This window comes from Myotis myotis, unplaced genomic scaffold (genome assembly GCF_014108235.1).
Source record: "Myotis myotis isolate mMyoMyo1 unplaced genomic scaffold, mMyoMyo1.p scaffold_m19_p_1, whole genome shotgun sequence".
Lineage (NCBI taxonomy): Eukaryota > Metazoa > Chordata > Mammalia > Chiroptera > Vespertilionidae > Myotis > Myotis myotis.
In genome coordinates, this window is record NW_023416313.1 from 104,130,923 (window position 1) to 104,275,101 (window position 144,179).

The following is a 144,179-nucleotide window of genomic DNA, read 5'->3' on the forward strand; positions in this document are numbered from 1 at the left end:
TGTCACACTTTTCACAATAAAGATTTAAAAAAAGAAATATAATCTGAAATAACCTAAAAAAAGAAAATGAAAATAAAAAAAATACATAAATGGTGTTGGGAAAATTAGAAAGTACATAAAAAAAAAAGAAAGGAAGAAACTAGACCACCAATTTACACCATACACATGAATAATCTCAAAATGGGTAAAAGACTTAAATGTAAGATGCAAAACCATAAAAATCCTCAAAGAAAAATAGGCAATAAAATCTTAGACATCTCATGAGGCAATATTTTCACCCATATGTCTCCTAGGGCAGGAGAAACTAGGGAAAAAATAAACAAATGGGAATACATCCAACTAAAAAGCTTCTGAACAACAAAATAACCAATCAACAAAATGAAAACAGTACCCATTGTATGGGAGGATATATTTACCAGTGATTCATCTGCTAAAGGATTAATTTCAAAAATTTATAAAGAACTTATACAACTGCTCAGCCAGTGCAGCTCAGTGGTTGAACCAGGAGGTCACAGTTCAATTCCTGGTCATGGAACATGTCTGGGTTGCAAGCTCAGTCCTCAGTGTGGAACATGCAGGAAGCAGCTGATCAAAGACTCTCATTATTGATGTTTCTATCTCTCTCTTCCTCTCCATTCCTCTCATAAATCAATAAAAATATATTTTAAAAAAAGAACAGGAAGATAAACAATTTAATTAAATAATGAGCAAAGTACTTGGATAGATACTTCTCCAAAGAGGAATACAGATGGCCGAAAATAATTATTTTGATGCTTAAAATATAATAAATCAAAAGAAGAGTAATATTCTATAACTGGTAAAAACTTTTAAGAAATTTAAATTTCAGTGCCTGGCTAGTTTCATTGGGCCACAGCCACACATTCTTTTACATATTGTCTATGACTTGTTTTTACACTAAATGGAACCTATTTGAGTAAATGCAACAAAGGTGATATGACCAAAAAATTCTACCATATTTACTATCTGGAGCTTTACAGGAAGAAAATGTGTAACCTCTGAACTAAATAAATGAACTAAAAATATCTTAAGTATGGAAAGTAAAAATGGCCAAAGGACCTGAATAGACATTTTTTTTCCAAAGAAGACACAGAAAAAGCCAACAGATATTGAAAAAGTGCTTAACATCATTTAAATGCAAATCAAAACTGCAATGATATATTATCTCACACCTGTTAAGATGCCAATTATCAAAAAGAGAAAAGATAATAAATGGTCATGAAGTGGAAAAAGAAGGATCATTGGGCAATGTTGGTAGGACTATAAATTGATCCAGCTAATATGGAAAACCATATAAAAGTTGTTCAAGAAATTAATTTCTTCTTTGAAAATGTGTCTATCTGTCTTGTCCTGTGCTCATTTTTTCAATTGAGTTTTTTGTTTGTTACTCTTGAGTTCTATGAGTGTCTTATATGTTTTGAATATTAATGCCTAATTGTTATGTGAATTGAAAATATTTTTCCCATTCCATAGGTTGCTTTTTAATTTGTTGATGTTTTCCTTTGCTTTTTAACCTGATATAGTTCCAATTGTTGATTTTTGCTTTTGTTAACTTTGCTTTTGGTATAAAATATGGAAAATAATTGCCAAGATCAATATCAAGTAGCTTACACACTATGTTTCTTCTAGGATTTTTATAGTTTCAGATCATACATTAAAGTCTTTAATTCATTTTAATTGTTTTTGGGTATGGTGTAAGATAAGGGTCCAATTTCATTCCTTTGCATGTGGCTTGACAATACTATCCTTTTCTTATTGTACATTCTCAGCTCCTTTGTCAAAAAGTAATTGATTATACGTATAAGTGTGGATTTATTTCTGTGCTGTCTATACTGTTCCCTTGATTTCTGTGTCTGTTTTGATGAAAGTACCATACTGTTCTGATTACTATAGCTTAAAAATATTGCTTGAAACCAGGAAGTGAGATGCCTCTCGCTTTGTTCTTCATTCACAGGATTGCTTTGGTTATTTGGGATCTTTTGTGGTTCCATACAAATTTTAGGATTTTTTTTTTCTATTTCTGTGGGCAATGCCACTGGATTTTTGACAGGGATTGTGCTGAATCTTTTGATTGCTGTGGGCAGAGTGCACATATTAACAATATTAATCTACTAATTCATGAGCAAAATATATCATTCCATTTATCTGTGTGTTCTTTAATTTCTTTATTTCTTTCATTAATGTTTTACAGTTTTCAGTGTTCAGATCTTTCCCTCCTTAGTTATTTTTTTCTAAGTATTTTATTGTTTTGATGTTATTTTAAGTAGAATTATTTACTTAATTTTTGTTCTGTTCATTAGTTCATTGTTATAGTATAGAGACACAATAGATTTTTATATATTAACTAGAGGCCCATTGAACGAAGATTCATGCAATAGGCCTTCTTTCCCCTGGCTGCCAGCACCAGTTTTCCTCTGGCACCCGGGACCCAGACCTTCACTTTGGCCACCACCTTCCATCTTCGCTCTGGACACAGTCTTTGCTGAGGCTGGAGCCTCAGTCTTTGCTCCTTGCTCCAGCCGAAGTCTTCAGTCTCCGGCCAGAGCTGCTCCTGTAGCTTCTTCCGCCCCCACCCTCTCCCTCATAACTTGATCACTGCTTTGCCTGCAGACCTCGTGGAGGGACTCCTGGGTCCCAAGGGGCCATCTTGCCTGCAGCCCAGCTTTCCAATTACAATCATGATCACGGGCCAAAGGCAAGGCGGCTCCTGGGTCCCAGGGGGCCACCTTGCCTGCAGCCTGGCTTTCCACAGCTCCTAGGGTTGCACACGGGGGCCTGGATGTCTGTTACCAGTCTCCTGCCCTGCCTGCAGTATGCAAATTAGCCGCCATATTTGTTGGTGGTTAATTTGCATATCGTGCTGATCAGCCAATGGCGATGGTAGTTAAGGTATGGTTAATTACCATGTTTGTCTATTATTAGGTAGGATTTTGCATCCTGCAACTTTAATGAATTGCTAGTATAGTTAGTGTAGTAATAATTTTCTATTGAATTTTTAGGATCTTCTATATATAATATGTCACAGACAAATTTACTGCTTTTCTGATTTATTTATTTGTTTATTTATAACTGCTTTATCTAGTAGGCAAGATTGGGCATCTTGTCTTTTTCCTGATCATTGAGCAAGATCTTCCAGCTTTTTACCATTGAGTCTAATATTTGCTGTGGGATTGTCATATGGCTTTTTTTATACTGTGGTACATTTCATCTATATTTAATTTTTTTTAAAATAATTTTATTGATTTTTTACAGAGAGGAAGGAGGAGGGATATAGAGTTAGAAACATTGATGAGAGAGAAGCATCGATCAGCTGCCTCCTGCACTCCCCCTACTGGGGATGTGCCTGCAACCAAGGTACATGCCCTTCACCAGAATTGAACCTGGGACCCCTCAGTCCCCAGGCTGATGCTCTATCCAGTGAGCCAAACCAGCTAAAGCTATATTTAATTTTTGAAAGTTAATTTTGTCAACTGGTTTTTCTGTATTTATTGAGAGAATAATTTTTAGTTTTATTCTTTTAATGTATCACATTTTTGATTTGCTTATATTGAAGCATCTTTATATCACAGGAATAAATCCTACTTTATCATGGTGCATGCTTCTTAAATGTATTGTAGAATTTGGTTGGCCAATATTTTGTTGTGGATTTTTGTATCTATGTGCATCAGAGATATTGGCCTGTAGTTTTCTTTACTTGTGCCCTTATCTAGTTTTGGTGTCAGGATAATGCTGGCCTTATGAAATGAGTTTGGACATATTCCCTTCTCTTCACATTTTGGAAGAGTTAGAGACATATTGGCATTACTTCTTCTATGCATGTTTGGTTGAACTCACCAGTGAAGTCATCTAACTCTAGCTCTTCTTTGTTTGGGAGTTTTTGATTACTGACTCAATCTCCTTACTAGTAACCGGCCTGCTGAAATTTCTATTTCTTCATGATTTAGTCTTGGTAAGTTGTATGTTTTTAGGATTTATTATTTCTTCTAGGTTTTCAAATGTGTTCATGTATCATTATTTGTATTTCTTTTTACAATCCTCAGTATTTATGTTTTAACTCTTTCATTTTTTCTTTCTTTCTTTGAGTCTTCTCTCTTTTTTCCCTTCATTATAGATGTAGGCTAGGTAGAAGCTGGAACCAGGCAGCAGCTGGCAAAATATGCAATCAAACTCCTTCCAGTAAAACTCTGGGAGATTGATGTTTTTATCTACAACTCAGCATTGAGGAGAAAGGGGAAGGGCATAGGAGTTGTGGAGGAGTCACTCAACTAGTTTCTGGATTTCTCAGAAGGAATTGTTCCATATGTAACTGTTTGGTGCATTCCTGGGAAGACAGAAATTCAGGAGCCTACCTTGTCACAATCTTGCTCACATCCTGGGATTCATTCTTGGTTCTCCATTTCTCTTTACAACTACAAGTTTTTTCACCAAGTCCTGAAAATTAAATTTCTATATATTTCTGCAATTGATCATTATTTCTCCATCTTCTCTGTGTATGTATGAATTCTGTTCTTCATCATGAGTAACTACTTACCTCTTTACCTCCTCAGTTTTATTGTTCACATTTTCATGATTGTTGTCTTTGGACTTTTTGTTCAGGTCTTCCTTGAAATTATTTAACAGATTTTCAAAACTATAAAGATAATATGTAGCATTATTCCTATTCCGAATTATGCCTAATATTTCAGTCTGATTATCAATAATGCATTAATAATTATTTCTTTCTCTAGTTACACCCACAAGATGTTATTTAGATTAAGATAGATACCATATACCAAATGCTGTTCAATCTGTAACTGTGCCAGACATTGTTTTAATCATATCAACATAAGAATTAATAAAATATAGGCCATAAACCAAGTATCTCATCAAGGATCTACTTTCAAGGTACCCTTGATTCAAGGTATGGGATTCTGGTACAGCAAAAATGCACTTTTATTTGGTTATGAAATGTTACTGAATTGCTTTTTATGGTCTTTTTCTTATGGATCTTTGAAAATGTTGCTTTTCTTCATTCATTAATTATGAATTATAGAGAGATTAATCTAAATTACTTTTTAAATGTGTACATTCTTTCATAAATTTTACCTATGTAATTGTTTATTACATGTTCATTTATATACTTGACATAAATGTATCTTTATGTAAAGGTAAATTCTGTGAGAATTTTTGTTTGGAGATTTTTTAAAAATATGTTTTTATTGATTCAGAGAGAGGAGAGGGAGAGAGAAATAGAAACATCAATGATAAGAGAGAATCATTGATCAGCTGCCTCCTTCATGCCGCCTCCCCTCCCCCTCCCCCTGAGATCAAGCCTGCAACCCCAGCATGTGCCCTGATCAGGAACCAAACTATCAACCTCCCGGTTCATGGATCTATGCTCAACCACTGAGCCACACTGATCGGGCTTGGCTGGAGATTTTTAATAATTTTCCACGAAATCAGGACATGAGGACACAATTTGTTACAATGAGTAGCACTGTGCTTGCCACATCCTATATAATGAAGAGGTAATATGCAAATTGACCACCACACACTCTCACAAGATGGCCACCTCCATGTGGTCACAAGATGGCTGGCAGCGGGGGGGGGCAGTTGGCAGCGACTGAGCTGGCAGGATAGTAGTTAGGCATCGATCAGGCTGGCCAGGGAGAGGTTATGGGGTGATCAGGCTGGTAGGCAGAAGCGGTTAGGGGCAATCAGGCAGGCAGGCATGCAAGCAGTTGGGAGCCAGCAGTCCCTGATTGTGAGAGGGATGTCTGACTGCTGGGAGTTGGACATCCCCCAAGGATTCCCAGATTGGAAAAGGGTGCAGGCTGGGCTGAGAGACAACCCACCCCCACCCCCCCCCCCCCCAGTGTATGAATTTCATGCACTGGGATTCTAGTTCATTATAAGATTCTTGGCTGATTGATTGATTAATATTATGAATAGTGATTCAGTATTTGGTTGGTCCATAAGGGTTAGTGAAAGCTCCAAACATTTTAAATATTACTAAGAGTAAACAAACAGAAGCTGGTTAAACCATTTTTTAGGTTTTATAATCATGAAATATCATCTGACATATGTTTTATAGTGAAGATATTTTTGTCTAGAAACAATAAATTCAGTTAGCTGGCCAAAGAAAAACCTTTCATCTCTATTTCTAGGTTAAAAAAAAAAAAAAGAAAACCTTGAAAATTCATCCCTGGGGATGCAGAGGTGAGCTAGATGGAAAATAAAGGAATGTTGATATCACTATTGCTTGTAGTAGAAATGTCACAGAACAGCTGCAACTATGTTATATAACTTAACCTTTCTATGTACTGGCCATTTATTTCTTTAATTTCTTGACAATAGAATTGTGCACTTTTCTTAGTTTAAATTAGAAATGTCTTCTAGACATTTATCTTCATTTTGACCTCCTGTATAAGGTTCAGGGATTTTGCTGCTCAGAGACTTAATAGAATCTCTTAAAGTCTTTAAAATGTACTGCCCATAGATATAGTGATGTTAGATATGATATAATAATTTTCATTTAAAAACATATTTCTGTTTTGAAGTTATGCATTTCACACTGTAAAAATATAATGCATTGAAATGATAAGTCCTGGAATGAGTTATTATATGCAGTATTAGATGTGGTTGCTATGTATATATAACTAGAGGCCTGGTGGATGAAATTCATGCACTCAGGGTGGGGATCCCTCAGCCTGGATTGTAAGAGGGCTCAGGCTAGGCTGCAGGCCCCCATCGGTGTTTGATTGGGGCTGGGGAGGGACATGGGAGGTTGGCAAGCTGAGGAGGGACCACGTGAGGACTCCAGGGAATATGGGCCCATCTCACTCAGTCCTGATCAGCCAGACACAAGCAGCAAGCTAACCTACCGGTCAGAGCATCTTCCCCTGGTGGTCAGTATATGTCATAGCGACTGGTCAACCATCTGCCCGCTGGTGGTCAGTGCACAACATAGCAAGTGGTTGAGTTTCCTTAGCATATCATTAGCATATTACACTTTGATTGATTGAATGGCTGACTGGCCGACCAGACACTTAACATATTAGGCTTTTATTATATAGGATAGAAAGTAAATTTTTAGAAAACCACTATTAAAAATTTGTCAAATTAGGCATTTTTTGAACAATGAAAAATTTATTAATTGAGCAAAAGTTTAAAGGATTTCACTTTAGGCAAAAATATTGAAGTCTGTCCATTTTATAGACAAGCTTTTTTCTTAGCATAATTAAGCTCTCGGATTCTCCTGTTTTTTATTTGTTTGTTTTCAAATAAGCAAAGGTTATTTCGGGAAATAAGTGTTAATATGTTTAAGTATCTCCATTGTAAATGTCCCTGTGAGTCAAAAGGTATGTGTACTGAGACTCAGATGGTGGGGACCAAATAGTTTGAGCCTGTAATCATTGATTTCTCCTAATGTTAAACATAATTCCAACTTAATGTTGTTTTGAGCAGTACTAAACACAACTCTATGCCTGTTATTGCCACAACTGAGCTATGGAGCTGTCAAGAAAACGAGGTAATGTTTAACTACATCTTATTTTCAAACATAATATAGCTATATCTTTCCATCCATTCAATGAAGTCATTCATTTTCTTCTTCAAATCCAAGAAATTAAAATGTGAAAGTCACATTGTGATAAATTACAAGAAAGTTGATATGTCATTTGATTTAGAATAAGAGATTTATAATTAAAAGGATTTCTGTCAGATTGTGTTTATGTGTTAGTAAAGTGATAAGTATAAGAAAATTAAAAAATGTATAATCTCTTTCTATTTTTCTTATCCATTTGAAATAGAACTCTATGTTATTCTTCATTGGAACACATACGATTGCTGCTGCACTATAAAATTAACATTTGTTTCCTACTATGAGTAAAAATGGCTGGTGGAACTCTAATTTAGAAAAAAATATAACACTAATCTTATTTTGCCTTTAAACTTCTAAATACAACAGATGTTTCATCACTCTACATGATAAATAATTAAACAGTCTTATAAATAAACTTGATAGAAATACAAGCTACAAGGACATCTTTTAGCAACACTATCTTAGATATTTTACTGTTAGGGCAAAGCTGTTAAAAACTAAAATAAATAAATAAATAAATAAATAAATAAATAAATAAATAAATATTTTGTTTACAATAAAAGATTCTTTTGTCAGGCTAGAAAGTTGAAAGTGGTACGGATTAAAAGGAGTAAAGCACTTTTGATAATTACAGGTGATACAAGCAAATATGTAAGTGTACTAGGTATCCCCCAAAAATGTATCCACACTTTAACAGCTGATAGCTTAATTTCAAAAATGAAATGTTTTTTAATAAACACTACCTTTATAATCATTCAAAGTGTGTATATATATTTTTTGGGACAACCTGTTATAATAATAAAAGGCCAATGGCTATAACGACCAAAACGACCAAACGAACGGTCACCAGGAAGTGCATGGAGCACCTCTCGGTCCTTCCCCTGCGGCACACAGACTCCTATCATAGCAAGACTGGTGGCCGGTGGGCGGGCGGGGTGGTGGGTGGGTGGGTGTGGTATGGTGGGAGAGGAGAGGTCATTATGCCTCCAGCCCCTGCAATCAGGCTGGCCCGGGAGGGTAGTTGGGGGAGATCAGGCTGGCAGGGGAAGGCAGTTGGGGGGATGACCAGGCCAGCAGGAGAGGGCAGTTGGGAGCATTATGAAGGCAGGCAGGTAAGTGGTTAAGAGCCAGTGGTCCTCCATTGTGAGAGGGATGTGGGATTTTGCCTAAACTGGCAGTTGAACATCCCCCAAGGGGTCAGATTGGAGAGGGTGCAGGCTGAGCTGAGGGACACTGCCCTCCTGTGCATAAATTTCATGCACCAGGCCTGTAGTATATGTATAAATCAATATGTATACAGATAAAAGTGAAAACATGTAAATATATAAACATTTATATTTTAAGTGAATGAATTCTTAAGTCCTCCAAAAGAAAATTTTTTTCTGAAGTAAAAATGTAATGTTAATATTTTACAAATTTTAAATGAAAGAAAATTAGTCTAACTTTAGGTTTGATAGAAGAACTGTTCTAAATCTTAAATGAAAAATTAAGTATAATTATCCTGTTTACATTTCCTGAGGGAAAATTACTTTCTCTAAATTACTACTATATTTGGTTTTGCTGTTGATATCATTTCTTCTCATATGACTTTTCCTGTTAGTTGATTTTGTTTGTTTTTCCCTGACATTAGAAGAAATCTAATTATGAATTTTACTTTTCCCTTTTTCTGCATGTATAAAAGAGTATTTAAATTGATAAAAGGTACATACACATACACATACTGATTATATTTGTTATAGTTTGGACAATTTGTTTATAGTCATTCATTTGCACATATTTTTCTAGATGCACTCAATTTCCTTCCCCTCAAGGCTGTTGTCTATATTTAAATCCATCCATAGTTTCCTTTATTCCAGGCTTAGAACAAGTTGTAATTCTCTTATTAGGAGTCAATATTTTAAATTATGATCTTATACCCCACCTATTCTACCTTTCTGAAATTAAAACATGTTGTTGTTTCCATATTTTCAAATTCTAACATGCCTTATATATACCGGCTTAATTTGGTGCTGTTAAAATTATTTTCCACTCAGTGGTACATAATCCTTAAAAATAATTTTCTATTGTCTTTTAATATATATTCTCAATTGATTTAAACTATGTACTTCATATTTTATATTTATATAAATTCATTGATTTATTTCCCACCTCAAATATTTTGTTTTCTTCTGTGCCAACAGATAAATAATAAAATCATTTTCATAATTTTAAAATGATTTTAACTAGCTTAAAATTATATTTCTTATATCCTTAAATTATAAGAAAAATAAAGTGTATATATCATAAATGATAATTACAAAATAAATACATAAGGGGTAAGAGTTTAAATATTAAAGTATTCAAATATGTATAATTATGCCACAAGTTTACTTTAGAAAGATTTTGCTCTAAAAAATAGTGATTTGAAGTAATTGTTTCAGATACATGACCATAAAAATGTTCGTCTTTGGAGAACCAGCATGACAACATAGGTAACTGCTATTATTCACCAGCTCCCATAGCCACATACAAATTACAACTAACATAAAGAACAACCATCATTCAGAAGTGCCTGAAAGCTGGCTGAATGAGGTCATTGTTCCTATGCTGAGACCTCCCCAATCACAGAGCTGACTGGCAGCCATATATGAGTTTCCATCAGTCTGGCTCACACTCCTTTCTCTCATTCCTCCAATTTGCAATTGCACCAAAGCTGTTTGCAGCTGCTGTTCCATATGAATGCCTGTTCTGGCTCAGGCTTCATACTTTCCTAACATTTCACACACAAGCAGCAGCTGGTGTCAGCAAGACCCAGCATTAGCATCAGAGTACCTTGCATCACAGCTTGACCTCACTTGCGCACTTCCAAGCCCAACACAAGTAGCGGCCATCTGCATATCGCTTTGTAGCTCCTGTAGGGGGCCCCAGGAAATGGTTGACTTTGCACATTCTGGGAGGCACAAGAGTCAGTGTACCCAGTGGACAGATTCAGACCATACCAGATTACAATTCTACACTTGCATGGCCACAAGCTTAATTGTCTGAGAATCACAAAATTAAAATCTGCTAAAAGATTCTACATGAAAATTTACTTTTAATCATAAATTTGCTAATTTTATTGAAAATCAGATTGAATGTGTTGACAGTCACTAAAATCATTATTTTAACAAAAAGGTAACAAATTTATAGTCACTGCAAGAATAATTCTAAGTATTAATTGTTTTTTCAGGGTACAAAAAAACATACAATTTTCTCCAACTATCCAAATAACTATGCAAATAGTTCAAATGAAAAAATTGTTAATTGCAATAGAACTACTTTTGGACATTCCTTATTAGGTTTTATGCACCCCTTGTTTTTACAAGTTTAGAACTCCTTGAATATACAAAGTATATGCTTTGATTTTTCCCTTGTATTCAACTGTATTAATGTTGATAAGATTTTTAAGTTATAAAATATAAAAATAACTTAAATTTTAAATTAGTTAAAATATGTGTTTTAGAATAACAATGGAAAGATCAAATAATCTAAAATTTAATCTAAAGCAAAGGCAATGATTACCACTCAAATACTTCAAATATTAAGTATTTAATTTAGAAATTAAGCTGATAATTTAATGGTAATATAAACAAACAACCAATTAAATTGATAAGAGCTTATTATTTTATTCACATTAGTACCTGTAGCAATGAATTTTCAGCTAAGGCATTAAATCCAATGCAATTATGTCCCTGCATAAATTCTTAGTTAATCTACTGATTGCTGCAGCCTGTGATAAAGGTCAATGTGGATATCATTCTCATTTTCCCCTTCTTGTAACAGTATGAAATGAATCTCTAGAATAATATTATCTACTCAAGGGGTAGGAATTTTGTGTTATTACTATAAAAACATATTTTTGTGTGTGTGAATGCTTTGGCTTCTAGAGACAAGTAGAAGTTCCATTTGTGGAGAGATTCTGATTCCATAAAGGGAAATGTAATGTGCATGATTGAAATGAGTATTTTTTTTTATTTTCTTGTTTAAAGTATTACAAATAGTAGTACATATGTCTCCTTTTTTTTCCCCATTGACCTTCCCCTGGCCTCCCCTACCACCTGGCACATGCCCTTACCCCACCACCCCAGTGTCTTGTGTCCATTGGTTATGCTTACATGCATGCATATAAGTCCTTGATCTCTTACCGCCCCCGCCCCCCACAACACTCCCCAGCCTTCCCGCTGTAATTTGACAGTCTTTTTGATTCTTCCCTGCCTCTGTATCTATCTTTTTGTTCATCAGGTTATAATGCTCTTTATTATCCATAAATGAGTGAAATCATGTGATATTTTTCTCTCACTGCCTGGCTTATTTCACTTAGCATAATGCTCTCCAGTTCCATCCATGCAAATGGTAAGAATTCCTTCTTTTTTTATAGCAGCTTAGTATTCCATTGTGTAGATGTGCCATAGTTTTCTAGTCCACTCATCTGCTGATGGACATTTAGGCTGTTTCCAAATCTTAGCTATGGTGAATTGTGCTGCTATGAACATAGGGGTGCATATATCCTTTCTGATTGGTGTTTCTATTTTCTTGGGATATATTCCTAGAAGTGGTATTACTGGGTCAAATGGCAGTTCCATTTTTAAATTTTTGAAGAAATGCCATACTGTTTCCCACAATGACTGCACCAGTCTGCATTCCCACCAGCAGTGTACAAGAGTTCCCTTTACTCCACAACCTTGCCAGCACTTGTCATTTGTTGATTTGTTGATGATAGCCATTCTGACAGGTATGAGATGGTACCTCATTGTTGTTTTGATTTGCATCTCTCAGATGATTAGTGACTCTGAGCATGTTTTCATGTGTTTCTTGGCTTTCTGAAAGTCCTCTTTCAAAAAGTGTCTATTTAGGTCTTTTGTCCATTTTTTGATGGGTTGTTTATCTTCCTTTTGTTAAGTTGTATGAGTTCCCTGTAAATGTTGGAGATTAAACCCTTATCGGAGATAACATTGGCAAATATGTGCTCTCATATGGGCTTTCTTGTGGTTTTGTTGATGGTTTATTTTGCTGTGCAGAAGCTTTTTTATTTTGATGTAGTGCCATTTGTTCATTTTCTCCTTAGTCTCTCTTGCCCCAGGATCTGTGTCTGTAAAGATATTGCTATGACATATGTCTGCAATTTTACTGCCTATGGAGTCTTGTAGGGTTTTTATGGTTTCCCATCTTACATTCAAGTCCTTTAGCCATTTTGAGTTTGTTTTTGTGTATGGTGTAAGTTGGTGATCTAGTTTCACTTTTTTGCATGTATCTGACCAAATTTCCCAGCACCATTTATTAAAGAGGCTGTTTTGACTCCATTTTATGCTCTTGCCTCCTTTGTCAAATATTAATTGAGTATAATGGCTTGGGTCAATTTCTGGATCCTCTATTCGGTTCCATTGGCCTATATATCTGTGCTTGTGCTAGTACCAGGCAGTTTTGAGAACCGTGGCTTGGTAATATAGTTTGATGTCTGGTATTTTGATCCCTCCAACTTTTTTCTTCTTTCTCAGGACAGCTGTGGCTATTCAGAGTCTTTTTTTATTCCAGATGAATTTTTGGAGAGTTTGTTCTAGATCTTTGAAATATGCCATATTTTAATAGGTATTGCATTGAATCTGTAGGTTGCTTTAAATAGTATGGACATTTTAATGATGTTGATCCTACCAATACATGAACATGGGAGATTCTTCCATTTGTTTATGTCTTCCTCTATCTCTTTTTTCAATGTCCTTTAGTTTTCTGAGTACAGGTCTTTTGTGTCCTTGGTTAAGTTTATTCCTAGGTATCTTAATTTTTTTGGTGCAATGGTAAATGGGATTTTTTTTTTTTTCATTTCTCTTTGTGTGAGTTCATTATTGGTGTATAAAAAGGCCATAGATTTCTTGGGGTTAATTTTGTATCCTGCTACATTGCCAAATTCATTTATTAGGTCTAGTAGTTTTTTGATGGAGTCTTTGGGGTTTTCTATGTAGAGTATCATGTCATCTGCATATAAGGACAGTTTTACTTCTTTTCCAATTTTTATTTCTTCTTCTTGTCTAATCGCAATGGCTAATACTTCCAGTACTATGTCGAACAGGAGTGGTGAAAGTGGTCATCCTTGTCTTGTTCCTGTTCTTAGAGGAAATGGTTTTAGTTTTTGCCAATTGAGTATGATGTTGGCTGTAGTTTTGTCATATAGGGCTTTTATTATGTTGAGGTATGATCCCTCTATTCCCACTTTACTGAGAGTTTTTGTCAAGAAAGGGTGTTGGATTTTGTCAAATGCTTTTTCTGCATCAATTGATATGATTATGTGATTTTTGTCTCTCAGTTTGTTTATGTGATGTATCATATTTATTGATTTGCAGATATTGTACCATCCTTGCATCCACGGAATAAATCCTACTTGGTCATGGTGTATGATCTTTCTAATGTATTGCTGAATTCAATTTGCTAGAATTTTGTTGAGGATTTTAGCATCTATGTTCATCAAGGATATTGGCATGGTGTTCTTTTTTTGTGGTGTCTTTATCTGGTTTAGGAATTAGGGTAATGCTGGCTTCATAGAAAGAGCTTGGAAGTGTGCCTTCCTCTTGAATTTTTTGGAATAGTCTGAGGAGGATAGGTTTTAGTTCTTCTTTGAATGTTTGGTAGAACTCTCCTGTAAAGCCATCCAGACCAGGGCTTTTGTTTGCTGGAAGATTTTTTATTGCTGTTTCAATTTCTTTAGAAGTTATGGGCTATTCATGTTTTTTGATTCTTCTTGGTTGAGTTTTGGGAGCTTGTTTTTTCCTAAATATATGTCCATTTTGTCTAGGTTGTCCATTTTGTTAGAATAGAGTTGTTCATAGTATTTTTTCATAATCGTTTGTATTTCTGTGGAATCGGTTGTTATTTCACCTCTTTCATTTCTGATTTTGTTTATTTGGGTCCTCTGTCTTTGCTTCTTGGTGAGACTGGCTAGAGGTTTATCAATCTTGTTTATCCTTTCAAAGAACCAGCTCTTGGTTTTGTTGATCTTTTGTATTGTTTTTTTGGTCTCTATTTAGTTTATCTCTGCTCTGATCTTTATTATGTCCTTCCTTCTGCTGATGCTGGGCTTTTCTTGTTGCTTTCTTTCTAACTCTTTGAGTTGTAGGGTTAGGTAATTTATTATCATTGTTTCTTGTTTTTTTGTGGTAGGCTTATAGAGCTATCAACTTCCCTCTCAAGACTGTTTTCACTGTGTCCCCTATTTGTGGATGTTGTTTCATTTTGTGTTGTGCCAAAGTTCCCTTAGGCTCTCCTCCTGTTTTTTAAGTTTTTTTTCTAGATGCTGCTCTGCTTGGGTATTTTTTCCTACCTTTTCTTCTAGCTCACTGATGTGGTCTTCTGCTTCTTCTAGTCTACTGTTGATGCTTTCTATTGAGTTCCTTATAGCAGCAATGTCATTTTTTCTTTTCTTTTTGGTTCTTCCTCATTTCCTCTTGGTTTTTACACATATTGTTGAATTTGTCTTCCATTCTTTTCAGTGACCTTATGACCATTTCTCTGAATTCTTTCTCTGATATATTACTTGCCTCCATTTTGTTTACTTACTTTTAGGGTGACACCTCCTTTTCTTTCATATGCAGGCTATTTCTTTGTCTCCCTATGATTTCTCTTCTCCGGGTACCTGGTTTTGTAGCACTCTCTCTCCTTTTCCTAGGCAAAATCTGACCTCTCTGAGTCCGCATATTTGCGCTGCTTGAGATCCGGAGTTCCTGGGTTCACAGCTGGTTGCTGGGTGTTTTGGTTGTAGAGTCCCAGGATGTATAGGCCTCTGATAACAGCCACTCTCCCCTTCAAGATGGCATGGTCTCCACGGCAGAGCTGGTCACTCCAGGAGAGATTTCAGTAGCAGTCTAGGCTTCCTGGTCCAGATAGCCCAGTCTGGCAGTCCCCAACAGTCCCTTGGAGTAATAGCTGTCCCTCACCCACAAATACACACTCCTTGTACTTTCACATGCTCTCTTTTTGTTCTCTCCCTCTCACACTATCTTTCAGTCTGCCTTCCCATAGGCAGCCATTTTAAGATCCTCGAGATTTTTTTTTTTTAAATGAGAAAGTACAATATTGTGACAACCTGGTTTTATGTGACTGAATGAGCAAGAAAATAGACTAGTAAAACCTCATTATAGAAATTCTTTTTGTACAAATATTTTATTTTAGATAACAATATTAGTTAGAAAACTCACACTTGTATACTTGATATTGTGTAGCTACCTCCTAAAATTGATCTTGAAACAATGGAAGCTATGGAAGAAGCTTATTTTTTGTAGTTGTTTATATTTTCTTGTCAGTTTCCTAGTTTCTTAACTTTGGGAAGCTAGGTTGGTTTCATTATTTTTGTTCAACAAATTACCCTACAGTAAGTGTTTTGATCAGATTCAAAGGAGGGTATTTTTTCTTTTACTTTCAATGATGAAATGACCATTGAACTTATTTATTTATTTCTGTATTTCATTTTCCCTCATATATTTCTAATGTAAATGATCTTTTGCTATATTACTTCCTCCTAGCTTACTTTCTATATTCTTTTTATCTCTTTTTTATTCTCTAAAATACATGCTAATCTCCTTAATTTAACTCAATTTCTAGGTAATTAAAATATTTTGACTTATTAGTATATCTGCTACCAAATCTTTAATCTTTTAGAACAAAAAATCAACTTTTTTTCTTCCTTCCTTACTTCACTTCTTCCTTTCTTTCTTCTTTCCTTTATTCTGCTTTAGGTCATTCATTGCTTTCCTTCTTTTTTCCCCCTCTTTTATCACTAACTGAAAAAGTAACATGTACATTTTCTGTTACCAAAAATATTCATTATAAACATAAATATGTAGACAAATCTAAAAAAAAGTAATAAAATTCACTTACACTCAGAGATAATCACTGATAGCCTTCTGTATATTAAATTTTAACATTTTATGAATGTACATAAAGACACATATATACTTATAAACGTAGCATAAGTAATATCTTTTCACATATGAATACCACTTAAAGTTCATTTTGATCCTAAAGAAAAAAACTAAAATTTACAGTTTACTTCTTTGTAATTTCAGTCCAAATCATGTTATATATCTATGTTTTAAAATGGGTAACTTTGTATCACCTGAACAACAAACAAGATAAAGTAGGGAAAAGTCAGATTGCAGTTACACAGTAAGTAGAGAGATATGATGAATTAAATTATTGTGAGACCAGAGACTCCACTCTATGACTGTTCCCTGGGAGTGACCAGAGGTTACTTCTGTTGGGAATCAAGTCTTTCATGTGTTTGCATGTCTTAGGAGCAGTGGTGTCTGCTTTTCTTCTAGACTATCTTTCCAAGTAGGTGCTTATTTCACAGTGTCTTTGCATATGGAGTTTGCCTCTCTGGAGTAAAGGGAGGGTTCATTTGCCTCTGTCTTAGCATAATGACTATGAGTTTACTAATGTTAGAGTTCTTCAGCTGTGAGGCAAACCCCACTGTGTATGCAGCATCTACTGTAGCCTCTTATTCCATCATTATAGTAGTTGTGGAGGAGGTACCTCGTATATTAGTTCCACTGGTGCATAATAAATGGCCACAAACTTAGTGGCTTAAAACAATAGAAATGTATTTCTATAGTCCAGAAATTTGAGCACATAAGGGTTCAATTCTCTGTTCAGACTCTCACTGGGCTAAAATTAAAGTGTTGAATGGAGCTGTGGTTCTTATCTGGCACTCAGGGTCTTCTTTATAACCTTGTTAGTTGTTAACAGAATTCATTTCCTTGCAACTGAGGTTCCTGTTTTGAGTTACTTGTGTGGCAGGGATTTCTTTCATTTCCTAGAGGCCACCCAGAGTACCTTGCCATGGGACTCTATAAAAAAATCACAACATGGATGTTTCCATTATTTCAGGCTAATCTGAGAATGTCTTTCTGATTTCCTTTGTCACAGCCAGGCAGAGAAACCACTTTGCTTTTAGAGGACTCATCTGATTAGGTTAGTCCCACTCAGAATAATCTCCATTTTTCCATATACCTCAAAATATTCACAGTTCCTACCAAGACTCAAAGGAGGGGTTTATTCAAGGCTGAGCAGGGTCATTGGGATCATCGAAGAATGATACCTAACACAGTGGGCAAGAGGAGGTGACATAGACATAAAGTAGCTTGCTGTGCAATGAGTAATGTAGTAATCTCATGGACAACTCACTATTCTTGACATTTATCTTCACCAAAGAGAAAATACACTAGCTAGAAAGATGCAAAAGATCCTTCAGAAGCTGATTATTTGTTTCTGCTTGGTTAGTAATAATAGTAAGAGTTGTTTTTTTGTTTCGTTTTTGTTTTTGTTTTTTTTTTTGGTTTGAATAAAGTGACAAATGGTGATAATAGGATTCCACAAAGGCAGATGTAATTATCAACAATAAACTATATAGAACATCTTGCAGAACCCTCACATTGGTTTCCTGGTAGATGAAATGAAAGTATAAATTATAATAGAAAGGCAAAAATGGAAGCCTCTGAGTGTGTCCTCCTACCTCAGCCAACACAGTGCCTCAGATGCATTACTGAATTCCATTAGGAAATGCAAACTGGCACCACATCAAAAGCCTTTAATATGGGTTTCCTATTATATCCTCATTTACACAACTTATGATGGGAAACTACCAGAAACAGCATAGCTCTAGGATCAGCTGCTGTGTTGGGCAAGTGTCACGGCTACATTATAAACAGGAAAATATGTTCTTCACTATGTCCATAAGTAAAGAGATCAAAACCACTTACTTTTTATGTGGGGCAGATAGCGGTATCTGTCTTATTCAGGATTATGTTAACATTTATTATCTCTAAACATATAGTCTTTAGGGGATTTGATAGTGTCAAACATTCCAGAGAACACCACACTGATCAATTACATTTGAAAATACTATGCTATTAGGCAACAGGATCTGATGAGCAGCAAGTGGTAAGTACTCTGAATGCCCCACAAAGACACATGCAGACCAAAAGGCTGGAGATCTACCCCATGGAGATACAAAGACATGACACATCAGTAAAATTATTATGGCTCCTATGATCTTGGCCCTGCCAGGATTTATACTTTAAGTTAAAGGTCATGTTGCTACACTCCTATTACGGGTTGAATGTTTATGTTCCCTCAAATTCATTTGTTGAGATCCTAAAGCCCAATGTAATGGTATTAGGAGGTGAAGCCTTTGGTAGGTATTTAGGTCATGAATGGGATTAATGACCTTATAAAGAGGCCCCAGAGGACTCCCTCACTCCCTTTGCTATGTAAGGACATAGGAAGAAGATGGTCATCCATGAACCAGGAAATTGGACCTCACCTGACAATGAAGCTGCCAGCACCTTGATCTTGGGCTTCCTAGACTCCACAACTGTGAGAAATAAATGTCTGTCTCTATAAACCACATAGTCTAGGTACTTTGTTACAGTAGTCTTAATAGAATAAAATACAGCACTCACTAAGTCAAAGAGTCATATAAGTGAAACAGCTATCCATCATACCTCAGAAATTGTACACTGGGGATGCGGCCCAAATATGCACAATTTTATTTGTCTCCTCTGTGCACCAATGCCTCTTTCTCAAATTGCATTAGACCTAAAACTGGGGAAGTGTTTTCTTCCCTAGAACCAGCTTCCAGAGGATAAGAGAGCCAGGTTTGGTTAAGATATGGGTTGATCCAATATGATGTATAAAAGAAGGATAATGGCGAACACAATTCTACTTGCAGAAATGTGAGCAGAACACTGGATGAGTCATTTTTTATGAAAATTGCAATGGCCCTAATTAATAAAATTCATAGAATATTCATACGCTATTGATGTGAGAAATGGATTGACTGGTAGGTCAAGGATCTAGCAGATTTAGAAGACTAAATGAATGACATTTGGAAAAAGATTTCTGAATAAAACTATACATAAAATGGCAGATCTTTGCTATTCATACTTATGTCCACTAGAGTGCATTATCACAAAATGTTCTCAAGCATGTAGACAAGACTTTTTCCTGTGACTGCCAGCCAGTCTTTCTTTTTGGCCACTACATTGCTGGTACAATGACTGATGTCAAAAGGGAATTCCTGACTTACTCTCATGAGAACTCCCCAAACATTGCTGCTGACCATGATACTTATTTTGCAAAAGGAGATAGAACAATCAACTCATAATCACAGAATCAAGTTTTCATGCTGTAGCCACCCTGAAGCAAAAGTCCTAATAGAACTATGGAATGCGTTGCTAAGTACTCAACTAAGATACCAGCCCAGAGAAATCTCCCAGCTGGCTGTGAGTAACATTCTGGAGGATACGATAATTTGTTTCAATCTCTTGAACCCTTAGGTTTTGCTGGATGAGAGGTCCAGGGTGTTGATACCTGTAGTGAGAGCAGATAAAAATGTTTCCACTTGGGCCATAGGCAGATAGTGCATCTATTATCTCCATGCAATCAGTTAGGGATTAATATATGAAACAGCAGGCAAAAAGTTACCCAGGTATCGGTAGCTTTAATTACCATGAGCAGCTAGGTTTGCTACTACACTGTGCGTGCAGGAAAATGTAAGTTTGAAGCCCATCGGACCCATTGGGCTGTCGCTTTATTCTTTCACGCCTGGTGATGGTGATGAATGGGCAATTACAACAATCATGGTCTGCAAAGGTAAAGCAGGTAGGAGTTTTAACTTCTTCAGAAAAAACTATGTGATCAAATCAACCCAGAATTTCTAAAATATAAGCCAAGGATAAGCACAGTTAGCAATTGGTACTGGAGAAGGCTGAACATTTACATTTTGGAAAAAGTTACGGTAACAAGGAATGTAGCTTATTTAGGGACATTCCTGAATTATGTCTTCTGTAGATAGTGCAGCCTGTGTCTCTAGACTACTCCAATATATATTACAATTTTAGCTTCTTTGTGATCTATATACATTTTTTAATCTTTTTGTTTTGGTCATTTGAACTCAAAATGAATATTAATAGAAAACTATGTGTAAAAGATATTGGTCTAGAAATGTGTGTGTTTTTAAATATGTTTTTATTGATTTCAGAGAGGAAAGGAGAGGGAAAATGATAGAAACATCAATGATGAGAGAGAATTATTTATAGAATTATTGATTGGCTTGCCTCTTGCACACTCCCTGCTGGGGATCAAGCCTGCAACCCAGGCATGTGCCCTGACCAAGAATCAACTCCTGACCTCCTGATTCATAGGTCAACGCTCAACCACTGAACCAAGATGGCTGGGCTGTATTTTTTAATGAAAGAGCAAACAGATGAGAATGTAACATTAGGAAGTACCAATATTTAAGTTTTGTGTAAAGTATGAAGTCTCTAAAGAGAATAAAATTGCTAGACCAGTGGCAGTAGGAAGCTAATAATGTTGAAGGTTTAAGACAAAATAATTTTTCAAGAAGGAAGAAGTGGTCAAGAATGTCAGTTATTGTAAGTAATCAAGCAATATAAAGTTAATTTTTAAGTTGACAGTTACTAGGTTTTGACTATTAGGGTAGCTTTCTCTACTTTTAAAACTCAATAATAGATACTTCGCTTGCATTCACCTTGCTATTTACTTTATTAACTATTTTTATATTAACAATATTAATTTTATGCTCACTACTTTTAAGTAGCTCATATTTCTGCTATATTTTCATATCCCTTTTGGAAAATGTTTATGCATATTTAATATTTTTGATCTGATGTTTCATTAATCTATTTGAAAAAAATTAAAGAGATAAAAAAGATTTGTGCATACAAAAATATTTGCTAACATCTATATAGTAAGAATCTAAATTTAAAGGAAATAAAAGTACTAAATAGGGGGGAAATTATTTAAAGAAATAATGATTAAGAATTTTCTCATATTCAAGAAAGATGAGACATCTTCTAGTTGTTGTTTTCACATTAAAAAAAACACCCAAACCAATATTTAAAAAAATTCACAACCAGAGTAGTGAAATTTAAAAATACAACACACATCAACTAAAGTATGCATATTCTTTTCCACTGCACACAAGAAAGACGATATACAAAAAGCATATTTTAACATACCAGCAATTAATAAAATAATTAAACCTACTATTTAAAATTGCATCCCAACAAGTGAAATACTTGGAGATAAATCTAACAATATATGTGAAGAATTGGGCTCCCGGCCAAAAATAATGTGTGGATTTTCAGACGCAACCAAAGGCAATTATAAAGGTTTTACCCGGCAGGCCTCATGGGGAAGAGCTGCCTTGTCCACACCACACATGGTGTACAGTCAGCACATTCCCCGCCTACCCCGTCCCCCTTGCTCCCAGTCGCCAGGTCCATAAAACTGCAAGAGTCTCCTTTTTTTGGTTTGAGAACTCTCTTCATGCTGTAAAGACCTTCACATCCCTTACATGCTGATCCTCCTGAGTGTTGTTCCATGAGGGAAAATAGGACAGGAGATAGTAGGCACCTTTGCTGCTTTTATTAGAAAAAAAATCATTGTGGTGACATTGGTTAATAAGATTATATAGATTTCAAGTGCACACTTCTGTGATACATGTGCTACATACTGCATTGTGTGCCCATCACCCAAATAAAATAATCTTCCATCTCCATATATGAGGGCCTCTTAACCCTTTAGTATCCCCAACCCCTTCTCTTGTCTGTGTCTATGAGTTTCAGTTTTATAACACACAGATGAGTGAAATCATATTGCTTGTAGATTTTTTTTGACTGACTTATTTCACTTAGAATAATACTTTCAAGGTCCACCCACGTTTTTGCAAATGGCAATATTTCATCTTTTCTTATGGCTGAGAAGTATTCTATTGTATATATGTACCACATATTCCTTATCCAACCAATCATCTATTGAGGGACACTTTGGTTGTTTCCAAGTCTTGGCCACCATGTATAATGCTGCAATGAACATAGGGACACATGTATCTTTCAAAATTTTGGGGTAGATACCAAGAAGACACGGTGCTGGGTCACCTTTGCTGCTTTTACTAGTAAAGTCTTGCTTATTATATTGTGGCAGTAAGTAATTAAAGGCTTGACTTGTCACTTTTATTTTTTTGGATTATTATTTTAATTGGCTATTATAACACCCGGTAACTCAGCTCTCTCTTTAGCTCAGCTGAGCTCCTAACCATATATATAAGACTTTTACACTGCAAACTACAAACAGGAGAAATTAAAGAAAAGTCCTGTTATGTTCAAGGATTCAAAGAATCTTGGCAGAATCAACACATTGAAGGTATCAATGCTCTCAAATTAATCTATAAATTCGGAGGAATCTCAAAATCCCAGTTAATGTTATTTGTTTGTTTTTGAAAATATTGACAAGTAAATTCTAAAAGTCTATGGAAATACAAAGGACATAAAATAGCCAAAGCGATTTGAAAGGGTTTATATCTGATTTATCTACAGTATTCATGAGAGTATGTTATTTAAAAAAATAAACATATATTAATGGGACAGAATATAGGGTGCAGATAGACCCACATACAAATGGTCAAGAAGAGATGAAAATAGAGCACTGACGTTTCTCAGGTATGCTTCACCCAGCTTTCCATTATATTAACTTCTTATGTGACCATGGGAAATTTGTCTAAATCCTTCAAAATACACAGCAATAGAATAATGACTACTATCATAAAAGAGAAAGGAATTCAAGAATGACTGTATAGAAATTAAAGAGGTGGCAATTAGCTATTCAATTTTGATAACTGAATAAAAAACATTTTGAAAATAAAAACTTGAACAAAAGATATTGTGAAAATTCAAAGATTTAAAGACATAGGTTGTGTTTTGTAATCTTATTCTAGCAGAAATTCGAGATCTTGGAAGAAAATGGCAATGTGCAACTGAACAGTTGGTTAATTAGATGGTGAAGATGAAAAGGATTTAATATTCTGGACTTTGGCTTGAGATGCAAAAGTGATAACTTCCTGGCAAGGGATAAAGAACGTCTCTGAAAGACTTGAGATAATATGTTTGGCAAAGTATATTTAACCTAACGAAATTACTTCAAATATTTTTTTTTTAGTTATTATGAGAAAAAAATCTCAAAATATATAGCATTTATTGATAGAAAAAACATATAACTTAAATAAGTTATATGATGAGTTTTCCTATGTTTATTGAGGAGAACAGATAGAGCCTAAGCAATCATTAAAAGTGTCAAGAGCATGAAAAATAAAGAAAGACAGAGACACTGCCACAGCTTGTAGGAAACTTAGAATACATGAAAACTAAATGCAGTGGAGTGGCCTGATTTGCATCCTGAAACAGAAAAAAAATTGTAGAAAAATTGGTGAAATTCAAGTAAAACCACTAGTTTACTTAGTATTTTACCAGTACTAATTTTCTTTATTTTGATAAATTTGCAATTTTTTTCTTATAGTACATAGAGTTTCACCACACCATTTTTCTTTTATAATTTATTCTATAACCCATACTAGAAGCCCAGTGCATGACATTCATGCATGGGAGTGTGTGTGTGTGTGGGGGCGGGGGGGAGGGGGGGGCGGTGTCCCTCAGCCAGGCCTGCACCCTCTCCAATCTGGGAACCCTCTCACAATCCAGGACCACTGGCTCCTAACCTCTCACCTGCCTGCCTGATTGCCCCTAACCACTTCTGCCTGCCAGCCTGATTGTCCCTTAACCACTCCCCTGCCAGCCTGATTGATGCCTAACTGCTCTCCTGCAGGCCTGATCCTCCCCAACTGCCTTCCCCTGCTGGCCCAATCTGCCACAACTGCCCTCCCCTGCTGCAACCCACCTCCTCCTTGTGAGGCAGGGAGACGCTGGAACCCGCCTCCTCCACACAAGGTGGTGGAGATGCCACGCAGAGCCATGGAACCCCCAGGCCTCACCACGAGGCGCGGCCGCTGGGCCCTGCCTCCATTGTGCACGTGGCCATCTTTTGATAGCCATCTTGTGACGATGTGGGGGTGTGGCACCACCTAGGCTATTATTAGTATAGATAGGTACTGATATGAAAACAAATCAATAGATTAGAAAAACTCTTTATTCTTATTATTTTGATTTAGTTTAAATATGAATCTTATAATGAGACATTGCTGTTTTCAAATGAGCAAGGTGGGGTGGCCACGTTTTTTCAAAAGAATGTTCTTTTTTTATCCTAACATGTATACAGGGTGTCCAAAAAAGTGTATACATGCTTTAACAGCTGATTTCTATTACACTGTATTTTAATAAAAACTGCCTTTCTAATTATTTAAAATGTGTATACATTTTTGGGACACTCTATATTCAATTTATTGTTGACAGTATTACAGATATCCTCCATTTACACCCCACTTGCCCTCCTTTACCCACCCCCTACCCCACCCTAGGCCTTCACAACACTGTTGTCTGTGTCCATGGGCTATGCTTATACACATATATGTTCTTTGGCTAATCTCTTCCCATTCCCCACCATCCATCACCTGTGAGATCTGTCAGTCTATTCCATAAATCCATGCCTCTGGACCTATTTTGTTCATCATTTTAGTTTGCTCATTAGATTCCATATATAAGTGAGATCATGTGATATTTGTCTTTCTCTGTCTGGCTTATTTTGATTAGCATAATACTCTCCAGGTCCATCCATGCTATCTCCAAGGGTAAGAGATCCTTCTTTTTTACTGTTGCATAGTATTCCATGGTGTAAATGTACCACAGATATTTCATCACTCATCTACTGATGGGCATTTGGGCTGTTTCCAGATCTTAGCTACTCTAAATTGCACTGCTATGAGGAGTGCATATATTCTTTATTATTATTGGTGTTTCCGGATTCTTAGAATATATTCCCAGAAGTGGGATGATTGGGGTCAAACAGCAATTCCATTTTTTAATTTTCTGAGGCAACTCCGTTTTTCACAGTGCCTGTAGTAGTCTTCATTCCCACCAGCAGTGTACTAGGGTTTCCTTTTCTCCACATCCTTGCCAGCACTTGTTGTTTGTAGATTTATTGATGATAACCATTCTGGCATATATGAGGTAATACCTCATGGTAGCTCTAATTTGTATGCTTAAGGCCAATGATTAGTGGCCTTAAGCATTGTTTTATATGTTTCCTGGCCATCTATACGTCCTCTTTGGAGAAGTGTCTTTGCCCATTTTTTTGAAATTAGATTGTTTTTCTTTCTTTTGTTAAGTTATATGTGTTTTTTATATATTTTGGAAATTAATCCCTTATCAGATGCATCATTGGAAAATATGGTTTCCCCTATAGTGGCTTCCCTTTTTGTTTTGATGCTGGATGATTTTGCTGTGAAGAAGTATTTTAGTTTGATGTAGCCCCATTTGTTTATTTTTTTCTTACTTCTTCTTGCCCAAGGAGATGTATCAGTGGATATACTGCTACATGAGATATGAAAGATTTTACTGCCTATGTTTTCTTCTAGGATTTTTATGTTTCATTTCTTATATATAAGTTTTTTATCCATTTTGAGTTTATTCTTCTTTATGGTGTAATTTGGTGGTCTAGTTTCATTTTTTTGCATGTACCTGTTCAGTTTTCACAACACCATTTATTGAAGAGACTGTCTTTATTCCATTGTATGCTCTTGCCTCTTTTGTCAAATATTAATTGACCATAATGGTGGTGGTCAATTTCTGGGGTCTCTCTTCTGTTCCATATGCTTGTTCTTGTGCCCATAGTAGGCTGTTTTTTATTAAAATGACTTTGTAGTATAATGTGATATTTGGAATTGTGATCCTTCCAACTTTATTGTTCTTTCTCGTGATTGCTGAGTCTATTCATGATTTATTATTGGTTCCAAGTAAATTTTTGGAATATTTGTTCTAGATCTGTATAATATGCTGTTTTATATTTTATTTATTTTTATTTTTATTGCAACGGCTTTTATTAACTAAAATAACAAGAGTAATTTAAAAGTACATGCTGATTTTATAGATATAATAGGTTTTTGACTTATTTATCCATTGAATTCCTGGCTCATGAAAATTAAAAGATTTCACCCTTATGGCAGCAGCTCTAAGTACACTAATTCTATTTGCTAGAGGTCATTCAGTAGGTCTTGCTCTCTCTATATATCCTTAATATTGTTGAAAGTATTATATATGTCCCATAAACCTCCATTGTCTTCTTCCAGCCTGCCCCCACCCCCCCAGATCCAGCCTTCACCCCCTCTCCCATTGTTTTATCTCTCATCGCCACCCTCCCATCCCCACCCCACATGCCCTTCGCTGCCTTCCTTCTAAGGTTTTATAGTCTGTTCAATGACTTTGTGTCTCTGGATTTATTTTTGTTCATCAGTTTTTGTTCATTATATTCCACAAATGAGTGAGATCATGTGATAGTTATCTTTTTCTGACTGGCTTATTTTATTTAACATAATTCTCTGTAGGTCCATCCATGCTGTTGCAAGTGTTAAGAGTTCTTTCTTTTTTACAGAAGCATAGTATTCCATTGTACCATAGTATTCCATACATGTACCATAGTTTTTGTCTGTGTGAATCTTTTGTTATGAGGTGGGTGTCTTGTAAACAGCATATATATATGGGTCATGTTTTCCTATCCATTTAGCTACCCTATGTATTTTTATTACAGCATTTAATCTTTTTCACATTTAAGGTTATTATTGCTAAGTACTTTATTTGTTGCCATTTTTATTCTTGTGTTCCTTCTTCTCCTTCTATATCTTCTTTTTATATCAGTCCCTTTAGCATTTCTTGCATTGCTGGCTTGGTGGTAATAAACTTCCTTAGTTTTTTTTTTTTTTTTTTTTTTGTCTGCAAAGCTCCTGATTTCCCCTTCAATTTTGAATGATAGCCTTGCTGGATAGAGTATTCTTGGATTCAGTCCCTTGCTTTGCATCACTTTGTATACTTCATTCCATTCCCTTTTGGCTTGATGTGTTTTTGTTGAGAAATCATTTGATAGTCTAATGGGCAGTCCCTCGTAGGTAACTTTCTGTCTCTCTTACAGACCTTAAGGTTCTTTTTTGCCATTAACATTTGCCATTGTAATTTTGACATGCCTTGATGTGGGTCTTCTTGGGTTCATCTTGTTTGGGACTCACTGTGCTTATGTGATGTTTTTCTTCCCCAAGTCAGGGAAGTTTCTGTTGTCATTTCTTCAAATAGGTTTTCTAATCCTTGCTTCTCTTCTTACATTTCTGGCACCCCTATTGTGTGGATGTTGCTTCGTTTCATGTTGCTCCAAAGCTCCCTTAGACTCTCCTCCTGCTTTTTAATTTTTTTCTCCAATTGCTGTTCAGATTGGGAGTTTTTATATTCTGTCTTCTAACTTGCTGATTTGGTTCTCTGTGTCTTCTATACTTTTGAAATCTTCCACTGTGTTCTTTATTGCAGCTATATCATTCTTCATTTCCTCTTGATTCTTGCATATGTTGGTGAAATTCTCAGCCAAACAGTTGAGTATCGTTTTCACCATTAGTCTGATTCCTTCTCTGAAATATTGCTTGCCTCCATTTCATTTAGTTCCTTTTCTGGTGATTGCTCCTTTTCTTTTCCTTTGGGGATTGTTTCTTTGTCTCCCCATTTTACTGTCTCTTTCTGGCCCTGGGCACCCTGTTTGGGATCTAAGAGGTTGAAGCCACTACTGGCCCAATAGTCTGGGACTGGTTAGCCTGGAGGCTAGGTCTGCCTTGAGTTTCACACTTTCATTGTCTCTGCTCTGAGTTGTACCCCCTTCTCTCATGGCTCTGGTCCCTCAATTGTCTGCCTCAGATACTAGAAGTTGGTGGGGAGCATGCACAGTTTCTCTGGTGTGTGATTCCTTGTGAGGGCCCAGATCCCTCTGGCATGCAATTCACTGTGTGGCCCCCACACCCAAGGTAAAATGGCACCCTAGGCTCCTCTGGCAGCACACTTGCAGTGTGGTCCTGTGGCCTGTGTTTGGGCCCATAGGGTTGTACCTGTTGCTCTGTCCTGGGGCCAGAGATGGAGCATGCTGGCCAACAGCTCTGTCCTGGGGCTGGGGATGGGGAGGGGTGTGGGGTACCCCTGGCTTCCACTCAAAACACTGGGTCCTAAAGCACAGATTCCTGGGATGCTGGGTCTGGCCGCAGGTGGAGGAGGTGTGGCTAGGGAGGTCTCTCTGGCATGCATTCACTAAAGATGTCTGGGAGCCTGAGCGAGGCAACCATATCACTCACTGCCTGGGACAAGGTGGTGGTTCCACATGGGTTATGGCTGGCAAGCGGCTCCTTCAACAGGTCTGGGTGTGTTTTCCCAGGGCAGTCAGGGTACTGGTGTGGCTGTGCTCCTGGTCTTGGCTGCTTCCCTCTACAAAATAGTGTGGGCTCTGAAACAAAGCCATGCCAGCCTGGGAGTGCCCGAGGTAGTAGCAGAGGGTCCCCATTGAGGAGAGCTTGATCTACCAGTCCCTGGAACTCCTGTGGTATCTAGCTGTCTATGCTGTTATATTTTAATAGGTATTGCATTGGATCTATAGATTACTTTGTGTAGTAATGATGTAAATTCTTCTAACCCATGAACACCGTATATGCTTCCTCTTGATGTATTTTTCTCTGTTTCCTTTTCTAATGTCCTGTAGTTTTCTGAGTACAGGTTTGGCATATTGAATATAAAGCCCCCTTAAGTCCATTTAGTTTGAAAGATACTAAATGGTCAACTAACTTTATTTATTAATTATTACTTGAGCATATTGTGAGTCCTTTATTTTCAGTTTTGTTAAGATGGATATTGCTGTGTATAAATATTTAAATACATAAAACATTAAAAAACCAAAAGGCAGTGTTAAATGCAATTTTTAAAAATGGATCATATATAAAATACCCGATGTTTAGATTTTTAAAATTTAATTTAAAATACAATTTTATTTATTTGGTGTTTTCTCTATACATTAGCTGGTATTTATTAATCATCTTATAATGCAAATCCACTCTATTTATTAGGTCTCCTACAAAATGTGATTTCTAAAATTCCCTCTAATTCATATTTCTGCAGAAAATTTAAATCCATTTTCTAAAAACAATTCAATATGTGACTAATTTAGAGCATGTTTGTAAACTCAATTTTATTATTAACATAAAATTATAGACCCCTAATTACATATAAAAAGAAGAAAAATATAATGTAAAGTAAATTTAAAATGTATCTGTAAATATATAAGAAATTTACAGTTCATGCACCTAATCCTTTTCTATAATTAACACTGTTGCTAACTTAAGTTTTGAATTTTTATACAGTAACTATCTATATTTATTTATGCAATGTTTTCTCTTTTTAATTGATACAAACACTATATTTTCTTGTCATTGAAGATATAACTTAGATTTTTCTAACTATTCTAATTTAAAGAATAGTTTTCAAAATGAGAATATATTATTTATATCATTGACCTGTGACTATTTTTCTTTTATCGAAATGCATAGATATGACACAGGATTATTTTATACTTTCTATGAGTAGTTTAAAATAATACCCATTTGCTAAATTTTTAAACAGGTGAATTTTCCCCCCACAAAGTGTTAGGCAATATCTCTCTCTCTCTCTCTCTCTCTCTCTCTCTCTCTCTCTCTTTTAAGAAAGGGTGGAAGAGAGAGAGAGAGAGAGAGAGAGAGAGAGAGAGAGAGATAAATTAGTTGCTTCATGTACATGCCCTGATCTGGGATTGAACCCACAACCCAGGTATGTTCCCTGACTGGGCATTGAACCCACAGGAAGATGCTTCAACCAACTGAGCCACACTAGACAGGGCCAGACAGTGATTTTCTAAAGTGAAAATAATTTTTCATAAAATTTGGTCATATTAATAACTAGTATCAGGTTTATCTCTCACATTTTTATGTAATTGTTTCAATTTTCCACCTTACTTTTCCTTCCTAGAAAAGTCAGTCTGACTTGGTGATGAAGTCAAACCCAATACATTATTTGAAATAATTTTTCACTTGTTTACTTCCCATTCTGTACCATTTCCCTTTATGCATTATTCATTTTCTCCATCTCCTTTTTGAATTAGCCATTATTATCATAATACCATAACAAATATTGGTTGCATTTGTTTGCTAGGGCTGCCATAGCAAAATAGCACAGACTGAGTGGCTTAAACAACAGAAATTTATTTTCTCACAGTTCTGGTGGCCAAAAGTTCAAGACCAAGGTGCTAGCTGATTTGGCTTGTAGACAGTTTTCTCCTCTTTAACTTCTCACACATTGGGGGAAAAGAAAGAATACATTTTTTGGTATATCTTTGCCTGCTCTTCATCCTCCATCTCCTCCTTCTCCTTCTTTTGAATACTTCATGAATTTTAATGTTATCTTTGCACAGGGGCCATTCTAATAATCTCTGTATTTTTTTTCCAATTTTAGTATTATTGAAGGGAACACTGTTATTTCTTCTTATAAAGGTACTAATGCCATTGGACAAGGACTTCACCCTCATGACCTCATCTAACCCTAATAATATCGCAAAGACACCATATGTATACATCACATTGGGTTTTAGGTAGGACTTCATCTTATAAATTATAGAGGGCACAAGCATTCATTCTATTACAACTTGTTTCCTTGTTGATGTCCAAAAGTCTGCTTTTAATAACACTTGCCAGATTGAATTTAGGGCTCACCCAAATTGCCTCATTTTATCTTATAATGCTCTTTAAAAGACTTATCTCCAAATAAAGTTATATTAGGAAGTACTGGGGAATAGTACTTCAGCATATGAATTTTAAAGGGAGATAATTCAGCAGAAAACATCGTTCTATTAATTTCCTTAGAGAACACCATTTATATGAAACCCATATCAATGATTTAAAATAGCTATCATGTTGGATAATTAGCATTCTATTATATTTTCTTAAATATAGACAGTTCTTAAATAAGGATTAACAGCTTTCTTACTTATATTGTACGTTTCCACCAACAGTGCCAAAAAGTTCCCTTTTCTCCACATTCATCCCATACTTGAATTCTATCTCTTTTGATTATTTTTAAAAATGATTTTGGTTCATTTGATTCACCATAGAAGACAATATTTAATATCTATAATTCCAGAAACTTGTATCTTAATAACATATATTTTGAAAAAAATATCTATGCATTTTATGAAAGAGTAGAATATTGTTTATAGCCCCATATTTGTTTATTACGGTTTTGGTATTTATTGAAACAAGGATAGCAATAGTATGTGTTTGTATGGATTGAGTTTATTCTGGAAATTTGTAAACATTCATGATAACTGTATTTAAAAGAAAACCATGACTCTTTTATTCCCATTTAAATTCCAGCAATGTACTAATTTGAATTCAGACTAGGAACCGTGGCAGTCTGCCAAAGCCCCTGTGAATTTTTAAAAGTCTTTTTTATTATTGTTCCAATTTACATAAAATACAAATATACTAGGGATAAATGTGCCCCCTTACAATCTTTATAAATAATATTTTAAGATATTGCTTCAAAGGCAAATAAAAAGGGAGTATATCTTAGTTTCTTTTTTTAGATGTGTATCAAACTACTCTACTATCTAAAATATTTATAGTTATTATATATATAGTTATATATATGGAGTATCCCCAAAACATGTATACACACTTTAACAGCTGATAGCTCAATTAATTTTTACTCCTTTTCAAGTTTAACTGATTTGAAATAATGGGTGAAGCCAGACTAAGCTCTGAACATTTATCCACTACACTTCTTACCCTTTGAGACAACATGGAAGGACCTGGAGAGGTTTATGCTAAGTGAAATAAGCCAGTCAGAGAAAGACAAATATCACATAATCTCACTGATATGTTGAATTTATTGAACAAAGGAAACTGACAAAAAAATAGATCCAGCAACAAGAAAGCATGCAACAGACTGAGGATTCTCAGAGGGAAGGGTGGAGGAGAGATTAACCAAAGAACTTGTTTACATAAGCCATGGACACAGACAATATAGTGTGGTGAAGGCCTGGGGAGGGTTGGGAGTGGGGAGGAAGGGGTCAATGGGGGGAATAAGGGGAAATCTGTAATACTTTCAACAATAAATATAAATTTAAAAAGTAAAAGAAAAAGAAAAAAACAAGTTTATTGTACAAAACTAGCAACTGTTGATGAATTGAGAGCATACAAATACCAAATACCTAGTAAAATGACTCCTGATGTTTTTTATTCCATTGCTTTGAGTTATCAGCAGTGCCTGGATCAGAAAAGTCATCAGTTTGAAAACAGGTGTTGACCAAAAAGATATTTATTTCTGTAGATTCTTTTAAATTTTGAAAATAAACTGTATGTTAATAAACACTGACTTTATAATCATTCAAAGGATATATATATACTAATATATATTAACATATATAGGCACCCTCATACTTCTTAAAATTATATTTTTGATATCTTTGGCTTCATTTTTAAAGCATAGAATCTCAGAATTTTATATTAAAGAATGATAGAAAGAACTTGAATAAACATTTAAGGTCACATACTAGTTCACATAATTTTCCTGGAAGTCATCAATTCCCTTCCAAAGATGAAAGGAAACCTACATCTTTTCTTGATGGGATGGATAGCAATAAAAAGACATTAGAGCATCAGAGACACTTAAAACAAAGATCTTTCACTTCCCCTATATCCCATCTGAATTATTCAGAGAGAGAGAGAGAGAGAGAGAGAGAGAGAGAGAGAGAGAGAGAGAGAGAGAGAGACATATTTTTGTACACAAATAAAGTGATGGCAAAAGTTTTAGTTTCAGGATTGACAATTTATTTTCTTAATTGTTACCAATGTAAACAGTAATTTAAATCTTTGAACAAATTCAAGACCTTAAGGGATGCTCAGAGTAAGAATTGCTGAGTGGGGGAATTACTGAGAGAATAGAAGGAAAACATACAGTGATCATTTAATTCTATCACATATCCTAGAAGCAGGGAAACTGAATCATTCTATTTGTTACAATATTTAATAACACAATATCAATTAAATTGAGTAGGAAGTTAATAATCAGTTATTTCTATCTCAAAGTAAACATTTAAGGTAAACTATTAGTTTATTACACAAAATCAAAGATGTCCATATTTCCTATATGCTATGCTCTTTATTAAAAAAATATTTAACAGAAATAAGTATCTTAACTAATGCTTATTTTTAACACTAAGGCTTCCAAAGCCTAAGAGTATAATATGATTATTTTAAGCAGGACTAGCTGATAGTAAAGCTTTGGGATGCTAAAGTCTCAGATTAATTTGAAGCCTTTAATAATTCCTTTCTAGCAATTCCCATTGGCTTCAGCACATCATCTTACTTTTTAAATCCTTTGTGGTTTCCTTATAGTTTCACAATACATTTCAAGATTCAACAGACTCATAGATATTGAAAACAGACTAACAGCTGTCAGAAGGGAGGGGGGAGGGCGGCTGGTTGAAAAAGGTGAAGGGGCTAAGCAAACAAAACAGAACCTCATAGACAGACAACAATATGAACATTAACAGAGGGAAATGGGGATGGAAGAGGGTAAAGGTAGAATAAATGGTGATGGAAAGAGACATGACTTGGGGTGGTGAACACACAACACAATATATAGATGATGTAATTTAGAATTGTACCCCTTAATCCTATATAATTTTATTAACTACTGTCACTCCAATAAATTCCATTTAAAGAAGATTCAAATCATTTTGACCATTCAGTTGCTGATTGTGTGTGAAGGAAAAAAAAATTGATACTGCAAAACTATCCATCCCTTCTTGCTCCTTTCCTTCCTTTCTTTCCCCCTTCCCATCCTCTCATTTTTTTGTTTTTTGCTCCATTTCTTGTTTTCATTCTTAATTAATTTTTAAATCCTTATTACTTTATTAAGTAAATTCAGCTTCTGGAGTTTTTATATCTAAATTATCATATTTGAGTGAAACAATCTCAGTTCCGGATATTTGGATATTATATTAGCAAACCACATGGATTGCTGCATATCTAATGCTTCTTATCTTCCATATTTTAAAAGTCTGACAAAATATATCTTATTGGTTAAGAGCATGCATTAAGTACCTATTATGCCAAGCATGGTTTTAGAGATTCAAATATGTTAATAATAATTACTGACATGAACACTCAAGCTCTTTACATAAATTACTGCATTAACAATGATAACAGCCACACATAGGAACTGAGCCTTGGAAAGGCAGTTTCCTCTTGTGCACGAAGATAAGTTCCTCATTTATTCCTTTCAACAAACCTATCACTAATTATTTACATTTTAGAATTAACATTGAAGAGCCTATGAAACAGTCACTTTTTAAAGTAGCATTCCAAGGTCATAAATAAAGGAGAGCAGTTATTTGAATGAATATATATGTAATTCCAAATACCATGCATACCCTTCCAACATACTAAGTATAGTCTCTATATTTATGGACATTTATATAAGTAATTAGAACTTATGTTTCTAAAAGACCAAGATTTATTTTTCCAATTAAAATATTGCTTCAGTGAGTCATTTTACTACAGAAGACATTTGTTTAGGATATCTTGAAAAATGTATTATGATTTATGCAAAAGTTTATTTATGAAAAATGTTAGTTCTCTTCCTGCTTATGTGATGCATATTATAGACTATTCATTACTCAAGTGATATTTTTGTTCTTTTCTCTTCATGTGCAAAATTGAAGAACCTTCTTGAATATTTATCACTACAATGTGTGTTAAATTTGTGATGTATCTCTTAAAACATTTTCATATTTTTCAAAATACATATTTGCAAATTAGCTCTTGCGAATGAGACAAACTATGTAGCAACAACAATCAGTTCCATTATTAGTTCTGGCTGAAGCAAAAAGAGGTGAAGGGAATCAGAATTGTCCAGAGCATATGGACATCAGTGGTCAGGTTTCTTTATGTAGATCTTATATTGTGACTTGAAATTCACATGTAATTATAAACAGAACCTTATCTTATTATTTTTACTATGTAACCATCATCATAGAAAATTTAAATCATGTGTAAAATGATAGATGATATTTTGGTAAAATTTAATAATTTTGAAGGAGTGAAGTTTAGGCCTCCCCAAAATTTACCTGTTTGAAACTCTACTCCCCAGTGCTTGATATTAGGAGGTAAGGCCTTTGAGAAGTGATTAGGATTAAATGAGGTCTTGATGGTAGACTCTCATGAATGGGGTTAGTGGCCTTATAAAAATGATGAGAGTTTGTTTCTTTTCTTTTTTTTGTCATATGAGGATACAAGAGAAGTTGGCAGCCTGCAAACATGAAGAGGGCTTTCACCAAAACCCATATTGCACTTATAGCCACCCAAACTGTGAGAAATAAATTTCTATTGTTTATAAGTCACCCAGTCTATGGTACTTTTTTATAGAAGCCAAAATATCTTAGACAAGGTGCCGGGAGCCGGTCCATGCTTGCTGTTTCAAGGGTCCTGGCATATATGGCATACTGTTCTTAATATGTTTGCTCACCTTCTTGGCACTATGTGTTTTAACCAAGGTCTCTGAGAAAGGTTGTTTCCCCAGGTAGGGATTTTCCCCTGAAGTTAGGGAGGGAATAAAACCTCTTAACTAAGTGCCAGGCGGGTAATTAATCACTTTAACTACGAACAATCATGCTTAAGCTACATAATCTTTACTCCCTGGAATGGAGATAAGAAACGCCCTAACCTTTGTAATAGAGATTGATAGGATTGAATCAACTGGTATAAATACAGATGTAACAAGACAGCAAGACTCAGAACTTAGAATACAGAGCTTAGAACACAGAACTAAGAGGCACAGAACCTACACAGAACGTTCTCTAGAGACAGAAGAACTTCGCTGGGGAGAACATGGCAAAAGATCCTTTACTGAACCTGACTACAGAAATTGGCAAGAGAACCTGACTAGAACCTGGTGACTGAACCTGGCTGGAGAACCTGAACCTAGCAAGAGAACATGGACACAGAACCTGGCTGGAGATCCTAGGCAGAACTTCGCTGGAGATCCAGACCAGAACTTGGCTGGAGATCCTGGCTAGAGATCCTGGCTAGGCTGCTGATCAACTGAACACTGTCTCTGTGTCATTCCTTCTTCGCCGACTCCATCCACACCTTTGGGGACCCCTGGACCTGCTGGGGTTGGACCCCGGCAACAAGGTTTGTATTTTACCTTACATTTTACTTTATGGGATTTATTTCCAGATGAGGAATCAAAGTAAAATAAAATCATGGAACACTTTAAAATGTTTTTCATGTTTTCTATATTTCTTATATATTATAGCAATGAATAAACCTTATTTGTTTTCATTCTTCCAATTATTTTTAAAACATTATTTAGAAAGTGTATGGATGTTCCTTTTTGTAGCTGATGTTTTACACACATACACACACGGACACAGACACACAAATACACACGCACACACATGCACATCAATCTATTGACCACCAGGTATTCTGTCTTCTATTGAAAGAGCTGTGTTTGAAGACCTATGGGGATAGATATTTTATTTGTCTTAAGAGGAACTTTGTTGCAAACACATAACTACCATTAACCTAAATAACCAAAGAGCATTTACTGTTGTTTCTCAGAGATATAGCTGGAAATATATTTAATTAATTCATTTTTGGAGAAGCATTTCTGAAATGCCAGTACTTGAGCATTTATTTCTTAAAAAGACTAATAAAATATTGGTTTCCATAATACCCCTTTTCATGGCAGTGATTCCAGTTTTCAAGATAGCCTAGAAATTAACCATCTATTAAAGAAAATGTGCCCATGTATTTCAGGAAGGCTAAGAATAATTTTAAAACCAAAAATTCCACTCTGCACTCTTCAGTTTTCAGAGAATGAAGTATTTTTATTATGTCTTAATAGATAACATGTTTTGTTGTCTGAACAGCTTTTTGAAAATATCTTGAGAAAATAGAAACTTGAAAGCCCTAATGAACTCCTTATCAATGAAGATGTAGCTCCTTTTGCCCAGATATACCAAGTATATGTCTTATATACAAGTATCAGTTTTGTAAAGAAATAAATAATTGTTTCAAAATTACTATAATGTAGCGGTCTTAACTGTTGCCTCCAAATACAGCATATTTTTACAACATTAAATGTAGGAGTAATAATGGGGATGTATGTTTTCCCTTATTTTTTAGTTTGGGATATTTCTTTTGAAATATCTTCAAATTTACTATACCTTTCATCTTTTTTCTGTCGACCCTACTTATAAGTCTAGACATGGCATTCTTTATTTCTGTTACATTGTTTTTAATTTCTCTCAATTCCATTTGGTTCTTTCTTATAGTTTCCGTATGTTTTCTACAATTAACTATCGGTTCCTGCACATTCCATAGAATTGTTAATGTATTAATCATAGTTATTTAAAATTCTCTAGCTATTAATTCTGATATATTTACCTCTGTTTCTCATAATTGATTTGTCTCTAAGCAGTTTTTTTCTTGACTTTGGCATACTTAGTAATTGCTTGTTGTGAGTTGAACATGGTGTATCAGAAAGTAGATACTAAAGGACTTATTTGTTTCATGTTTGGAGAAGAGCACCAGTTTCTTCTCCTAAGCATTTAGCACAAAGGAGGGTTTGTGTGAATCTATTCAGGAGTCAGAGTGTGTATAAAGTTGTTACTATGGTTACCAGAGTTGAAATTTGTTGTTGCTATGGCCACCAGAGATTCAAATTTCTATAGTTATTTGAATATAGACAGCACCCAATTTACAATGGTTCTACATATTATATTTTGACTTACCATTGTGCAAAAGCAATATGCATTCAGTGGAAACTATACATCAAAATTTCAGTTTTGATATTTTCCTCAGCTAGTGATAAGTGCTACAATAGTCTCTGGAGATGCTGGGCAGCTGCAGTGAGCCCCAGCTCCCAGTCCTCCAGGTGATCACAAGCATAAACCACCAATACCCCATAGTGTACTGTGTTACCAGGGTTTCTCCAATACTGTGTTTTGTGTTTTCACATCTGATCATGTCTATAAATGCCCATCTGTATCTCCTGCTTCTGGTGAGAAAAAAGGAGGAAGGCAATTACACTTGAGATGAAACTCAAGACACTCCCAGCATGAAGGCATCAAGACATAATTACATAACTTACATGAAGTGGTCAACACTTTATTATAAAATAGGCTTTATGTTAGATGATTTTGCCTATCTGTATGCTAATGTGTTTTGAGCACATTTAAGGTAGGCTAGGCTAAGGTCTGATGTTCTGTATTTAGGTGTATTAAATACATTATATATATACTATTGATTTTACAAAGAAGAAGGTAGAGGGATAGTGAGTTAGAAACATCAATGAAAGAGAAACATTGATCAGCTGCCTCCTGCATGCCCCCTTTTGGGGATGTGCCGGCAACCAAGTTACATGCCCTTGACCAGAATCAAACCCGGGACCCTTCAGTACTTGGGTCGATGCTCTATCCACTGAGCCAAACTGGTTAGGGCAAATACATTTTGATTTAAGATATTTTCAACTTACAATGAGTTGATTATGATCTAATGCTATCATAAATCAAGGAGTATTTATACTTTGTTTTAGCCTCCCTAATTGGGTTTTGGTCTCTCCTTTGTACTGTTTCCCTGAAAGTATCTCTCTCTTTCAGCAATCCTAACTCTTTTCTTTCCTTTCCTTTTTTTTTTTTTTTTTTTAGATTGCTTGTCTCTCTCTTTTTTTTTAAATTCTTTATTGTTTAAAGTTTTACATGTCTCCTTTTCCCCCCATTGACCTCTCCCCAGCTGCTCCTGCCTCCAGCACATGCCCCCACCTCCCCTATTGTCTGTGTCTATTGGTCATGCTCATATGCACTGATACTAGTCTTTTGGTTGATCTCTTACTCCCTCATCCACCCTCCCTTGCCTTCCCTCTGAGGTTTGCCATTCTGTTAGATGCTTCTATGTCTTTTTTCCATTATTATTTTTATTCCCTTGGTGATTGTTAGTGTGATGATAGAGGGAAAGAGACATGAAGGAGCAGCCTGTGATGTTCAGATCATGAATTATCTCAAGCCTCTGGCTATGGACCTGAGATGAGGGTATAGCCTTCACACATTTTCTTTCCCCTCCCCCAAGACTTTTTTTTGGACTCTCTTTTCTTTCTCCAGCAGCAGTGCATGTCCACCAGTGTCTTCAGGCTATAGTTCCTGAGTTGTTCTCCTGAAGATTAAAGCCTTAGTTACCTAAAGGAAAAGTTACCATACAGGAAAAATGGATCCAGGCTAAGTGTCGGTGGTGGCTTGCCTGGTCTTTCAAGAGCAGCAATGGAAAATTTCACCAGCAGAATAAAACTTTTGCTCCATAAGTAAGATGGGACACATGGGTTTACATAGATTTCAGTGGTGGCTGTTTTCCTCTACCAGCCAGAACCACATAGAGTGGGGGAGACTCTCTGTATTCTCCTTAATTAATTCTCCTTTGAAAGCCAGATGAGTATTTTTAAAGAAAAGCCTTCAAGTGAGTGGAAATTTCCCTATGATTGCAGGCACTGGGAGCTTCACAATCTCACAGGAGGTTACACTTAAATTTTAGCAATTTCTGAAAGTTTCCTATAAGAATATTAGGTTTACAGCTTATGTAGTGTCAGGTGACATCTGTTTTAAGTGAGCAAAAACTCATGGTTCACCCTGTATTCACAATTCTGTGACCCAGGTTCTCTGATGGATTCAACAAAAGTCATTAATGTGAAGTCTGTCCAGCTTCAATATTGTAAGTATGGAAGTAAAGTGTCTCTAGCTCTAAATTTTAAGAAGAAATCTGGTGTCATGCTGCTGAAAAATGTTTAATGTGTGCTTAAGTCTTCGTATTGCTAACAATTTAGCAAGGACTTGTGCACCTAAGGTCCTACAAAGTAGGGAAAACTGTAAATGTGAATCCAATTTGTTATCACTTTTCTCTTCCAGTGAATGAATGTAAAATTTTTTAAGTCTGAGGGAAGAGAAAATAGAGAAATAAAAGCTGCATCTAAAGGTAGTGGAAAGGAAGATAGAACTGCCAATTTTTGGAAGAAACCATGATAGGCAAACATTAAGAGCAAGCTTATATCAAACTCAAACCACTCATTACAGCAATCAAAGCCCCACTAAAATTATTTTAAACTAAGTTGATCTATGATTGCTTTTGCCTCCAGCCTAGCTGACAGCCTGAAGTAAAATATAAGCCTCAATGGGGAAACATAAACCAGGGCTTTTAATTATCTACATGATTTTTCATAAACAACATCCATCTCTCCATTTAAATTACCAGGCCTATAAAAACACAGACCTTTCTGCAAAAAAAGGTGAAGAGTTAAATATCAGGGAAAGAACAAAGAAAACAATGTAATGAAATTATTAAATACAGATTTTAATATGCACAATATGTTTAGGAAAATAAAATCCAGGATGAAGAAAGTAAGTAGAGAACCAGGAACTATAAAAGTAAAGCAAACAAATGTCCCAAATTGAATAGTACAATGACTGAACTAAAAAATTCAATGAATGAGTGTAAGAGATGATTAGAGGGAGCCTAAGAGAGAATTAGTGAACTGAAAACACTTCAGAACAATATAAACACACTAAAGCAGCGGTTCTCAACCTGTGGGTCGCGACCCCTTTGGCGGTCGAACGACCCTTTCACAGGGGTCGCCTAAGACCATCCTGCGTATCAGATATTTACATTATGATTCATAACAGTAGCAACATTACAGTTATGAAGTAGCAACGAAAATAATTTTGTGGTTGGGTCACAACATGAGGAACTGTATTTAAAGGGCCAGAAGGCTGAGAACCACTGCACTAAAGCAAATAAAAATTAAGGCATAAGATCTAAGAAAAAAGACTAACAAATCTACATAAAATGGCATGAAAAAGCATATTATTAATGCAGGAGAAAATAAGCCCAGATGATATCTCAGAGAAACAGGAAAGAAAAATTTTTAAGGAAGCATATGTGTAAATATAAATAAATATTCACTATATAAATTTGAAATATTCACCCTATTGAGCTTAAATTGATGGATAATTAAAACATATGATAATTGCACAATAGATAAGAGAGGGACAAAAGAATTAAGATTTCTGAATGCTGGTTATTATTGTCTTTGCCTGAAACTTACTGCTCAATTTTCAATCGTGACTAAAATGTCAGTAAATTAAGCACAGCCTAATCTAGATTCACAGGAATGGAAGATACCTTTTGAAATAATTAAAAAGGAAGGTATTATAACCATTTTTATAATATTAAGAATAATATTATGATCTCTCATGATACCATTAAAAGTAAAGGAATGCCTAACCAAATGATAACAAAGGGGGAATATTAATAACATAGTTATTAATTAATAAGGGAAAGGTAAACAAGCAGAGAGAAAAAATAACATAAATAATTATAAAAAGTAATTATAATTATTTACTTAAGCTAATAAATATGTGATAGGTCTGAACACAATGTGATAGGTCTAATCAGAAATTGCATTAAATATACGATGCATAAAAACAAAAAGAAAGCTCGTATTGTTTTATCAGAATCAGAAAGGAATTTAAATAAAAATAAAAAACAATAACAAAGCATTTCATTCAACAACCTTTCTTTCTAGTAGCCAGTTATGATTGATCAGAAGACATAGTGTAATTAAATTGATTAGCTAAAGAACATATGCTTAGTCCAAGGAGACAATAGTATTGGGATGGTGAAGGAAGTGGAGAGGCTGGGTGCAGGTGGGCAAAGAGGTGAAAATGGAGGACATCTGCAATTGTGTCAACAATAAAAATGTAAAAAAGAGTAAAATTAACAAATATATTGAAAAAAATTCTAATATTTTTAAGAAATTATTTGAGAACTGTCCAAGATCTTTTTTAAATTTTTATATGGTAACTATCTCACTTTGATATTTCTCTCTGTCTGTCCCTTTCTCTTCCACATTCTCTAAAAATCAATGGAAACATATCCTCAGGTAAGGATAAAAAAAATAATAAAGAAATGTCATATCCTATGAAAGACATATCTTGAAAATGCCTAAAGAAAGTTGTCATTTTTTCATGGTGAAGGGACTGGAGTCCATGTTGATGAAAACACCTTGGTGGCTGCAGTGACTGGCAGTGGCTGCAGCAACAGGTGATGGGGCTGGCGCCGCCTTCCCCTGATCAACCCAGTTGCCTCCTACAAAGGGAGGCCAGACTGCAGCTTAGGCCTGCTCCCCAAGGGGAGCAGGGAGCAGGAAGTAGGACATCCCCTGAGGGCTCCCAGTATGTGAGAGGGGGCAGGCTGGGCTGAAGGACGCCCCCCCCTTGCACAAATTTCGTGCACCGGGCCCCTAGTTTTTAATAATCCAGAAGCATGGACAGTATTAGAATATTTTATTCAGCTAGTCTCTATAACTAAATTGCCCTTTTTCTATTGCCCTACTTTTACCTTCTTTCTCATAAGGCTGAAGAATGGTGTACTTATTGAAAACTGATATCTGACAGGTAGGTGTCCTTCATTACTGAGATTTTAATCAAAAGCTAATAGAGATTCAAGACCACTTTAAATATTTCTAGTGAGGATAAATGTGCTCCAAAAACAGAAATGTAATTATTTGTTGTTGGAGATATTAAAAATCCCTAATTTTCTATCATCTGAAAAATCAAATTTGTGTTTGTTGCCAATAAGATTCTTATGTGCTCTCTCTCTCTCATTTCCCTTCCCCCTCCCTTTCTTTAATTCACTTTCTCCCTCCTTCCTTCCTTTGCCTTTAATCATATGAATATAAGTCACTTATTGAATACTTTCCAACAATACTATAACATGTGTTCCCCCCCACACCAACAGTTCTTATAGGTTAAGAAAACAAAGATAAAATACCACATGTCTTTTGTCCTGACTTTTATGGAAGTTGCCAAAGCTTCCTTATTGGTACCTGCCTATCAATTGTTAAATTTCAATATATTATATATGAAAGGTGGTATAAAAATTTTTCCCATGAAAAATTACCATGGAATTTTCAATGTCATTTTAGAAGGTAAATTTAACTGATAAATTATAAACATTTTTAATAATATTTAAAAATATATACAGCCATGGTAAGGGTGATATGAAATATTTAAATTTCATCAAGATTCAATATTGCATTTTATTCTGCATATACATTCTGTTGTGTTCTGGCAAGAATATGGAAAACAGTGATAAAAATATATTGTACATTTAATATTCAAGAGCTCAATCATATTTTATACAAATTAATCTCTTTAGTATGCCAAATTCCAAATATCCTCTCCATAAATGTAATTATATATTAAAGGTTAGATGTTACCTAAGTGTACTTAATATTCAATTTCACTGAAAGTATTCACATATTTTAAAATGTTTTTAAATATTCAGGGAGCACATATATAAGTACATGTCAAATGTGGATACAGTGCATTTGATTAATGCCTTCTAAATACATGACGTATTTATTGCTTTGACTCGGTAAGCATTTTAATCCATATTTCTATTCACAAAAGAAAAGGAAAGTGAATTAGCATTTTGGCAAGATGATGCTATATCAACCTTAAACCTGTTTCTCCAACCCACTCCGTTCTATTAGCATGTCTTCTAGATCAACACCATTTCAGCCAGAGTAATTGTCCGTAATATAAAACATTAGAATAAGCAGAGGGCCTGTCATAGGAGGTAAAGCTTGTGTAATCTCTGCAGATGACGAAAGGCTTCCAGAAAAGTGTGACATCTAAATTAATGGGGCAAAATTAGCCATTAAAGTGCTTTCGCTAATAGTTTCAACAATAATTTTAAAAATAAATTAAAATAAAGTGTTTTCATCATATGGATCATTTCTCTTAGAGCAAATGTAAATACCAAAGAGATTGCCATTTACTGAGTCTGTCGTATATCATATAACCACTCATTACTGGGCAATTACCTTCAGGGTAGGCACTAGTTTTCGTAGTCCAAAAAAACACTTGTAGGGTCATATGGAGTCAATGTGTGTCACTCTTAAATAAGAGTGTCCCCTCCCCTCAAAAGTATTCTTTATAGATAAGACTTCAGGTAGGAATGGGTGCTTAAATGTCATTTCATTATTTATCCTAAAGTATTCATAATTATTAAAATATATAATGGAATTATAATTATAGTGGTTGTTGGTTATTCCATTTAACTATGCCACAATGAAAAGCAAAAATGTGATTTTTTTATTACTCTTGTCATACAATTTTATAATAAGTCTTCAGAAAACTAATGGGATTATTAACATTGTGATTATTCTAGCATTCTTAAAACTTTATCTAAAAATCAATCATTTTATCCAGCATCTCTTTACTCACAATTGTTCCTTTCATATGTCCATCATTTTTTAGATTTATTTTATTCTTTGAAAATAAAAATTTAGAATTGCTGTATATTTTTTGGTCATTGAAACATTTTCATTATATGTATTCTATTGCTTTAAATAATTTTAACTTCAAGTTTCTTTTTCTAAATTAATGTACAAGTTCTACTTTTTTAGTTGAGCTTTGCCTAGGGGACTCTCCCTATGGACTTTTTGTGTAACAGAAAATAGAAAGAGAACAGTATATACAGGCTTAGAGTTAGCTTTGACAGTGCAATATTTGGGGAGAATGCTATCAGATTAGATAGATGTTCTGCCTCATCTATCTCTTACTTTTGTCACTATGCTAAAAAGCATACATTCCTCCTGCCTCTTAAGAAGGATATTGATTAGAAAGTTTAAAATAAGACCAAGAAATAAAATTGGTGTATGAAATATATTCCAGGTTTTTTAAAAAAATACCCCTTTCTCTTCTTCCCTGGGCAGAACTTTTACTAGTCTCAATCATGCTGTTTTCTTTTGATTTACACCTTTGTTTTCAGCAAATAATTATATACTCATGGTTGAAATAAATTTAATTTGCCATATTATTAAGTAGAACTTATTGACTGGTACTGGATTCCTAAGTTAATATTGTTGATGAGAATTCAATACTATACCATTCTATTATGTAGATGGTAGTAATTAAGTGCTAAAAATTCAATTAAATAATTTAATTAATTATATTGATAAAATAGATTATTATAACTGCTGGACTTTTCCCACCAACCTGAGCAATGTCTTAAAAGAAATTATGATATTTTAATTTTAAACTGTACTAAAATTCTGGTTGAATGGTACAATTCAATTAAAATTATAATTCTAAATGATGAAAAGCACTATAATTTTCTATTTCAAAATATTCATGTGTGTTTCAGTGCTAATGACTTAGAAGTGTTTAGGATTCCATAAAACTCAATTTATAGAATATTTGTAAATTGGTAGGCTTACCTTTGTTTTGGTTTTTCTTTATTGCTTGTGGTTTTGACTGGTCAGAGAAATGCTAAGGGTACGAATACTTCAGCCCAGTATTTTCCCTACTGCAGAAAAATCTATTGATTTTTTGACATATAAGTACTATTTTATACTTTTCACAGAACATGAATAACATTTGTATTATGCATCAATCTAAGGACAACACATTTATTCAAAGGTTATTTACCATGTTCATTTTTGGAACCGTTCCTGTTGTTTCTATGTTATTGCACTGGGATTCCTGTTACTCTAACATTTGATTTTAATTTATTTTACTTCCATCCAACCTGAAGAGTTACATTTTAGCCATATACACTTTAACAACTGTTCATTTTCTCTGAAATTACTATTATTCTTTTTTATGCAATATTTTATAATTAATAAAATGGTCAGATTTATTCTTCTAAAATACATGATAATGTAACAATTGACAGCAAGAAAAATAGGTTAATACTGTGCTTTTATTAATAAAAGATTCGGTATGCCTATGGCTAAAATAAATGATAAGACACAATTCATTGTTAATTTCAAAGATCAGAGGCAACAGCTGTTGCCATTTGGTGAATGCCTTTTCATGTTTGTATATTATCTCCTATCTAGTCTGAGAATATAAGTTCCATGAGAGTAAATCAGGAATCAGGTACTGATAATTTGGAAGAGTTGGAGAAATGCTAGTGAAACCACAATATGGGTTCTGAGTTTGAGTCTGAGTTTGTTGTCTCACAAAAACTAAGAATGAAGTCACTATAAAAACCGAAGTTTACTGGGAAAAGCCAGCGCTGGAAAAGGTGCAGCTGGGGTTCCAGGAGCAGCCCAGTGTCCAGAGCATCCTTTTCATGTGACAGTCAGGAGTAGCTCAGCATCCACGCTAATCAAAGCCCACTAGTCCCTGTGCGTAGGCCCACTGGGCCATAAGCCACCTGGCGAGGGGGTTGGGGGTGCTCCCTGCAGCAGTAACTTAAGGGATCCATTGTGCCCTGCACCAGGGGAGGGAGGAAGAGGAAGCATAGACACTTTTATATGCTTGTTAGTTCTTGATTGGTCCTTTCAAAGAATTTTGCTTAAATAACATTCTTGGGATTGGTTTATACGACTTACTACCTTGTGATCGGTCTGTCCTAGCAACATTTCTACATTTTAAAGTGCATGCATCTCGGGGGCACCCTTCCTTCCCCCGCCAGATGGGAGCCTTAGTAACTCAGCCCCGCTGGGTTCCAGGTTTCACTTCCTCCTCCACGGTCCCTCCTCTATCTACCTTTCTTCTGTCACCCTAGATCCTAGGACAAGAGGACATAACCTGCAAGAGAGAGTAGATTTTAAAAGGTCTTCAAACAGCAAATAGTATTTACAAGAAAAAGATTAATCCTCTTTTTCCTCTGTGGCCCATACTTCTCTTGCACGGTTTACTCCAAATGTAATATCAGCCCTTACATCTGTGTAAGTCCAAACTGTCCTACATTTTCAAGGCTCAAATGCAATTTACTGAGTGACACTTTCCAGGACGTCCAGGACTAAAGTTATTTCTTCTACATTTAAACGTCTGAAAGACTTTATATCTACTTTTTAAACACTATTTAGCAACTATTCATCATTTACTTATGAGTGCACATGAACCCCACTGCAAAGTAGATCTCTAATTTATACTTTCATACCCTTACTTGCCTAATATGACAATTTCCATATTATGAAGGAACACACCTATATTTGTTGGAGAAAATAATTTATGTTCCATGCTTTCCAGATCTGATATGAAATACTGTAGCACAAAGACAGTATTTACAATAAGTTTTTTTTTCAGAATTTAAAAACACATGTACACTATGATTACAATTACATAAAATGTATATGTATGTATTATACAAACTGAAAAAGCATAGGACATGAAAAAAAGAAAACAATTGTCTAGGGTTTGAAAGAATAGGTGATTATTTTCTTTCAAAATTTTCTTTAATGTTGTCAGAGTGGATTTTTTTAATGTTATTTTTATAAAAAATTTAAAAGAAAATGTGCAACAGGGACATCCTAGAGAAGTGAAAGGTGATAAAGGTAGAGAGAAGATCATTAAAGGTCTTGCTTATGAAATCATTTGTATTCTTCTAGGTACAAAAAAGTGTAGGAAGGAAACAGATTAGGAGAGTTAAGGGCTGACTTTGGGGTAAGGAAACAAGGTTTATGGCACTTTTTCTAGAAATGGCAGTACCATGAATAAGATAAATGGAATGGTAGCTAGAAGAGACATCAGAGTCAAGGTGTCAGTGCTAATGATTTCTTTATTAAATTTATATATTTTTTATTGAATTTATTGAGGTTATACTAACAAAACATTGCAGATTTTAGGTGAACAATCCTACAGCACATCATCTGTACACTGTATTGTGTGTTCATCACTCCCAGTTAGGTCTCTGTCCATCATTATTTACCTCCCTACTCCTCCAGCTCCCCATACCCCCTTCCCCACATCACTGTTGTCCATGTCCATGAATTTTTCCCTCTTTTTTCTTTCTTTTTTGTTCAGCCTCTCCACCCCTCCACCCAGTCTTCTCCCTGTTCCCCATTGACAGCTACAGTAACAATTTTGTTTCTCTGATATTTTTTAAAATGTAAAGTTTATTTTAAAAAGTAGAGGTTACAATACATTTACGTATTATACAATTAGCACATATTATTTTTTATTTGTTTGCCTTTTAAAATTTCTTTCTAATTGTCTTATTTTTGAGTTAGGTACATCTATTCTTTTTGGCCACTGTCTAAACTTTGTAAAAGATCTATCTCTAGTCAAGTTTGGCCATAATTTATCAAGAATTTTACATTTAGTGAAATGACAGTTCTGGGAATGCCGAAATAATTTAAATATTTCAATACTAAAGGCAGTGTTATTATTAGTATTACTGAACACAAACCAGATGCTGGTAATATTAAGAGTGATATCAATAAAAATAGATACAGAAATGTACAGGGTGGGGCAAAAGTAAGTTACAGTTTTGAATACATAAAAAATTTATTCATGTATTATGATTTATTAATTATTCTCTTATTTTCCATATGAACAATTACAAACCTACTTTTGCCCAACCCTATATTTAAATAGATAGATGTAATTACGTAGGTATGCATTTACATATATAGCTCTACAGAGATAGATAGATAGATAGATAGATAGATAGATAGATAGATATGGATACAGGTATTGTTTTCTAGTACACAACATGGTAACATGGTAGGCATTCTTTTCTTTTCCCTTTACATACCATTCTTGAATAGTTAAGCTACTTGGTTAGAATTACTAAAAGAATAAATGCAGAACCAACATCAAATTCTGGTTTTTGGCTCCAAAACTCTGTCTTCTGACCTGCTGCTTGTGGATGCTTATCTTCTAGGAAGATAAACTGTGTCTACTTTGAGGACACTGTCCATATTTTCTTCCTGTCTCAGGATCTAGGTATATTATATTTAGCAATATCTGTTAATTTTCTTATTGTCATCTAGTAAGTTGTCAAGTGATATGTAGGTGGTGAAAGGTGTCATAAAGTTAAGAAATAGCAAGTGCAGGTGCATGAGCGGCACACACATGAGCACACATCCATACACATTAACAGTGGCAGTCAGGATTCAATTGAGACAGAAGTTGGCTCACAGGACCAAAATGACAATTTTTTTAAAATCTAAGGTTTATTGCACAAAGTGATACCATATAGCAAAGCATTAAAGATATACTAATAATATCCAAAGGCTGCCTCACAGCAGAGATTCAAAGAATCTGGTTGCAATCTCTAATCATCCTTCCTCTGCAGGGACACCGTGATGTGCCCTCTCTTTGGGGTCAGAAATCACTCTCCTGTGCATGAGACACTGTGGCATCCGATAACTCACAATTGAATATAGACCTAGACCAGTGATGGCAAACCTTTGAGCTTGGCATGTCAGCATTTTGAAAAACCCTAACTTAACTCTGGTACCGTGCCATATATAGAATTTTTTTGATATTTGCAACCATAGTAAAACAAAGACTTACATTTTTGATATTTATTTTATACTAGAGGCCCGGTGCACAAAAATTTGTGCACTCGGGGGGAAGGAGGGGATCCCTCAGCCTGGCCTGTGCCCTCTCGCAGTCTGGGACCCCTCGGAAGATAACGACCTGCTGGCTTAGGCCTGCTCCCGGGTGGCAGAGGGCAGGCCCAATCCCTAGGTGCAGCCCCTGGTAGAGGTCAGAGCAGGGCTGATTGGGGAGTTGGGGCGCTGCCCCTGTCATGCACAGAGCAGGGCGGATTGGGAGGTTGCGATGCCACCCTCAGTCACGCTCAGGGTAGGGCTGATTGGGGGGTTGGGGCACCACCCCCTGTCACACTCAAGGCAGGGTCGATGGGCAGGTTGTGGCACCACCCCCTGTCACGCACAGAGCAGGGCCAATCAGGGGGTTGGGGTGCTGCCCCCTGTCACTCACAGAGCAGGGCCCATGAGGGGGGTTGGGGCTCCGTACACTGTCATGCACAGAGCAGAGTCGATCAGGGGGTTGGGGAGCTCCCCCCTGTCACGCACAGAGCAGGGCCGATCAGGGGGTTGGGGAGCTACCCCCTGTCACTCACAAAGTAGGGCTGATAGGGGAGTTGGGGCCCCACCCCCTGTCACACTCAGAGCAGGGCGGATAGGGAGGTTGTGGCCCTGCACCCTGTCACACACAGAGCCACAGGGCGATGGGGGGGGGGGGTTATGGCTCTACCCCGTCACACACAGAGCAGGGCCCATGTCAGGGGGGGGTTGGGGTGCTTCACCCTGTCACACACAGAGCAGGGCCGATCAGGGGGTTGGGACGCCACACTCTGTCACACACAGAGCAGGGCCGATAAGGGGTTTGGGGAGCTCCCCCCTATCAGGCACAGAGCAGGGCTGATCAGGGGGTTGGCACTCCTTCCCCTGTCACAAACAGAGCAGGGCGGATAGGGAGGTTGTGGCCCCGCCCCCTGTCACACACAGAGCCACAGGGTGATCAGGGGGTTTGGGCGCTGCCCCCTGTCACGTTGATCCCGGTGCTGGGAGGCATTTTACCCTTTTACTATATAGGATAGAGGCCTGGTACTCGTGTGGGGGCCGGCTGGTTTGCCCTGAAGGGTGTCCTGGATCAGAGTGGGGATCCCCACTGCGGTGCCTGGCCAGCCTGGGTGAGGAGATGATGGCTGTTTACAGTTGGTCACACACTCTTCAGGGTGGGGGTCCCCAGTGGGGTGCCTGGCCAGTCTGGGTGAGGGGCTGAGGGCTGTTTTCAGGCTGGTGGTTGACTGAAGCTCCCAACCACTCCTTTTTTTCTTTTTTTTTTATTCTGGGCCAGCTTTAGCTCTGAGGCTCCAGCTCTTAGGCCTCTGCTGCTGAAAGCAGGTTTCTGGCCTTTGTTTACCTTCTGTATTTGAAACAATGTTGTGATCCTGCTGGCTGAAGCCCGGCGGACTAAAGCAGGTTTCTGGGGTTTTGTTTAGCTTCTATATTTGTAACATAGTTGCTTAGAGTTGCAGCTCAGAGGCCGGCAGCGGCAGGTGGGGAACGTTGGAGTCCTCCGTCACTAAAGTAAGCAAGCCTCATGTTTGCTTCCAGCTGCCTGGCTGCCGGCTGCCATCTTGGCTGGCAGTTAATTTGCATATTGCCCTGATTAGCCAATGGGAAGGGTAGCGGTCGTACACTAATTACCATGTTTCTCTTTTATTAGATAGGATATTTAAATGCCATTTAACAAAGAAAAATCAATCATAGGTTCACTATCACTGACCTAGACATACACTGAGTAGCCAGATTATTATGACCATCTGATGTTTGTAGGCGAATTAGCTATAATTTTGCGCTGAAGTTGCTAGAGGGCCAGACCATTATAAATAGGGAAGCAGGTTGTTTACCACAACAGTAGAAGTGATTTTTTTCTGAAGATAAGGGTAAACAACGTGATTTAACAGCCTTTGAAAATGGGATATATTTGAATGTGAGTGGCCAGATTATTATGACCACCCCATCAGTACTTCGTTGGGCCACCTTTTGCCTTCAATACTGCGGCAATTCTTCTTGGCATTGACTCCAGGAGATGTTGAAAGGTGATGCGAGGAATCTGACACCATGCCTGCTGAATAGCACTGTCCAGTTCTGTGAGATTTGATGGTTGTGGAACCAGCTGCCTTATGGCATTTTTAACTTTAATTATAAGAATCTCAATAGCCCAGCCCTAACTGTTTTGGCTCAGTGGATAAAAGCGTCAGCCTGCAGACTGAAAGGTCCCAGGTTCGATTCCGGTCAAGGGCATGTACCTTGGTTGCGGGCACATCCCCAGTAGCGGGTGTGCAGGAGGCAGCTGGTCAATGTTTCTCTCTCATTGGTGTTTCTAACTCTCTATCCCTCTCCATTCTTCTCTTTAAAAAAATCAATAAAATATATTTTTTAAAAAATCTAAATAGCCCAGATAAAAAACTGACCCTTTGTTAATTAAAAAAACTAGCTATGCCTTTCTAATGAAGGAAGGGGCTAGTCACATCTCCAGCAAAAAAAAAAAAAAAAAATGTGGTCAATTTACATCTAAAAAGACAAAGTAGGCCTCAACCTGCTTTGCCAGGCTGAAATGTGGTTTTCCAAAGCCCCTAGCAACTTAAAGCCTTAAAATTTACTAAATCAAATAATAAAACTTGTTCAATAATCTAAATTTGCCTCATAAAAAAATCTAGAAGACAGAATTGAATCTATTGATATGTCTTATATTTTTAAAATTTATTCTTAAAAATGTTAAAGTATTATTAATCTAAAAAATGCTAAATATTCAACTTACCAGCAAAAAATTTAAAAGCTCTGAAAGTTTCAAATTAAAATTAAATTGGAAAAAATTATAGCTGTGGTAACTAAATGCCTAAAATATAAAAAATTAATTTTTTAAAAAATCTTACATTTTCTCTAAAATAATTAGAAATTCAAAATATATTACAGATTGGTCTAATTAAAAAGGATTAATTTTATAATCCCAGCCATAATTTTTAATTCAAAAACCACTTTAAATTTAATTGTCTCGTAATAATTATAAAAAATATATAATCTTTAAATCATATATACATATATATTTGATAATCTTTCCAATATTAAATTTCAGGCCTTTAACCCAAGAAATAACCTTAAAGCATTTCACGGGCCCTACAATATTTTCAAAAGTTATTCTTTAAAAAATATTCTTAAATTTAACCAAATTTAATATACTTGAAATCACATGAAAAGCTTTATAAAAAGCTTTTTATAAAAATTAATAAATTTATTTTACTTATATACATATATCTTATATGTTATAAGAATTTTGGCCTCTAAAAAAAGCAAAACAAATTATTTTGTTTAATATCTTTTAAAATACAACAGTAAAATTTTAAGACAAAATTTAAAAGACAAAAGCCCTAGCTGCCTGCATTTTAAATTAGACTGGAGGCAGCATTTGCGCCTCATAAATCAAACATATAAATTTACTAAATTTACTAACTTTACGGTTTTAATAAAAATGCCTACTTGAATTACTTAATAAATTTGCTTTTTAAAATATAATCAAGATTTCATGTAAATTAAATTATATAAATAGCCAATATCTTTATAAGCAATTTAATACTAATAAAATCTAAAAAAGTTACTAAAGACTTCCCATGATCCATCTATATATGCAAATAAGCCAAAAAAATGCTATTTAAAAATATAATTCTAAATTTAATTTTAAAAAATTTAAAATTTTAAAATCTCTTTCACTAATATTTATAGGCTAAACTAAAAATTATTAAAATGCCAAATCTAAAAATAAATACAGTCACCATAAATAAATAATAACTTAAAATACATGGCCTTACAACATTATCAATCAACATCCAAAAAACAACTGTGTTTAATACATTGTTGTTTGATATTGAAAAAAAGACAAAAATTCTTTTTAATTAAAATTCTCTAAGCTGGCCTAAAAATTATTCTAAAAATAAATAAAAAAAGGTTTCCTTCAAACATCTAAAGAACTATAATTAATTATATTAAATAAAAGGTAAATAACATATTTTTGCCTCACTAAATACAACTAATACAAAATTACTCAGACTAATTGCAAAAATTTAATTAATATCATTTACTGTCCATAACCCAGAACAAGTAAAATTAAAAATAATAATAAAAATAAACTTTATTTCAAATTAATTTAAATTGGTTAATTAAAATAAATAAATATTCAAAAAACTTAATTGTACCAGACAAAAAACTGTTCCGAAAACATTACTTAATTTTTTATTAATAATTCATCTTACAAAAAATTGCTTAACATGCAATAAATCCAAAGCAATCATATTTCTATACAAAAACTTAAAATTAAAAAATTATCAAAACTACATTGCAAAATTTCCAAAAACCTCCTAATGTTTAAATTAAAAAAAAAAATAGTGGAATAATGCCCTGAAGGTAAAAGCCTTAATTACACCTAAAAGTTTTTTCTTTGAATATTATTTTTCATTTGTAATTCTAATAGCAAGACACCCATGAAAACACATATGGTGTCAAAATAAGCCAAAGGAAAATCGTTTGGGCAAAAATGAAAAGGATCCCAAGTCTAATTTATAGATATGATTCCTTTATTAACCTTTGGTCGAGAATATGTTTGTATATTTCAGAAAACTTCTCCAAGCCCTACAACAACAAATTCCAGAGAGGAACTGACTAGATTCCAGAGAGGAACTGACGGGACTGCTCCAGCCACAGAATAGCAGAGGCCCCCCAGAACAACAGAAGAGAAACAGTCCAGAAAATGAAAATGGTGAAGACCCCTTGCCATGCTAGCAGTCATCAGCTGTACATCACTGCAAGTTGCCCAGGACCAAACCAGAGAGGGTCGGACCTACATTGCCACCGTTTGTCCACCAGCCAGAACTGAAATATCATTGCTGACATGTACACATAAAAAACTGTTGGACATTGAAATTGGGACTCTAAGAACTGTTGGCCCAAAAAGAAATTTACTACAAACTGATTCCTTTTAATGCCTGGCAGCAATTTCAGGGGACATAATAGAACTCTGTCTTTTCCATTGAATTTAAAAATCTTAAAACATACATTCTTGTTAAATTTTAAAAATCAAAAAGGGCGAGATGCCGTAGGCCAATTTCAGCATGTCATAATTTCAAGAGTTTCATCAAAAGGTTGATGAGACTTGGGGACTCAACAGGGTTGAGTCACACATGTAGTCACCTATTGGGAATGGTTAAAGGCATTTCCCCAAACCTGAATAGAAAACTAATTGTGGCTGCCAGACAGTGAAAGGGCATCTTAATCTACATGTTATTGCCTCCTACTGGCCAAACACCTAAACAGCCACAGGCTAATTCCCCCAAACTGACAATGCTTCTGTATCCTTTGAAACCTTACCCTTTGAAGTGTATTATCTCCACCTTGCCTCAGAACAAATTGTGTTAATGAAAGCAAGGGTCCTAGACAAGGAGGTAGTCTTCAGTTCCTTTAGCCGAAGGTCCTCTGACCCCCAATGCCTTTCAAAATTATATCCCCTCTCCATACTCTTTATTAGTCTCTGGATTCCTATGTCATCTACGCACAGCACCTTTTCCAGATTCCTGAACCCTTCTTGATGCTAAGACAAAAACCCCGGCAACCCCCATCCTGAAGGGGTTGTGGCCAGCATGCAAACAGCCCTCAGCCTCTCACCCAGGCTGGCCAGGCACCCCAGTGGGGACCCCCACCCTGAAGGGGGTGTGGCCAGCCTTAAAACAGCTCTCAGCCCCTCACCCAGGCTAGCCACACCCTCATGGGGTGAGTGTACCCACTGGGGGGCTTGGCTAGCCTGAAAACAGCCATCAGCCCCTCAACAAGACTGGCCAGGCACCCCAGCATGACTCCCCATCCTGAAGGGGTGTGGCCAGCCTGAACATGATCCTCAGCCCCTCACCCAGGCTGGCCAGGCACCCCAGTGGGGATCTCCACCCTGAAGGGGGTGTGGCCAGCCTGCAAACAGCACTCAGCCCCTCATCCAGGCTTGCCAGGCACCCCAGTGGAGACCCACACCCTGAAGGGGGTGTGGCCAGCCTGAAAACAGCACTCAGCCCCTCACCTAGGCTGGCCACACCCTCATCAGGTGAGGGTCCCTGCTGGGGGGCTTGGCCAGCCTGCAAACAGCCATCAGCCCCTCAGCAAGGCTGGCCAGGCACTCCAGTGGGGACTCCCACCCTGAAGGGGGTTGGCCAGCCTAAACATGGCCCTCAGCCACTCACCCAGGCTGGCCAGGCACCCCAGTGGAGACCCCCACCCTGAAGAGGGTGTGGCCAGCTTTGAAACAGACCTCAGCCACTCACTCACCCAGGCTGTCCATGCCCCCCCAGCAGGGACCCTCACCCCATGGGGGTGTTGCTAGCCTTCAAACCACCACAGGCCCCTCGCCCAGGCTGCCCCAAACCCCAAGGGAACCCCCACCCTGATCTGGGACACCCTTCAGGGCTACTAGCCGCCACCCACCCATGCACCAGGCCTCTATCTATACCAATAAATGGGTAATATGCTAATTAGACTGGGAGACCTTCCAGGAGACCTTCCAGACATTCTTCTGGACAAAGCCATGGTGGCAGTGCTGAGGTAGAGGCAGTTAGAAGCCAAGAGGGGAGGGCAGTTGTGGATGATCAGGCTGGTGGGGGTCGGGGCCGTTGGGAGTAAGCAGACCAGCAGGGGTGCAAGTTGCGGGCAAGCAGGCCATCAGTGGGGGTCAGTTGGAGGTGATCAAGCCAGCAGGGGGGCAGTTGGGGGTGAGCAGGCCAGTGGGGTGGGAAGGTGGAGGCGAGCAGGCCGGCAGGGGGGGCAGTTGGGAGTCATTAGGCTGGCAGGGGAGGGCATTTGGGGGCAAGCAGGCCGGCAGTGGGGGGCAATTGGGGGTGAGCAGGCCAGCATGCAGAGTGGTTAGGGGCAATCAGGCAGGCAGGCAGGCAGGTGAGCGGTTAGGAGCTAGCAGTCCTGGATTGCGAGAGGGATGTCCAACTGCCAGTTTAAGCCCGATTGGAGAGGGTGCAGGCCGGGCTGAAATTTGTGCTCGTGCACAAATTTTGTGCACCGGGCCACTAGTATATCTTAATAATATACATTTTTTAACTGATACTGTGAAGCAAACCTGAGTTTGTACAACTTTATCTTTCTGACAGACCCTAACTTCACAGGCTCAAAGGACCAAAATGACAATAACCTCTCAGTTTGCCTCAGTTTCTATGACTGACCTACCAACTAATCATAAAATTCATATATGTCATCTCTCATTTTAATTTATGTATGAACTAGAGGCCCAGTGCATGAATACATGCACAGGTGGGGTCCCTCGGCCTGGCTGGTGATTGGGGCTGATTGAGGTTTTCTTACCTAGTCACTATTGAAACCGATTGGGGCCAACCAGCTTGGGGAAGGGCCATGGGAGGTTGGCTGGCCAGGGAGAGGGACCATGGTAGGTGGGCCGACCTGGGGGAGGGATCTCAGGAGGTTAGCCAGCCAGGGGAGGTTTGCTGTGGGAGCACACTGACCACCAGGAGGCAGTTCCTTTGTTGAGCATCTGCCCCCTGGTTGTCAGTGCACATCATAGCAACCGGTCAACCGGTCATTTGGTTGAGCAGTCATAACGGTCACTTAGGCTTTTATATATATAGACTAGAGGCCCGGTGCACAAAATTTGTGCACTAGGGAGGGTCCGTCAGCCTGGCCTGTGCCCTCTCACAATCTGGGACCCCTTGTGGAATGACCACCTGCTGTCTTAGGCCTGTTCCCCAGGGGATTGGGCCTAAGCTGGCAGTCAGACATCCTTCTGGCAGCCTGGGAGCCCTTGGGGGATGTCCACTTGCCAGCGGGGAGCAGGCCTAAGCTGCAGTTCAACATCCTTAGTGCTGCTGAGGAGGTGGGAGAGGCTCCCACCACCACCGCTGTCCTGGCAGCCGTTAGCCTGGCTTGTGGCTGAGCAGAGCTCCCCCTGTGGGAGCACACTGACCATCAGGGGGCAGCTCCTGCATTGAGCGTCTGGCCCCTGGTGGTCAGTGTGTGTCATAGTGACCAGTGATTCCCAGTTGCTCTGCTGTTAGGGTCAATTTACATATTACCCTTTTATTATATAGGATATAGGCCTGGTGCATGGGTGGGGCTGGCTGGTTTGCCCTGAAGGGTGTCCCGGATCAGGGTGGGGGTCCTGCTGGGGGTGCCTGGCCAGCTTGGGTGAGGGGCTGATGGCTGTTTTCAGGCTGGCCAAGCCCCCCAACAGGGACCCTCACCCCATGAGTGTGTGGCCAGCCTGGGTGAGTAGTGATGGCTGTTTGTAGGCTGGTCACAGCCCCTTCAGGTTGGGGATCCCCGCTGGGTTGCCTGGCCAGCCTGGGTGAGGGACTGATGGCTGTTTGTAGGCTGGCCACAGCCTCCAGCCACCCAAGAACCAGAGGAGGCTGGCTGGAAGCAGGTATCTGGGATTTATTTGTCTTCTATAATTGAAACTTTGTTGCCTTTTACAGAGGCCACAGCCACCTCAGAGCAGTTGGGAAGCCTTCTGCTTGCTCCCGCCCCGTGGCTTCTGGCAGCCATCTTGGTTGGATTAATTTGCATATAGTCGCTCTTATTGGCTGGTGGGTGTGTCTTAGGGCGTAGTGAAGGTACAGTCAATTAGCATCTTTGTCTTTTATTAGTGTAGTCTAGAGGCTTGGTGCACAAAATTCATGAATGGGTGCAGTCCTAGGCCTGACCAGCGATCGAAGTGTGAGTGTCTGGTGTAGAAGGGCAAGTCCCAGCTGACCTCTGGGCCCTGAGCAGCACCTGGGCCCCAAAGCCCCCACACGCCCCCCTCCACCTGAACCACAGCACCCAAGTCCCTATCAGAGATGCAGTGAGAGCAGCTGGACACTGCAGGCCTGGGTGCAGCGTGGTCCTCTGGGCTGCCCAGAGGTGCTGCATGGAAGCCAGTTGTGTAGCGTGCTCTCTCCCAGCCAGCCTTGCAGACCAGCATCTTTGTGAACCCACAGGGAGCCCGACGGGCCCCTGTGGTCCTGTGGCTGTGGCCCGGCTCACCTGGAAAATGCCGTGCGGGTGCGTGGAAGGCTCCTCGTTGGTCCCCAGGCACCTGAACATGGGGGCTTCCTTGGTGTGTGAGCCCTGGCGTCCCGGGGGAGGGTAGCAAGTGGAGTGAGTGCGAGCTCCGCAGATACCCTTCATTCTCACCATACCTTCATCCCCATCACTCCTGCCCCTAGGTAGCCAGCAAGAGGTCATAGCACATCACTGATACCCACCATGTTCTGTGCTGCCCTCTGGTGGTCAGCGCATGTCAAACTCCTGGTCTCCTGGTCAAACTCCCAGTCAAACTCCCTGCCGAGGGGACAATTTGCATATTAGGCTTTTATTGTTTAGGTATTTTTATAGAAATTCTACATTCTCTAAATTTTGTCAGCAAGTCATTTTCTTTTTTTCTTTTTATATGAAATGTTACTTGGGTCTCCATTATATACAATAGAGTAAAATATAAACTTACTTATTTAGGGAAAAGGTAAAGGGATTTCCTAACCCTTCTTGCTCCACATCCCTATCCCTTAATGGTCCCTGAATACCAGTAAGCACATTCTAAGGCTCCATGAGTCACAGCTGCTCTAAGCAAATCCTGTTGTAGAATGTGGAACTAAGACAGACACATGGAGGTCAACCTTTATTTGCAATAAAGTATTGATTATTATTTCAAATGATGAAAACCAGATTTTCTATCTGGTGTCCAGGTGTTCTTCTCAAATGGAAGTATCAACAGCTTCCCAGTTGACATGGAGATAATATTTCTTAGAAATAATAATCATTTATAGATCAAAGGTAATACACACTTATCTTTTAAGAACATTAACTTTAGAAGATTAAATATGCTCCCATAAACATATGTGGTCTGTTAATTTTCACAACTAATATTTTCCTTATTAGGTTAAAATACATATATATTTAGCTTTTGGAAAAGTACCATAAACTTAGGTAATTAATATCGACATACTACCATCTTTTATTGATTTTTATATCTGTGTCGTCTCATTTTATTATCTCTGCTAAATGCTTCTTAACATTGTGTCTATTTCACTGGGTTTTTTTTCTTCCATATGGGTTACATGAAATGATAGTGCTATTTTATAGTTGCTGATATATTGTTTTATTAGAAGGACTTTCCAATCTTAGTTAGATTGACATGTTAATTGTTCTTGAGATTTAATCGCGGGTTTAACTTTACCTAAAAATTAACTTTTTTTCACTCAGAAAATATTGTTCTCTGTGGCTTTTTGCTGTACCTAGTCTGTATCAATTCTAATGCTATGATAGATTGAGTTATTGTTCTTAATTTTGGCGAGTGGTAGGTACAATTGATAACATATAACAATGGGTTCTTAGGACTGGGTAGTTGTAGGACTTGAATATGATGCTTAGGAAGGCATGTCTAAGGGACATGAATACTGAGCTAAAATCTGAGTAACAAGAAGAAACTAGCAATCTAAAGATTTGAGAGTGCAAGTTTCTAGGCAAGGTTATGAGAAAATCCAAAGATTAGAAAGCAGGAATAGGGCATATTAGTAGAACAGAAACAAAACCCATAGGCATGGCATGTGGTGACCTAGGAAGGCAGTGGTAGAAGATATATTTGGAGAGGAGGCAGAGACCAAGTAACATCAGACCTTGTTGGGCTCATGAAGGAGTGTGCAGTCTATTCTTCTGAGAGTTCACAGTTATCAATCCATAACTATAACATGCTTTTGATACATAATACATCAGCCCTGGCTGGTTGCTCAGTGGTTAGAACATTGGCCCTGGAACAGAAGGGTAAAGAGTTTGATTCAAGAGCATGTACCTTGGTTGCAGGTCAGATCCCCAGTCCCATTGGGGCAGGAGGCAACCAATCAATGTGTCTCTCCCACCTCTCTCTCTCTCTCCCTCTCTTTCTCTCTCCCTCTCTCTCTCTTTCTCTCTTTCCTCCCCATCCTTTTCCCTCTTACTTTCCTTATACTCTGTCTAAAAATCAATGGGAAAAATTTTCTCAGTGAGGATTAAAAAATTACATAATATAATGATATCATTTATGCCATACGTTCTCATTTCGTTAATTTTATTCCATTGAATTCTTGTTTCTTGACGTGTTTATTAACTCTTAATTTTGTTGCAACCTTTGGTCTTTATACTTTAGTATGCCAATCACATTGACTAGGCGCAGTGGTTCTCAACCTTCCTAGTGCCACGACCCTTTAATACAGTTCCTCATGTTGTGGTGACCCCCAACCATAAAATCATTTTCGTTGTTACTTCATAACTGTAATTTTGCTACTGTAAACAATATGTAATTATATATGTGTTTTCCGATGGTCTTAAGCGACTCCTGTGAAAGGGTCATTCAACCCCCAAAGGGGTCTCGACCCCAGGTTGAGAACCACTGGACTAGGGGATTCCTCCTATAGTAAACATTAATCCTTCTGGCAATATTTTTTGGCACTTAACACTCCAGTTCAATCTAATTCCACTTCCAGGGACCTTCTTGCCAATCCCCATAGTTAGCTAGCATGTCTGATGAGTCTGCCCTCATCTTCTAAGAATGACATACAAAAGTTATCCTTTTTCTTTTTTCTTGAAATGTTCTCAGGCAACCTTAGGTGGAGAATCAGCATCTAAGTTAGTTTAAGAATTAGTTATTTAAAAAAATAACTGATAGGCATCAATCTTGTCTTCTGCATATAGTTAGCATAAATTTAAAATATTTTGTCTCTAGCATGTTCCTGAAAATGAGAAATCAATTTTCTATTAGTTTAGGGTATAAAATAGTTAAAATTACGATAATAGTTATCTAATTAATTGCAAAAGGTTAAAAACATCATTTAGTCAAAATTACTTGGATTTGGTATAAAAAAGCATGTCTTAATGTGTAGCCTTTGGCAATTTAATTGTCTTAAGTCCCAATTTCCCCTGTGTATGTAATTCTGATCCTCCAATATCTATGTCATTCAAGAATAGATGTACAAGAAACTAAAAATTAGGGCCAGATAATATTTATGTGGAGAAGCAGGATTAGACTAGAGAATCAATTTCATAATTAAAGATATATGTCATTGAAATTGACACATTTTATTCATTATATGTATTAATAAGATAAGAGATGCAGGTGAAAGCTCAGCATGATGCCTGAATTATTATTGTTATTGTTGTTAAACAGTAATATGGCATTTTTTTCTTCCAGTTCTAGAATATTTTTATCATGCTGAATATATCAATCTGATAATTTATCACAGTGTATTTTACATATAATGTAAAGATGCAAGTGGGAATTAAATTGATACTGAATTTCAAAAATATTTTGGCAATGAAAATATATATTGGTTTACAGATTTAATATGTTTGGCCAGATACATTTTCCCCTCAAAATTCAAGTGATTAGGTATAAAATTGGATAGAAATTTCCATCTAGTCCCCGGTTCTGATGATGTGCTCTTCACATTCATGCCTATTCCTCTGGCTAGATCCCTCCTGCCAGCAAGTAATACAGCACAGCCTGTGGATAACCCCAGATTAGAATGTCCAAGTGCTAGCAGGGAATAAATGTTCAGTATCAGGCAACTGGGGCTTTTCGGAGTCGACTCTACTTGATTTCAGTTTAATTTGCAACATTCCAAAAGAGCAGATGTATTTTACTTGTATATTTCTATTTACCTTAAACATTCACTTTACCTGAAATACATCTTATCACATGAAATGATGATTTTTGTGACATAAATACATTTCCTGAAGTTTATAATGAAATATTATACCTGAGACATGGAGGAATTAGTACAAAGTCCAAGCAGTCTGTGTCTGTGTCTGAGCAGGAAAGCAAGTTTATGGAAGACGAGTTTGATTCAATTAGGATAAAGGAAGAACTGGTAGTATCTATAAAAACATGTGTGCTAGGTACTCCCTCCTGATGGAGATAAGGATGGTAATTAGTTTTTCAAGGAAAAGGATTGTTGTAAGCAGGTATAAAACTAAAATGCTATAACTTTTGAAGCTTATAGGCAACCAAAGGCTTTTTTATATCACTGGTTCTTGTGGCTTGTGTTGATATTCAGCGACTATATTATCTTACATATTCCCCAATTGTGTAAATGGGTCCAAGGGTCGATTAGAGGAAGAGGCTTAGAGTTCCAAAAAAAAAAAAAAAAAAAGAAAAAGAAAAGAATTGTGTAGAATAGGTCAGTTTGGGAGCAGCAGTGCCTTTCTTTTTATTTTATTTTAATTCTTTATTGTTTAAATATTACATATAGTATTACATATGTCTCCTTTTTTTCCTCTGACCTCTCCCTGGCCACCCCCATCCCCAAGCACCCCCTAGTGTTTGTAACCATGGTTATGCTTATGTGCATGATCTCTGTGCAGGAATGTAGCAAGCACAAAGCAGGTTCACAGCATGAAACGCAGTGAACTCTATACCTAGACTTTCCTCCCCTCAAACTCCAGTCCTCTTCCTGTTTAACCCAACATGAAGACAAGGGGCATGCAAACTCTTGGGTGGGATCCATACAGGTCTGGTAACCTGGCAGAAGATAGGACAGGGCAGGGTGGCTCTGGAAGAACACAATAATAAATTTATCACATTTATGCTCAAAATACGTAAATATAGATTCTGAGTTCTTTGGTAATAATAATATGTCTGAAATAATGTTTTGTTATTGAAATGATTTGTAACTAATGCAGCGCTACTATAATTTCTATTCATGTTTAAATGCACATCTATATGTCAACACAGTTTGTGTGCATGTGACCCTATGTGTAAAAATACTAGAAAAGGAAAAAGAATCGCTTCTCACTGTCTCGTATTGTACTATCACATGGTTTCCCATATTTCTTATAATCTTTGATTAAACATATTATTTATTTATTTTTTGGTAAATCCTCACCTGAGGATATTTTTTTCCATTGCTTTTTCAGAGTGGAAGGAAGGGAGGGAAAGAGAGAGAAACATTGCTGTAAGAGAGACACATCCATTGGTTTTCTATTGCACCTGCCCAGACCAGGGGTGGGGAGCAAACCTGCAATCTTTTGGTGTGTAGGCTGGCACTTTAACCACCTAGAAACACTGGCCAGGGCTGGTTAAAGTTTTCTTAATGAGTCTACATCCTTTGGTAAATTTTAAACTTCATTCCCCTTCTAATTATTTTCTATTTTCACATTTATACATATAGGTAATCAAAATATATGTTATGTGTATTATGAATTTTTTTGTCTTTTATTTGCACAAATACATGTAAATACACATGAGTATGTATTTATCGATGTAACTGCTTTGGCATTCTTACTTATTTTTAATGTAAATGTCAACTGATAAACAAATTGCTAATTATTTCCAATGCCATTTAACTTTTGTTGAGTAGTTTATAGATTAATAAACACATTCCCTTCTATTTGTTTTTTAGGTTAATTGGAAGAGTGGATAATTTATTTTTAACATAAGGTCTTACTTAGATAATTATTCCTACTTCCATCTGCACTGTTTGTTTACAGAATGCTTAACATAGTTTACCAAAGTCACCTCCTTATTTCATTCAAAATGTTAATACAATTCTTTCTCCTTCCATTGAAGCAGGAACCCACAGATTGTTTTTCAGCTTTGACTCCAGCAAGCATAAGTAATTTTTCAATTGCTCTAAACTGAGAACCAGTATTTTCCTTAGATCATTGCTACTTGCTCCTGGATTTTTCACTTACCTGTAAGATGTAGCTTTACCAAAAATCTTTTCTAAGCTAGATATATAATCCAGAAGGCATAAAGAAAATTCTTGATAAACAAAGGAATCAACAATGATTTTCTAAAGTTAAGGAATGGTGTAAATCCAGCTATTTTTTACTCTTACCAACTCCCAAAATCTGAGTGTTTAAGTTATCAGACAACCAAAAGAAATATATAGGAGGGTTTTGAAATATCCAGTCCAGAAGATTAAAAAAATTAAAACTATCTCTGGTATAGGTGTAGTCATGCTTGGAAATATAGTTACTAATTTTCACTCTCTGAAAATACATATATATATATAAAATTTGTGCACTCGGGGGGGCGGGGGGGTCCCTTAGCCCGGCCTGTGCCCTCTCGCAGTCTGGGACCCTTCGGGAGATAACGACCTGCTGGCTTAGGCCTGCTCCCGGGTGGCAGAGGGCAAGCCCAATCCCTAGGTGCAGCCCCTGGTCGGACTCAGAGCAGGGCCGATTGGGGAGTTGGGGCGCCACCCCCTGTCATGCACAGAGCAGGGCAGATTGGGAGGCTGCGATGCCACCCTCAGTCATGCTCAGGGTAGGGTCAATTTGGGGTTTGGGGCACCGCCCCCTGTCACACTCAAGGCAGGGTCGATGGGGAGGTTGCGGCTCCACCCCCTGTCACACACAGAGCTGGGCCCATCAGGGGGGTTGGGGCTCAGTACCCTGTCATGCACAGAGCAGGGCCAATCAAGGGGTTGGGGCGCTGCCCCCTGTCACGCACAGAGCAGGGCCCATCAGGGGGTAGAGGAGCTCACCCTGTCACTCACAGAGTAGGGCCGATGGGGAGGTTATGGCTCTACCCCATCACACACAGAGCAGGGCCCGTTGGGGGGGGCGGTTGGGGCGCCGAACCCTGTCACACACAGAGCCGCAGGGCGATCAGGGGGTTGGGGAGCTCCCCCTTATCAGGCAAAGAGCAGGGCTGATCAGGGGGTTGGGTCACCTTCCCCTGTCACGAACAGAGCAGGGCGGATAGGGAGGTTGTGGCCCCACCCCCTGTCACACACAGAGCCGCAGGGCAATCAGGGGGTTTGGGCGCTGCCCCCTGTCACGCTGATCCCGGTGCTGGGAGACATATTACCCTTTTACTATATAGGATAGGGGCCTGGTGCATGGGTGGGGCTGGCTTGTTTGCCCTGTAGGGTGTCCTGGATCAGGGTGGGGGTCCCCAGTGGGGTGCCTGGCCAGCCTGGGTGAGGGGATGATGGCTGTTTGCAGCTGGTCACACACCCTTCAGGGTGGGGGTCCCCACTGGGGTGCCTGGCCAGTCTGGGTGAGGGGCTGAGGACTGTTTTCAGGCCGACTGAAGCACCCAACTGCTCCTTATTTTCTTTTTTTATTCTGGGCCAGCTTTAGCTCTGGCGCCAGCTCTGAGGCTTCTGCTGCTGAAAGAAAGTATCTGGTTTGTTTCGGTTCTATAATCGAAACACAGTATAACTCTAGCTCTAAGATCCTGGCCTCGCTGAAAGCAGGTTTCTGGGGTTTTGTTTAGCTTCTATATTCGTTACAATGTTTCTTAAACTGCAGGCTCAGAGGCCTTCAATGCAGGCGGGGAGCGTTGGTTTCCTCCGTCACTGAAGCAAGCAAGCCTCATGTTAGTTTCAAGCTGCCTGGCTGCCGGCCGCCATCTAGGCTGGCAGTTAATTTGCATATCTTACTGATTAGCCAATGGGAAGGGTAGCGGTTGTACGCCAATTACCATGTTTCTCTTTTATTAGATAGATAGGATATATATATATATATATATATATATATATATATGTCAATTGTTTAGAATATTTTTAAAGTGATGATCATTTAAGAGGCAAATATTTATAGACAATTAATATTTAAACATAAAATAGTGGAAACCTTATGAAGTGATTGTGTATTTGTTTCATCAGTCCATGGATAGTACTGGTAAATTCAAATGTCTTTTCGAATTTAGAGAGCATTCTGAGGTACTAGTAAGCATATTATAACCAATTATTTCCACTATATTTATTTTCTAGGTATTGATTCTTTGGTGAATTAACCTTGGCTTATATTCAAATTTCTTACAAGAAAATTCTAAACATAGTTTTGAAATACAACATTACCAGGTAGTAATCAGAGTGCACTGCGAGGTCCATTTTTGAATTTCACCTCTAAAAGCAACAACAAATAATGAAGGAGGCTATGCATGTGTCCTTGAGGGTAGGGGGCATATCTAAACTTTCATTTCAATATTGCTTTGAACTTAACATTGCCATAAAATATATATTTAAACTCAAAACAACTAAAGTTAAAAATTAATCATTGCCATAAAGGTTACAGGCTCTTTCTCATTGGGTTAGACAGGAACTGGAACAGATAGCTACAACCCAGGCTGTGTGGCCTTAGGTCTGCTGTGCTCTGGGTCTAAATATGGACACGTGGATGGGAGTTTGATTCTTGGAATAATAAGAACACCTAACAGAGAACTAAATGTATGGTACTATACAACATATTAAGTGTTGTCCCAGTTAAAATGATAAGAAATTTGCTTTGGAAACTTACAAAATAATAGGAAAATAAACATATATGGCTGGCACTACTAGATAGTAAGACATATTATGAATTTGTGATACCTACAATTATTGAATTTTGGAGAGAGATAATATTAAATGTAAATTAAATGCATAAAATTCTAAAAAAAAAGGCATTCTTGCAGGACTTCGGTTTATGATAAAGATAGTGAGTAAAAGAGGGCTTCGATAGCATAGTTTATGCTGTTGAGACAAATTGGGCAACTTACTAGCACCATTCTAACAAATATGCAGGGGTGGACAAAAGTAGATTCATAGTCATTCATATGGAAAATAATACAATAAATAATAAACTCTGTGTTCCACATACAACTATAAGCCTAGTTTTGGCCAGCCCTGTATACATAAATGTACCTCCTAACTTATATTTATACCAAAATAAATTCCACATAAATTAAATATTTAAAAAAAAACATTCACATTCACAAAGGATTAATACATGTTTAGAGAACAAAAAATCATTTCTAAGCTAGATATATAATCTGAAGGCATAAAGAAAATTCTTGATAAATTTGACTATATATTTAATATTTTCAATATGAATACATTACAAAATATGAGTTTAAGAAGCAAATGGCAATATTGAGTAAAATATCTGCAATATATATGATAGAGATTTGATTTCTTTAATATGACATATAAAAAGTTTAAACCAAGCAATTAAAAAAAGATAAATTGCACATTATAAAATGGACATAGGAATTGAAAATGTAATTTTTTAAAAAGACTAGCCACTCACACCTGGTCACCCCCAACTGCCCCTCATGCTAGCCTGGTCACCCCCAACTGTCCCCCTTGCCAGCCTGGTCACGCCAACTGCCCCCCTCTGCTGACCTGGTTGCCTGCCGGGAGCCGGTCCATGCTTGCTGTTTCAAGGGACCTGGCATATATGGCATACTGTTCTTAATATGTTTGCTCACCTTCTTGGCACTATGTGTTTTAACCCAGGTCTCTGAGAAAGGTTGTTTCCCCAGGTAGGGATTTTCCCCTGAAGTTAGGGAGGGAATAAAACCTCTTAAATAAGTGCCAGGCGGGTAATTAATCACTTTAACTACGAACAATCATGCTTAAGCTACATAATCTTTACTCCCTGGAATGGAGATAAGAAACTCCCTAACCTTTGAAATAGAGATTGATAGGATTGGAATCAACTGGTATAAATACAGATGTAAGAAGACAGAACGAAGAGAGACGGAACCTAGGCACAGAACCTACCCAGAACGTTCTCTAGAGACAGAAGAACTTCGCTGGAGAGAACATGGCAAAAGTTCCTGGACAGAAACTGGCCTCAGAACCTAGAGACAGAACCTAGCGAGAGAACATGGCAAAAGATCCTGGACTGAACCTGACTACAGAAATTGGCAAGAGAACCTGACTAGAACCTGGTAACTGAACCTGGCTGGAGAACCTAGCGAGGGAACTTGGCTACAGAACCTGGCTGGAGAACCTGGCTGGAGAACCTAGCAAGAGAACATGGACATAGACCCTGGCAGGAGATCCTAAGCAGAACCTCCCTGGAGATCTAGACCAGAACTTGGCTGGAGATCCTGGCTGGAGATCCTGGCTAGGCTGCTGATCAACTGAACACTGTCTCCATGTCCTTCCTTCTTCGCCGACTCCGTCTACGCCTTTGGGAACCCCTGGACCTGCTGGGGTTGGACCCCGGCAGTTGCCCCTTACTGCCCACCCCCCCGCCACCATCCTGGTCACCCTCAATGGCCCCCCTCTGCCAGCTTGGTCACTCCTCACTGCCTCTCCCCCGCCAGCCTGCTCACCCCACGCAGCCTGCTGTTCAGTCATTTGATTGTCCCTCACTAACCCTCCTGGTGACCTGGTTGCCCCATGCAGTCTGCTGTTCAGTCGTTTGGTTATCCCTCACTAACCACCCCGCTGGTCTTGTTGCCCCATGCAGCCTGCTGTTTATTCGTCCGTCTGGTGTTTCGGTCGTGAAGGTCCCTGGCTTTTTATATATTAAAATAGATATAGCATTAGTGTAAGATATAATACATATCTTAATGTTTAATTCTACTTAAATATGTGTAAGTTTTTTAGGCTGCAATTACATATATATGTCCATATATATTAAATTTTAAAAGATCTATGTAAATGGGAAAAAGTTTACAAATTAATGACATGACAAAGATTTGAAAATGGGCAATATTTTTGAACCAAATTTCAAATAATAAAAAAGCACATATGCCAAGCATATGAAAAGAGCTATCAATAGGAAAATCAAATATGCACCACAATGCAACACTTTTATACATCTTTTAGAAAGACTAAAATGGTAATCATGATAATAATTATTAATATGAATTTATTCTGAGGGCAACTGGAGCAAAATCCCATGTGGGATGTTTAAATTCTCTAATTTTTAAGTTCAAGTGGATGGTAAAAATGGCAAACTTTTCCATTAAACTGCTATAACCTAAGGCAAGCTGTTCTAAGAAAATCACTGAGTGGAAATTAACTACCAAAATAAAGGTGAAGACCTCTTAGTCACAATTTACTGGATACACATGAATACATCTACTTCAGAATTAAGACTAACTTCTGTAACTGCTTAACCCAGAAGAGGCTATAAAACTGCATGATAGTCCACTATAATCACAGAAGCTGTATAATACATGCATTACAAAATATTATATATTTTGTTTCACAATTGGCTTTGATGTAAATTTCTGAGCATTTATTTTACAAACCCAATGTCTTAGAATTTACCATGAACTTTTCTTTTCTTTAATTCTTTATTCTTTAAAGTATTACATATAGTATTACATATGTCTCCTTTCCCACCCCCACCCCCATTGACCTCTCCCTGGCACTCCCATCCCCCAGCACATGCCCTCACCCCCCTACTGTCTGTGTCCTATGGTTATGCTTATATGCATGCATACAAGTCTTTTGGTTGATCTCTTACTCCCCCTCTCCCCCTCCCTCCTATGGCCCCAACCCTCCCCCCTATGTCTCCCCTCTGCCTTCCCTCTGAGGTTTAACGGTCTTTTTGATGCTTTTATGTCTCTGGTTCTATTTTTGTTCAACAGTTTATGTTGTTCATTATATTCCACAAATGAATGAGATTATGTGGATATTTATCTTTGTCCCACTTGCTTATTTTGCTTAGCATAATGCTCTCCATGTCCATCCATGCTGTTGCAAATGGTAAGAGTTCTTTCTTTTTTATTCCTCAGAATTTTTGAGTATTAGCTTCAGTTATATTTTTAATTATTATATTTCTAATAAATATATTTCAAATAATAAATTCTCAATTGAATTTGCAGTCTTTACACATTGTAATGTTTTATAGAAACAAAGTGAAACTAAACAATCAACTCAGATAAATTGTTTACAAGCACCAGATAACAGACAAAGCTATTCTGTGCCTCAGACCCTGACTATGGTGGAACACTGAATTTATTAAAGGCTTTCTTTTCATTTCTGGCCTTTTGATTGGGTTATGATAATCACCCAAAAAGTGATGCTGTAGTAGTGTAGTAGTAACAGTAGTAACAACAGGAGGCATTTTGGTTCCTCTTGGGCTTCCGTTATGAAGCAGAGCATTCTAGCTGGGTTCCTACCTTTTTAGGTACTAGGCAAAGCTTGCATGAAATGCAACCTGGCAGTCACAACATTTAACCTGAATTATAAAGACATCTGTTTCAATATTTTACATAACTTCCTTCATTTTTATAAAGTCAAAATTTCTTTTAACTCCCAAGGCATATGTATATTCAAAGACAAGCTTAAAATTCCTATCTATTTTTCCTTTTTTTTTTTTTTTAGTTAAAAGACATATAATGCTAAACAACACAAAAGCTGAGAAGGAATATGAATAAGTAATCAAATATAAAAGAACATAGTTTTCTTGAGACTATAAGAAGAGTAGAGAGACAGTATAAAATTAATAATATACCTTATTCTAAAATCAGTAGAGATAAAAAGAGAGGGGGAAGGTGGAGAGGGAAGAAGGGAGGCAAACATTTAAGTAAATAAGGGACTATGGTCTAACTTTAGAGAGGAAATTATTTTTAAGTGTGTTTATCCTTTTAGTAAGAAATATGTTCACCTGATACAAAATTTAAAAATCCTAAGAGTATAAAATTAAGCTTCCCTCCCTGACCCCAAGCCACTCAATTTCACTACCTGATATCCACCCAAGGTTTTTTGCTTTCAGAAATATCTTTCACCTCTGCAAAGATATGCACATATGTCATGTTTTAATTTTCTTATACAAAATGCATCATGTTCTGCATATTATAATTTGATTTACAATTAACATCAGATCTTATAAATCATTCCATTTCAATACAAAATATATAATTTTTAATTGCAAATTATTTCACAAAATGAGTGTTATAACAACTAATTTTCTATTGTTGAAATTTGTTTCATTTTTTTCTATTACAAGTAATGTTACAATGAATACCTTTGACAATAAGAAAGTACATACACTTATAAGTACATCTATCTGTGTGTTAAATTCTTAGGGGTGGATTTGAAGGGTCAAAATATGAATGAGAATGCTTTTATAATTTGGGGAATACATTGTTAAATTGATCTTCACTGGGAATTTTGCCAATTTACTATCTGACTAGAAATATAAAAGTACATTATTTCTCAACATTCACCTGTACAAGGTTATTAGAAATTATTTACAATTATATTCCCACTAAAGGCCCAGTGCATGAAATTCATGCACTTGGGCAGGGGAGGGAGTCCCTCAGCCAGGCCTGTGCCCTCTCACAGTCTAAGAAGCCTCGGGGGATGTCCAATTGTTGTGGAGGCTGGAGAGGCTCCCACCACCGCCACTGCACTCGCCAGCCATGAGCCCAGCTCCCAGTTGTGCGGTGCTCTCCCACATTCACTGACCACCAAGGAGAAGCTCCTGTGTTTAATAGGATTGGGCCAAAACCGGCTCTCCAACATCTCCCAAGGGGTCCCAGATTGTGAGAGGGTGCAGGCCAGGCCGAAGGACCCTACTGGTGCATGATTGGGGCTGGGGAGGGACATGGGAGGTTGGCCAGCTGGGGAGGGACCATGGTAGGGCTCCAGGGTGTGTCTGGCCCGTCTCACTGAGTCCTGATCAGCTGGACCCCAGCAGCAGGCTAACCTACCAGTTGGACCGTCTGCTCCCTGGTGGTCAGTGCATGTCATAGCGAGTGGTTGAGTGGTCTTAGCATATCATTAGCATATTATGCTTTGATTGGTTGAATAGCTGACCAGACTACTGGACAGTTAGCACATTAGGCTTTATTATATAGGACTAGAGGCCTGGTGCACAAAAATTTGTGCACTCGGGGGGAAGGGGGGGCCCCCCAGCCTGGCCTGTGCCCTATCACACTCTGGGACTCCTCAGGAGATAACGCCCTGCTGGCTTAGGCCTGCTCCCGGGTGGCAGAGGGCAGGCCCAATCCCTAGGTGAAGCCCCTGGTCGGGCTCAGAGCAGGGCCGATTGGGGGGTTGGGGTGCCTTCCCCTGTCATGCACAGAGCAGAGCAGATCGGGAGGTTGCGATGCCACCCGCAGTCACACTCAGGGTAGGGCCGATTAGGGGGTTGGGGCACCGCCCCCTGTCACATTCAAGGCAGGGTCGATGGGGAGGTTGCGCGCCACCCTCTGTCATGCACAGAGCAGGGCCAATCAGGGGGTTGGGGTGCTGCCCCCTGTCTAGCACAGAGCAGGGCCTATCAGGGAGTTGAGGAGCTCCCCCCTGTCACTCAGAGAGTAGGGCCGATAAGGGAGTTGGGGCACCGCCCCCTGTCACACACAGAGCAGGGCGGATCAGGGGGTTGGGGCGCCGCCGTCTATCACCCACAGAGCAGGGCCGATCAGGGGGTTGGGGTGCAGCCACTGTCACACTCAGGGCAGGGCCAATGGGGAGGTTATGGCTCTACGCCATCACACACAGAGCAGAGCCCGTGGGGGGGGGGGGCACCGCACCCTATCACCCACAGAGCAGGGCCGATCAGGGGGTTGGGGAGCTCCCCCGTATCAAGCACAGAGCAAGGCTGATCAGGAGGTTGGGGCGCCTTCCCCTGTCATGAACAGAGCAGGACGGATAGGGAGGTTGTGGCCCCAGCCCCTGTCACACACAGAGCCGCAGGGTGATCAGGGGGTTTGGGCGCTGCCCCCTGTCATGCTGATCCCGGTGCTGGGAGGCATATTACCCTTTTACTATATAGGGTAGAGGCGTGGTGCATGGGTGGGCCTGGCTGTTTTGCCCTGAAGGGTGTTCTGGATCAGGGTGGGGGTCCCCACTGGGGTGCCTGGCCAGCCTGTGTGAGGGGCTGAGGGCTGTTTTCAGCTGGTCACACACCCTTCAGGGTGGGGGTCCCCACTGGGGTGCCTGGCCAGTCTGAGTGAGGGGCTGAGGGCTGTTTTCAGGTCTGGCGGGTGATGGAAGCTCTCAACCCTCCTTCTTTTTCTTTTTTTTTTTTTTTTTTTAATTCTGGGCCAGCTTTAGCTCTGAGGTTCCAGCTTTTAGGCCTCCGCTGCTGAAAGTAGGTAATCGAAACAATGTATAACTCCAGCTCTGACTCCAGCTCTGAGATCCCAGGTCTCTGAAAGCTAGTCTCTGGGTTTTTTGTAGCTTCTATATTTGTTAAAATGTTTCAGACTGCAGGCTCAGAGGCTGGCAAGGCAGGCGGGGAACGTTGGAATCCTCCGTCACTGAAGCAAGCAAGCCTCATGTTAGTTTCAAGCTTCCTGGCTGCGGGCCACCATCTTGGCTGAAAGTTAATTTGCATATCTTCCTGATTAGCCAATGGGAAGGGTAGCGGTCGTACGCCAATTACCATGTTTCTCTTTTATTTGATTAGATTATATTCTCACTAAAAGCCCAGTGCACAAAATTTGTGCACTCGGGCGGGGGGTCCCCTCAGCCCGAACTGCACCGTCTCTCAGTCCGAGAGCCCTCGGGGGATGTTTGACTGATGGCTTAGGCTCACTCCCCCTGGGAAGCGGGCCTAAGCTGGCAGTTGGACATCCTTAGCGCCGCCATGGAAGTGGGAGATGCTCCTGCCACCACTGCTGCACTCACCAGCTTCCGGCTGAGAAGCACAACCCCTGTGGGAGTGCTCTGACCACCAGGGGGCAGATGCTCAATGAGTGCACATCATAGCAACTGGTCGTTTTGCTGTGGACAGCCCCTGCGCACCCGAGTGGCAGTGGCAGGTGCAACAGGGCCAGGATGAGCGGGAGTGGCGTGGCGCCCAGCCTGAGCTTGGGCTCCTCCCCAGCCTCCTGCTGCTTCACACACTACTTCAGGCTGAGTGGGATTGATGCAGACAGCGGGCTGGAGCCCAATGAGCTGGCAGGTAAGGCTGGGCTGTGGCAGCGAGGAGGTCCACTGATCCCGCAGGCCAGGCTGAGGGACCCCACCAGTGCATGAATCTGTGCACCAGGCCTCTAGTGGATACATAAAACAGAATGATAGAGGTCAGAGAGGAGGGGGGAGGGAGGTACTGGATGAAAGATGGTGAACGGATTAGCCAAAGATCATATATGAATAACCCCTAGACACTGACAATAGTGTCGTGATGGCCCGAGGGACAGGGGTGGAGGGGGATAGGAGCTGGATGAGAATATGGGGACAACTCTAATAGTGTCAACAATAAAATTAAAGTACAAAAAATGTGATCTCAAAGCATTATATTTTTTATGTCAACTATTGTAAGATAGCCTATTTTGTTAGCTTTCTTATGCTTATTGTTTTAAAGAAACTTATATATGTTAAGGAAATAACTCTGTTATTTGTTCTATAATATAGAACTTTAAATAAAAATATGTTTAAATTGATTTTTAGAGAAAGGAAGGTAAAGGGAGAGAAACATTGATCAGCTGCTTCCTGCATGCCCTCTACTGAGGCTCAAGCCTGAGACCAGGGCATGTGCGCTGACCTGGAACTGAACCAGCAACCTTTCAGTGCATAGGATATAACTTTTTTCTCACTTTTTATCATCATCTTGTCAAACAGAAGTTCTTCAATGTTTGGTTAGTTACAATCATTAATGTTTAATTTTATTACTTTTGCATCTTGTAATATGCTTTGTAAAATCTTCTCTACTTCAGTATTGGAAATGACAACAAAAATACCTTGAGTTATTCTAACACACATAGTTTTCTTTTATACAGTTGTATTTTTGAAACATGGAATTTATTCTGTGTAAATTTGGAGGGGTGAATCCAACTTATTTTTTTTTTAGATAGCTATAAATGTATCCTCAAAGTACTTACTTATAATTTTGCCATCTTACTTAAAGTGCTACCTTAAATGTATAATAAACCTCTTATTTATTTGGGTATATTTTTGGATGTTCTATTCTTTTCTATTATTTTTTTTCAGTCTATGTGTTAGTACAACATAAAGTTTTACAATATATTTTGATATCTTGAAAAGATAGCTTTGCACAAACTTTTTAATAGTTTTTGAAAAAATACTAGCTAATATTGCACTTTTATTTATTCACATGGATTTTTAGATTAGTTTTTAAAAGTTGTGATAATTAATTTAAAGTTTAACATAAGTAGAATTTATATATTTATGAGATTCTTTCTCTACTCAAATACCTGGAATTCTTTTTATTCTTTTCTAATTTGGAGTGGGGAATCAGTAATAAGAGACTTTTCATATTTTAACATTTATTTATTTTGTATTATGCTAGTTTCTAAGTATTGTTACTGTAAATGTTCATTTTTCCTATTATGTCTCTTAAGTAGTTTATTTCTGTGGATATAATGAGGCTATTTTTAAATATTTACTTGTGTTAACTACTATGTTAGTTTGATACAGTTTATTTTAGTCAATTTTCTTGGGTTTCCAAAATATACAATTTTCAAGTAGCATAATAAATGCCAAGACTGCTTAGGGAATAAAGGAAAAGAAATATACTCATCCAGGCACAAGTTCAAGTGTGTCCAAGAACCAACCATCATATGCTGAAGTGATACTTCTGGAATACATCAAAAGTGGTACCAGAAGGCTCAACTAATAGATATCCACACATCCTGGTAATTGAAATTTCCAGCAATTTGAAACAAGGATACATTAATAATATATCAACCCTATAATATTGATTTTGTATTCATAATGCAGTCTTGAAAATGTTTCTAATAGTTTATAATAGACTAGAGGCCCGGTGCACAAAAATTTGGGCACTCAGGGGGGCAGGGGGGTCCCTCAGCCCAGCCTGTGCCCTCTCGCAGTCTGGGACGCTTCGGGAGATAATGACCTGCTGGCTTAGGCCTGCTCCTGGGTGGCAGAGGGCAGGCCCAATCCCTAGGTTCAGCCCCTGGACAGGCTCAGAGCAGGGCCGATTGGGGAGTTGGGGTGCCGCCCTCTGTCATGCACAGAGCAGGGCGGATTGGGAGGTTGTGATGTCACCCTCAGTCACGCTCAGGGTAGGGACGATTGGGGGGTTGGGGCACCACCACCTGTCACACTCAAGGCAGGGTTGATGGGGAGGTTGCGGCGCCACCTCCTGTCATGCACAGAGCAGGGCCAATCAGGGGGGTTTTGGAGCTCCCCCCTGTCACTCAGAGAGTAGGGCCGATAGGGGAGTTGGGGCACCGCCCCCTGTCACACACAGAGCCGCAGGGCGATCAGGGGGTTGGGGAGCTCCCCCTTATCAGGCACAGAGCAGGGCCGATCAGTAGGTTAGGGCACCTTCCCCTGTCAGGAACAGAGCAGGACTGATAGGGAGGTTGTGGCCCCAACCCCTGTAACACACATAGCTGCAGGGCAATCAGGGGGTTTTGGCACTGCCCCCTGTCACGCTGATCCCGGTGCCAGGAGGCCTTGCGGCTCTGCTGATCCTGGTGCTGGGAGGCATATTACCCTTTTACTATATAGAAAAGAGGCCTGACAATAAGAAAGTACATACACTTGTAAGTACATGGGTGGGGGCTGGCTGGTTTGCCCTGAAGGGTGTCCTGGATCAGGGTGGGGGTCCTCCCTGGGGTGCCTGGCCAGCCTGGGTGAGGAGATGATGGCTGTTTGCAGCTGGTCACACACCCTTCAGGGTGGGGGTCCCCACTGGGGTGCCTGGCCAGTCTGGGTGAGGGGCTGAGGGCCATTTTCAGGCTGGAGGGTGACTGAAGCTCCCAACCTCTCCTTTTTATATTTTTTTTAAAATTCTGGGCCAGCTTTAAGTCTGACTCCAGCTCTGAGGCCTTTGCTGCTGAAAGCAGGTATCTGGTTTGTTTGTGTTCTATAATCGAAACACTCTATCAACTACAGCTCTGAGATCCCGGCGGGCTGAAAGCAGGTTTCTGGGGTTTTGTTTAGCTTCTATGTTTGTAACTATGTTTCAAACTGCAGGCTCAGAGGCCAGCAAGGCAGGTGGGAAACATTGGTTTCCTCCGTCACTGAAGCAAGCAAGCCTCATGTTAGTTTCAAGCTGCCTGGCTGCCGGCCACCATCTTGGCTGGCAGTTAATTTGCATATCTCCCTGATTAGCCAATGGAAAGGGTAGCGGTCATACGCTAATTACCATGTTTCTCTTTTATTAGATAGGATTTGTTTGTCATGTTATTCTTCCTGATAAACTCCTTATTTTAGACTGTATATATTTAATTTTTATATTAGACTGTAGCTTTCAGAATTGGAATTTATTAGTGAATATACTTTAAAACCATTTTCAAATGAATTTTTAATGTTAAGGTAAAGCATGCTGAGGGGCCAAATATGTTAAATTTATCTTTATTTATAGTCAAATTGACATCAATATACAAAAATACCATATTTGAATTGAAATAATTTAAATAGAGGCAAAGTTCAGTTGTAAGAATACATTTCAAATCTCGGAAAAGAAGATGGCGGCGGTATAGGCAGACGCGTCCCAGGTCGTGTCCCTGAGCAAATGGAGTGAGCAGCTGAAACTAGTAACATCCACCCCGAATTGGCGAAATTCCTCAGCTGGCGAGACAGTTTACAGCCGGGAAGAGCAGAACTCCCCTGGAAAGGTAAAAAAACCAGGGATTTGGGCAGGAAAGTTTGCCAGACCTCTGAGCCCAGAGAGTCGGAGGGAGACCGCGTGGCAGACAGCCGCGTCCCTTGGGACAGGCAGAGCCCCTGACGGGGGAAAGGAGAACCGCGGGATTCCTGGTGCTGCCGGGGGAATTGAGAGCTGGGTCTGTGATCACAGAGGACTGAGCCTAAAGGGGGCAGCCTGAAGAGCTGACCAGACCATGCAGTCCCGGTAAGAAAAGAAGCTTACAGAAACCAAGCCTTCCCCGTTTCCGCGGCCGGCGTTTGTTTGTTTGTTTTCACTGAATCCTGTTCATGGGACATTTCGGATACAGACACTCACCTGTGCTGAAGAGAGGGATAGTGTGCGGAGGAGTGGAATCTGGGGAGAGACTGAGGAGAGAAGGGGGGCAGGGAGAGGTGGCAGCGAATTGAGTGCTGAGACACCCCTGAGCCCAGGGCTGAGGCAGCCATTCTTTCCGGAGAGTGAGACTCCTCCCCCCAGCCCCCAGGCAAGGAGCACAGCCACACCCAGATTCCACCCTGTAGGAGATCAAGGATTAAAATAACCTGATCAGTCCCTGGGAGTTAACAGGGTCTGGCCTATAGAGGGATTTTCAATCCCAGCAACAACACAGCACTGGTAACTCTTACGCAGCCAGCTCTGGGCAGTGAACTTCCACTGGACAGAGAGGCCCTATAGCCTCAGAGGCCAACCCCAGAACACTGCCACCCAGAGGCTGACCCACAAACTGACTCTTTGCTAAACACAAAATAAGGCAGTCTGGGAAACAAATGCGGCTTGCTTTAAAATAAGGACTGTGGTTTACAACACAGAGGAACAGTGTATCACAGGGAAACTCAACACTCTCCTGAATACCTGGCAGGTCTAAGGCGAGCCACACTGAAGAATAGAAGAACCGAAGGACCTTCACTACTGCAATATTTTTTTTTTCTTTTTTCACCTTTTAACTAAGAAATCAATTTTTTTTTCTTTTTTTTTCTTTTTTTTCTTTTCTTCTTCTTTTTTTTTCTTTTTTTTTTCTTCTTTTTTCCATCACCTGATTTTACCCTTTTAATTACTACCTTCTTATTTTTAACCAGTATTATTACTGCTACCATTTTACCATTTTTTTTTAAAGTGCCATTTTATTTTCTCTTTATTTTATTTTGGGATTAGTGTTCTCCATTCTATTTTCATCGTTATATTATTGGTTGTTTCTAGTTTGCATTCATCTCCAGGGAGCTGTTGCTGGAATTTGTTGGGATTAATGGCTGTTCTATAGGAGTATTCTCCTCATATAAAAAAGTCTCTTCCCCTCTTCCACTTCATTCTCTCTTTTCGCTCTTTTTTTTTCTTTTCTTTTCTTTTCTCGCTTTTATTTTCCCCCCTCCTTTTTCCCAATTTCATTTTTGCACTCCTTTTTTTGGTCCCTACATTTCTTTTCTTTTTTCTCTTTTATCTTTTTCTCTTCCTTCTTCCTTATCCCCTAATTCTCTTAATTCAGGTGGTCACCTTTATTTGGGGTTATTCATATCGTGAATATATTTGTGTATAGTGCCTGGTACGTGGTGCCTTGTTGTGTTGTATTTTGTGCCTTTAAATCAACGCAGCAGATCCAAGCAACAGCAACCTCCTGAGCACCACACCCTCTGCTGAGGAACAGCAGCTGTATGTGAAACCTTGCCCCACCAGCCAGAAGAGCCACCACAGCTGTGAACAGCACCCACCAGAGGAGCTGCTGCCAACTGAAGAGCAGCTGCTACCGCAACCGCCCGAAGAGCAACCACAGACCAAGGAGTCACTGCCACCAAGGGAGCAGCCACTGAACGACTCAAGGTCTAGATATGTCAGTGAGATCAAACATGGGTAGACAAAGAAACCCCCAAAGGAAAGAGAAGGAGGACTCTCCAGAAAAGCAGCTAAGTAATACAGAGGCATGCAACATGACAGAAAAAGAATTCAGAATAAGGGTCCTAGAGTGCATAAACCGGATGGAGGAAAAAATCGACAACCTCTCCAAGAAGCTAGAAGAAACAGATGAAAAAATCGATAACATATGGAAGAAGCTAGAAGAAACAGATGAAAAAATCAACAACTTAAGTAAGACCCAAGAAGAAATGAAGAGTGATATAGCTGCAATGAAAAACTCCATTGAAAGTATCAACAGTAGACTAGGAGAAGCGGAGGACCGAATTAGTGATTTATAAGACAAGGAAGCAAAACACACCCAAAACGTACTGCAATTGGAGAAAAAAATGAAAAGACAGGAGGAGAGCCTAAGGGAGCTTTGGGACAACATGAAACGAAACAACATACGAATAATAGGGGTACCAGAACAACAGAAGTATGAACAAGGATTAGAAAACCTATTAGAAGAAATAATATCAGAAAACTTCCCTGAGGTGGGGAAGAAAAAAGTCACACAAGCCCAGAGAGTCCCAAACAAGGTGAACCCAAAAAGACCCACACCAAGACACATCATAATTACCATGGCAAATGTTCAGGACAAAGAGAGAATCTTACAGGCTGCAAGAGAGAGACGGAAAGTTACATACAAGGGATCTCCCATTAGATTGTCAAATGATTTCTCAACAGAAACACATCAGGCCAGAAAAGAATGGATGGAAATTTACAAAGTGATGCAAAGCAAAGGACTAAATCCAAGAATACTCTATCCAGCAAGGCTATCATTCAAACTTGAAGGGGAAATAAGAAGCTTCACAGACAAAAAAAGGCTAAGGGAGTTTATCACCACCAAGCCAGCAATGCAAGGAATGCTAAAGGGACTGGTATAAAAATAAGAAATAAAAAGCTCAGAAAGAAAACAGCCACACAAAAACAGAAATGCCTACAAACAAGTACCTTTCAATAATAACTTTAAACGTAAACGGACTAAATGCTCCAAACAAAAGACATCGAGTGGCTGAATGGATAAAAAAACATGACCCATACATCTGCTGTCTACAAGAAACCCACCTCATTAGAAGGGACTCACACAGACTGGAAGTGAAAGGATGGAAAAATATCTTTCAGGCAAATGGAAAGGAAAAGAAAGCTGGGGTAGCAATACTTATATCAGACAAAATAGACCTCAAAGTGAAGGCCATAACAAGAGATAAGGAAGGCCACTTCATAATACTAAAGGGATCAATACAACAAGAAGATATAACCCTGGTAAACATATATGCACCCAATGCAGGAGCACCCAAATTCATAAAAAAACTCCTGGAAGATATCAAAGGAGAGATCGACAACAATACAATCATAGTAGGGGACTTTAATACACCACTAACAGCACTGGATAAGTCCTATAGACAAATAATCAGCAAAGATACAGCAATCCTAAATGACTCACTAGATCAGATGGACTTAATAGACATCTTCAGAACACTTCACCCGAAAGCCAGGGAATATACATTCTACTCAAATGCTCATAGGACATATTCAAAAATAGACCATATATTGGGTCACAAGCAAAGTATCCCCAAATTCAAGAAAATTGAAATCATAAAAAGCGTCTTCGCAGACCACGATGGCATAATATTAGAAATAAACTACAATAAAAACAACCCAAAATACTCAAACACCTGGAAGCTGAATAGCATGCTATTAAATATTGATTGGGTTACCAATGAAATCAAAGAAGAAATTCGAAACATCCTGGAAACTAATGCCAATGAAAACACAACAATCCAAAACCTATGGGACACAATGAAAGCAGTCCTGAGAGGGAAGTTTATAGCTCTACAGGCCTATCTCAACAAACAAGAAAAAATGGTAGTAAATCATCTAACTCTACAACTCAAAGAATTAGAAAGAGAGCAACAAGAAAACCCCAGAGTGAGCAGAAGGAAGGAGATAATAAAGATTAGAGCAGAAATAAATGACATAGAGACCAAAAAAACAATACAGAAAATCAATGAAACCAAGAGCTGGTTCTTTGAAAGGATAAACAAGATTGACAAACCTCTAGCCAGACTCACCAAGAAGCAAAGAGAGAGGACCCAAATAAACAAAATCAGAAACGATAGAGGCGAAATAACAGCAGACCCCACAGAAATACAAATGATTGTTAAAAAATACTATGGACAGCTCTACTCCAACAAACTAGACAACCTGGAGGAAATGGACAAATTCCTAGAAAAATAACATTCCAAAACTCAATCAGGAAGAATCTAAAAATCTCAACAGGCCAATAACTATGGAAGAAATTGAAGCAGTCATCAAAAAGCTTCCAGCAAACAAAAGCCCAGGACCAGACGGCTTCTCAGGGGAGTTTTACCAAACATTCAAGGAAGAACTGAAACCTATCCTCCTCAGACTACTACAAAAAATTCAAGAGGAAGGAACACCTCCAAGCTCAGTCTATGAAGCCAGCATCACCCTAATACCAAAACCAGGTAAAGACAACACAATGAAAGAGAATTACAGGCCAATATCCCTCATGAACATAGATGCCAAAATCCTCAACAAAATCTTAGCAAATCGGATCCAGCAGTACATCAGAAAGATCATACACCATGACCAAGTAGGATTTAACCCAGGGATGCAAGGATGGTACAATATCCGCAAATCAATAAACGTGATACATCACATAAACAAATTGAAAGAAAAAAACCACATGGTCATATCAATTGATGCAGAAAAAGCATTTGACAAAATTCAACACCCATTTTTGATAAAAGCTCTCAGCAAGGTGGGAGTAGAAGGATCATACCTCAACATAATAAAAGCCATATATGACAGGCCCACAGCCAACATCATACTCAATGGACAAAAACTAACACCATTTCCCCTAAGAACAGGAACAAGACAGGGATGCCCCCTCTCACCACTCCTGTTCAACATAGTACTGGAAGTGTTAGCCATTGCAATTCGGCAAGAAGAAGAAATAAAAGGCATCCAAATTGGAAAAGAGGAAGTAAAACTGTCCTTATTTGCAGACGACATGATATTATACATACAAAACCCTAGAGACTCCATCAAAAAGCTACTGGACTTAATACATGAATTTGGCAATGTAGCAGGATACAAAATTAACCCCAAGAAATCCGAGGCATTTCTATACACCAATAGTGAACTTTCAGAAAGAGAGATTATAAAAACAATCCCGTTTACCATCGCACCAGAAAAATTAAGCTACCTAGGAATAAACTTAACTAAAGAGGTAAAAGACCTCTACTCAGAAAACTACAGGACGTTGAAAAAAGATATAGAGGAAGACATAAACAGATGGAAGAACATACCGTGTTCATGGATTGGTAGAATCAACATCATTAAAATGTCCATACTACCCAAAGCAATCTATAAACTCAACGCACTTCCCATTAAAATACCAACGGCATACTTCAGAGATCTAGAACGAACTCTCCAAAAATTCATCTGGAATAAAAAAAGACCCCGAATAGCTGCAGCAATCCTGAAAAAGACCAAAGTAGGTGGGATCTCAATACCAGATATCAAGATGTATTACAAAGCCACTGTTCTCAAAACTGCCTGGTACTGGCACAAGAATAGGCATATAGATCAATGGAATAGAATAGAGAGCCCAGAAATCGGCCCGAACCAATATGCTCAATTAATATTTGACAAAGGAGGCAAGAACATACAATGGAGCCAAGATAGTCTCTTCAATAAATGGTGTTGGGAAAATTGGACAGATATATGCAATAAAATGAAACTAGACCACCAACTTACACCATACACAAAAATAAACTCAAAATGGATAAAGGACTTAAATGTACGACAGGAAACCATAAAAATTCTAGAAGAATCCAAAGGCAACAAAATCTCAGACATATGCCGAAGCAATTTCTTCACTGATACAGCTCCTAGGGCACTTGAAACGAAAGAGAACATGAACAAATGGGACTACATCAAAATAAAAAGCTTCTGCACAGCAAAAGAAACCATCAACAAAACAACGAGAAAACCCACTGTGTGGGAAAACATATTTGCCAATGTCATATCTGATAAGGGCCTAATCTCCAAAATTTATAGGGAACTCATACAACTTAACAAAAGGAAGATAAACAATCCAATCAAAAAATGGGCAAAAGACCTAAATAGACACCTTTCAAAAGAGGACATTCAGAAAGCCAAGAGACATATGAAAACATGCTCAAAGTCACTAATCATCCGAGAGATGCAAATCAAAACAACAATGAGGTACCATCTCACACCTGTCAGACTGGCTATCATCAACAAATCCACAAACGACAAGTGCTGGAGAGGATGTGGAGAAAAAGGAACACTTGTGCACTGCTGGTGGGAATGCAGACTGGTGCAGCCACTATGGAAGACAGTATGGAGTTTCCTTAAAAAACTGAAAATGGAACTCCCATTTGACCCTGTGATCCCACTTCTAGGAATATATCCCAAGAAACCAGAAACACCAATCAGAAAGGATATATGCACCCCTATGTTCATAGCAGCACAATTCACCATAGCTAAGATCTGGAAACAGCCTAAGTGCCCATCAGTAGATGAATGGATTAGAAAACTGTGGTACATCTACACCATGGAATACTATGCTGCTCTAAAAAGGAAGGAACTCTTACCATTTGCAACGTCATGGATGGAACTGGAGAGCATTATGCTAAGTGAAATAAGCCAGTCAATGAAGGAAAAATACCACAGGATCTCACTCATTCATGGATAATAGAGACCATTATAAACTTTTGAACAATAATAGATACAGAGGCAGAGCTGCCTCAAACAGATTGTCAAACTGCAGCAGGAAGGCCGGGGAGGGTTGGGGAAGGGGGTAAGAGATCAACTAAAGGACTTGTATGCATGCATATAAGCATAACCAGTGGACATAAGACATTGGGGGATAGGGGAGGCTAGGGGACTGTCTAGGGCGGGGGGATAAAATGGACACATATGTAATACCCTTTGTAATACTTTAAGCAATAAAAAAAAAAAAAAGAAGTGATCTAAGCAAATGAAATAAAATATAGGAGGAGAAAAGTATAGAATATTAGATAGTAAAAATCCTGTGTTTCCTGGAAGTTGCAATGTGGTATATTTCAGCTTTCATGAGCTGTATTATGTTGTGATCTCCATACCCCATTATTAAATGTATTCACTTTGTGTTCTATTTTTTTTATAATTTTGTATTTTTCTTAAAGCAAGACCCACAAATTGTATGAAAATTGTATACAGATTTTGTCCGCCCCCCCCAAAATATGTATTTAGATTTTTAAAAATTTTCTAACTGGTTATAAAATGAGTAAATTAAGTGAAAAGATGAGAAGATATTTTAGGATTACTTAGAAATGAAAAAAAAAAAAAGAATACATTTCAAATTGATTGGTAATATTGAGTAAAGGAAGTATTAGATATTTGTGGCTTTTTTTTTTTTTTTTTGTCAAGTCAGCACCTGAGAATTCTTCCAACTTCCAAAATAGAAGATGGAATTGTCAGGCTTTCATTGCCTCCTTTGTGTCTGGAGTACAGCTTTAGCAGAAGCTTTGAGGGGAAAGAATCCATCTGGTATTTATGGCAAAAGAGGATATCTTTTAACTCAGTTTCTAAAGGCAGAGTGATTATATCACTAATAATATCTAGTAATAGCAGTAGGTGATTCTACTTGCAAGGCCAAATTATGAAAGAGAGGATTATTGTCCAACCTCAATATCTTGGGCTCCTGGATGTGATAGTGGTATGTGTGTCAGATTAGTTCGCAACACAATTTGAAGGCAGTACCTGGTTTTCATCTTTAACTAAATCCCTGGTTCTCTCGCTGATTCTGTGAAGTTTCAATCATCTTTCAACAAATTATCTTGCCTTATATATTAGTCAATTTTATTTTAACTGCTTTTGCTAAGAAGTGTTAAACAACTATGCTATAAATCAGTATTCCTTAACCTTGGCACTATTGATAGGTTGGGCTAGATAATTATTTGTTGAGGCTGGAAGAGATTGTCCTTCACCTTGTGGGATGTTTATCAGCCAGTAGTGTATTCCCATCTGTGACAACTAAAACTGTCTCAAGAATTTACCATGGTTCATGTTAGGCGAAATTGCCCTCACCTCAGTTGAGAGCTACCACTACAAATATTGGTGGTTACCAGAAAGGAAAATCATCTGATATGATGCATACTGTGATATTTTCTCATTAAATAGATATCAATTTCAGTGAATAATTATGAAAAGATAATATTTCAAGAGTCACATAATTACAAGTGTAAAAGTAATATAAAATATTTGTAAAATTTAATATAAAATATGAATTTTATTAAAAGTAAATGGAAAGACATATTTTTTCTCTTAGAGAAAAACTACATCTGAAATTCTCCAGTGAGTAGTTCAGAGAGCAAATTAATGTTCTTTGGCATTGGCATACCTGGTATTATCAGTAGAGACTGAACCATGACAATGGTAATATTGCTAAGAAACCAAAATCAATATTTTGTGCTCTTTGTTTCTCAATTCTGTGCCTTTTGGCACAAAATAATTTTCAGTTTATTACCAATTTCTAAATTTGCCGTGGCTAAATAACAGTTCATTGATTAATACTCTATTTGTGAATTATCCCTGCCATGTATGTGGACATTTTAAATTTATTCACTATTATAATAATATTAGAGGCTTGATGCACAAAATTTGTGTGACTAGGGCTTCCCTGGCTACCTTTATTCTGACACCCATCCATTAGCTAGCATGTCCAGGAACTTTGTGAGAAAATTGAAAGTAAAATTTTTGTCAGCATGTCTTGAAATTATGTATGCTAGTCCCTCTTAGAATTCTATACTTATGATCTTTTTTCACACACACACACACACACACACACACACACACACACACACACACACACAGAATTTTAAAAGGTTGGAACTTGAGCTTTCCCAACAGAAGAGAAAAGCTTGGGCTTAAAAACCTAATATTGCAATTGATTCACAATATACACAATATATACTTTGGTTAAGAGCACAGACTTGTGCACACATGCAAATATATATATATATATATATATATATATATATATATATATATATATATAATTAAATTCTGCCTTTCTCCTTTACTAAAACATATCTTTGTTTTTTAGCATTTTTTCAATCTATAAGTGTCTCAATTTCCTACTCTGAAGAATAGTGTATGACTACCTATATTGTAGATGTAGCTTAGGGACAATTTGAGATAATTTACTTTATGTATTAAGTATCATTTATTTGGTGAATAGTCAACATTACAAATATATCACTTTTTGTTATTATTATTTTATTATTTGTCTAATAAATATATGTTACAATACATTGTGTTAAAGAGGGAATGGTTAAACCTGGAAATAGTCCAGAACACGTATTACTAAAAGAAAAAAAATAGAACAATGGTATTTGTTCCATGACCATTACCATATTTTTATTACATTTCAATGCAATTTTTAGATGAACTAGGGGGGCAACGTGACTTCATCGTGTAAGACAGTACTTTGACAGCTCTCTGGTAGCTAAACCTAAATGCCATCACCAATAGAAAAGAATTTCAATTTGGAGGAAGCATTTTGAAACTTCATAGGCTATGTTTTCTTTGAGTTAAAAAAACAGCAAACCCACCTATAAACAGCACAATATCAATAGGAAGAGAAAGTCAGGCTCTTTCTATAAATGAGAGGACTTTCATTTAAAATGAGTTGGGAACATTTGAGGAAGAACCTTCACTTATCATCTTAGTGTCATTTTATTTCCACCTCTATTAGCATCAGAGGTTCTTTCTAACATCTTAAAATACATTTTGCCCACTGACATAAGATTTGGCAATTTCATTAACATTCCTTTCTTATTTATTGTGGTAAAATATGTATAACATGAAATTTACTATTTTAACAATTCACACGTACAGTATTGTGGCTTTAAATAAGTTCACATTATTGTGCAGCTATGACCACTATTCATCTCCAGAATGATTTTATCTTCCCCAATTAAAATTCTGTACTCATTGAATGGGAACTCCCTATTCATCCCCTCCTCAAGTCCCTGGCAGCCATCATTCTACTTTCCATTTCTATGCATTTTCTTCTCTAGAAACTTTATATAGTCTGGCTGGCATGGATCAGTGGTTGAGTGTTGACCTATGAATCAGGAGGTCATGGTTCGATTCTGTGGTCAAGGTACATGCCCAGGTTGTGGACTCGCTCCCTGGTGCAGGGCACAGAGGAGGCAGCCAATAAATGATTCTCTCTCATAATTGATGTTTCTGTCTCTCTCTCCATCAACCTTCCTCTCTGAAATCAAATATATATATATAATTATATATATAATTATATATATAATAATATATATAATATATAATATATAATTATATATATAATTATATATATAATAATATATAATATATAATATATAATTATATATATAATTATATATATATTATATTATATTATGTATAATATAATATTTATATATATATATATATATATTAGAGGCCCAGTGCACGAAATTCATGCAAGAGTAAGCCTTTCTTCCCCAGGCTGCCAACACTGGCTTTCCTCTGGCACCTGGGACCCAGGCTTCCCTTGCAGCCCCAGCTTCGTCTGGAAGGTCATCCAGTCTAATTAGCATATTATGCTTTTATTATTATAGGTACACCTTACATAAGATGAATCATACAATATTCGTCCTTTTATGATTGACTTATTTTACTTAGCATAATGTCTTCAATGTTGCAGCATCCTGGATAGTTTTGTTTCTTATTTACTTTTATAATAAATCATTAAGGAAGATACAATTATTTTTATTTTAAAAGGAGAACTGAAGTTTTGAAAGATAAGGTGATTTTTTTCAAAGGTGCTAATTATATAGTAGTAGAAATAGAATTTAAATTTAAGCTGTTTGACTTGAAGTTTAGTGCTCTTTTAACTAAAATCATTTGTTCTGCTACTTACAAAAAGTCTAAATATGACAATGGGTAGAATTTGCATATTACCAACATGAAATTTTAAATTTCTGAAACTATAAAGAAAATGAGACACCATTTGAAGACTGAGTGGCTATAAAGAATATGATGAGAAGCTTGTCTTTTATTGGGAATACTCACCTATGAAGAATGTGTCATGGACTAAGTAAGATCTATAATAATAAAAGAGTAATATGCTAATTAGACTGGATGTCTTTCTGGAAGACCTTCTGGATGAAGCCAGGGCTGCAAGGGAAGACGGTGTCAGCAGCCAGGGGAAGGAAGGCCTACTCTTGCACGAATTTTGTGCATCGGGCCTCTAGTATCTATATAAAGCTCTAAGATAAATATGGGTTCTGGCATTATGGCAATTTGGATATGGTAAATCATACAGATATATAAATATATACAGATATTCATATAATAAAAATCAAAGAAAAAAATGAGTGCATTTAACATTTCATAAAAAAACCAATTCCTCCTCTTGGTGACTTTGGGCAGGATATTTAACCTCATTGAGACTTAATTTGTTTATCTGTAAATGGAAGATAATATTTACATTATGGTCATGTGTGAGGAATAAATTATAAGAAGAATGGCTTTAATGGTGTCAGAGATCTGTTTTTTCTTTTTCAGGAGGCTCCAGAGGAAAACCTGCTAATTTCTTGCCTATTCTAGTTTCTGGTGACTGGCTTTTTCTGACTTCGGCTGTATTACTTCAATTCCTGCTTTCCTTATCATGTTCTCTACTCCAATTGCCTCCATTTTAATAAGGACAGTTATTATTACATGTAGGGTTTACTTAGATAATCTCTCCATATGGAAATCTTTAATTTAATCACAGCAGCAAAGTGCTTTGCCATGTGAGGTAACATTCAGAGGTTCCAGTGATTAAGCCATGTATGTATTTAGGGTCCATCTTTCAACCTATCGCACATTCATATGTACATGTATAGTCTCAATAACTCCTCTGAACACTCATATCCAGTAGACAATTTAATTATCTATTTCATATGTGTGAAAATGGAGAAACAAAGATTAAATAGCAAGTCACATGGTAACTTTAAAAGGTAAAGTTAGATTCTTAAAGGTATGACTCTAATAACCCCTCCTAACCTAAACAGTAGCCAAATACAAGAAAATCACTAAACAAATAAAGGAGCCAAAAATGTGAGTAACAAGAAAGTCATAATGAATGTAAGTAAAACATATATGTGAGGACATAAAAGTATAAGCCAGTCAGGGAAAGATAAATGTCACAAAATTCATTTTTGCATGGAATTTAATGAACAAAATAAGCAAACAAATGGAAAAGAAACAAAATCATAGATACAGACAACATACTGAAAACTGTCAGAGGGGAAGTAGTGGAGGGCTGGGTGAAAAAGGTGAAGGGGTTAAGGGGGGAAAAAAAACACCTCATAGTCACAGACAACAGTATGGTGATTTACCAAATGGAAAGGCAGGATACAGAGAAGAGGGAAAGGGGTGGGGGGGCAAAGAACAAATAGTGATGGAAGGAGACTTAACTTTGGATGGTGAACACATGATACAATATCCAGATGATTTATTATAGAATTGTACACTTGAAACCTATAGAATTTTATTAACCAATGGTACCCCGATAAATTAAATAAAATGATTGATTTTTAATATTTAGAGTCAGCAATCTCTACATAATATGCCAAGATTTATTTACGGGAGCAGAATAGAATGTAAATGCTATCAAAGCTGATTGCTTATGAAGTAAATATGAATCAAAATGAGGAGGATAATTGGGGTGGTCGGGGGAAGGTGGAAGTGACAATTACTTCTTTTACAAAATGGATAGGAATTCCTAAAAATGCAGTTAGAATAGGAGATAGAGGTAATTTATAATGAAGACAGCAAGATAATAAAAGGAATCAAAATTAGTGATGTAACTATTTCAAGTATCAAAATAAATCTATATCTAATGAGGTATATAATGGCCACAAGGAAAAAAAATGAGCAGAACACTCTACTGCCTATTATTTAATATTAGGTTAATATCCCAGGGATCACAAGGAAAAAAAAATCAAAAGTGTCCATTTAATTGTACAAAATGTTGTAACCGTCAGCAAACTTCATATCACTGCTTAAATAACAAGTTTAAATTCAATATTGCAATAATTTATTACATGACAAAATGTAAGGGGAAGGAAAATGTTCTTTTGTGTAAATGGCTGAGACACTTACTGTGACAGAACTAATTAGGCTCTTGGGAGAATTTATGCACAGCTAATAAAAAGCAGAGCTAAATGTTGTCTTAATTTACCCTCAAGCTCTCAAAAAAAAAAAAAAAAGTTGTTCATTCAAGTTGCACTAATTGAGCCAACAATCATTAACCCCTCTTGTCTGGATGCATTCCCCTGCTAACACACAAAAACAGAGCTATCTCTTTTCCAAAAAGCAAAATTTGTTTTGTTTTTCCATGCATCTTTAAAAATGTATCAAAAGTACATTGTATTTTATTTTATTTTTTTAATATATTTTATTGATTTTTTTACAGAGAGGAAGGGAGAGAGATAGAGAGTTAGAAACATCGATTAGGGAGAAACATCGATAAGCTGCCTCCTGCGCATCTCCCACTGGGGATGTGCCCACAACCCAGGTACATGCCCTTGACCGGAATCGAACCTGGGACCTTTCAGTCCGCAGGCTGACGCTCTATCCACTGAGCCAAACCGGTTTCGGCATGTATTTTAAAATAAATAGATGCACAGAATTCGAAAAAATATATTTTTTTCTCTGTATTGCATTTTTATTGTGTTTTTAAAATATATATTTTTATTGAATTTTTTACAGAGGGGAAGGGAGAGGGAGAGGAATAGAGAATTAGAAACATCAATGAGTGAGAAACACCGATCAGCTGCCTCCTGCACACTCCCTACTGGGGATGTGCCCGCAACCAAGGTACATGCCCTTGACCCGAATCAAACCTGGAACCCTTTAGTCCGCAGGCCGACGCTATATCCACTGAGCCAAACTGTTTAGGACTGCATTTTGATTGTTGATTTTTCCTTTTGATATGGCATAACAGTAAAAAGGTATTATCAAGTAGGGCTAAACGGGTACTATCAAATAATGTTTATGAGAGTGTAAATTAGAACACCCCTTTGTGTGGGGCAATTTTTTTATGATTCAAAACATTTAATATTCTTTGATTCACTTCTAAGTAGATCTTTTTTAGAACATGTACAGAGATGTGCAATGATAATACAAAGAAATTGATTAAAATATTATACATTGATTAAAATATTATAAATCAGATTTTGTGTAAATATCCCTAAATTGGACCACATTATGTTACAGCTACAAAAACTGATGTAGCTTTATGTATAACACCTGGAAATGTTCAACAAGGATATGCTTTTATTGATTTTAGAGAGTGAGGGAGAGAAAGGAGAGAGAGAGAGAGAGAGAGAGAGAGAGAGAGAGAGAGAGAGAGAGAGAGAACATTGGTGTGAGAGAGAAACATTGATCAGTTTGCCTCCCATAAGCACCCCTACAGGGATCAGACCCACAACCTGAGTATGCGTCCTTACTGGAATGGAATTCACTGCCTTTCCATGTATGGGACAATGCTCCAACCAAAACCAATTGAGTCACACAGGCCAGAACTATGGCCATCTTTTTGATGATGAGACTAAATGAACTTTTATTTCTAGTTTATGGATTTATTTACTATTTGAGGGGTTTACTATAAGTATATGTTACTTTAGAGACAAGAAAATTTTATTTTGTATGATGAACTTTATTAATACTACAGTTTAAATTACCTTAAAGGACATACATGACCATATGAAATTTAAGTTAGTAAACATATCAAGAAAATTGGTACATTTAATTTATGTGATAAAAGTTTAATTACATTCTTTTGATGTTAAAACTAAGCATATGAAAAAACTGATCTTAGGAATGCATACAGATGAAGTAAAACAACATAAAAAAAAACAATAGGTAACAATAGGATTCAGTAAGGTTATTATGATAACCAAGAGCAGAATCCTAGAGAGCTACATATCTAAATACAATTTATTGTCAGTCAAAGGTTATTACTTAATTCAAGATTTTATTACTTAAATTCAAGATTAATTATTGTATTATTAAAGTTGATTATAGAGATAAATGTGACCATCCAGGAATTGGTAATTCTGAGTATTTCATTTCCGTAGACTTGAGTTGCATAAGAAGAGAACAATTTAAGAAATTCTTATATAAAACTAATACTCTAAATCATTCTTTAACTCCTTTTGTTTTGAACAGTAAAGATTTCCTGTTACCTTACAATGCATACACAGGACAGAAATATTAAATTAATACCCCAAAATGTTAATAGTAGTTTTATGTAGAATAGGTGCTTAGACAAGTTTTTACTCTTCTGTTGTAAAATTTTTAACTTGTCTACAATAAATTGCATGATACATTCTTGAATTTTATTATTATTATTTATTTATTTATTTTTGTTAGAGAATGAGGACAGGAGGGAGATAGACAGAAACAAACATCAATGAGACCAAAACATCCACTGGCTGCCTCCTGAATGCTGGGGATTGAGCCTGAAACCCGGGGATTGAGCCTGAAACCCAGGCATGTGCCTTGATTAGGGATTGAACCGCTGACCTCTTGGTTCAAGGGTTAATGCTCAACCACTAAGCTATACTGGCTGGCCCTACATTCTTGAATTTTAAATATTCAATGAAATATATTTTGTATTAAAAACTTTAAAATATAAACTACAAGGAGTTTTTCTAGACACATTTGAAGAAGGTCATTGGAACTTTTTATCCATAATTCTTTTCTATTCTTTTTGATATTGCACAATAGAGACTAATGAAGGAAAATTATTCTCTTTACTACAGATTTCAGTTACAGTTAAAATGGGTGTTTAATAATGTATGCGGAATGTCTTTCCTGTTGACCACACACCAAGGTCACTCTAAGCATTTTTACTTTCTGTGAAGGGAATTCATTCAAGTTATCATTTAAAAATACCTACAAAAATATTTTTACCCTGAATTTACCAACACCATGATCTTCAAACATTAAATAAGTTTCATGAGACCATGCTAGGTTATAGTCGTTGAGAACTCAGACAATCTGACTTCCAGAACTCTGGTGTGTTCAGCAGATGTTTGTGGTGCATTTATGTATTTCCCTAAGACACCATGAATCAAGTGCATTTAATTTAAAAAAATATATATGCCCCTGGCCAGGTAGCTCATTTGTTTGGAGCACTGTCACATACACCAAAAGGTTATGGGTTCAATTACAGGTCAGGGCACATACCTAGTTTGTGGGTTCAATCCCTAGTGTGGAGGTGTGTATGAGGTAACTGTTTCTCTCTGATATTGATGTTTCTCTCTCTCTTTCTCTTTCTTTCTTCCAATCTCTCTAAAGAAACCAATAATAAATAAAACAGTATATCCTTAGGTGAAGATAATATATATATATATATCCCATTAATTCCTAGCTTAGGGAAATAAGACATGTGACCAATACAGTGTTCTATGCTAAACAAAATTTTCCAGATTAGGTCAAAAGGAAATGATATGTCTGTAAGAAAGTTGAGCACATGCTAAAGGCAGAATATGGACATTTAAGTATTCATAAGTTATTTAAATAAACATGTATGATTTTTAAGGTCTTAGCATACGTAAAACACTTTTTTAGGTTTATGTGATTCATAGAATGTAATCTATAGTATCTATATATTTAAAAGCCTAAGCAACTGTTATGACTGAATGACCAGTCAACCTGTCGCTATCATATGCACTGACAACCAGGGGGCAGATGCTCAACACAGGAGCTGCCCCTTGGTGGTCAGTGCGGTCCCACAGACAACCTCCCATGGCCCGCAGTCCCTCCCCACAGCCCGACTGCCCCGATCGGCCCCTACCACTGGCCAGGCCAAGGGACCCCACCCGTGCAAAAATTCATGCACTGGGCCTCTAGTCTAAGAATAATGTCTGTAAGAGGAAGACAACATGGAAAACTACACACAGAATTTTATATGTTTCTGTCACAACATTATGCTGTACAGGGTCTACTGGAGCAGAGATGAATGATTACCTCTCTTTGAAGGACGCTGGACTATTATCTGAGGAACTGATTTTGTGTTGGACCATAAAGAAATGTTTGCCTATAAACAATACACCAGGTAGAAGAAGGAAGGAAGAGATGAGGATCCTCTTAATAAAAACTTGGGGGGAAATATATGGAGCTCATTGCCTGACTGGTCTTCTATCTCTTTTGATCATGCATACACAGTCTTTGTATGTGCAATCCGAAGGCATGCATTCAGATTATAATTAATGCTGGCATGCTGAGGCCCTAAATGAACAAGCAAAATGAAATTCAAAAAGAATATGTAACTTCAATATAGGTATATTTTTATATTTATAAATAATGTACAAGTACTATTGTATTTCTAGTGATACACTATGGAACATTTTTAAAAGGATAAGTATATATGAAATAAATATTATATTGCAATTTTTGTTTTGCTATACAAGCTTTTGGCTGTGTTCTGTGTTTTAGTTTGTAAATGTCTGCAATTATGCTTTAATAATAAAAGGAGTTTTTAGGGGCAAAATAAGGCAGGTTTAGGGAGTTGTAGGAATTAGGGGTTCCATGGGGGAAAACTGCAAAGCTGGGGGCTGGGGGCTTCCAAAAAGCATACATTCAGGAAGAACTAAAGGCACCACAGCCTAAAGGGAGAGGAAGATACCCATTCACAGGAGAAAAGGGGAAAGCCACAGGGAGTAGAAAAACAAAAGGGAGAAAGAGGAAAACCTATTTTTCATGGGGAATAAAGAATTCTATCACAGGAGGGGAGAAAAAAAGGGGGACTCCACATGGGATATGAGCTCTGAAGCTGCGATAGTGACCAATCAGAGGGGATATCAGGACACAAAGAACTGCAGCCTTTATGAATCTTAGAAAAAAGTGGCTTGGTGGGCTACTCCTTTGGAACCCCCTGCCCACATGGGAGTCTGTGCTTGTTTCACAATAAATTCCCACCTTTTCCTATAGCACCTTTTGTCCATGGCTTCATTCTTCAAATCCATCTAACCAAGGACCTGGGAAAGAAATTACCTTTGCATCCTGCCCAGAGGAAAACCACGCATTTCAAAAATACTAGTACATTATATTTTTAACAATGATAAGTGCACATCTCTATTTAAAATTATCTTTTCTTGATAATTCCAATGCTTTTTGGCAACTTCTTGTCTAATCTGATTAAATAGTATTGTTTCAAATCAATGTAACAAAGCCAATGTCCTATTTGTATTTTGTTTACTTATCATTCTTACTTACATTATATACATTGTATTCTTACTATAGGTTTTTCCCCCCAGATGCTTGATCTTATGAAGCATCTTAAAATAAATATTTTATTTCTATAAACTCACACACCTAGCATATGAAATAACAAACACTATATTAAAATAGGTGAAGAATACTAAATCTTCACCTGTATAGGAATTTCCATTCTTCCTCATCTGTAGGTAACATATAAAAGCTATCATATAGATTAATTATGTTCAAATAAGTATAAGCATATTAAATATATATAAACAAATTCATTTTTAATTTCTACCAAAATATTCTTTAGAGACATTATACTCATTCTTCATAGTATTGCACTAGAGTATGTGGAATTAATTGCAAATAATGGGATCAAATCTTATAAAGCCATGCATAATGTGTTCAATAACTTTGATCTTATTTGCAGTCAATGAGTCAATAGAAAAATATATTTAAAAATGTAATGATATAACCAGAATCTTTTGTTTGGATGGGCAACTCTGGCACAAAAGAGGATGGAATTGAAAAGGGAGTCAATTGCCTGATTCAAACTGGTCCCCTTTACCTCAAGTTCCTCAACTGCCTTGTAGGTCCCTAATTCTATCTACTTTGTCTTTTTTCTTTCTTAAGAACCTATTGAAGTAAAAGAGTAATACCAACCATGCATTAGCATGTTTGTCAGTTTCCTAGCAAATCAGTGAGGAACTGAGTTAGGTAAACTATGAAGAGGTAAGGAGGAAGAGACACATAATTAGACAAAATGAGTTCCTGAAAAATGTGTGAAATATGAAAGGACAAACTGTGAATATAAATTGCCTGATTTGCCTTATTTAACAACTAGTGGCCCAATGCACAGATTCATGCACATTAAAAGGAAATTAATTAGAAGAAATATTTTAATATTGCTATTTGCCCTTTCTCTGTAATAGAAGTGCCAGAGATGAAAGAAAATTAGGAAAATGTATATGAAAATAATATATAAATTGATTAATAAATAAACAATAACAATATGATATAACAACAATAAAGACATGATAGATAAAAACATGATATAAAAACAACGTTGATTAAAAAAAAAACGACTGATAAATTGATTAAACTTATTCTAATATCTCCCTGTATACCACATTAAGAGTAAAAACACTTTCAGAATTCTTGACTAATCCTGTGTGATGAACTATTTACAACTTTAACTTTAGCGTCACACTCTTTTTGAACTAGAGAGAAAGCAACATATAACTGACCACGTCCAAAAACGGGTTCAGGTAGGAATATTCCTACTCTGTCTAGAGTTTGTCCTTGTGATTTATTAATAGTCCTCACAAATGCTGGCATCACGGGAAACTGTCTTTGAATTAATTTAAATGGCTGGCCAATGTCAGACAGGGACAATCAATTCTTGAAATCAGAACAACCTCTCTTTCTGCAGATCCTCTTAATACTTCAGCTTTGATTATGCAAGGTTGCAATCTATATTAATAAAAACCCAGTGGCTGCAATGCCATCATGACCAAACGACCTGTCACCAGGAAGTACAGCGGGGTCTGGTGTCCCACTGCGGCACGCAAGGTGCGGTGTGCAAGGAGGCATGCGTGGGTGGGAGGGGTCACATGATTTTGGGCTGTGGGCCTCTAGTCTTTTGATAATAAATCTGGTACCATTACAAAGACCTCATTTACTATTAAGATTTCTCAGTGGCATGATGATTGTACCTACTTTCAATTTTAATTTATGACATGGCATTCCCAAAGGAGTAATACTATTAAGAAATTCAATGGGAAAATTTTCCTTTTCAGCATCATCCATTGAAACGATGGCATCATCACTCAAATAGGTGTGAAAATCTCCATCAAGTATATCCAAAATTTCTTCATTTTATTTATGAACATGCTCATTTTTAGGACAAAGAATAGCACATTTATATATAGTTTTAGTATTATCTATAGATATATTATTTCCTTCAATAATACATCTGTTACAAATCATTTCACGGAGGATTTCAATAATATCTATTCCTAAATGAAAACTGCTATCAAGTTTGTCATCTCCATGTTTTACTAACCATCCACTATAAGCAGAATCCTCTGATCTCATATTTGTTTTAAGAGGCAACTGTCTGAAACATCTCCAAACACTACAGTACTTTAAACTGGTTTGTACTGTGGCCGATCACATAGCACGCTGCACAACACTGAGACATTGTCGAAAATACTCTCTGAGAAGGAGAACTTTCCCACCAAATGCAACAAAAACAACCAAATTCACGATCAACAACGACAGATCGAAACACACACGTGTGCGAGTCAATGTTTATTTTTAAAGTGCCAGTGCATGCCATATGTACGAGCCGGTCGGTCAGTCGGATGGTTGCACGGACGTATGGTTGATCATTTAGCATTTTATATATATACAACTTCCCCTAAATCTGTTTCATAGATATGACTACAGAAAAGTAAAAAAATCATATGATCTTAGTGTTCAATCACAGGAGTTCTCTTCTTTTGCCTGCATTGATTAGGAATATCTAAGCTTTTTTGCCTCACATAGAGTTATCTTCTAAAGAACAAACCTGATTGTGATTGTCCCATTTATATTTTCATACCTAACTAAGGCCGTCAAAGGGATTAGAGACCCATTGCACAATTCTATACTGGAAGGGAAATGTAGGGCAAATGGGAGTGAGCACAAAATAAACTAAGAAAATGCTCAGAAAAATTTCAAATCCACTTTTGTGAATTAGCATATGCAGTGTTGGAGAGGATTACACCACTTCAGCATGTGTGAATTTGCTGGTAAATGTATTTTTAACAATAAAAATTAAAAAGTAGATTTAGCCCCAAACTATTCTCTTCTCGATCACTTTATTTACATCATAGAATCTTTGAAGCTCTCCAGAAATGGAACCAAATTTTCTGAGTTACAAAATAAAAGTTACATTAGATTTAGAATGAATGGTCTTTTATAGATGTTGAAAGGAGGTTTTAGGGGTAAAATAGGTAGGTTTAGGACATTTTAGGAATTAAGGGGTCCATGGAAAAAGAACAGGGCTATAGAGCTGCAAAGGGTACATTTCCATAGAATAAGGGAGCTGGGTGTTGCAAAAGGTATACATTTACATTTATGGAATAAAGGGAAGGAAGCCCCTCATTCAAAGAGGGAGGAAGAAAGCCCAGAGGAAATAGGGAAACAATAAGGGAGAAGAAGGAGGGAACCTCACGTACTTCATGTGAGGTCTGAGCTCTGGAGTTGCTACAGTAACCAATCTAAGGGGATAGTGACCAATCAGAGGGGATATCAAGGCAGAAAGATCTGTAGCCTTGATAAGCCATGGCAAAAAGGAACTCAGTGGGACTCTCTCCCTTTTCCCGTGGGAGTCTGTGCTTGTTTCTCAATAAATTTCCACCTTTTGCTATACCACCTTTCATCTGTGGTTTCATTCTTCAACTCCACTGGACAAGAGCCCGGAAACCATCCTGTCCAGAGGAACTCCACATATTCCAGTTCAATTTTCCCGTTTCAGTGTAACTCATTCAACATTTACCAAGCTTGCCAATGACAACCACATTGTTAAAAGCTAGGAACAAAAAGAGCCAATCCTATATAATAAAAGTCTAATATGCAAATTGTCCCCTCAACCAGGAGTTTGACCACTTGCTATGATGTGCGCTGACCACCAGGGGGCAGTGAAGAACATGGTGGGCATTGGCAACATGCTGCAACCTCTCACCAGCTACCTAGGAGTGGGGGTGACAGAGACGGAGGTGTGATGAGAATGTGGGTGTCCACCAAGTTCACTCTTACTCCCCTGCTACCCTTCCCTGGGACACCAAGGCTTGTACTCTGGGGAAGCTCCCACACTCAGGTGCTGGGCGCTCGTGAGGAGCCCGCCCCACACTCTCACGGTGCCTTCTGGGTGAGCCAGGCCGCAGCCTCCAGGACCACAGGGGCCAGCCGGGCTTCCCGTGGGTTTGCACAGGAGCCGGTCTTTGAGGCTGGCCAGGTGAGAGCACGCTGCCTGCCCAGTTTCTGTGCAGTGCCTCTGGGTGTCCCAAAGGCCCACTCTGTACCCCTGCCCATGGTGTCCAGCTGGGCTCACTGCATCTCTGCATGGGGACTCGGGCGCCATGACTCAGGAAGAGGGGGGCCCACAGGGGCCCAGGGGCCCAGGTGCTGCCCAGAGCCCAGGACACCTGGGACACCTGGGACCTGCCCTTCCATGCCAGACGCTCGCATTGCAATCGCTGGCCAGGCCTAGGGACTTCACCCATGCACGCATTTCATGCACTGGGCCTCTAGTACAAATATAAAATAGCAAATGCAAATATAAAAAGGGTATACCAGTCTCGACTTCGTGTTTCTTGGCACCCATACTAACTTCATTGTACCTCAGAGAGATTTCTTTTTGCTCATTAGCCTAGAGCCAAGACTGAGCTTTATATGCAGTTGGAGAAGGCAGCTGATTACATGGAAGAACATTAGGTACTCTTAACCTGTCCTCACCAAAGTCTCAAATGCCTTCTTTGTTAACACATATAACAAGCACTGAAGCTCCTGGAAGAATTTGACATTTTTGATAATTCCTTTAAATATAGAACTCACTCTTTCCTTGCTTTCCATAATAAACTCTCCCAATTTTGACCAATGTTATAACTAATCTATTTCTTCGTGTGACTCTGTTTTGTAAATGTCAGTTTCCCGTACGTTTCTAGCCTTATTATTTGGTATCTTTTGAACTCTATGATTTTTGTGACAATTCCTCTATATAGTTTACTATAGTTTTATTTATAAGTTTACATTCCTGCCCTCACATATGTTTGTTTCATATATTATTTCAAGGTCAGAAAGTATTTTTTATATCTTCTACACCTTTCTTGGTTTCCTAGGATAGAAGATGTTCATATTCTGTTGATAAATTAATGTGTAAACTTATCAATAATTCATTTTAATGAATTTAAGAATAACATGTGTTAAGAAGATTGGCCTTGAGGATGAATTTGCCAACTGGTATGTCATGTCACCTTGTGCCAAACAGGCCAAGCAATGATGCAAAATCCTAATAATCCAGATGGGCCTTAAAAAATATCTAATTCTGTCCTAATATTAAGGACATTGGAGTCCGATAAGGTTAAATGACAAATATAAGGCCCCACATTGAATTAATATTAGAGATGAGAGAAGAATGATGTTTCTATACTCAAATTCCTATGGTCTGTCACTCCGCAACTGGCTATCAGGGAAACAGAGGGCATACATTTGGAGTCTAAGATGGTTTACAAGGGGTCCGCGTGAGGCACAGTTTATCTTCAGTTCATTTCTGTGTCATTCTGTGTTTCTTTATGAATAATACAGAAAGAATTGTTTAGTATAGTAATTGAAGTAAAAATTTTACACTTTCCTCTCAAACAAATGAATTAAGGTTTTCTGGAAAATTGTTTGTGATTATCTAGGTATAAACTTCATAAGAGAAACATTTGTTCAACAATTTATAACACTAATATTCTTACTTCCCTCCCTATTCCAATAAGTAGTTAGGTTTTAAAATACACATAACTATATTTTAATATTGATTTTATAATTATTTTATTTAGTAATATTCCAAATATTATAAGATCATGACATTATATTTACAGTTACAAATTGGAAATAATTCAGAAATAATGATTAACATTTGGAAATTAGCCATTTGTTATGAATTCAAAGAAAATACACTTTTGCTGAGTGAGTGAGTCATGAAGGATGCTAATTACATTAATTTGACTACATTTGGGATGTTACAAAGGCACAGGGGCTGGTAAAACATTTTGTGGGCTGATAAATACTTTTATCTATTTGCATGATTGGCTGATGCCATTAAATAAATTTGTTTTAAAGATTCCCCAGGCCAAAGAAAGTAAAATGTAATATTAGGGAATAATAAGCCAATTAAAGCAAATTACTGCCAAACAAGGTAATTATATTTAGGCTTAAATATAGTTTATGTAATGGATTTATTATTGCATCACATTATTAAAGGTAAATCAAAAGTAGGGTAAGCACTAAGAAAATAAATACATTATATATGAGATTTAACTTGCGTGGCAATATGATTTAATTGATGGAAGGAAACATCTTCCTAAACAAGATGTATGGCCATAATTTAATCTTTATTCATATTTTTCAAAACTAAAATATTATTGTTTTAAAAACAATATAATGAACTTGTATGTGGTTATTATGGCTTAGTGTTAATTTTTCATGCATTGTATCATTTAATATTCATAATAGTTTAAGACATTTTGTGCAAAATATTTTTAAACTCAAGTGAAAACACTCATAGCTAAATTATGTGGCTACATTTTATCATGTCATCTTAAAATATGTAAGTCTTAATATCTATCAATCTATCTGTCTATCTTTATCTATCTATTTACCTATCATCTATCTAGCCATTATGTGAGTTTTTTGACTAGGAAGTATAGATATACAACTATACATTCATGATCAGTGTTATTTCAAACCCTGCTGAAAGAAATGTCATGATTCTACCCTTAAAATATTTATAGAAATTAATGAACTGGATCAAACTATATTTGCAACTGAAGATCAGAATGACTTAACTATACTCATGTGACCTGTAAGAAAATTGGGTGCCAACCTTTCTGAAAATAAATATTTTTTACTTCAATCTTTGCTATTATTTTACAAATATAATACAGTAAAAAATTGATAACACACAAAACATGCAACCAAATGTGATTTAGGAACAACAGAGAAAACTTGTTCAGTTCTGTGTTAGTAGAAATCCCAAGAGAAAAAGAATAGAACCAATAATACGGATGATGGAAAGATAGGTAGATTATTAGGAATTATGGAGGCTGAGAAGTCCCAATATCTACAGTAAGCAAGCTGAAGACTTGATGATGGAATTGTTGCAGCTGAGACCAAAGTCTGAAAAACAGGAGAATCAATGCTATAAGTTCCAGTGCAAGTCAGTCTCTGAAGGCAGGAGAAGATCCATGTCCTTTCCAGCTTAAATTTAGTCAGAGAAAGTAAATTCAGCCTTGTTCAGCCTGTTTGTTCTATTCAAGCCATCAACAGATTGGATGAGCTCACCCACAGTGAGGAGAAAAACCTGCTCTACTAATTAAATGTTAAATCAAACCAGAAACACCCTCTCAGACACACAGAATAATGTTTAACCAAATATCTGGGTATCCTGTGGCCCAGTCAACTTGACAGACTTAATTATAAACTGTAAAATTATGATCGGGATTGACTACCTTATATATTGATTTTGAAAAAAAAACCTAACAATAACATGACCTAAATTTTAGAAATTGGAATAGTTATTAATCTATTTATAATTGATATAGTTATTATTAATGTAGTGGTATGAATTTAAATGTAGCTCCTAAGGAATAGATTCTAAAAAATCAAATACTCTAGTTATCTCAGAAAATTTGTATATATCCTTTCTCATTTTATTTACTGAAATTGGTAATTATGTTCTGAGAGTTAATACTATTTTTTGTGTCTCAGAGTATGTGTTTTATTTTTAATTTATTGGGGTGAGACTGGTTAATAAAATTAAATAGGTTTCAAGTGAACAATTTTATGATACATCCGTTGTTTATTTTATTGTATGTTTACCAATTAAAGTCAAGTCTCCTTACTTCCTTCATCATTTTCCCCAATTTATCCTCATTTACCTCTGCCCATCTTACACCTCCCTTTCTCTTGGTAATCATAATACTATTGTCTGGGGCTGTATTTTTTTATTATTGAAAGTATTACAAATAGTAGTTCATGGACCTCCTCCCGGCCTTCCCTACCCGCCGGCACATGCCCTCACCCCCTAGTGTATGTGTCCATTGGTTATGCTTATATGCATGCATACAAGTTCTTTGGTTGATCTCTTACCCACTCGCCCCGCCCCCTGAGGCCTCCCCTGCCTTCCCACTTAAGTTTGACAGTCTGTTTGATGCTACCCTGTCTCTATTTATGTTCATCAGTTTATGATGTTTATTATATTCCATAAATGAGTGAGGTCATGTCATATTTATCTTTCTCTGACTGGCTTATTTCACTTAGCATAATGCTCTCGAGTTCCATCCACGCTGTTGCAAATGGTAAGAATTCCTTCTTTTATATAGCAGTGTAGTATTTCATTGTGTAGCTGTACCACAGTTTTCTAATCTACTCATCTGCTGATGGGCACTTAGGCTGTGTCTAAATCTTAGTTGTTGTACTAGTAAATTGTGCTGCTATGAACATAGGGGTACATATATCCTTTCTGTTTGGTGTTTTTGTTTTCTTGGGATATATTCCTAGAAGTGGGATTACTGGGTCAAATAGAAGTTCCATTTTTAATTTTTTGAGGAAATGCCATACTGTTTTCCATGGTGGCTGCACCAGTCTGCATTCCTACCAGCAGTGCATAAGTGTTACTTTTTCTCTGCATCCTCTCTAGCACTTGTCTTTTGTTGATTTGTTGATGGTACCTCATTATTGTTTTTATTTGCATTTCTTGGAGAATTAGTGACTTTGAGCATGTTTTTATATGTCTCTTGTCCTTCTGTATGTCCTTTTTCAAAAAGTGTCTATTCAGGTCCTTTGCCCATTTTTTTATTAGATTGTTTATCTTCCCTTTGTTAAGTTGTATGAGTTCCCTGTGAATGTTGGAGATTAAACCCTTATCGGAAATAACATTGGCAAATATGGTCTCGCATGCAGTGGGCTTTCTTATTGTTTTTTTGCTGGTTTCTTCTGCTGTGCAGAAGCTTTTTATTTTGACGTAGTCCCATTTGTTTATCTTCTTCTAAGCTTTTTATGGTTTTCCGTCTTACATTTAAGTCCTTTATCCATTTTGAGTTTATTTTTTGTGTATGGGATAAGTTGGTGGTCTAGCTTCATTTTTTTGCATGTACCTGTCCAATTTTCCCAACAACATTTATTGAAGAGACTATCTTGAATCCATTGTATGTTCTTACCGCCTCTGTCAAATATTACTTGAGCATAATGGCTTGGGTTGATTTCTGGGTTCTCTTTTCTATTCCACTGGTCTGTATGTCTGTTCTTGTGCCAGTACCAGGCAGTTTTGAGAACAGTGGCTTTGTAGTATAGCTTCATATCTGGTATTGTGATCCCTCCATCTTTGTGATCCCTCCAACTTTGTTTTTCTTTCTCAAGATTGCTGCAGCTATTTGGGGTCTTTTTATTACAGACTAGGGGCCCAGTGCAAGGACTCGTGAACTGATGGGGTCCCTTGGTCTGGCCTGCTCCTTGTCACAATCCTGAACCCATCAATGAATGTCAGATTGCCAGTTTCGGCCCCATCCCCAAAGACCAGGCCAAGAGACTCCATTGGTGCACAAATTCCTGCACCAGGCCTCTAGTATGCATATAAGATCTTTGCTTACCCTCTTCCTATCCTCTCTCCTCACCTTTCCCCTGAGATTCATCAGTCAGATCCATGGTTTCATGCCTGTCCATTGAACATCTGCCCCCTGGTGGTCAGTGTGCATCATAGTTACTGGTCGAATGGTCATTTGGTTGCTTAGGCTTTTATATATATAGATTACTTTTTGGAGAGTTTGTTCTAGGTCTTTGAAGTATACAATTGGTATTTTAATAGGGATTGCATTGAATTTATAGATTGTTTTGCATAGTATGGAAATTTTAATGATGTTGATTCTACCAATCCATGAACATGGTTTTTCTTCCATTTGTTTATGTCTTCCTCTATCTTTTTTTTTCAACATCCTGTAATTTTCTGAGTACAGATCCTTTACCTCCGAGGTTAAATTTATTCCTAGGTATCTTAATTTTTTGTTGAAATAGTAAATGGGATCGGGTTTTTGTTGTTGTTTGTTTGTTTGTTTTTATTTTCTCTTTCTGTGAGTTCATTATTGGTGTATAAAAAAGCCATATATTTCTGGGTGTTAATTTTGTATCCTGCTACATTGCCAAATTCATTAATTAATCCTAGTAGTTTTTTTCATGGAGTCTTTAGGGTTTTCTATGTACAATATTATGTCATCTGTGAATAATGACTATTTTACTTCTTCTTTTCCAATTTGGATGACTTTTATTTCTTCTTCTTGTCTGATTGCTATGGCTAGTACTCCCAGTACTATGTTGAACAGGAGTGCTGAAAGTGGGCATCCCTGTCTTGTTCCTGTTCTTAGAGGAAATGGTTTTAGTTTTTGCCCGTTGAGTATGATGTTGGCTGTAGGTTTGTCATATATGGCTTTAATTACGTTGAGGTATGATCCTTTACTACAAATCCTTACCCTTCGTAGAGTTTTGCTTGCTTCTAGGTTTCTAGTTCTAGATACCTTGGTTTCCATTTTCATGCTTTGATCAGTCATTTAATTCTCATATGTCTTTTCCAGGTCCCCACTTTCCATTTAAATATCTCATATACTTTCTTTTATATATACATATATTTTTTAAGAGGGAGAGAGAGAGATAAAATATCAATTATGTTTTGCTCAGTGGGTAGAGTATTGGTTTGTGGACTGAAGGGTTTCGGGTTCAATTCCAGTCTAGGGCACATGCCCAGGTTGTGGGCTTAATCTCCAGTAGGGGGCGTGCAGGAAGCAGCCTATTGATGATTCTCTCTCATCCCTGATGTTTCTATTTGGAGTAATCTGATAATTTCAAATGAAAGGGTTTGTCTATCACTGAACAAATTTATTAACCAAAAAAGATAAGAAACTTATATTGACTGTAGTAGTGAGAGGGAAGCAGAATATTGGAGTAAATATGTATAATAAACTTGGAAAGACTCTGTCTTTCAAAAAACTTAACAAGTGATATATGTTCAAAAAATCTCTGGTAGTCTAAATGAAATTATACTCTTAATCATTGATAGTGTGGTCCAACAAAACTGTATGTAATACGATATCTTACAATATTTTAAAGTATCATGGGTCAGCAGCCTTTAGATACCATGAATTTCATTTACCAGTGTCAGTGGTTAAACAGATGTTGAAATGCTGAAATAAACATTCTTTTCTATTTTTACAACTTTAATACTTTAGTTCAGTATTCAGTTCACACACACAAGAAAAGAGAGGAAGACACAGAGATTTCCCATATGCCTTCTGCTCCAGCACATGCATAGATGCCTCATCATGAAACTCTTCCACTAACATTGTGCATTTGTTCCAATTGATGAACCTACATGACACATCATAATCACCCATAGTTCATGGTTATAATAGAGTTTACTCTTGGTATTGTACATTCTATGGGTTTTAAAAAACTGTGTAATGACACATCTAGTATACATCATTATAGTATCATGCAGAGTATTTTTACTGCCCTAAATCCCCTGTGCTTCACCTATTGGTCTTTCCCTAACCCAAACCGTGTTAAAAGCTGATCTTTTTACTGTCTCTATAGCTTTACCTTTTCCAGATGTCATATAGTTGGAATGATACAGGATGTAGCCTTTCAGAATGGCTTCTGCCACTTAGTAGTACGCATTTAAATCTCCTTCTTGTCTTTTCAGGGCTTTATAGCTATTTCCTTTTGGCATTGAACAATAGCCCACTTTGTGGACATACCACAGTTTATCAATCCATTCACCTGCTGAAGGACATCTTGGTTGCTTTCAAGTTCAGGCAATTATGATTAAACTGTTTAAACATCCATGTGCAGCTCTTGGTGTGGACATAAGTTTTAAACTCCTTTGGGTAAATACTAATGAGCACAATTGCAGAATCATATAGTAAGAGTATCTTCAATTTTGTAAGAAACCACTCAACTGTCTACGAAAGTAGACGTGGCATCTTGCATTCCTACCAGCAATGTATGTGAGTTCCTGTTGCTCCACATCCTCATTTGCATTTGATGTTGTCTGTGTTCTAGATTTTGGTCACTCTAATGGATATGTAGTTGTGTCTCATTGTTGTTTTAATTTGCAATCCCCTGATGACATATAATGTGGAGCATATTTTCATAAGCTATTTGATCTCTGACCAGTTAATAAGTAACTAGGCTGCATTTGACCTCAGATATCTCTCCCTTAATTTTGTTAAATTGTCCTTGAAAATGCCATCTGATTATTTATCATGGTTATATACATTGTTTCTGCCCAGTTTACACGAACCTACTGTCTAAATTCCTGATTATGAGTGTATTGGAAAAACATGCTTCCTGAGACAGTATAAATAATCTGTAACTGAGGAACATGTGCTATTGTCTTTATTTCATCATTTTTTTGTTGATATGTCCTTATAGAAAAAGTTTTGAAGGTTTGTTAATTTCAATTGAACAATAATTATCAGACTGATAATGGTAAAATGTCATAATCCAACCCCTTATTGCTCATTTATTAAACGACAGGCATGCTTTTGGACTCTAAGAAATATAAAGGATTAAGATATGCATCTCACCTTTGAGGACTCACTGTCTGGTGATAAAGCTAGGCAAAGATATTTATTATTGCACTTCTGCAACTCTAAGTCATCATTGGTCATAACACAATTATTTTATACTAGAAGCCTGGTGCATGAAAATTCAGGCTGGTCTGCACCCTCTCATAGTCTGGGAGTCCTCAGGGGATGTCCTACTGAGGGCTTAGGACTGCTCCCCATGGGCCTCCCTCTGCAGGGGGTGACCAGACAGGGGAGATCGGGGGACTGTGCCACACCCATCACCCCACCATTGACACCTAGCTTCCCTCTGTGGGAGGCAACTGGACGAACCAATCAGGAGATGGTCCCAGCCCTCCCATCACCACTCTGCCACCGCTAGTCACCCACCCCATCCCCATTCCCTCCCTCTGCCCACTGGCATGTACCTTGGCTGGCCTTATGACGCCTGCTTACCAGCCCTGCCCCCCACCAACTGGTCCTTCTGCTGTTCGGTAGATTTGCATATTATGCTTTTATTATATAGGATACGACTAAGAAAAAAATGCTGTCAATTAAAACTGACCTAATCCTCTTTTATCATATCAATTTTAACACACAATCAAATTTTAGAAGTATTATAGAAAAATATGCATTTAGAATATTTGAAATATAATACTGGCATTAATGTTAAAAATGCTTTATGTAGCTATAAGCAGAAGATAAAGTGAGAATAGAAGTAACTAAAGCTGCTTTCTCTTGGGAGAATGGAGGGTAAGATATTTGAGCTATTCCATAAATAATAAATAAAATTTAAGATATTTAAGATAGGAATTTTATGGCACCACATTTAAGTAAAGAAAATAATATGCTCTGGGCCAAAATTCTATAATCCTACACACTAGTAAAATTGCCATAATTGTGATATTCCCTCATGTATTTGATATTACTGAGTGCTACTCTCCGTGTTTATCATTATATTAATGGTTCTAACTTTTATCTCTTCAGACCATATTTAATCTGAATGGGATAATTTCATATCTTTACTAGATTGTCTGTGTTGTACAAGTTTGCAAATTACCATCAGCTACTATCTTTCAAAGTCAATCTTTCAGAATTTTTATTTTTGTTTTTTTGACATTGAAGTATTATCCTAGAAAAATCCATGTAAAAATACCATAGTTTTATTCTTATGCCAGAGCTCCTTTGAAAGTTTTCCAGTAACTTTCTATTTCTGTAATGTACAGCCATTTTAATTGAGAAGTATTACAACAAATGTATCTTAGACACACAACTCCCCCAAATCTCCATTTCTATGCATCAATTAGAAATTTTCTACTATAGTTTGATGTAGAATACTGATATACTACTTTAACTGGTGAGATAAATATCACATGCAGTTTTCATAATCCACAATCAATTTCTTTTTTTAAAAATATATATTTTATTGATTTTTTACAGAGAGGAAAGGAGAGGGATAAAGAGTTAGAAACATCAATGAGAGAGAAACATCGATCAGCTGCCTCCTGCACACCCCCCACCGGTGATGTGCCCACAACCAAGGTACATGTCCTTGACCAGAATCGAACCCGGGACCCTTCAGTCCGCAGGCAGACGCTCTATCCACTGAGCCAAACCGGTTAGGGCTACTAGTAATTTCTTATGATCATCTGTATCTTTGCAGCTCAAAGGCTGTCAGCTTATTTTCAAGAAAAAAGTTACACTTTAAAAATGTATGATTTGGTTAATTTAAAAAATATATTTTATTGAACTTTATTCCAAACTATTAATTGTGAACAACTAACTAACAATGTACAATGAATATACCTACAGAAGTGATGTAATGGTTTATGTATTTTTCTTTCTTATTTTCCTATATTAATAGAATTGTAGAAAGAAATATGTAAAGATATTATATATATATATATATATATATATATATATATATATATATATCCCACTTTCAAAGGCTGTTAAATTGCATTGCTTCTCCATATCTCCAGAAAAAAATTACTCCTACTGTCGTGGTAAACAACCTCCTTCCCTATTTATAATGGTCTGGCCCTCTAGCAACTTCAGCATGAAATTATAGCTAATAATAATTATTAGCTATAATAATTATTATTATAGATGGTCATAATAATCTGGCCACTCAGTGTACAGTCATTCCTCTGCTTTAAAAGACACTTCATATAAACATAAAACTGTGATTTCAGAATCTATATATATAAAAGCCACGTGACTGGAATGGCTGGTCGCTATGATGAGCACTGCAGCAGGCCAACCGGCCTGATAGGGGCAGGCCGGCCAACTTCCCGCTTTCCTTCCCCCCGGCTGGCCCAGATCGGTGCAAGCCTGGTGGACCCCACCCATGCACAAATTCCTGCACTGGGCCTCTAGTTAATAAACATAAACATAAAACAGGTTTGAAGAGCTATTTTTAAGTCATTATATAATGCCAACAGTCTGCAAAGTTATTTCATTGAAAAGCTCCTTCAAAAACTTTAATAGGCATTATTTTCCAATCTCATGGAGAAGATAATGACTAATTTTCATGTTAATGCTATGACCCTGATAGAGGGCAATTATCTCTGAAAACCAACCAGATAGCCATTAGAGCTGAATACATTTGTTATTTAACTTAACTGCCTTTTAGAAACTCAAATGCCAATTTAAAAATGATCAGCTGGCCTTTATAAGGTGCTTCTATCTAACACTCTGCAGCATCATCTTAAACACTGTTATGCTTAACTTACTTCTAGATCAAATTTATATAAAATGATCATACTCAATATGATGTATGAGAGCATAAAATTTCAGAATACAGCTACAGCAATAGTAGTAAATTGAAATTTGATGTACTCCCTACTGGCTGGTCATGTGCCAAGAAAGATGATATTTAAGCAACTGCTAATAAAGTCAGCTGAAGCAAATCTGTATAAAGGCTGATTCAACTTTGTGGTAGTAGTGTAAAATGAAGGAGTAAAGCTAACACGCATGCATTATATGCTTGTAGCCATTTAACAATACATCCAAAGACCCACAGAAAGGAAAAATGCTGTAATATTTTCTCCTCTTAATACACAGTTCATTTATATTTCAGCTTTTCTTCCTAAAGAATATAAAATAAAGGATTTATTCTTATAAGAACACCAATTGAATTCCTAAGTCCAATATTTTTACTAAAAATTAAAATGGGGCTGCTGCGAAGTCATACATTGTTGAAAAATAGTTTTTGTGCTCTTTTAATTCTTTTTTTCATTTGCTTTAAAATATATAACCATGAGCCCATTATCCAACACAAAAAAGTAGAGCATTGCCTGTACTTCCATCTGCTCATATTCTCCTCCACGTGCCCATCTTTCCACCCTCTAAACAAGAAATAAATACCAGTCTGAACTGTGCATTTATTATTTTTTTTTGAAAAATAGTTTTGCTCCATGTATCTTTAAATAACATCTTTCATGTGTGCAATGTTAAAATTCCAGATAAAGGGCATCACTGTATATAGAGTTTAATTGTTACATTTTCCATAGAAAATTAATTTCCTAAGATTCATCCATATTAAATATACTCCTCCATATAGCTAGGAGTCTTTTAAAAGACTTCAATATTTTTATCATAACAAAATTGTATAAGTGTCAGTATGTGAATGTCTAATTTCCTTAAAATTATGTTTGTCTATATTTATTGCCACTTTTTACACTTTATTTTTTTATTAGTTTTTTATTTTTTTTAATCTTTATTGTTGAAAGTATTACATATGTCCTCCTTTCCCCCCATTGATCTCTCCCAGCCTGCCCCAACTCCCCAGCCCAGGCCTTCATCCCCCTATTTTCTGTGTCCATTGGTTATGCTTATATGCATGCAAGTTCATTGTCTGATCTCTACCACAACACCTACCCTCCCCTGCCTTCCCTCTGAGGTTTGACAGTCTGTATGATGCTTCTCTGTCTCTGAATCTATTTTTGTTCATCACTTTATGTTGTTCATTATATTCTACAAATGAGTAAGATCATGTGATACTTTTCTCCGACAGGCTTTATTCGCTTAGCATAATGCTCTCTCTAGGTCCATCCATGCTGTTGCAAATAGTAAGAATTCTTTCTTTTTTTAAGCAGCAAAATATTCCATTATGTAGATGTAACACAGGTTTTTAATCCACTCATCTGCTGATGGGCACTTAGGCTGTTTCCAAAATTTAGCTATTGTAAGTTGTGATACTATGAACATAGGGGTGCATATATTCTTTTGGATGAATGTTTCTGATTTCTTGGGATATATTCCTAGAAGTGGGATTACTGGTTGAAATGAGAGTTCCATTTTTAATTTTTTTAGGAAACTCCATACTGTTTTCCACAGAGGCAGCACCAGTCTGCATTCTCACCAATAGTGCACAAGAGTTCCCTTTTCTCCACAACTTTGCCAACACTTGTCATTTGTTGATTTATTGATGATAGCCATTCTGACAGATGTCAGGTGGTACCTCATTGTTGTTTTTATTTGCATCTCTTAGATGATTAGTGACTTTGAGCATTTTTTCATATGCCTCTTGGCCTTCTATATGTCCACTTTTGAGATGTGACTATTTTTTTTTAATAGTAGTCATCCTAATAGATATATGGTGGTATGTTACTATGATTTTGATTTACAATTCCCTAGTGAAAAAAAGTATTGAGCACCTTTTCATATGCTTTTTGGCCATTTATTTATCTTTCTTGAAAAAAGTCTATTTGATTCCTTTGTCTCTTTTTTAAATGTTTGTTTATTTCTTTGCTTTTGAGAGTTGTAGGAGTTATTTATATTCTGAATTAACTCTTAATCATAAATATGATTTGCAAATATTGTCACACAATTTATAGGTTGTCTTTTATTCTATTCAGTAATCAAACAACTATATTTTTAAATTCACTTAAAAATTCTAATGGTGGCTCTGTTCATTTGTTTTAAATTTTAGCACCTGAGCATGTGCATATAGTAGTGCTACTTTTCATATTTATGATGTTGTGTATTTTAATTTGATTTGTATCTAATTGTGCTACCTAGAGCCTTAATAATAGTCAGATGTATTAGTAATAGAAACATGGTTATCCAAATGTAAATTAGTGTTTTAACTATTTCCCTACTTATAATAATATTTGTCATAATTGTAAATATTTTATGACAATTTTAGACTTACATAAATGTTGCAAATTTAGTACAGAGATTTCCCATATTCTTTGCACCGAATTTGCCTTATTTACTATGGCAAATGTATTAGAATAAAAACCAATGTTAATAAACCAATGTCAGTTTTTCGATAGTATTATTTCTTTGTACTGTCTCGGGGACCCATCCAGGACACCACATTACATTTATTTGTCATGTGTTCTCAGGCTTCTCTCTTCTGTGCCCATTTCTTAGATTTCCCTTGTTTCTGATGAATGTTTTTGGGGATGCTTAGGTGTGTTAAAATATAACCTGAGGCATATTAAAAATTTTAAGGTTTTATTTGAACAAAAATTGATTAGAAGAAGGCAATGCCAGACCAGAGTAGTTAGGGGTGGTTAGCTGAAAAGAGGTAGGGGGAAAACATATAAATAGTTGTGGAAGCAAGAAAAAAATTATTAGGCTTGCAGCCTAGTTGGTTGTTTCTGATTGATTATCATTAGGTTTTGATTTCTTAACCTTGAGGCACTTATAGGCTTAGGTTTTGGTTTGGTTTCATAGGCTGCCAAAGCATTACAATCCACTTCAGTCTAATGGACTCCTCATTTAATCAATTGAACAGGTGTTCTGTAGAGTGTCCCTATATTGGGATTTATCTGATGTTTTCCTCATAATTATACTGGAGTTATTGGTTTTTGAGAGGAAGGCCACATAAGTAAATTGTCATATTTATCATGTCATAGCAAGGGTACATACCATTAGGTAGTCTTATCACTGTTGATTTTGACATTGATTACCTGGCTGAGGTAGTGTTTGCAAGGTAGTGTTCTCCACTGTACAGTTCTTTTCAACCCCCTTTCCACACTGAACTTTTGATGGCCAGAAGGAAGGGGAGCAGGGCTGGGTGGAGGTGGAGGGAATGGAGACATGTGTAATAGTGTCAAGAATAAAAATAAAGTTAAAAAAAGAAAGCAAGTTAATCAAAATAAGCCACACTTAAGTAGTGAGGAGTTACACTCCATCTCCTTGTGTGTGAAGTGCCTACATAAATTATTTGGTATACATCTGCATGAAAAAATATATCTTTCTCCCTCATTTATTTACTTATTCCATCATTTATCTATATCAGCATGGACTCATAGATATTTATTTGTATTTGGAATCATAATCCAGTACTAATATATTTATTTTGATCCTTGATTTGCTACAGCTTTGGCTATCAGAAGCTCTTTCATTTGGCATCTTTGTCCCTTTGATATATCACCCTCAGTGGGCTCACGAGTATGTGTGCTAAGCCCTATATTTTATCCTCTGGCACTATTAGATGCTCCAGGTTCCTCTCAAGTATTTCCTTCACAATCCTAGAGAATGGAATTAGACACCATAATCCAGGTCGCTAAATGTGATAATGACTACTGGGTTTCATTGCTTTTAGGCCCTTTCAGTTTGTAGGGCAAGGAAATATATGTATGTTGCTAAGATCTATATTTATCTATCTAACCACCTATATACATGCATTCACACTGGTTTGTCCAATTCTAATCTACTACCCCAATGGGTCATTATAATCCCATCCCCATGATTACATGTAAATACTCCAAAAATGAAAAACCTGAATTTCGCCTTCTGCTATCCATTTACAATACTCAATTGTTCCGTTCTCATGTACATATATAGAACTATAAGAATTCTTAGCTGTACCCCTGTTGAAAAAAACTACCAACTAGCTTACAGGGTTTATGTACACTTTCTTTTGCTTCCAGTTTGAAAGAATCCATTGATATACATAGTTGTTTAGTCAATTATGGTCTAAATGTTTGTTTCCCCTCAAATTTGTATAATGAAATTCTAATCCCCAAGCATGATAGTTATGGTAGCTGGGGCTCTTGGAAAGTGATTACATCATGAGGAAGGAGCCTTCATGAATGGAATTAGTGTCCTTATAAAATACATCCCACAGAGCTCCCTAGCTCCTTCCACTCCCTGAAGATCCAGGATGTCTGTAACCCAGAAGAGAACCCCTACTCATCATAATGGCTAATCTCCGACTTCCAGTCTCCAGAACTCTGAGCAATACATTTCTGTTGTTTATAAGTCACCTAGTCTGTGGAATTTTGCTTTGACAGCGTGAATGGACTAAGACAGATTGTTAAACACTTTTGAAATATCACTAGTTTATTTAGTAACTTTCTGCATTCCATTCTATGAATTGTCAGTCTCCTAATTGTATGTTTACATTTTTCACACACTAAATTTGAATGGATTTTAGCAAAGCCATATGTAACTGCAATTACATATCCTAGAGAATAGTTTAACCTCTCTTTCCTGTGCTGTTCCTATTCAGATCTTCCCTTCTCCCCCAACACCTTGACATACTGACCTTTCTACTGTCTCCATAGTTTTACCTTTTTCAGAATGTTATATAATCAGAAGCATACGGTACATACTCTTTTCACATTGGTATTTTTTATGTACTAATATGCATTAAACATTCATCCATATCTTTTAGTGGCTTGAAGGCTAGTTATTTTTTAGTGCTAAATAAAATTTTATTGTATAGATCTCACACAGGTTTTTTTATAAACTTACTTACTGGAGGACATAAGGATAACCTAGACAAATAAGAGGCAGTGTTGCATAGTGATCTAAAGCATAGATTACATATATTGACAATAAAAGCTTAATTAAAATTTTTACAAGTCAGGTATTCTTGGTGTTTACAATTTTTAACAATTGTTGGATTATCACTATAATTGGTATGTTATACTAACATTATTATAACATCTACCACATAAAGACGTTTAAAAAAATCAATCATCATTAACACAATGCCTGGATTATAATAAGTATTTTATCAATTTGAGTTGTTTTTATTTGTTTTACTCTGTTATAGTTTGTGTTCCTTTTTGAACTCTATAAGATTTATAGTTTTATCTCTTATACCATTTCAAGCTTTAGGTATAGTGGCCTGAATATTTGAATAACCAAAATAATCATTATAATTTAAATGCATTTCCTTCAAATATTTTCATAATATTACTGAGAAATGTCTTAATTTTAATGGAATTAAATCATTAAATTGATTTTTTTTTAATTATGTGATACTATTTTTTTTAATTTTTTAAAAATATATTTTATTGATTTTTTACAGAGAGAAAGGGAGAGAGATAGAGAGTTAGAAACATCGATGAGAGAGAAACATCGATCAGCTGCCTCCTGCACACCTCCCACTGGGGATATGCCCGCAACCCAGGTACATGCCCTTGACCGGAATCGAACCTGGGACCTTTCAGTTCCCAGGCCGATGCTCTATCCACTGAGCCAAACCGGTTTCGGCTATGTGATACTATTTTATAAAACGCTGTTATTTATAAAAGTAAGATTAGAAAATTTAAGTTTCTAGTCTAAAATAACACAATATTTTGGTTTAGGATTATAACTACAGGCTCCAAAAGTTTAATTGTAGTTAAATCTATTTACTTCATATCACACAGGTTTTTTTTGTTGTTGTTTTTTAAATTTTCTCTTTTTTAACATATTTTGTGAAGTGACCTTTTAAAATTAATTTTCTATATCAAAAATATGTGAAATTATTGAATGTCATTAGAGTAACAGAGTTTACAAATTAGCCTGTGTTAACATTTTTATTATTCTTAAATTATTAAGTCATTGTGTTTAAATAAGTGAAGAGTCATGTAAATACATCAGGACTCCTCTTAGTGTCCTTACTGTATACTGCATATGGTTTGTCAAAAGGTACTATTTTTTAAGGCAAAGAATGATAGTAAATAATAGTGAGAATTCATATTTTGTACTAATTTCACCTTTCATTAAAACTATTACCTACATACTAGAGGCCCAGTGCATGAAATTTGTGAACTGGGGAGGTGGGGTCCCTCAGCCCAGCCTGCCTGCTCCCTCTTGAAGTCCGGGACCCCTCAGGGGGTGTCCACCTTCTGGCCTAAGCCAGATCCCCCTAGGGATTAGGCCTAAGCAGGCAGTCAGACATCCCTCTCGCAGCCCAGGGCTCTCACAGTCTGGAATCACTCTCTCCTTACTGCTCGCCTGCAGTGGAGGTGGGAGAAGCTCCCGCCACTACTGCTGTGCTCACTAGCCGTGAGCCCGGCTTCTGGCTGAGTGACATTCCTCCTGTGGGAGCGCACTGACCACCAGGCGACAGCTTCTGTGTTGAGCGTCTGCCCCCTGGTAGTCAGTGCACATCATAGCGACTGGTTGTTCTGCTGTTTGGTCAATTTGCATATTAGGGTTTTATTATATAGGATATAAAAGCCTAAACGACCTTATATGTATATAATTTTATGTAATTGTCTAGATTTATACCAACTGGGGACCTGGCCAGGCTCTGCTATTGGGCCATGCCTCATCACTTATTTATACACAATGATTTCTGTAAAGCAGCAACCACTATTTGATGATTAGGCTCTGGCTGTGGTTGTCAAATTTAACAACTATTCAGAAAAATATGGGTTGTATAGAGGCCAATATATCATGATCTCTTTAAATCACTATTATTCCATAGTATTTCTGCTTCAAGAGCTTGCTGAAGCTTTGGAAATAGGGAACTTATATAATTTCAGAACATGTTTAAAATAGCTGAATGATTTATGAAGTCTATTTTTCTATTATAAAACCAAATAATATAAATACACCCAAATCTAATATTCTGATTGAAACACTTTAATCTTTCTTTTTCCACATAGAGAAAAATGCACTGAAATTGCAAATAAGTAGTCTCTTGATGCTTATTTTTGTTACATACAGCATTGGCTAGGGACTAAAGCAGTATTTAGCAAGCCAGAAGATGAGAAAATAAATTTTATGCAATATGTTATATTTGGTGAATAACCTAGAGCTACTCCCTATGTTTTTCACTGTGATTCTAGTGTTTCTGAAGTTATCACTAGACTAGAATGGATATGTTTGCCTTAAATTTTTTTCCTTTTAAACAGATAATATGGATTCTGGCAAAGATATAGAAATATCCATAGAGCATTTTGCAAATGTGTGGAAACTGTACATTTCATGAAATATTCACTGCATTTTAGTATTACCAGTACTGTTAAAGATCATTTAAGTTAAGAATTACAAGATGTATTTTAGATACTTTAAATATTTTTAAAGCTAAACTCTTTTATTTTTGTTTACTTTTATACTTCTTGCATAGGGTCTACATTTTTGCTGAAGAGATTTCAGTTGTGTTCACTAGTTTTTCCTCAATTTTCTTTGCTCTTTGGTTTTTATAGTAAACTATCAAGGTATTTACTAAAGTAACTCATAGAATTGACTAAATATTTAATTCAATTATTAGCTCATTTATTTATTTAGCAAATATTACTTTATCATATTAAACCTGTAAATTATGACAGAGAATAATAAAACATTATTTTATAAATCTTGCTTAGTTATTAAAAAATATAATAAACACATAAGCAACCAAATAAGACAAATATATGTACTCACTACTGTTATGACACAAATAAAACAGGGTAGTGGGAAATAAAATGCCAGAGTTGTATGTGTGTTTGTTTGTGTGTGTGTGTGTGTGTGTGTGTGTGTGTGTGTGTCAGCAAGGCAACTGGAGATGTCTTCCTTGAGGAAGGATATAAGCAACGTAAATAACATTCCCCCACCCCACCCCCCCCCCCCGCAACACACACACAGTTTTATTGACATACTAGAGGCTCAGTGCACGGATTTGTGCACCGGTGGGATCCCTCGGCTTGTGCCCTCTCACAATCTGGGACCCCTCAGGGGATGTCAGACAGCTTTGGCCCAATCCCCACAGACCCAATCCAGACAGGAGGGAACCTAATCCTGTGCATTGACTGTCTGTCCCCTGGTGATCAGTGCACAGCATAGCGACCAGTTGACCAGTCGTTCAGTCGCTTAGGCTTTTACATAAATAAATAATTGACATATAACACTGTGTAAACTTAAGCTGTATAACATTTTTATTTGATACTCTTATTTAGATATTGCAAAATGATTATTAACATAGCATTAGCTAACACCACTATCATCTCACATAATTACTATTTTTTCTCTGAGGTGAGCACGTGTTAGGTCTACATTTTCTGAGAAAGAAAACACACATGCCAAACTTTCAGATGAGAGAAATCTTGGTGTAACGGAAGCAGAAGGAAGTAGAATATAAAATAAAAATAGCAGAGCCCTGGCCAGGTAGCCCAGTTGGTAGAAGTGTCTTCCTATGCTAAGTTTGTGGGTTTGATCCCAGTCATAGCACATGCATAAATAAGTGAAACAGCAAATCAATGTTTTTCTCCTCTTCTCTTCTCTTCTCTTCTCTTCTCTTCTCTTCTCTTCTCTTCTCTTCTCTTCTCTTCTCTTCTCTTCTCTTCTCTTCTCTTCTCTTCTCTTCTCTTCCCTTCCCTTCCCTTCCCTTCCCTTCCCTTCCCTTCCCTTCCCTTCCCTTCCCTTCCCTTCCCTTCCCTTCTCCTCTCCTCTCCTCTCCTCTCCTCTCCTCTCCTCTCCTCTCCTCTCCTCTCCTCTCCTCTTCTCTGTCTTTCCTTAAAATTAATAAAAAAAAGTTTAAATAGCAGAATTCATACCATGACATAAGGTATGTATATGTTTTCACTTTACTAAACTTTATTTCTTTCTATATATTTGAATTTATATAGAGATAGATATATTTAGAGATTATGTGTGTATACATATGCATACAGACTAAAAATAAAATATGTACATTCTTATTTACCATGGTACCTGGTAAATTAAAAACAAAAACACACTTTCCTAAATGTTCTCTAGCCATACTGTCTACTAGGGTAGCCACTAGCCAAATGCAACTACTAATACTTTAAATTATAATTAATTAAAGTTAATAAAATGTGATTTCAAATACTTAATATCATTAACTACTTAAGTACTCAATAGCTATACTTGGTAAAAGGTTATTGTGGATAATGAAGTTAAAGAACATTTATGCCACTGAAGAAAGTTTTATTGGATACAGTTGTCCTAAACTCTAGGTAATATTAAGGAACTGATTTTGCTCCTGGGCAATTTATTTTATATATATATATATATATATATATATATATATATATATATATATATATATATATATATATATTCGGTATTTTATTGGTATTTTATATATATATATATATTCTTTATTGGTTTCTGAGGGTAAGAAAGAGGGAAAAAGAGATAGAAACATCCATGATGTGAGAGAATCATGGATTGGCTGCCTCCTGCAAGTCCCCCACTGGGGATCAAGCCCACAACCCAGGCATGTACACTTGACTGGAATTGAACCTGGGACCTTTCAGTTCTCAGGCCAATGCTCTATCCACTGAGCAAAACCGGCTAGGGCCGGGCTGTTTTTTTGTCTTTGTTTTTGTTTTTGTTTTAATTTGGCCTTGCTACATGTATTCAGTTAGACATTTAGTTGAGAGTTAAATGAATATTTAAAAATCTGGACTAAATATTGTGTATCCTGTGTTAGATGACTGATGTACTGGTATATATTTTAATAGATTCAAAGTGTTATTCCCATAATGTATTGCAGGGGCAAGGACTGTGACATTTTTTTTAGAAAGGATATAATTCATCTTAAACAGATGCAATGAGTGGCCAATAATTATTCTACTTTATTTAATACTTATTCCAGTTTTTTGGATATTAGGTTGGTTATTTAGTCCATGGGACTGTATTAAGTTAATTTAAAAAAAGAGCAAAGGAATGTGACCCTTCAATAATGAGAGCAGAAGAAGTACTTATGTTATACCCTTTTGTGAAAAATTTGTATGTATATGACTATGGAGTTTCCTTCATGACAGAACAATTATTTTCTCTAGGAATTTTGACCTCATCTATGTTTCAGTTTGAGTTTCATAAATTTACTTTAGAAGAAAATTCAAAGTAGAAAATAGAGAAAGCTATGCAGTTAATTATGAAATATTGAAATCTTTGAATTCATAAATAATATTTTATCTATCTATCTAATTTCTTATTGGTTCTATTTTATTTGGAGAACACTACCTCATACATATATGAAGATTTCAGTTTTCTCCTCTAATAATTTTTTGAGCTATATAAGAAGGTGAGAATGTGTGTGTGTTTGTGTGTATGCATGCACATGTGTGTATATGCATATGTTTGTGTATTATGCTTGGAAAAATAGTAGACTATTAATATTATTTGATGCTATATTACAGGATTATGTGCTTTTTCTTTACTCTTTTCTTCAATATTTTAGTTTCTATATATTATATCTATTATTACTTGTAGCAGTAACATTTTAAACATAAAATGACAAAAATGTATGCATGCTTCATAGCATATTAGCAAAGACACGATTGACTTTATCTTAATTAAACTCTTATCAATATTCTTATCTTTATAATAATTTAAGTGTGACTTTATATTACAACTAGAGGCCCGGTGCATGAATTCGTGCACCAGTGGGGTCCCTCGGCCTGGCCTGCAAGATCTGGCCAAAACCAGCTCTCCAACATCCCCGAGTGGTCCCGGATTTCAAGAGGGTGCAGGCCAGGCCGCGGGAGCCCACTGGTGCACGATCAGGGCCAAGGAGGAATGCAGGAGGTTGGCCAGCTTGGGAGGGACCAACAGGAGGGCTTCAGGGCATGACCAGCCCATCTGGCTTAGTCCCAATCAGCCAGACACCAGCAGCAAGCTAACCTACTGGTCGGAGCATCTGCCCTTTGGTGGTCAGTGCACATAACAGCTAGCGGTTGAGCCGCCTTAGCATGTCATTAGCATATTACTCTTTGACTGGTGAACGGCGACCAGCCAACTGGACAATTAGCATATTAGCTTTTTATTATATAAGATATGCCTTATGTTTACCAAAAGCAGACTAAAGAAGTAGATGTGTTACCAGATGAGAGAATAACTAGAAAAGGCAGTAGATAGTGGAGAGGATTGGAACATGTCTGCTAATCAATGCTTGAACAGTTTGATACCAACAGTACATGCTGTGCTGTTAAGTCCATGAATATACACGTGCAAACACACACACACAACACACACACACACACACACACACACACACACACACAAAGTGTGCACATACACCCTCATCCACACACAACCATGATATAATTCATCTAATAACTCAAACAAAGAACAATTTTATACAAGCCATCAACAGATATATTTATAAACCATTTCAATAAGACTCCTAAGATAATTCAGGAACACAAATTAAATATAAAGTTTCAGAATTCTTCTTTTATCTTTTGGAAGGACTCCTGGAAATTTGAAGACTATGTGGCTAACTCTACCAGCATGTTGTCAACAAATTTTTCCCCAATTTCATAGTTTGTGATTATATAAGAATTAAACTTTAAAATTAAAACTTCCAACTGGGTTTATGTATGAAATAACCTCTGTTAATAACTATTGTGTTGGCCTAGCCATGCTATGGAAAATATGCAAAATATTATTGATTTACATCATCTCAGTTCCAAGTTTATAGAGCCTGGGTGAACATTGTACTTAATCTTATCATTGACATATTTTTAAGTCATAGAACCCTGCATTCCAAGCCTGAGGGCTATTATCAAAAACCCTTTTCATATATCATATGTATGGATCAGGTTAGAAAAATATGTTTTTAGAAATTAGATATATGAGATTTTGAGGCATTGTGAAGTTATCATATATTTCAACAATATAGGATTGAGCCATGAGCTCTGATAAAGTGTTAACATTTAATTATTATAACTTGACCTTAAAACAAATAGTTTGTTTACACAAAGTAAACATATAAGTAGGTATCAATTACAATTGAACAAAATAAACATTTTTCTTTCTTAAATGAATAGACTGCCATTTGATTATGATCACTTAACTTTGGTCTATTTTGCTAACATTGAGTTCATTTAGAATGACAGAGTTCAAACACAATAGTTTTTCTTAATAAATTGAATATGCTAAAAATACATACCAACTCTAAATTCAGGCATAAGATATTATCACTTTTAAATATTATTTATCACAGATAATGGACTTATATCAGAATATGTCTTATATCACAAAAATATTACTCTTTGATTGGTAAACTGTGACCGGCCGACCAGAAATATCAGTTACATACCCTAATTGCTTCTTAATCTCTTTTTAAATATAAATTAATATAAAACCATTTACCAAATTATGTTAGTTATATTTTATTTTCTTTACTTATTTGAAGACTGTCATATTAATTTAAAATATAGATCCCATAGACTATTAAATAGTACATGGTAGAAGTTCTGATGCAATAATTACTCATACTTTTACTATCTTAAAAGGAATTAATATTGCAAACAGTTTGTCTTTTAGACAATAGGATTTACTTTGTTGAAATTTCTAGTTTTACAAAATGCTTACTGATCAATATACTGATTTTATATCCCTATTAAACCTTCATTGTATAATGCACAAAACATGAATCAAGAATCTCAGATATAAATTCAAATCCAACTTGGCAAGACTATAACTTTGAATATGCTACTGAAAGAGATTCTGTGTCTTTATTGAGCTATTTCACACTATTTTGCTGGAGTCATGAAGAAATCAATTGCATCACAGCTGCAATAGTTGACCTTAAATGTGTAGACGGTAGCAAACAGCTTCAAACTAACTATGCGAGGAATTCTTATCTAGTTCCATAAAATCTTAATCAATATTGAATGCTTAATTGGCAGATGTTGTAAGAGTTTAATACTATCTGTACTTAATAGTGGTCTCATTTCCTATATCTTCAGATACTAAGTGCAGCTAAATAAACTGCAGTAATTACATTAAATTCCTTATCTTGCATTAAGAATGAGAACCTGCTTCAATTATAATGACTACCTGGATCTAGAAAGATAAAATAAATAGCTTTATTCAGCTTGAATTGATGTACGGTAATGTTTTCAGATTGAGTAGTTTTTAAAGGGATGGATTTTTTCCCCATTGAGAGAGCATAAGAGAAAAAAATCTAATAGTGTATTATAAATGTGCACTATACTATTGATTTATCTTTATTTTTTAAAATTCACAATATATAAGTCTAAAAAGAATTACCCATAATCCTACTCTTTAAATTATCATTATTCAAATTGAAGAGTGGTAACTTTTAGAGTGTGGCTTGCTGTGTTTATAGCACACTTAAAATTAGATTGTTATCCTAAAATTTACTTAAAAATGAAACTAGTTCTTATGCATCTTTCTGTAAATACTAAAATTACATAGATTCAATAAATTAATTTTTTATCTTAAGATGGTTATATCATTGAAAACATATATTGTGGGTGACACTGTTATGCATTTGTCATATGTAAAGTATATTATTCAAGAGCTTTTCGCCAACTAATGCCATAATTACAAAAGAGTAAAAGTAAGCATTTAAAAAAAACACACAGTTATCATAGTAGCAATTTCAAGAGTGGTAACATTGATAGATCCCTAATGGTAGCAAAGAGATGGCATTAAACAAATAAGTTAACTACTGAAATGCCTTATTTCTCTTCTAATCACAAATTCTAAAGCAATGTCTGGTAACAATCTTAATTAAACACACAAAAATGTATAAAAACAAAATGATTTATTATGATTGTTAACTTTGTCAACTTGGCTAGGCCATGGTGCCAAGGTATGGGTTAAAAATTAATTCTAGATGTTTCTATAAAGTTTTTTTTTAGATGAGATTACATGTAAATTGGTAGATTATCCTCTGAAATGTGGGATTCAACCAGTTAGTTGAAGACTTTAACAGAACAAAGCCTGACCTTACTGGAGCAAGAAGAAATCCTGATGGAAGACTGACTTTATAAATAAATTCAGCAATGTAGCAGGATACAAAATTAACACCAAGAAATCAATGGCATTTCTATACACCAATAGTGAACTTACAGAAAGAGAGACTAAAAAAGCAATTTCATTTATCATCGCACCAAAAAAATTAAGATAACCTAGGAATAAACTTAACTAAGGAGGTAAAAGACCTATACGCAGAAAAGTACAGGACAGATTTGACTTTAAGTGGTTTGCACACAATGCAATATAGAAATGATGTACCATAGAATTGTACACTTAAAATCTATATAATGTTCTTAACCAACTAGAGGCTCAGTGCATGAAATTCGTGCACTTGGGGGAGGGGTCCCTCAGCCCGGCCTGTGCCCTCTCATAGTCCGGGAGACCTCAAAGGATGTCTGACTGATGCCTTAGGCTCATTCCCTCTGGGGAGTGGGCCTAAGCCAGCAGTTGAACATCCTTAGTGCTGCTGCAGAGTCAGGAGAAGCTCCTGCCACTGCCGTTGTGCTCACTAGCCGTGAGGCCGGCTTCTAGCTGAGCAGCACTCCCCCGTTGGGAGTGCACTCATCCCCAGAGGGAAGCTCCTGCATTGAGTGTCTTCCCCCTGGTGTGCATCATTGTGCATCAGAGAGACTGGTAATTCGCCACCATCCGGCCAAAACCAGCTTTCCAACATCCCAAGGGGTCCCAGATTGTGAGAGGGTACAGGTCAGGCCGAGGGACCCCACTGGTGCAGGACTGAGGCCGGAAAGGGACACGGGAGGTTGCCCAGCCAGGAGGGACTGTGTGAGGGCTCCAGGGCATGTCAGCCTGTCTCAGTCCTGATCAGGCAGACCCTGGCAGCAAGCTAACCTACTGGTTGGAGCATCTGCCCCCTGGTGGTCAGCGCACATCATAGCGAGCAGTTGAGAGGCCTTAGCATATCATTAGCATATTTCGCTTTGATTGGTTGAATGTCTGACTGGACGACCAGACACTTAGCATATTGGGCTTTTATTATGTAGAATTCCACACCAATAAATTAAATAAAAAACACACACAGTAAAACATAACTTTCCATGTGTCAGAGCCTCATTAGGTCAGCCTATCTGGCATCATATTTTTTTTTCTGTTTTTCTCTCAGATCAGGGCCCACTTACTATAATCTTATTTCCTATCCTATTTGTTTCTCAAAATACCTTTTAAGATGTTTTTGTCAACATTTACATAGCATAAAAGTCAAACTCAGAGAAATTAAAGTTATTCATTTAAGATGTTAAGTTCAGTGGCACTTGAAATAAACTTTAGCTGTATCAGCATATCAAAGCATAAAACAGAATATAACCCAACTGGTCTGCCCTACAATTTTCTACTTTATTGACCATTTCTCTGAATTCTTTCTCTGACAAGTTGCTTGCTTCCATTGCCTCCATTTCGTTTACTTCCTTTTCTGGTGATGGCTGTTTTTCTTTCATATGCGGACTGTTTCTTTGTCTCCCCATGATCTCTCTTCTCCAGGTGTTTGGTTATGTAGTTCTCTCTCTGCTGTGTTGATTTAAAGGCACAAAATACAACACAACAAGGCACAATGCACAAGGCACTGAACACAAATGTATTCACGATACTAATAACCCCCAAATAAAGGTGACCACCAGATCAAAGAGAATTAGGGGATAAAGAAAAAAGAAGAGAATAAGAAAAAAGAAGGGGTGCAAAAATGAAATTGGGAAAAGGAAAAAAAAGTAAGAGAGAAAAGATAGAGAATGAAATAGAAGAGGCGAAGAAACTATTTATATGGGGAGAAAACTCCAATAGAACAGCCACTAATCCCAACAAATTCCAGCAACAGATCCCTGGAGATGAATGCAAACTACAAACAACAACTAATATCAAGTGAGGCGAGGGAAAACAGAAGCAAAAAAATAACCGGAAAAAAACAACAACAGAAAAATAAAAAGAAACCAGTTAGGGCTAAAAACTGGTTTTTATGATTCCTTGATATCTCAATATCAATTAATAAAATAGACCAAAATTTGTAAATAACTAAATTTGTAAGAAGAGTGTTATAATCTCCTCCTTTTCTTCCTTAAAACAAGAAATAAAAATCCCATGTGAAAGATGTTATCCCTATACCAGGAAAAATAACATTCTTTTCATTAAGGATGGAAAATTAGAACTGGCAGAATTCTGCACAAACAGCCCTTATTAAAACAGTTATTCTTTAGCCTCCTCATATATTTTAGTTACTTTTCCACAATTGCCTCTCTTTGTTCAATCCAATATAAAAGAATTTAGATTTTGGCACTTCTTTGGGTATTTATTTGTTTTTGAGGGTCTCTGTGTCACATAAAATTTAAATTTGTATTCTTTTCTCTGGTTAATCTGTCTTTTGTTATAGAAACCCAGCCTAGGCCTAAATCGAGTAGAGGGAAGAATTTCCTCCTCATACATTCTCATGCAGTAAATCCAACTCTTAAATATTAATCATTATCTTGGCCCTCATATTTTTCCGTACATTCTCTAATTTTGGTAATTCAACCAGTCTTATGACTTTCATCACCATATAGATTAAGCTAGTTGTCTGGCAGTTGGCATTTCAGACACAGTAACAAAGCAGTGGAATATGGTCACCTTGCTTTAGGCTCCCATTAACTCTCAGAGAGTGCCTCCTTTTGTCTTTGTTGTCAAGTTGTGGAGCACATTATCTGCAAACCTGAAAACTAGTCCTGCAGAATCGTATTTCTCCCTGAGCAAAGGGGTTACTCTGTGACGGTCCTGAGTCAGGGCATATGGTGGACTCCATGGAGGACTGAGATTGCCATTACTGGGAGGGAGAAACAACAAAGAAGCTAGAACATCTTTCGGCCCTTCAGAGCCCCCAGGCATGGCAGATACATTGATAGCAGATTGCCACTGGGATTTCACAGAGCTATAAAAAAAAAAACCTTGTGATTCAGCACCACCTATTATAAAAGAATAGAAAGGCCTCTTTGAATTAACCTGCTGCAGAAGTCCACTCACATTTTGATGCCTAGACAGAGAATGAATCCATCAAATTCATAAATAACCAAGGTAGCAAGGTAACAGAGAAAGAAAATGAAAAATCTCTAGATTAAAAGAAAACACACACACACACACACACACACACACAAAAAAAAATACTTAAAGACATGGAAATATGTGATACAAATGTCAGAGAATTCAAGATTGCAATTTTGAAAATACAAGATGTGAGAAAATACAGACAGGCAATTTATCAACGTTAGAAAACAACTTAATAAACAAAATGAGTACTTCACCAAAGAGACTGAACGTTTAAAAAAAAACAAACAAAAATTCTGGAGATGAAGAATTCAGTATAGGAGATCAACAATGAACTAGCAAGCATAGGAAACAAAGCAAACAAAATGGAAGAAAGGATCAGTGATATTGAAGATAGAAATCTGGAAATGATGCAGAGGGAAAAGAGAGAACTCATCATAAAAAAAAGAAAAAAGCTCTATGAGAACTATCTGACTCCATCAGAAAGAGCGATATAAGATTAATAGATGTACCATGAATATGTGGATATTAAACAGCAAACTATTTAATGTCTGGGTCAAAGAAAAAATAAAGGGTGAAATCAAAGAATATAGAGCTGAGCCAGTGTGATTCAGTGGTTGAGCATCGAACTATAAACCAGGAGGGAGCATGCAGAAAGCAGCCAACATTCTCAACATTGATGTTTCTATCTTTCTCTCCTTCTGCCTTCCTTTCTCTAAAATAAATAAAATATTGCCCTAACTGGTTTGGCTCAGTGGATAGAGCATCGGCCTGCGGACTGAAGGGTCCCGGGTTCGATTCCGGTCAAGAGCATGTACCTTGGTTGCGGGCACATCCCCAGGAGGTGGTGTGCAAGAGGCAGCTGATCGATGTTTCTCTCTCATCGATGTTTCTAACTCCCTATTCCTCTCCCTTCCTCTTTGTAAAAAATCAATAAAAAAATATATTTAAAAAAATAAAATAAAATAAAATAAATATATTTTAAAAGATATATAGAGATAAATGAGAATGGTAATAAGACATATCAAAATTTCAGGGATGCAGCAAAAGCAATAATAAGAGGCAAGTTTATGTCATTGAAGGTCTATCTAAAAACAAAACAAAAAAAACCAACAAACAAACAAACAAAAAACAAGAAAAATTCCAAGTAAACAATGTAACATGACATCTTAAAGAACTAGAAAAAGAACAAAAATAATTCAGTCAGCAGAAATAAAAATTAAAGCAGAATTGAATGAAATAGAGAACAGAAACACTAAACAAAAAATAATACAACAAAGAGCTGGTTCTTTGATAATGTTAATAAAATTCACAAACCCCTGGCTAGACTCACTAAGGTAAATAAAAAGACTCATATCAACAAAATCAAAAATACGAGAGAATTCATCACTAACATTACAGATATACAAAGGATCAAATTATAATATTATGAAAGACAATATGCCACCAAATTCAATAACCTAGAAAAAAATGGATAAGTTCTTAGAAATGTATAAACTTCCTATACTGAATCATGAAGAAATTAAAAATCTAAATGGATGGATAAACATTGAGGAAACTGAAACAAACATCAAAAACCTTCGAAAAATAAAAGTTTAGGACCAGATGGCTTCAATAGTGAATTCCACCCAGCATTCAAAGATTTGATAACTATCCTTCTCAAATGCTTCCATCTGATGAATACAGATACAAAATCATAAACAAAATACTAGCAAATTGAATACAACAATATATTAAAAAATAATAAATTCTCAAATTGAAAAGGGAAATCACTGCATGGGAAAACATTCACCAATGATACATCTGATAAGTGTTAATTTCCAAAGTATATAAAGAGTTCACACAACTAAACAAAAGGAAGACAAACAATTCAATAAAAATGGGCAAGAAACTTGAAAAAGCACTTCTTCAGAGTATATACAGATAGCCAAAGACATATGAAAAATTGCTCAAAGTCATAAATCATCAGAGACGTGGAAATTAAAATGACAATGAGATACTACCTCACACCTGCCAGAATGGCTGTCATCAATAAATCAACAAACAACAAGTGCTGGTGAGGATGTGGGGAAAAGGGAACCCTAGGACACTCTGGTGGGAATGCAAACTGGTGCAGCCACTGTGGAAAAAGTGTGGAGATACCTCAAAAAATTAAAAGTGCAACTTCTGTTTGACCCAGCAATCCTACTTTGGGAATATATCCTAAGAATCCTGAAACACCAATCAGAAAGAATATATACACCCTTATTTCCATAGCAGCATTATTTACAATAGGTAAGATCTGGAAACAGCCCAAATGCCCATCAGTAGATGAGTGGATAAAAAAGCTGTGGTACATCTACATAATGGAATGCTCTGTATCTGTAAAACAGAGGAATCTCTTATACTTTGAGGCAGCATGGAGGGACCTGGAGATGATTTGTTAAATGAAATAAGCCAGTCAGAGAAAAACAAATCTCTCATGATCTCCCTTAGATGTAGAATCTACTGAACAAAACACACTGAGGATCAAATTAGACCAGAGACATGGAAATGTGCAACAGACTGACAGATTTTAGTGTGAAGGAGGGCGGGAGGGTAAGATTAACCAAAGAACATACGTGCAACAGACCATGGACTCAGACAATAGTGCGGTGAAGGCTTGGGGTGGAGTGGGCGCTGGGCTGAGGGGGCAAAGTGGGGGAAAATGGTAGACATCCACTAAACCCTGTACCATAAAAGTAAATTGGGAAAAAAAATAGAACAAAAATTTGTTAGATTTGTATGGAACCACAAAAGACATGGATAGTCAAAGCAATCCTGAAAAAATAGAATGAAGCCGGAGATATCACACTACCGATCTTCAAATTATACTATAGTGCTATGATAATCAAAATAGCATGGTATTGGAAGAAAAAACAGACACAGAGACAAATGGAATAGAATTGAGATCCAAGAAATAACACCAAAATGTATCTGGGCAAATATTTTTTTTTTTTGACACAAGAGCCAAAAACACACAATGGAGAAAAAGAAAGCCTTTTCAATAAATGTTGCTGGGAGAATTGGATAGCCACATGCAAAGAAATGAAAGCAGATTACAGTTTGTCTCCTTGTACAAAAATTAATTCAAAATGGGTCAAGACCTTAATATTAAGATCTGAAACAATAAATTACATAGAAGAAAACATACCTACTCTGCTTATAAACCTGCTCATAGAGAATATTTTATGAATTTGATCCCAAAGACAAGGGAAGTAAAAATAAGTGAATGGAACTATATCAAACTAAAAAGCTTCTGCAGAGCAAAAGAAACTGACAACAAAACAAAAAGACAACCAACCTAATGGGGGATGATATGTGCAAACAACAGCTCCAACTAGTGGTTAATATCCAAAATATATAAATAACTTATATAACTCAACACCAAACAAACAACCCAATTAAAAACTGGACAAAGGACCTAACAAACATCGCTCCCAAGAAGACATAAAAATGACCATAATATATATGAAAAGATTTTCAACTTCACTAACTACAGAGAGAAGGTGGGGGTGAGTGGGTGAGGAGCAATTAAGCAAAGAACTTACATACACATATACATAACTCATGGACACAGACAATAGTGTGGTGAAGGTCTGGGTGAAGAACAGATGCAGGATGGAGGAGGCCATGAGGATTAAAAGGGGATATCTGTCATTCTTTGAACTATAAAGATAAATTTAAAAACAAACACACAAAATAACTGAGTTACTACCTCACACCTGTTAGAATAGCTGTTATCAACAAGACAGGTAATAACAAGTGTTGCAGAGGTTGGGAAGAAAAGGAACCCTCAGTCACTGCTGGTGGAAGTGTAAACTAGTATCACCACCATGGAAAACAGTATGGCAGTTCCTAAAAAAATGAAGAATAGAGTTACATAGGACCCAGCAATCCCTCTTCTGGGTATCTACCCAAAAAACTTGAAAATTTTATGTGCAAAGATTTATGCATCCCTATGTTCATTGCAGCATTTTTCACAGTGGCCAAGACATGGAGACAACCAAAGTGTCCATCAATAGAGGAATGGATAAAGGAGATATGGAATATTATACTATGGAATATTATCTATATATCTATAATAATAAAAGCGTAATATGATGATTACACCGGACAGCCAAACAACCTTCCAGACATCATTCTGGACATCCTTCCAGACGACCTTCCAGATGAAGCCACAGTAGTGGGGGCAGTAAGGGACGATCAGGCAGGCATCCAAGCAGTTAGGGGCGATCAGGCAGGCAGACAAGCAGGCAAGCAATTAGGAGATAGCAGTCCCAATTGCGAGAGGGATGCCAAACTGCCAGTTTAGGCCCAATTCTGGAGGGAATTCTCTAGGATCGGACCTAAACCAGCAGTCAGACATCCCCTGAGGGGTCCCGGTTTTTGAGAGGGTGAAGGCCAGTCTGAAGGATCCACCCCCCGGGCATAAATTTCATGAACTGGGACTCTAGTCAATAATAATAGAAGGGTAATATGCTAATTAGACCAGACTTCTTCTGGATGTCGTTCCAGGCGTCCTTCCTGACCAACCTGAGGCCTGAGAGAAGCCAGCTTGGGTCCCAGATGCCTGCAGGTGACCTGAGGGAAGCCAGCTCAGGTCCTGGGTGCCTGCAGGTGGCCAGAGGAGGGAAGCAGCCTGGGTCCCGGGTGTCGCAGGGAAGCTGGTGCTGGCAGCCAGGGGAAGGAAGGCCTACTCTTGAATGAATTTTCATGCATCAGGCCTCTAGTATAAATATATATCAGTGATGGCCAACCATTTGAGCTCGGCATGTCAGCATTTTGAAAAACCCTAACTTAACTCTGGTGCCGTGTCACATATAGAAATTTTTTGATATTTGCAACCATAGTAAAACAATGACTTATATTTTTGGTATTTATTTTATATATTTAAATGCTATTTAACAAAGAAAAATCAACCAAAAAATGAGTTCGCATGTCACCTCTGACATGTGTATCATAGGCTCGCCCTCACTGATTATATATATATATATATATATATATATATATATATATATATATATAATCCTAAGCAACCAAAGGACCGAACAACCGAACGACTGAATGACCAGTCAACCGGTTGCTATGATGTGCACTGACAACCAAGGAGAAGATGTTTAATGCAGGAGCTGTCTCCTGGTGGTCAGTGTGCTCACACAGCCAAAATCCTGTGGCCGGCTAACCTCCCACAGTCCTTCCCCCCATTGGGCAACCTGTCGAGGTCCCTCCATTCTGCATGCAGGCTCCCCCAATCGGCCTCGATCACTGGCCAGGCCAAGAGACCCCACCTGTGCATGAATTTGTGCACTTGGCCTCTAGTTCATCCATAAGAAAAGAAAATGTTGTCATTTGTGACAACATGGATGGACACTGGGAATATTATACTAAGTGAAATAAGTCAGTCAGAAAAAGCTAAGAACCATATAATTTCACTCATAGGTAGGGTGTAAAACTAAAACTCATAGATATAGATAGACTACAGTATGGTGGTTACCAGAGGGAAGGAGTGGGGAGGTTATAAATGGTAAAGGGAACCAAATATATGTTAACAGAAGATGATTTGACATTGTGTATATTGCATACAATATACAGATCATGTATCATAGAAATATATAGTTGAAACCTATATAACCCTATTAATCAATGTCACCCCAAATCTATTTTATATAAAAAAGAGAGCCTAAGTATCTCTCCTGTTCAAACCTGTAACTTATGCAACTAAAATAGGACCCTATATAGAAGGTATTCATATGTAGTTGTGAGAAAAATAAAATGCAATAATCAGTACAAATTATAAGTTTTAGTAAAATCTTTTAACACTTTCCTTATTGATTATATATATTTACAATATTATATATATTTTATAATTTTCCATATTGATTATATATATTTTAAATGTTCTTGGTGAAATTCATAAATCCTTAAAAGTTTTTCAAAGAAAACAAGAGAAAAATGTTTTAGTGTATGATCATTTTACAATATGAATCTAAAAATAGCAAATTCATAGAACCTCAGAAAAGAATGGTGTTTGCAAGATGGTTGCAGGGGTATGATATGGGGAGGGGCTGTGGGCTGTGGAGAGGCCATGGGAGGTTGGCCAGCCAGCTCCACCCCAGATTTATGTGTGTGTGGGGATGATCAGGGGTGGAGCTGGCTGGGGATAGGGGATGAGGGCCAATTGCAGTAGTGGGGGCTGATCATATTATTGGGATCTGATATACAGCATGGTATTTATATAGTTAATAACATTGTAATGTATACATCAAATTACTGAGAGTAGCCCGTAAGCTAACCACAAACACAAAAAAAGATAATTATACAAGGTGATTAACATGTACACTATGGAATACTATCCTATCTAATTAAAGGGTAATATGCAAATTAACCATCACTCTATCACAAAGATGGTGGTGCCCATAGCCACAAGATAGCGGTGCCCAGTCCTCTCAGCCCCGCCGGAGTCTCCAAGCCCCTGGGGGACAGCCCCTGAGAGCAGACAGCATGAGCGGCCTGGCGGAATACTTGCTTTGTTGCCATGATGATGAGGCAAATGTTCCATCCCGGCTGTGAAGGGCCTCTGGGTAGTGGGCACAGATCGAGCTGGGGGTATTGCATTGTTGCAGGCAGGGCTGAGGGACTCCACCCCTTCATGCATAAATTTTGTGCACCAGGCCTCTAGTTTGTCTATAAGAAAAGATAAAGTACTTCCATTTGTTACAACATGGATGGACATTGAGAATATTATGCTAAGCAAAATAAGTCAGTCAGGAAAAGCTAAGAACCACATAAATTCACTCATATAAAACTAAAACTTATGGAAATAAATAGAAAACATGGTCGTGACACAATATACATGAATATTAAAACATTATGTTGTACAGTCTAAATATATACATTTTTTATTTGTCAATTAAACCTCAGTAAAGCTGGAAAACAAAATATTCGATGCATTATAATCAATTTCAACTTAACCTCAGAGGCTTTCTCCCTGTACTGCTGTAGTTTCTGTTCTAGAGTTTTTCTCAAAGAATTAACGTAGCACTCACAAGTCTTTAGAGTAAGTTGCTTTTAGGAAGGAATTATGATATAAATATAATTATGAGATAAATATAATTATGAGATAAATATAATTAAATGCTTAGCAAAATTATTTTTTTAATAATCTCTTTTATACAATGATTCATTGACCATTTTCCTTAGGGAAGAGAGGAGCCAGGAGAGGGTAATTTGTGTCTTAGATATCAGTCCAGTTTCTGATAATTTGAATAACAACTACCTAGTAAACTGTAAGCACTTAATAGTTATTTATTAAGCAAATTAACTTTTTAAAATATGTTTTTGTTAATTTTAGAGAGAGAGGAAAGGAGAGAGAGAGAGGGAACCATTGATAGGTTGCCTCTAGCATGCCCCTATTGGGGCTTGAACTGCAATACAGGAATTTGCCCTGACCAGCACTCAAACCAGAGATTTTTGGTGCATGGGAGATGCTCAACCAACTGAACCACACTGGCAGGGAAAGTGAACTAATTCTTAATTTTGTTATGGATATTCATAGAGATAATAGGTATTGCATATAATATGCAGGCCTCCTTCAATAAAACAACTGAATTCACTCTTAGAAAAAGTGGTTGAAAACATGTTTAAATCCTGTTATGTTTCACTGAACCAAGACCACATTGATCATAATTTCAGCCTCACTAGCCTGAGTATATAATGAAAATTTGAAAAAGAATTTATTGAAAACACCTAACCTGTAAGTCATAATATAATCTATAATAATAAAAGGGTAATATGCTAATTAGAGTGGATGTCTTTCCAGATGTCATTCTGGGTGTCCTTCTGGATGAAACTGGGGCCGAGTCTTTGCTCTGGGGCCCACTGCCTGCCAGCGGCAAGAGGGAAGCCACCCAGGGCCCGGGTGCTGGAGGGAAGCTGATGCTGGCAGCCAGGGGAAGGAAGCCTTACTTTTGTGCAAATTTTCATGCATCAGGCATCTAAGCTATCTATATATATAAAAAGCCAGCGACAGTAACACCATAACAACCATAACAACTGGTCACCATGACGCCCACTATGGCCAGCAAACTAGCACGATCAGGTACATGTGTCTCCTTTTTTCCCCATTGACCCAAGAGCTCTCTTTGTGGCCAGCTCAGGCTGATCCCTAGCCAGCATTGCAGCTTTACTTATTCCTTTGCTCAAACATGCTCTTTTCCCATTCTTCTTAGTTATTATTCTCAAAAGTATCCTTTAATAAGTACTGCTCACTACCATACTCCCCCACCCTGATCAAGAGCAGAGCTGGCCAGCCAAAAGCCCCACTCCCTTCTCCCCACCAGCTCCACCCCCAATGGGCCCCCCACCACCCTGATTGGGCTGCAGTCCCTCTCCCCCACCGGCCCCACCCCTGATTGAACCCCCACCCCAATAGAGGGTGGGGCCAGCCAGCCAACCTCCTGTAGCCCCTCCCCGCTGCTGGCCAGACCCTGATCGGGCCCAGTCAGGATGGGCCAGACAGTCAAACTCCCACCATCTCCTCCTCCCAACAGGCCCAGCCCCGATCTGCCCCCAGGCTGGTCGGACTCCACCTGTGCACAAATTATGGAACTGGGCCTCTAGTATATACATAAAACCCTAATATGCAAATAGACTGAATGGCGGAACAACTGAACAACCCAACAACTGGTTGCTATGACATGCGCTGACCACCAGGGGGCACACATGAAATAGAGCAAGTTTCAACAACAGGCGATGGAGTGCAGAACATGGCAGGCATTGGCTGCAGTGGGATGGTAGAGCAGGTGAGTGGGGTGCCAGACTAGGGCAGGGCCCCGGTAACTGTCATCAGGGTGTGCCACCTATTGTTACTAAAAATTCTTTGCTCCTGTGCACCATGGTCCCACCAGGTGCTCACACCTGCTGCCAGTGCGGGCCCCATTCATACCCGCAGCCAGTGCTAGAGCCACTGCTCGCACCCGCTGCCAGAGGCCGGCACCAGTCTGATCACTTGGCACCATTAGGAGGTGTGAGTGGTGGCTGCCAGTTCTGATCATCCCTGAGATCTTCTCTACCTCCCCCTGTTCCTGAGGGGCAATCGGGGAAGCAACCGCCTCTCACACTCACTGATGGTGTTAGCCTCAATAACTCCATGCCTTCAGTAGGTGCAAGAGGGCCAGCGCCGTCAGTGTGTGGGAGTGGTGGTGGCAGAAGCTGGGCTGCCGGCATACAGGAAGGAGGCGCCAGGCAGGGGCACGAAGAATGGGCCAAGACCTGCCTCTATTCCCTCTGCAGCCTCGTGACCCACAGTTCCTTTCAAAGTACACAAATTTGTGCACTGGGCCCTTGTAAATTAAATAAATTCTTAAAGCGATAAATTGCAATCTATTCATTTTTTCTAAGAGCAACAGTATTTGAGATTAAGATAATTTGAAAAGGAAAATGATGTCATTTTGAAGAATTAAAGAATGTGAATTATGCAGATTACATTTCATTGCTTATTCAAAAGAATATATAAAATTATATCAATTATTAGCATTTAACTGTATATAATGTGCTTCTTGGTAACTTTAGATATTACAGGGATAAAATATTAGGAATGTAATACAGCAGCAGATGTTTTAATGGCTCTACATTTATCTTTTTACTAAATCATTCAAACATACATAATATTACTTTAGTCTTTGTTTTATTGTTAACACTTCTATATGGATTTGATTATTATCTGTTAACACAATGTGACTTCACAATAGAAAAGGCATTATTCTGTAACTAACCATGAAAGTTCAGAATTGAAATAAAATTTATCAGTCCTCTCTACTAATTTGCTAAAATAAATTGACTAAACATAACCTAGTGTAAATACATAGTACTAAGGTTAGACTATTTGGTACCACATTTTAAGAAAATAAACAAGTGGTATATAATGACAAGGATCATCCAGTCTATGTTAAAAAAAAAAGTGCCATCTTTGGCATATGAAAAACTGTTCCTTCCATGTGTCATTTTATGAGAATAATTATAAATGAGTCAATTCAAATCTGTTCCAAAAATATAATCTCTTAATATCACTGATTTTGACTTATAAGTGGTCCTCCTAGACCTTCTTCCAAATTTATAAATTCAACAAGTATGTTTTGAACATTTATAATGTGTGAGGAATATTTTTAAATGATGGGAATGGAGTTTCTGTCTTTTAACAGGTTATACTTTTAATATTTTTGGCTTGTCTGGGTTTGGTGACTCAGTTACACTGTCATTTGTGGTTTACAGACTGTTCCCATTTATATTTATTGAATTTATTGGGATAGCACTGGTTAATAAAATTATATAGTTTCAGGTGCACAGTTCTGCAACACATCATCTGTATACTGTATTGTGTGTTTACCACCCCAAGGCAAGTCTCCCTCCATCACCATTTTGAATCTTTACATTGCCTCATTTTCAGCTTCAACACACACCAGTGATCCTCAACACTCCCACATCCACAAACTGAGAAAGATTCAAACACATAGTAACCACAACTGACCATTTGTACTAAACCCTAAATCTCCTTGAGGAAAATATTATTTTTCATACGTCCAGTGCTGATCAATACTGAAGATACACACAATTTTTCATGTTTATTACTTCCCGACACTGATTTGTTTTAGAAAGCTAATATGGGAAAACAACATTCAATAGACATCTGATATATTTAAAATACTAAATTCGTGGTTGTAGGGAACCACATAAATCCTGTTGTTTCACTGTAAATCATAATATAATCTATAATAATAATATTTCATTTCTGGCTTCAAGTAAAATAGAAAAGCACTTAACAAGACAGAACTCAATACCTATTTATAGAATATAGTTTAGTATAGGGTAAGTAGAGAACATAGACAAAATAAACATGTAATAGACTAGATAATAAGTGTAATAAGAAACTTAAAGCAAGTGAAATGGATAGATGCAATTTAAAACAGCAGTTAAGATAGGTTACCAATAAAAATTGCATTTACATAAAGACCTAAATGCTATGACAGTGTGAGCTATTTAGGTAACAGGGAGTAGTGGACTAAGCAGAGGAAAAAATAAATAGAGACCATGAATGAATTTGTGTGATTTGGATGTTAAAGAATAGCAAAAAGAAGTAGTGAAATCCACTGTCTGTGAATAGAAGAAGAAGGAGGAGGGGGAGGAGGAGGAAGAGGGGAGGGGGAGGGGGAGATAAGAGGAGGAGGAGGAGGAGGAGGAGGAGGAGAAGGAGGAGGGGGGAGGGTGAGGAGGAGGAGGAGGAAGGGGAGGGGGAGGGGAAGGAGGAGGAGGAGAAGGAGGAGAAGGAGAAGGAGGAGGAGGAAGGCCACAAGCAAAGAATGTAGAAAAAGAGGAAAAGGGATGAAGAAAAAGAAATTAAAGCAATAGATAAAGCAAGAACCTGGAGGACCACATGGTAGATGCAGTTAAACACTGGTAAGAAAAGAGACATTTAATATTCAATTTAAAATTATCCTTTAAACCCTGGCTATTGTAAATAACACTGCAATCAAATAAGGCAGTCAGAGAGACCAGTGTTATTTCACTTATATGTGGAATATAAGGATCAAAATAAACTAGCAAACAAAATAGATACAGAGAATAGACTGACAGATATTAGAGGGAAGGGGGGTTGGGGATCTGGGTGAAAAAGGTAAAGGTATTAAGCAAAACAAACAAACAAAAACTCATGACCGCTGCCAAAAACCGGTTTGGTTCAGTGGATAGAGCGTCGGCCTGCGGACTGAAAGGTCCCAGGTTCGATTCCGGTCAAGGGCATGTACCTGGGTGGCGGGCATATCCCCAGTAGGGGATGTGCAGGAGGCGGCTGATCGATGTTTCTCTCTCATCGATGTTTCTGACTCTCTATCTCTCTCCCTTCCTCCCTGTAAAAAACCAATAAAATATATTTAAAAAAAAAAAAATCTCTTGACTGCTTCCTCGCAGGATTTCAATAGCGTGCTGGGCCTCTAGTAGTACAATAAGAATTATACAGCTGAAACTTATACAATTTTTTAAAATACTTTTTTTTTTTTATTGATCTCAGAGAGGAAGGAAGAGGGAGGGAGGGAGAGAGAAACATCAATGATGAGATAAAATCATTGATTGGCTGCCTCCTGCATGCCCCCTGTTGGGAATCGAGCCCACAACCTGGGAATGTGCTCTTGACGAATCAAACCTGGAGCCCTTCAGTCCAAGGCCAAACCAGCTAGGATGAAACTTATACAATTTTATTAACCAATGTCACTACAATGAATTCAATAAAAATTGTCTATATTAACACTTATTGTTGTTAAACCTCAACTCCACATACCTGGTACCTATGACCAATATTATTAACAGATGGAACCAAGGAAAAAGATGCTTTTCCTAAGTGGGTAGATGCTTAAGTGTAACAAAAGAAGCAAATTTGAGAGAAGATAAAATTCACAGAATTATCTATTTATTTATATAAATCCCTGAGAATACAGAAATCTTTGGCAGATATGAGATGAAGGTTTAAGCCCTAACAACCTAGATCCTAGAGCAAAGAATGATAGTAGCATACATTGGGTTACACATATAATCAGCCTAGTATTTCTGAGTCTATCAAATATCATTGCCACATAAGTTAGATTTTGTGTTACACCCATTATCTTCTCTTTCTTTCTCTTTTTCTTGGAATCTTCCTTTCAGGAAGAATGTTTTCAAGTATAGAAATAGTAAAGGGCAAAATGGACTCACACATCTTAGAACACAGGAGTTGTAAAGCAGAATTGTGAATAGAGACTTTTAATTTCCAGTAACCATTCTCTACAGGTCCTTCTGAGAATGCACGTTTTTATACATAGAATATATTTAAATTTAAACTCTTTAATCTTACCAGTTGTAAAAGTCAGACATAGTGCCAACTCATGTTTTTTATCGAGTATATTTTTTATCGAGTATATTTTTTAGATAGGTTCTCTTATTATATGGCCTTTTCTCTTCTTTTCATAACAATTCCTTTGAAGATCAAAGTTTTTAATTTTGATAAAGTTCAATTTATCAATTTTGTGTGTGTGAATTGAGTTTTTCTCCAATAAATGTTGTCAGAAATATAGGTTATTTTTATAGATTTCCATTATCAGAAAAAATTAGTCTCTTTATATCCCTAAATTGTTGTTTTTAATAGATCATAAATAGACATCAAATGTTGTCAAATGCTTTATACATCTATTTAACATTATTATATAAATACTCTTTGGTGTTTTAATGTATCTCATTGATCAATTTTTGCATTTTGAACATGTTTTAAAATCCAAAATAGCTCCTAATTGTTATTGATGAGTTATCCCTTTGAATCCAGACAAATCTGAGTTGCTTTATGTTTCTGAGGATTAGTGTGTCTGTAGTGATGAGGCATACTGGTCGTTAGTTTAGTGTAGCTTTTATACTTGCTTTTTTGTAATGTCTTAGTCTTTAATTGATAACGAAATAATCCTAGCTTCATTAAATGTTGAAAAGTATTCCCTACTCTTCTATTTTCTAAAAACTTGATGTATAATTGAAATGATTTCTGTAGTAAACTACTTTCAAAACTGGCTTTCATGATTCTGCACCTTATAGTTTGGTTTTGTTTATCCTCTTACCTTAATGGTGGCTGAACCTAGTGACTTGTTTCTAATAAATAGGATTGACAAAGGTAAAAAGATGTCACTTCTAAGATTAGATTATAACAGACCGTGATTTACTCTTGCTAGCTCTCACTCTTTCCCACCCTCTCTCTTGCTTAATATGATGAACAAGATGTCATGTTGTGAGATGATTTATGAAGTGGATCAAAGAGCAAGGAATCTGGAGTCCTCCAGACAAGTGCTCAGGAGGAGCTGAGGCCTCAATTCAACAGTCTGCAGCAACTAAATTCTGCCCGGGCAACACTGAGCAAGGAAGCAGCCATAATTGACTACAGATGTGAGACCCAGAACCAAAGGATATGACAAAGCTACAACTTCTCAAATAAGTATAGGTAGTTTGCATTTTTCATGAAAAGTGTCTATTCATTTAATTTGTCAAATTTATTGGAACAGAATTGCATTTAATATAACCTAATTATTGTTTTAGGTTTTGCACTGATGTCTTTTCTTTCTTTTCTGATGTTGGTAAATTGTGTCTACTCTTTTAATTTGCTCTGACTGGCTAGCGGTCTATCCTTTTTTTTTTTTTTTTTTTGTCTATTCCATTTATTTCCTCTATTGCTTTTCTGGTTTCAATGTCATTATCACCTGCTGTAAACTTTATTTTTCTTCTTCTACTTTCTTTGTGTTTACTTTTAAATTATTTCATTAGTTTCTTAAAGTTGGAGGCACAGTTATTGTTTTGAAACATTTTCTTCCTATCATAAGAGCATTTAATGCTATACATTTTTCTGTGAGAACTGTATTAGTTGCATCAAAAATTTTGACTTATTTTCATTTATATTTAATTTAAAATATTTGGAATTTCAACCTAACTTTCTTTTGATGATAAATTACTTACAAGTTTAATTTTTCCAATATTTAAGAAATTTTAAGATATAATTTTGTTATAGATTTCTAGATTAATTCTGTTATGATCTGAGAACAGGTATGTTTTTGGTCCAGAGTAGGGGCTATTTTGGAGAATACTCTATGTGTATTTTAAAAGAATGTGTCTACTGTTGCTGTTTGGATGGATTATAAAGATCAGTTAGGTCATTTTTTAAATGTTGTTCAGAACTTCTCTATGTGTAATGATTTTCTGTAAATTTTTAAAATGATTACTGAAAAAGTGTTAAGTTCTACAACTCTAAATATGTATTTTCTTAGTTCTATCCTTTCCTGGTTTCTGGTATAATAAATCTCTGTACTTGAGTTCATAAACCCTAAGATACATTGTCTTTTTAGTGCATTTATTCATAAATGCTTCTTCTAAAATGCACTTTTTGAGTTAGTATAAGCAGTCAGTTTTTCTCAGGGTTAATGTTGGCAGTGACAATCTTTTTCTATTCTTTTGCATTTAATTTGTCTGGAGACAGCATATAATTGGGTCTTGCTTCTATTATCTGTTATCAATATCTTTTAACCAATGTGTTTATGTTATTAATATTTAATGAATTTATTCTTATAGTTGGATTATAATCGTCTTTCTTACTGTATTTGTTTTCTATTCTTTTTGTTTTCTCTTTTTTCCTTTTTCATAGCATAATACTATACCACTTCAAGTGTAGTGTAAGAATTTTACAATCACATCTTTCCAATTCTACCCTTCCAACCTCTGTCTTATCTATTTTTACTTTGCAAAAATATCTATAGAACATTGTTACCATTTTTAAAAAAGTCAACTATGTTTTAGAACAATTAAAAATGAGAAAAATAAATTTTATTTTTATGTTTCTGCACCATTTTTAGTATTCTTCAGCTCATTGTAGATCAAAGTTTTGGTTTTTGGTGTTTTGTTTTTTTTTTTGATATCACATATTTTCTGCTGAAACTCCCCTTTAACATTTTTTAGAGTAATTTT